Here is a 141,017-nt window from a genome sequence, read left to right as displayed (position 1 = left end):
GATTGGAGAAACTTAATTTTTCGCCCAAAAAAAAACGTAAGGGGTACCACTGTCGGTTTTTTTTCGGGCCGAATTTTTGAGTTTCGATATCTCAGCTCTGGAAGGGGCTAGAGCCTCCATTTTTGCACTCAGGTCTAAGTCTCATGGCCCTCTACCAGAATTTGGGAAGATTGGAGAAACTTAATTTTTCGCCCAAAAAAAAAAAAACGTAAGGGGTACCACTGTCGTTTTTTTTTTCGGGCCGAATTTTTGAGTTTCGATATCTCAGCTCTGGAAGGGGCTAGAGCCTCCATTTTTGCACTCAGGTCTAAGTCTCATGGCCCTCTATCAGAATCCAGAGTTTTGGGAAGATTGGAGAAACTTAATTTTTCACCCAAAAAAAAAAAAAAACGTAAGGGGTACCACTGTCGTTTTTTTTTTTCGGGCCGAATTTTTGAGTTTCGATATCTCAGCTCTGGAAGGGGCTAGAGCCTCCATTTTTGCACTCAGGTCTAAGTCTCATGGCCCTCTATCAGAATCCAGAGTTTTGGGAAGATTGGAGAAACTTAATTTTTCACCCCCCAAAAAAAAACGTAAGGGGTACCACTGTCGTTTTTTTTTTCGGGCCAAATTTTTGAGTTTCGATATCTCAGCTCTGGAAGGGGCTAGAGCCTCCATTTTTGCACTCAGGTCTAAGTCTCATGGCCCTCTATCAGAATTTGGGAAGATTGGAGAAACTTAATTTTTCGCCCAAAAAAAAAAACGTAAGGGGTACCACTGTCGTTTTTTTTTCGGGCCGAATTTTTGAGTTTCGATATCTCAGCTCTGGAAGGGGCTAGAGCCTCCATTTTTGCACTCAGGTCTAAGTCTCATGGCCCTCTATCAGAATTTGGGAAGATTGGAGAAACTTAATTTTTCGCCCAAAAAAAAAAACGTAAGGGGTACCACTGTCGTTTTTTTTTTCGGGACGAATTTTTGAGTTTCGATATCTCAGCTCTGGAAGGGGCTAGAGCCTCCATTTTTGCACTCAGGTTTAAGTCTCATGGCCCTCTATCAGAATTTGGGAAGATTGGAGAAACTTAATTTTTCGCCCAAAAAAAAAAACGTAAGGGGTACCACTGTCGGGTTTTTTTCGGGCCGAATTTTTGAGTTTCGATATCTCAGCTCTGGAAGGGGCTAGAGCCTCCATTTTTGCACTCAGGTCTAAGTCTCATGGCCCTCTATCAGAATTTGGGAAGATTGGAGAAACTTAATTTTTCGCCCAAAAAAAAAAACGTAAGGGGTACCACTGTCGTTTTTTTTTCGGGCCGAAATTTTGAGTTTCGATATCTCAGCTCTGGAAGGGGCTAGAGCCTCCATTTTTCACTCAGGTCTAAGTCTCATGGTCCTCTATCAGAATTTGGGAAGATTGGAGAAACTTAATTTTTCGCCCCAAAAAAAAAACGTAAGGGGTACCACTGTCGTTTTTTTTTCGGGCCGAATTTTTGAGTTTCGATATCTCAGCTCTGGAAGGGGCTAGAGCCTCCATTTTTGCACTCAGGTCTAAGTCTCATGGCCCTCTATCAGAATTTGGGAAGATTGGAGAAACTTAATTTTTCGCCAAAAAAAAAAACGTAAGGGGTACCACTGTCGTTTTTTTTCGGGCCGAATTTTTTGAGATTCGATATCTCAGCTCTGGAAGGGGCTAGAGCCTCCATTTTTGCACTCAGGTCTAAGTCTCATGGCCCTCTACCAGAATTTGGGAAGATTGGAGAAACTTAATTTTTCGCCCAAAAAAAAAAACGTAAGGGGTACCACTGTCGTTTTTTTTTCGGGCCGAATTTTTGAGTTTCGATATCTCAGCTCTGGAAGGGGCTAGAGCCTCCATTTTTGCACTCAGGTCGAAGTCTCATGGCCCTCTATCAGAATCCAGAGTTTTGGGAAGATTGGAGAAACTTAATTTTTCACCCAAAAAAAAAAAAACGTAAGGGGTACCACTGTCGTTTTTTTTTTCGGGCCGAATTTTTGAGTTTCGATATCTCAGCTCTGGAAGGGGCTAGAGCCTCCATTTTTGCACTCAGGTCTAAGTCTCATGGCCCTCTATCAGAATCCAGAGTTTTGGGAAGATTGGAGAAACTTAATTTTTCACCCAAAAAAAAAAACGTAAGGGGTACCACTGTCGTTTTTTTTTTCGGGCCAAATTTTTGAGTTTCGATATTTCAGCTCTGGAAGGGGCTAGAGCCTCCATTTTTGCACTCAGGTCTAAGTCTCATGGCCCTCTATCAGAATTTGGGAAGATTGGAGAAACTTAATTTTTCGCCCAAAAAAAAAAACGTAAGGGTTACCACTGTCGTTTTTATTTTTCGGGCCGAATTTTTGAGTTTCGATATCTTAGCTCTGGAAGGGGCTAGAGCCTCCATTTTTGCACTCAGGTCTAAGTCTCATGGCCCTCTATCAGAATTTGGGAAGATTGGAGAAACTTAATTTTTCGCCCAAAAAAAAAACGTAAGGGGTACCACTGTCGTTTTTTTTCGGGCCGAATTTTTGAGTTTCGATATCTCAGCTCTGAAAGGGGCTAGAGCCTCCATTTTTGCACTCAGGTCTAAATCTCATGGCCCTCTATCAGAATTTGGGAAGATTGGAGAAACTTAATTTTTCGCCCAAAAAAAAAACGTAAGGGGTACCACTGTCGTTTTTTTTTCGGGCCAAATTTTTGAGTTTCGATATCTCAGCTCTGGAAGGGGCTAGAGCCTCCATTTTTGCACTCAGGTCTAAGTCTCATGGCCCTCTATCAGAATTTGGGAAGATTGGAGAAACTTAATTTTTCGCCCAAAAAAAAACGTAAGGGGTACCACTGTCGTTTTTTTTTCGGGCCGAATTTTTGAGTTTCGATATCTCAGCTCTGGAAGGGGCTAGAGCCTCCATTTTTGCACTCAGGTCTAAGTCTCATGGCCCTCTACCAGAATTTGGGAAGATTGGAGAAACTTAATTTTTCGCCCAAAAAAAAAAAACGTAAGGGGTACCACTGTCGTTTTTTTTTTTCGGGCCGAATTTTTGAGTTTCGATATCTCAGCTCTGGAAGGGGCTAGAGCCTCCATTTTTGCACTCAGGTCTAAGTCTCATGGCCCTCTATCAGAATCCAGAGTTTTGGGAAGATTGGAGAAACTTAATTTTTCACCCCCCAAAAAAAAACGTAAGGGGTACCACTGTGGTTTTTTTTTTCGGGCCAAATTTTTGAGTTTCGATATCTCAGCTCTGGAAGGGGCTAGAGCCTCCATTTTTGCACTCAGGTCTAAGTCTCATGGCCCTCTATCAGAATTTGGGAAGATTGGAGAAACTTAATTTTTCGCCCAAAAAAAAAACGTAAGGGGTACCACTGTCGTTTTTTTTTCGGGCCGAATTTTTGAGTTTCGATATCTCAGCTCTGGAAGGGGCTAGAGCCTCCATTTTTGCACTCAGGTCTAAGTCTCATGGCCCTCTATCAGAATTTGGGAAGATTGGAGAAACTTAATTTTTCGCCCAAAAAAAAAAACGTAAGGGGTACCACTGTCGTTTTTTTTTCGGGACGAATTTTTGAGTTTCGATATCTCAGCTCTGGAAGGGGCTAGAGCCTCCATTTTTGCACTCAGGTCTAAGTCTCATGACCCTCTATCAGAATTTGGGAAGATTGGAGAAACTTAATTTTTCGCCCCAAAAAAAAACGTAAGGGGTACCACTGTCGTTTTTTTTTTCGGGCCGAATTTTTGAGATTCGATATCTTAGCTCTGGAAGGGGCTAGAGCCTCCATTTTTGCACTCAGGTCTAAGTCTCATGGCCCTCTATCAGAATTTGGGAAGATTGGAGAAACTTAATTTTTCGCCCAAAAAAAAAAACGTAAGGGGTACCACTGTCGTTTTTTTTTTCGGGACGAATTTTTGAGTTTCGATATCTCAGCTCTGGAAGGGGCTAGAGCCTCCATTTTTGCACTCAGGTCTAAGTCTCATGGCCCTCTATCAGAATTTGGGAAGATTGGAGAAACTTAATTTTTCGCCAAAAAAAAAAAACGTAAGGGGTACCACTGTCGTTTTTTTTCGGGCCGAATTTTTGAGATTCGATATCTCAGCTCTGGAAGGGGCTAGAGCCTCCATTTTTGCACTCAGGTCTAAGTCTCATGGCCCTCTACCAGAATTTGGGAAGATTGGAGAAACTTAATTTTTCGCCCAAAAAAAAAACGTAAGGGGTACCACTGTCGTTTTTTTTTCGGGCCGAATTTTTGAGTTTCGATATCTCAGCTCTGGAAGGGGCTAGAGCCTCCATTTTTGCACTCAGGTCGAAGTCTCATGGCCCTCTATCAGAATCCAGAGTTTTGGGAAGATTGGAGAAACTTAATTTTTCACCCCAAAAAAAAAAAACGTAAGGGGTACCACTGTCGTTTTTTTTTCGGGCCAAATTTTTGAGTTTCGATATCTCAGCTCTGGAAGGGGCTAGAGCCTCCATTTTTGCACTAGGGTCTAAGTCTCATGGCCCTCTATCGGAATTTGGGAAGATTGGAGAAACTTAATTTTTCGCCCAAAAAAAAAAAAACGTAAGGGTTACCACTGTCGTTTTTTTTTTTCGGGCCGAATTTTTGAGTTTCGATATCTTAGCTCTGGAAGGGGCTAGAGCCTCCATTTTTGCACTCAGGTCTAAGTCTCATGGCCCTCTATCAGAATTTGGGAAGATTGGAGAAACTTAATTTTTCGCCCAAAAAAAAAAAACGTAAGGGGTACCACTGTCGTTTTTTTTCGGGCCGAATTTTTGAGTTTCGATATCTCAGCTCTGGAAGGGGCTAGAGCCTCCATTTTTGCACTCAGGTCTAAATCTCATGGCCCTCTATCAGAATTTGGGAAGATTGGAGAAACTTAATTTTTCGCCCAAAAAAAAAACGTAAGGGGTACCACTGTCGTTTTTTTTTCGGGCCAAATTTTTGAGTTTTGATATCTCAGCTCTGGAAGGGGCTAGAGCCTCCATTTTTGCACTCAGGTCTAAGTCTCATGGCCCTCTATCAGAATTTGGGAAAATTGGAGAAACTTAATTTTTCGCCCAAAAAAAAACGTAAGGGGTACCACTGTCGGTTTTTTTTCGGGCCGAATTTTTGAGTTTCGATATCTCAGCTCTGGAAGGGGCTAGAGCCTCCATTTTTGCACTCAGGTCTAAGTCTCATGGCCCTCTACCAGAATTTGGGAAGATTGGAGAAACTTAATTTTTCGCCCAAAAAAAAAACGTAAGGGGTACCACTGTCGTTTTTTTTTTTCGGGCCGAATTTTTGAGTTTCGATATCTCAGCTCTGGAAGGGGCTAGAGCCTCCATTTTTGCACTAGGGTCTAAGTCTCATGGCCCTCTATCGGAATTTGGGAAGATTGGAGAAACTTAATTTTTCGCCCAAAAAAAAAAAAACGTAAGGGTTACCACTGTCGTTTTTTTTTTTCGGGCCGAATTTTTGAGTTTCGATATCTTAGCTCTGGAAGGGGCTAGAGCCTCCATTTTTGCACTCAGGTCTAAGTCTCATGGCCCTCTATCAGAATTTGGGAAGATTGGAGAAACTTAATTTTTCGCCCAAAAAAAAAAAACGTAAGGGGTACCACTGTCGTTTTTTTTCGGGCCGAATTTTTGAGTTTCGATATCTCAGCTCTGGAAGGGGCTAGAGCCTCCATTTTTGCACTCAGGTCTAAATCTCATGGCCCTCTATCAGAATTTGGGAAGATTGGAGAAACTTAATTTTTCGCCCAAAAAAAAAACGTAAGGGGTACCACTGTCGTTTTTTTTTCGGGCCAAATTTTTGAGTTTCGATATCTCAGCTCTGGAAGGGGCTAGAGCCTCCATTTTTGCACTCAGGTCTAAGTCTCATGGCCCTCTATCAGAATTTGGGAAGATTGGAGAAACTTAATTTTTCGCCCAAAAAAAAAAACCTAAGGGGTACCACTGTCGTTTTTTTTTTTCGGCCCGAATTTTTGAGTTTCGATATCTTAGCTCTGGAAGGGGCTAGAGCCTCCATTTTTGCACTCAGGTCTAAGTCTCATGGCCCTCTATCAGAATTTGGGAAGATTGGAGAAACTTAATTTTTCGCCCAAAAAAAAAACGTAAGGGGTACCACTGTCGGTTTTTTTTTTTCGGGCCGAATTTTTGAGTTTCGATATCTCAGCTCTGGAAGGGGCTAGAGCCTCCATTTTTGCACTCAGGTCTAAGTCTCATGGCCCTCTATCAGAATTTGGGAAGATTGGAGAAACTTAATTTTTCTCCCAAAAAAAAAAAACGTAAGGGGTACCACTGTCGTTTTTTTTCGGGCCGAATTTTTGAGTTTCGATATCTCAGCTTTGGAAGGGGCTAGAGCCTCCATTTTTGCACTCAGGTCTAAGTCTCATGGCCCTCTACCAGAATTTGGGAAGATTGGAGAAACGTAATTTTTCGCCCAAAAAAAAAAAAACGTAAGGGGTACCACTGTCGTTTTTTTTTTCGGGCCAAATTTTTGAGTTTCGATATCTCACCTCTGGAAGGGGCTAGAGCCTCCATTTTTGCACTCAGGTCTAAGTCTCATGACCCTCTATCAGAATTTGGGAAGATTGGAGAAACTTAATTTTTCGCCCCAAAAAAAAACGTAAGGGGTACCACTGTCGTTTTTTTTTTCGGGCCGAATTTTTGAGATTCGATATCTTAGCTCTGGAAGGGGCTAGAGCCTCCATTTTTGCACTCAGGTCTAAGTCTCATGGCCCTCTATCAGAATTTGGGAAGATTGGAGAAACTTAATTTTTCGCCCAAAAAAAAAAACGTAAGGGGTACCACTGTCGTTTTTTTTTTCGGGACGAATTTTTGAGTTTCGATATCTCAGCTCTGGAAGGGGCTAGAGCCTCCATTTTTGCACTCAGGTCTAAGTCTCATGGCCCTCTATCAGAATTTGGGAAGATTGGAGAAACTTAATTTTTCGCCAAAAAAAAAAAACGTAAGGGGTACCACTGTCGTTTTTTTTCGGGCCGAATTTTTGAGATTCGATATCTCAGCTCTGGAAGGGGCTAGAGCCTCCATTTTTGCACTCAGGTCTAAGTCTCATGGCCCTCTACCAGAATTTGGGAAGATTGGAGAAACTTAATTTTTCGCCCAAAAAAAAAACGTAAGGGGTACCACTGTCGTTTTTTTTTCGGGCCGAATTTTTGAGTTTCGATATCTCAGCTCTGGAAGGGGCTAGAGCCTCCATTTTTGCACTCAGGTCGAAGTCTCATGGCCCTCTATCAGAATCCAGAGTTTTGGGAAGATTGGAGAAACTTAATTTTTCACCCAAAAAAAAAAAAACGTAAGGGGTACCACTGTCGTTTTTTTTTCGGGCCAAATTTTTGAGTTTCGATATCTCAGCTCTGGAAGGGGCTAGAGCCTCCATTTTTGCACTAGGGTCTAAGTCTCATGGCCCTCTATCGGAATTTGGGAAGATTGGAGAAACTTAATTTTTCGCCCAAAAAAAAAAAAAACGTAAGGGTTACCACTGTCGTTTTTTTTTTTCGGGCCGAATTTTTGAGTTTCGATATCTTAGCTCTGGAAGGGGCTAGAGCCTCCATTTTTGCACTCAGGTCTAAGTCTCATGGCCCTCTATCAGAATTTGGGAAGATTGGAGAAACTTAATTTTTCGCCCAAAAAAAAAAAACGTAAGGGGTACCACTGTCGTTTTTTTTCGGGCCGAATTTTTGAGTTTCGATATCTCAGCTCTGGAAGGGGCTAGAGCCTCCATTTTTGCACTCAGGTCTAAATCTCATGGCCCTCTATCAGAATTTGGGAAGATTGGAGAAACTTAATTTTTCGCCCAAAAAAAAAACGTAAGGGGTACCACTGTCGTTTTTTTTTCGGGCCAAATTTTTGAGTTTCGATATCTCAGCTCTGGAAGGGGCTAGAGCCTCCATTTTTGCACTCAGGTCTAAGTCTCATGGCCCTCTATCAGAATTTGGGAAAATTGGAGAAACTTAATTTTTCGCCCAAAAAAAAACGTAAGGGGTACCACTGTCGGTTTTTTTTCGGGCCGAATTTTTGAGTTTCGATATCTCAGCTCTGGAAGGGGCTAGAGCCTCCATTTTTGCACTCAGGTCTAAGTCTCATGGCCCTCTACCAGAATTTGGGAAGATTGGAGAAACTTAATTTTTCGCCCAAAAAAAAAAACGTAAGGGGTACCACTGTCGTTTTTTTTTTTCGGGCCGAATTTTTGAGTTTCGATATCTCAGCTCTGGAAGGGGCTAGAGCCTCCATTTTTGCACTAGGGTCTAAGTCTCATGGCCCTCTATCGGAATTTGGGAAGATTGGAGAAACTTAATTTTTCGCCCAAAAAAAAAAAAACGTAAGGGTTACCACTGTCGTTTTTTTTTTTCGGGCCGAATTTTTGAGTTTCGATATCTTAGCTCTGGAAGGGGCTAGAGCCTCCATTTTTGCACTCAGGTCTAAGTCTCATGGCCCTCTATCAGAATTTGGGAAGATTGGAGAAACTTAATTTTTCGCCCAAAAAAAAAAAACGTAAGGGGTACCACTGTCGTTTTTTTTCGGGCCGAATTTTTGAGTTTCGATATCTCAGCTCTGGAAGGGGCTAGAGCCTCCATTTTTGCACTCAGGTCTAAATCTCATGGCCCTCTATCAGAATTTGGGAAGATTGGAGAAACTTAATTTTTCGCCCAAAAAAAAAACGTAAGGGGTACCACTGTCGTTTTTTTTTCGGGCCAAATTTTTGAGTTTCGATATCTCAGCTCTGGAAGGGGCTAGAGCCTCCATTTTTGCACTCAGGTCTAAGTCTCATGGCCCTCTATCAGAATTTGGGAAAATTGGAGAAACTTAATTTTTCGCCCAAAAAAAAACGTAAGGGGTACCACTGTCGGTTTTTTTTCGGGCCGAATTTTTGAGTTTCGATATCTCAGCTCTGGAAGGGGCTAGAGCCTCCATTTTTGCACTCAGGTCTAAGTCTCATGGCCCTCTACCAGAATTTGGGAAGATTGGAGAAACTTAATTTTTCGCCCAAAAAAAAAAACGTAAGGGGTACCACTGTCGTTTTTTTTTTTCGGGCCGAATTTTTGAGTTTCGATATCTCAGCTCTGGAAGGGGCTAGAGCCTCCATTTTTGCACTCAGGTCTAAGTCTCATGGCCCTCTATCAGAATCCAGAGTTTTGGGAAGATTGGAGAAACTTAATTTTTCACCCAAAAAAAAAAAACGTAAGGGGTACCACTGTCGTTTTTTTTTTCGGGCCGAATTTTTGAGTTTCGATATCTCAGCTCTGGAAGGGGCTAGAGCCTCCATTTTTGCACTCAGGTCTAAGTCTCATGGCCCTCTATCAGAATCCAGAGTTTTGGGAAGATTGGAGAAACTTAATTTTTCACCCCCAAAAAAAAAACGTAAGGGGTACCACTGTCGTTTTTTTTTTCGGGCCAAATTTTTGAGTTTCGATATCTCAGCTCTGGAAGGGGCTAGAGCCTCCATTTTTGCACTCAGGTCTAAGTCTCATGGCCCTCTATCAGAATTTGGGAAGATTGGAGAAACTTAATTTTTCGCCCAAAAAAAAAAACGTAAGGGGTACCACTGTCGTTTTTTTTTCGGGCCGAATTTTTGAGTTTCGATATCTCAGCTCTGGAAGGGGCTAGAGCCTCCATTTTTGCACTCAGGTCTAAGTCTCATGGCCCTCTATCAGAATTTGGGAAGATTGGAGAAACTTAATTTTTCGCCCAAAAAAAAAAACGTAAGGGGTACCACTGTCGTTTTTTTTTTCGGGACGAATTTTTGAGTTTCGATATCTCAGCTCTGGAAGGGGCTAGAGCCTCCATTTTTGCACTCAGGTCTAAGTCTCATGGCCCTCTATCAGAATTTGGGAAGATTGGAGAAACTTAATTTTTCGCCCAAAAAAAAAACGTAAGGGGTACCACTGTCGGTTTTTTTTCGGGCCGAATTTTTGAGTTTCGATATCTCAGCTCTGGAAGGGGCTAGAGCCTCCATTTTTGCACTCAGGTCTAAGTCTCATGGCCCTCTATCAGAATTTGGGAAGATTGGAGAAACTTAATTTTTCGCCCAAAAAAAAAAACGTAAGGGGTACCACTGTCGTTTTTTTTTTCGGGCCGAAATTTTGAGTTTCGATATCTCAGCTCTGGAAGGGGCTAGAGCCTCCATTTTTCACTCAGGTCTAAGTCTCATGGTCCTCTATCAGAATTTGGGAAGATTGGAGAAACTTAATTTTTCGCCCCAAAAAAAAACGTAAGGGGTACCACTGTCGTTTTTTTTTTCGGGCCGAATTTTTGAGATTCTATATCTCAGCTCTGGAAGGGGCTAGAGCCTCCATTTTTGCACTCAGGTCTAAGTCTCATGGCCCTCTACCAGAATTTGGGAAGATTGGAGAAACTTAATTTTTCGCCCAAAAAAAAAAACGTAAGGGGTACCACTGTCGTTTTTTTTTCGGGCCGAATTTTTGAGTTTCGATATCTCAGCTCTGGAAGGGGCTAGAGCCTCCATTTTTGCACTCAGTTCTAAGTCTCATGGCCCTCTATCAGAATCCAGAGTCTTGGGAAGATTGGAGAAACTTAATTTTTCACCCCAAAAAAAAAAAAACGTAAGGGGTACCACTGTCGTTTTTTTTTTCGGGCCGAATTTTTGAGTTTCGATATCTCAGCTCTGGAAGGGGCTAGAGCCTCCATTTTTGCACTCAGGTCTAAGTCTCATGGCCCTCTATCAGAATCCAGAGTTTTGGGAAGATTGGAGAAACTTAATTTTTCACCCAAAAAAAAAAACGTAAGGGGTACCACTGTCGTTTTTTTTTTCGGGCCGAATTTTTGAGTTTCGATATCTCAGCTCTGGAAGGGGCTAGAGCCTCCATTTTTGCACTCAGGTCTAAGTCTCATGGCCCTCTATCAGAATTTGGGAAGATTGGAGAAACTTAATTTTTCGCCCAAAAAAAAAAAACGTAAGGGGTACCACTGTCGTTTTTTTTTTCGGGCCGAATTTTTGAGTTTCGATATCTTAGCTCTGGAAGGGGCTAGAGCCTCCATTTTTGCACTCAGTTCTAAGTCTCATGGCCCTCTTTCAGAATTTGGGAAGATTGGAGAAACTTAATTTTTCGCCCAAAAAAAAAAAACGTAAGGGGTACCACTGTCGTTTTTTTTCGGGCCGAATTTTTGAGTTTCGATATCTCAGCTCTGGAAGGGGCTAGAGCCTCCATTTTTGCACTCAGGTCTAAGTCTCATGGCCCTCTATCAGAATTTGGGAAGATTGGAGAAACTTAATTTTTCTCCCAAAAAAAAAAACGTAAGGGGTACCACTGTCGTTTTTTTTTCGGGCCGAATTTTTGAGTTTCGATATCTCAGCTCTGGAAGGGGCTAGAGCCTCCATTTTTGCACTCAGGTCTAAGTCTCATGGCCCTCTACCAGAATTTGGGAAGATTGGAGAAACTTAATTTTTCGCCCAAAAAAAAAAAACGTAAGGGGTACCACTGTCGTTTTTTTTTTCGGGCCGAATTTTTGAGTTTCGATATCTCAGCTCTGGAAGGGGCTAGAGCCTCCATTTTTGCACTCAGGTCTAAGTCTCATGGCCCTCTATCAGAATCCAGAGTTTTGGGAAGATTGGAGAAACTTAATTTTTCACCCAAAAAAAAAAAAACGTAAGGGGTACCACTGTCGTTTTTTTTTTCGGGCCGAATTTTTGAGTTTCGATATCTCAGCTCTGGAAGGGGCTAGAGCCTCCATTTTTGCACTCAGGTCTAAGTCTCATGGCCCTCTATCAGAATCCAGAGTTTTGGGAAGATTGGAGAAACTTAATTTTTCACCCCCCCAAAAAAAACGTAAGGGGTACCACTGTCGTTTTTTTTTCGGGCCAAATTTTTGAGTTTCGATATCTCAGCTCTGGAAGGGGCTAGAGCCTCCATTTTTGCACTCAGGTCTAAGTCTCATGGCCCTCTATCAGAATTTGGGAAGATTGGAGAAACTTAATTTTTCGCCCAAAAAAAAAACGTAAGGGGTACCATTGTCGTTTTTTTTTCGGGCCGAATTTTTGAGTTTCGATATCTCAGCTCTGGAAGGGGCTAGAGCCTCCATTTTTGCACTCAGGTCTAAGTCTCATGGCCCTCTATCAGAATTTGGGAAGTTTGGAGAAACTTAATTTTTCGCCCAAAAAAAAAACGTAAGGGGTACCACTGTCGTTTTTTTTTCGGGCCAAATTTTTGAGTTTCGATATCTCAGCTCTGGAAGGGGCTAGAGCCTCCATTTTTGCATTTAGGTCTAAGTCTCATGGCCCTCTATCAGAATTTGGGAAGATTGGAAAAACTTAATTTTTCGCCCAAAAAAAAAAAACGTAAGGGGTACCACTGTCGTTTTTTTTTCGGGCCGAATTTTTGAGTTTCGATATCTCAGCTCTGGAAGAGGCTAGAGCCTCCATTTTTGCACTCAGGTCTAAGTCTCATGGCCCTCTATCAGAATTTGGGAGGATTGGAGAAACTTAATTTTTCGCCCCCCCAAAAAAAACGTAAGGGGTACCACTGTCGTTTTTTTTTTCGGGCCGAATTTTTGCGTTTCGATATCTCAGCTCTGGAAGGGGCTAGAGCCTCCATTTTTGCACTCAGGTCTAAGTCTCATGGCCCTCTATCAGAATCCAGAGTTTTGGGAAGATTGGAGAAACTTAATTTTTCGCCCCCCCAAAAAAAACGTAAGGGGTACCACTGTCGTTTTTTTTTCGGGCCAAATTTTTGAGTTTCGATATCTCAGCTCTGGAAGGGGCTAGAGCCTCCATTTTTGCACTCAGGTCTAAGTCTCATGGCCCTCTATCAGAATTTGGGAAGATTGGAGAAACTTAATTTTTCGCCCAAAAAAAAAAAACGTAAGGGGTACCACTGTCGTTTTTTTTTCGGGCCGAATTTTTGAGTTTCGATATCTCAGCTCTGGAAGGGGCTAGAGCCTCCATTTTTGCACTCAGGTCTAAGTCTCATGGCCCTCTATCAGAATTTGGGAAGATTGGAGAAACTTAATTTTTCGCCCCCCAAAAAAAACGTAAGGGGTACCACTGTCGTTTTTTTTTTCGGGCCGAATTTTTGAGTTTCGATATCTCAGCTCTGGAAGGGGCTAAAGCCTCCATTTTTGCACTCAGGTCTAAGTCTCATGGCCCTCTATCAGAATCCAGAGTTTTGGGAAGATTGGAGAAACTTAATTTTTCGCCCCCCAAAAAAAAACGTAAGGGGTACCACTGTCGTTTTTTTTTCGGGCCAAATTTTTGAGTTTCAATATCTCAGCTCTGGAAGGGGCTAGAGCCTCCATTTTTGCACTCAGGTCTAAGTCTCATGGCCCTCTATCAGAATCCAGAGTTTTGGGAAGATTGGAGAAACTTAATTTTTCACCCCCCCAAAAAAACGTAAGGGGTACCACTGTCGTTTTTTTTTTCGGGCCAAATTTTTGAGTTTCGATATCTCAGCTCTGGAAGGGGCTAGAGCCTCCATTTTTGCACTCAGGTCTAAGTCTCATGGCCCTCTATCAGAATTTGGGAAGATTGGAGAAACTTAATTTTTCGCCCAAAAAAAAACGTAAGGGGTACCATTGTCGTTTTTTTTTCGGGCCGAATTTTTGAGTTTCGATATCTCAGCTCTGGAAGGGGCTAGAGCCTCCATTTTTGCACTCAGGTCTAAGTCTCATGGCCCTCTATCAGAATTTGGGAAGATTGGAGAAACTTAATTTTTCGCCCAAAAAAAAAAACGTAAGGGGTACCACTGTCGTTTTTTTTTTTCGGGCCGAATTTTTGAGTTTCGATATCTCAGCTCTGGAAGGGGCTAGAGCCTCTATTTTTGCACTCAGGTCTAAGTCTCATGGCCCTCTATCAGAATTTGGGAAGATTGGAGAAACTTAATTTTTCGCCCCCCCCAAAAAAAACGTAAGGGGTACCACTGTCGTTTTTTTTTCGGGCCGAATTTTTGAGTTTCGATATCTCAGCTCTGGAAGGGGCTAGAGCCTCCATTTTTGCACTCAGGTCTAAGTCTCATGGCCCTCTATCAGAATCCAGAGTTTTGGGAAGATTGGAGAAACTTAATTTTTCGCCCCCCAAAAAAAAACGTAAGGGGTACCACTGTCGTTTTTTTTTTCGGGCCAAATTTTTGAGTTTCGATATCTCAGCTCTGGAAGGGGCTAGAGCCTCCATTTTTGCACTCAGGTCTAAGTCTCATGGCCCTCTATCAGAATTTGGGAAGATTGGAGAAACTTAATTTTTCGCCCAAAAAAAAAAACGTAAGGGGTACCACTGTCGTTTTTTTTTTTCGGGCCAAATTTTTGAGTTTCGGTATCTCAGCTCTGGAAGGGGCTAGAGCCTCCATTTTTGCACTCAGGTCTAAGTCTCATGGCCCTCTATCAGAATTTGGGAAGATTGGAGAAACTTAATTTTTCGCCCAAAAAAAAAACGTAAGGGGTACCACTGTCGTTTTTTTTTTCGGGCCAAATTTTTGAGTTTCGATATCTCAGCTCTGGAAGGGGCTAGAGCCTCCATTTTTGCACTCAGGTCTAAGTCTCATGGCCCTCTATCAGAATTTGGGAAGATTGGAAAAACTTAATTTTTCGCCCAAAAAAAAAAAACGTAAGGGGTACCACTGTCGTTTTTTTTTCGGGCCGAATTTTTGAGTTTCGATATCTCAGCTCTGGAAGGGGCTAGAGCCTCCATTTTTGCACTCAGGTCTAAGTCTCATGGCCCTCTATCAGAATCCAGAGTTTTGGGAAGATTGGAGAAACTTAATTTTTCACCCCCCCCAAAAAAAACGTAAGGGGTACCACTGTCGTTTTTTTTTCGGGCCGAATTTTTGAGTTTCGATATCTCAGCTCTGGAAGGGGCTAGAGCCTCCATTTTTGCACTCAGGTCTAAGTCTCATGGCCCTCTATCAGAATTTGGGAAGATTGGAGAAACTTAATTTTTCGCCCCCCAAAAAAAACGTAAGGGGTACCACTGTCGTTTTTTTTTTCGGGCCGAATTTTTGAGTTTCGATATCTCAGCTCTGGAAGGGGCTAAAGCCTCCATTTTTGCACTCAGGTCTAAGTCTCATGGCCCTCTATCAGAATCCAGAGTTTTGGGAAGATTGGAGAAACTTAATTTTTCGCCCCCCCAAAAAAAACGTAAGGGGTACCACTGTCGTTTTTTTTTCGGGCCAAATTTTTGAGTTTCGATATCTCAGCTCTGGAAGGGGCTAGAGCCTCCATTTTTGCACTCAGGTCTAAGTCTCATGGCCCTCTATCAGAATCCAGAGTTTTGGGAAGATTGGAGAAACTTAATTTTTCACCCCCCCAAAAAAACGTAAGGGGTACCACTGTCGTTTTTTTTTTCGGGCCAAATTTTTGAGTTTCGATATCTCAGCTCTGGAAGGGGCTAGAGCCTCCATTTTTGCACTCAGGTCTAAGTCTCATGGCCCTCTATCAGAATTTGGGAAGATTGGAGAAACTTAATTTTTCGCCCAAAAAAAAACGTAAGGGGTACCATTGTCGTTTTTTTTTTCGGGCCGAATTTTTGAGTTTTGATATCTCAGCTCTGGAAGGGGCTAGAGCCTCCATTTTTGCACTCAGGTCTAAGTCTCATGGCCCTCTATCAGAATTTGGGAAGATTGGAGAAACTTAATTTTTCGCCCAAAAAAAAAAACGTAAGGGGTACCACTGTCGTTTTTTTTTTTCGGGCCGAATTTTTGAGTTTCGATATCTCAGCTCTGGAAGGGGCTAGAGCCTCTATTTTTGCACTCAGGTCTAAGTCTCATGGCCCTCTATCAGAATTTGGGAAGATTGGAGAAACTTAATTTTTCGCCCCCCCAAAAAAAAACGTAAGGGGTACCACTGTCGTTTTTTTTTCGGGCCGAATTTTTGAGTTTCGATATCTCAGCTCTGGAAGGGGCTAGAGCCTCCATTTTTGCACTCAGGTCTAAGTCTCATGGCCCTCTATCAGAATCCAGAGTTTTGGGAAGATTGGAGAAACTTAATTTTTCGCCCCCCAAAAAAAAACGTAAGGGGTACCACTGTCGTTTTTTTTTTCGGGCCAAATTTTTGAGTTTCGATATCTCAGCTCTGGAAGGGGCTAGAGCCTCCATTTTTGCACTCAGGTCTAAGTCTCATGGCCCTCTATCAGAATTTGGGAAGATTGGAGAAACTTAATTTTTCGCCCAAAAAAAAAAACGTAAGGGGTACCACTGTCGTTTTTTTTTTTCGGGCCAAATTTTTGAGTTTCGGTATCTCAGCTCTGGAAGGGGCTAGAGCCTCCATTTTTGCACTCAGGTCTAAGTCTCATGGCCCTCTATCAGAATTTGGGAAGATTGGAGAAACTTAATTTTTCGCCCAAAAAAAAAACGTAAGGGGTACCACTGTCGTTTTTTTTTTCGGGCCAAATTTTTGAGTTTCGATATCTCAGCTCTGGAAGGGGCTAGAGCCTCCATTTTTGCACTCAGGTCTAAGTCTCATGGCCCTCTATCAGAATTTGGGAAGATTGGAAAAACTTAATTTTTCGCCCAAAAAAAAAAAACGTAAGGGGTACCACTGTCGTTTTTTTTTCGGGCCGAATTTTTGAGTTTCGATATCTCAGCTCTGGAAGGGGCTAGAGCCTCCATTTTTGCACTCAGGTCTAAGTCTCATGGCCCTCTATCAGAATCCAGAGTTTTGGGAAGATTGGAGAAACTTAATTTTTCACCCCCCCCCAAAAAAAACGTAAGGGGTACCACTGTCGTTTTTTTTTCGGGCCAAATTTTTTAGTTTCTATATCTCAGCTCTGGAAGGGGCTAGAGCCTCCATTTTTGCACTCAGGTCTAAGTCTCATGGCCCTCTATCAGAATTTGGGAAGATTGGAGAAACTTAATTTTTCGCCCAAAAAAAAAAAACGTAAGGGGTACCACTGTCGTTTTTTTTTTCGGGCCGAATTTTTGAGTTTCGATATCTCAGCTCTGGAAGGGGCTAGAGCCTCCATTTTTGCACTCAGGTCTAAGTCTCATGGCCCTCTATCAGAATTTGGGAAGATTGGAGAAACTTAATTTTTCGCCCAAAAAAAAAACGTATGGGGTACCACTGTCGTTTTTTTTTCGGGCCAAATTTTTGAGTTTCGATATCTCAGCTCTGGAAGGGGCTAGAGCCTCCATTTTTGCACTCAGGTCTAAGTCTCATGGCCCTCTATCAGAATTTGGGAAGATTGGAGAAACTAAATTTTTTCGCCCAAAAAAAAAAACGTAAGGGGTACCACTGTCGTTTTTTTTTCGGGCCGAATTTTTGAGTTTCGATATCTCAGCTCTGGAAGGGGCTAGAGCCTCCATTTTTGCACTCAGGTCTAAGTCTCATGGCCCTCTATCAGAATTTGGGAAGATTGGAGAAACTTAATTTTTCACCCCCCCAAAAAAAACGTAAGGGGTACCACTGTCGTTTTTTTTTCGGGCCAAATTTTTGAGTTTCGATATCTCAGCTTTGGAAGGGGCTAGAGCCTCCATTTTTGCACTCAGGTCTAAGTCTCATGGCCCTCTATCAGAATTTGGGAAGATTGGAGAAACTTAATTTTTCGCCCAAAAAAAAAAAACGTAAGGGGTACCACTGTCGTTTTTTTTTCGGGCCGAATTTTTGAGTTTCGATATCTCAGCTCTGGAAGGGGCTAGAGCCTCCATTTTTGCACTCAGGTCTAAGTCTCATGGCCCTCTATCAGAATTTGGGAAGATTGGAGAAACTTAATTTTTCGCCCAAAAAAAAAAACGTAAGGGGTACCACTGTCGTTTTTTTTTTTCGGGCCAAATTTTTGAGTTTCGATATCTCAGCTCTGGAAGGGGCTAGAGCCTCCATTTTTGCACTCAGGTCTAAGTCTCATGGCCCTCTATCAGAATTTGGGAAGATTGGAGAAACTTATTTTTTCACCCAAAAAAAAAACGTAAGGGGTACCACTGTCGGTTTTTTTTTCGGGACGAATTTTTGAGTTTCGATATCTCAGCTCTGGAAGGGGCTAGAGCCTCCATTTTTGCACTCAGGTCTAAGTCTCATGGCCCTCTATCAGAATTTGGGAAGATTGGAGAAACTTAATTTTTCGCCCAAAAAAAAAAACGTAAGGGGTACCACTGTCGTTTTTTTTTCGGGCCGAATTTTTGAGTTTCGATATCTCAGCTCTGGAAGGGGCTAGAGCCTCCATTTTTGCACTCAGGTCTAAGTCTCATGGCCCTCTATCAGAATTTGGGAAGATTGGAGAAACTTAATTTTTCGCCCAAAAAAAAAACGTAAGGGGTACCACAGTCGTTTTTTTTTCCGGGCCAAATTTTTGAGTTTCGATATCTCAGCTCTGGAAGGGGCTAGAGCCTCCATTTTTGCACTCAGGTCTAAGTCTCATGGCCCTCTATCAGAATTTGGGAAGATTGGAGAAACTTAATTTTTCGCCCAAAAAAAAAAAACGTAAGGGGTACCACTGTCGTTTTTTTTCGGGCCGAATTTTTGAGTTTCGATATCTCAGCTCTGGAAGGGGCTAGAGCCTCCATTTTTGCACTCAGGTCTAAGTCTCATGGCCCTCTATCAGAATTTGGGAAGATTGGAGAAACTTAATTTTTCGCCCCCCCAAAAAAAACGTAAGGGGTACCACTGTCGTTTTTTTTTCGGGCCGAATTTTTGAGTTTCGATATCTCAGCTCTGGAAGGGGCTAGAGCCTCCATTTTTGCACTCAGGTCTAAGTCTCATGGTCCTCTATCAGAATTTGGGAAGATTGGAGAAACTTAATTTTTCGCCCAAAAAAAAAAAACGTAAGGGGTACCACTGTCGTTTTTTTTTCGGGCCGAATTTTTGAGTTTCGATATCTCAGCTCTGGAAGGGGCTAGAGCCTCCATTTTTGCACTCAGGTCTAAGTCTCATGATCCTCTATCAGAATTTGGGAAGATTGGAGAAACTTAATTTTTCGCCCAAAAAAAAAACGTAAGGGGTACCACTGTCGTTTTTTTTTCGGGCCGAATTTTTGAGATTCGATATCTCAGCTCTGGAAGGGGCTAGAGCCTCCATTTTTGCACTCAGGTCTAAGTCTCATGGCCCTCTATCAGAATTTGGGAAGATTGGAGAAACTTAATTTTTCGCCCCCCAAAAAAAAACGTAAGGGGTACCACTGTCGTTTTTTTTTCGGGCCGAATTTTTGAGTTTCGATATCTCAGCTCTGGAAGGGGCTAGAGCCTCCATTTTTGCACTCAGGTCTAAGTCTCATGGCCCTCTATCAGAATTTGGGAAGATTGGAGAAACTTAATTTTTCGCCCAAAAAAAACGTAAGGGGTACCACTGTCGTTTTTTTTTTCGGGCCGAATTTTTGAGTTTCGATATCTCAGCTCTGGAAGGGGCTAGAGCCTCCATTTTTGCACTCAGGTCTAAGTCTCATGGCCCTCTATCAGAATCCAGAGTTTTGGGAAGATTGGAGAAACTTAATTTTTCACCCCCCAAAAAAAAACGTAAGGGGTACCACTGTCGTTTTTTTTTTCGGGCCAAATTTTTGAGTTTCGATATCTCAGCTCTGGAAGGGGCTAGAGCCTCCATTTTTGCACTCAGGTCTAAGTCTCATGGCCCTCTATCAGAATTTGGGAAGATTGGAGAAACTTAATTTTTCGCCCAAAAAAAAAACGTAAGGGATACCACTGTCGGTTTTTTTTCGGGCCGAATTTTTGAGTTTCGATATCTCAGCTCTGGAAGGGGCTAGAGCCTCCATTTTTGCACTCAGGTCTAAGTCTCATGGCCCTCTATCAGAATCCAGAGTTTTGGGAAGATTGGAGAAACTTAATTATTCACCCCAAAAAAAAAAAAACGTAAGGGGTACCACTGTCGTTTTTTTTTCGGGCCAAATTTTTGAGTTTCGATATCTCAGCTCTGGAAGGGGCTAGAGCCTCCATTTTTGCACTCAGGTCTAAGTCTCATGGCCCTCTATCAGAATTTGGGAAGATTGGAGAAACTTAATTTTTCGCCCAAAAAAAAAAACCTAAGGGGTACCACTGTCGTTTTTTTTTTTCGGCCCGAATTTTTGAGTTTCGATATCTTAGCTCTGGAAGGGGCTAGAGCCTCCATTTTTGCACTCAGGTCTAAGTCTCATGGCCCTCTATCAGAATTTGGGAAGATTGGAGAAACTTAATTTTTCGCCCAAAAAAAAAACGTAAGGGGTACCACTGTCGGTTTTTTTTTTTCGGGCCGAATTTTTGAGTTTCGATATCTCAGCTCTGGAAGGGGCTAGAGCCTCCATTTTTGCACTCAGGTCTAAGTCTCATGGCCCTCTATCAGAATTTGGGAAGATTGGAGAAACTTAATTTTTCTCCCAAAAAAAAAAAACGTAAGGGGTACCACTGTCGTTTTTTTTCGGGCCGAATTTTTGAGTTTCGATATCTCAGCTTTGGAAGGGGCTAGAGCCTCCATTTTTGCACTCAGGTCTAAGTCTCATGGCCCTCTACCAGAATTTGGGAAGATTGGAGAAACGTAATTTTTCGCCCAAAAAAAAAAAAACGTAAGGGGTACCACTGTCGTTTTTTTTTTCGGGCCAAATTTTTGAGTTTCGATATCTCACCTCTGGAAGGGGCTAGAGCCTCCATTTTTGCACTCAGGTCTAAGTCTCATGACCCTCTATCAGAATTTGGGAAGATTGGAGAAACTTAATTTTTCGCCCCAAAAAAAAACGTAAGGGGTACCACTGTCGTTTTTTTTTTCGGGCCGAATTTTTGAGATTCGATATCTTAGCTCTGGAAGGGGCTAGAGCCTCCATTTTTGCACTCAGGTCTAAGTCTCATGGCCCTCTATCAGAATTTGGGAAGATTGGAGAAACTTAATTTTTCGCCCAAAAAAAAAAACGTAAGGGGTACCACTGTCGTTTTTTTTTTCGGGACGAATTTTTGAGTTTCGATATCTCAGCTCTGGAAGGGGCTAGAGCCTCCATTTTTGCACTCAGGTCTAAGTCTCATGGCCCTCTATCAGAATTTGGGAAGATTGGAGAAACTTAATTTTTCGCCAAAAAAAAAAAACGTAAGGGGTACCACTGTCGTTTTTTTTCGGGCCGAATTTTTGAGATTCGATATCTCAGCTCTGGAAGGGGCTAGAGCCTCCATTTTTGCACTCAGGTCTAAGTCTCATGGCCCTCTACCAGAATTTGGGAAGATTGGAGAAACTTAATTTTTCGCCCAAAAAAAAAACGTAAGGGGTACCACTGTCGTTTTTTTTTCGGGCCGAATTTTTGAGTTTCGATATCTCAGCTCTGGAAGGGGCTAGAGCCTCCATTTTTGCACTCAGGTCGAAGTCTCATGGCCCTCTATCAGAATCCAGAGTTTTGGGAAGATTGGAGAAACTTAATTTTTCACCCAAAAAAAAAAAACGTAAGGGGTACCACTGTCGTTTTTTTTTCGGGCCAAATTTTTGAGTTTCGATATCTCAGCTCTGGAAGGGGCTAGAGCCTCCATTTTTGCACTAGGGTCTAAGTCTCATGGCCCTCTATCGGAATTTGGGAAGATTGGAGAAACTTAATTTTTCGCCCAAAAAAAAAAAAACGTAAGGGTTACCACTGTCGTTTTTTTTTTCGGGCCGAATTTTTGAGTTTCGATATCTCAGCTCTGGAAGGGGCTAGAGCCTCCATTTTTGCACTCAGGTCTAAATCTCATGGCCCTCTATCAGAATTTGGGAAGATTGGAGAAACTTAATTTTTCGCCCAAAAAAAAAACGTAAGGGGTACCACTGTCGTTTTTTTTTCGGGCCAAATTTTTGAGTTTCGATATCTCAGCTCTGGAAGGGGCTAGAGCCTCCATTTTTGCACTCAGGTCTAAGTCTCATGGCCCTCTATCAGAATTTGGGAAAATTGGAGAAACTTAATTTTTCGCCCAAAAAAAAACGTAAGGGGTACCACTGTCGGTTTTTTTTCGGGCCGAATTTTTGAGTTTCGATATCTCAGCTCTGGAAGGGGCTAGAGCCTCCATTTTTGCACTCAGGTCTAAGTCTCATGGCCCTCTACCAGAATTTGGGAAGATTGGAGAAACTTAATTTTTCGCCCAAAAAAAAAACGTAAGGGGTACCACTGTCGTTTTTTTTTTCGGGCCGAATTTTTGAGTTTCGATATCTCAGCTCTGGAAGGGGCTAGAGCCTCCATTTTTGCACTCAGGTCTAAGTCTCATGGCCCTCTATCAGAATCCAGAGTTTTGGGAAGATTGGAGAAACTTAATTTTTCACCCAAAAAAAAAAAAACGTAAGGGGTACCACTGTCGTTTTTTTTTTCGGGCCAAATTTTTGAGTTTCGATATCTCAGCTCTGGAAGGGGCTAGAGCCTCCATTTTTGCACTCAGGTCTAAGTCTCATGGCCCTCTATCAGAATTTGGGAAGATTGGAGAAACTTAATTTTTCGCCCAAAAAAAAAAACGTAAGGGGTACCACTGTCGTTTTTTTTTCGGGCCGAATTTTTGAGTTTCGATATCTCAGCTCTGGAAGGGGCTAGAGCCTCCATTTTTGCACTCAGGTCTAAGTCTCATGGCCCTCTATCAGAATTTGGGAAGATTGGAGAAACTTAATTTTTCGCCCAAAAAAAAAAACGTAAGGGGTACCACTGTCGTTTTTTTTTTCGGGACGAATTTTTGAGTTTCGATATCTCAGCTCTGGAAGGGGCTAGAGCCTCCATTTTTGCACTCAGGTCTAAGTCTCATGGCCCTCTATCAGAATTTGGGAAGATTGGAGAAACTTAATTTTTCGCCCAAAAAAAAAACGTAAGGGGTACCACTGTCGTTTTTTTTTCGGGCCGAATTTTTGAGTTTCGATATCTCAGCTCTGGAAGGGGCTAGAGCCTCCATTTTTGCACTCAGGTCTAAGTCTCATGGCCCTCTATCAGAATTTGGGAAGATTGGAGAAACTTAATTTTTCGCCCAAAAAAAAAAACGTAAGGGGTACCACTGTCGTTTTTTTTTTCGGGCCGAAATTTTGAGTTTCGATATCTCAGCTCTGGAAGGGGCTAGAGCCTCCATTTTTCACTCAGGTCTAAGTCTCATGGTCCTCTATCAGAATTTGGGAAGATTGGAGAAACTTAATTTTTCGCCCCAAAAAAAAACGTAAGGGGTACCACTGTCGTTTTTTTTTTCGGGCCGAATTTTTGAGATTCTATATCTCAGCTCTGGAAGGGGCTAGAGCCTCCATTTTTGCACTCAGGTCTAAGTCTCATGGCCCTCTACCAGAATTTGGGAAGATTGGAGAAACTTAATTTTTCGCCCAAAAAAAAAAACGTAAGGGGTACCACTGTCGTTTTTTTTTCGGGCCGAATTTTTGAGTTTCGATATCTCAGCTCTGGAAGGGGCTAGAGCCTCCATTTTTGCACTCAGTTCTAAGTCTCATGGCCCTCTATCAGAATCCAGAGTCTTGGGAAGATTGGAGAAACTTAATTTTTCACCCCAAAAAAAAAAAAAAACGTAAGGGGTACCACTGTCGTTTTTTTTTTCGGGCCGAATTTTTGAGTTTCGATATCTCAGCTCTGGAAGGGGCTAGAGCCTCCATTTTTGCACTCAGGTCTAAGTCTCATGGCCCTCTATCAGAATTTGGGAAGATTGGAGAAACTTAATTTTTCGCCCAAAAAAAAAAAACGTAAGGGGTACCACTGTCGTTTTTTTTTTCGGGCCGAATTTTTGAGTTTCGATATCTTAGCTCTGGAAGGGGCTAGAGCCTCCATTTTTGCACTCAGTTCTAAGTCTCATGGCCCTCTATCAGAATTTGGGAAGATTGGAGAAACTTAATTTTTCGCCCAAAAAAAAAACGTAAGGGGTACCACTGTCGTTTTTTTTTCGGGCCAAATTTTTGAGTTTCGATATCTCAGCTCTGGAAGGGGCTAGAGCCTCCATTTTTGCACTCAGGTCTAAGTCTCATGGCCCTCTATCAGAATTTGGGAAGATTGGAGAAACTTAATTTTTCGCCCAAAAAAAAAACGTAAGGGGTACCACTGTCGGTTTTTTTTCGGGCCAAATTTTTGAGTTTCGATATCTCAGCTCTGGAAGGGGCTAGAGCCTCCATTTTTGCACTCAGGTCTAAGTCTCATGGCCCTCTATCAGAATTTGGGAAGATTGGAGAAACTTAATTTTTCGCCCAAAAAAAAAAAACGTAAGGGGTACCACTGTCGTTTTTTTTTCGGGCCGAATTTTTGAGTTTCGATATCTCAGCTCTGGAAGGGGCTAGAGCCTCCATTTTTGCACTCAGGTCTAAGTCTCATGGCCCTCTATCAGAATTTGGGAAGATTGGAGAAACTTAATTTTTCGCCCCCCAAAAAAAACGTAAGGGGTACCACTGTCGTTTTTTTTTTCGGGCCGAATTTTTGAGTTTCGATATCTCAGCTCTGGAAGGGGCTAAAGCCTCCATTTTTGCACTCAGGTCTAAGTCTCATGGCCCTCTATCAGAATCCAGAGTTTTGGGAAGATTGGAGAAACTTAATTTTTCGCCCCCCCAAAAAAAACGTAAGGGGTACCACTGTCGTTTTTTTTTCGGGCCAAATTTTTGAGTTTCGATATCTCAGCTCTGGAAGGGGCTAGAGCCTCCATTTTTGCACTCAGGTCTAAGTCTCATGGCCCTCTATCAGAATCCAGAGTTTTGGGAAGATTGGAGAAACTTAATTTTTCACCCCCCCAAAAAAACGTAAGGGGTACCACTGTCGTTTTTTTTTTCGGGCCAAATTTTTGAGTTTCGATATCTCAGCTCTGGAAGGGGCTAGAGCCTCCATTTTTGCACTCAGGTCTAAGTCTCATGGCCCTCTATCAGAATTTGGGAAGATTGGAGAAACTTAATTTTTCGCCCAAAAAAAAACGTAAGGGGTACCATTGTCGTTTTTTTTTCGGGCCGAATTTTTGAGTTTCGATATCTCAGCTCTGGAAGGGGCTAGAGCCTCCATTTTTGCACTCAGGTCTAAGTCTCATGGCCCTCTATCAGAATTTGGGAAGATTGGAGAAACTTAATTTTTCGCCCCCCCAAAAAAAAACGTAAGGGGTACCACTGTCGTTTTTTTTTCGGGCCGAATTTTTGAGTTTCGATATCTCAGCTCTGGAAGGGGCTAGAGCCTCCATTTTTGCACTCAGGTCTAAGTCTCATGGCCCTCTATCAGAATCCAGAGTTTTGGGAAGATTGGAGAAACTTAATTTTTCGCCCCCCCAAAAAAAACGTAAGGGGTACCACTGTCGTTTTTTTTTTTCGGGCCAAATTTTTGAGTTTCGATATCTCAGCTCTGGAAGGGGCTAGAGCCTCCATTTTTGCACTCAGGTCTAAGTCTCATGGCCCTCTATCAGAATTTGGGAAGATTGGAGAAACTTAATTTTTCGCCCAAAAAAAAAAACGTAAGGGGTACCACTGTCGTTTTTTTTTTTCGGGCCAAATTTTTGAGTTTCGGTATCTCAGCTCTGGAAGGGGCTAGAGCCTCCATTTTTGCACTCAGGTCTAAGTCTCATGGCCCTCTATCAGAATTTGGGAAGATTGGAGAAACTTAATTTTTCGCCCAAAAAAAAAACGTAAGGGGTACCACTGTCGTTTTTTTTTTCGGGCCAAATTTTTGAGTTTCGATATCTCAGCTCTGGAAGGGGCTAGAGCCTCCATTTTTGCACTCAGGTCTAAGTCTCATGGCCCTCTATCAGAATTTGGGAAGATTGGAAAAACTTAATTTTTCGCCCAAAAAAAAAAAACGTAAGGGGTACCACTGTCGTTTTTTTTTCGGGCCGAATTTTTGAGTTTCGATATCTCAGCTCTGGAAGGGGCTAGAGCCTCCATTTTTGCACTCAGGTCTAAGTCTCATGGCCCTCTATCAGAATCCAGAGTTTTGGGAAGATTGGAGAAACTTAATTTTTCACCCCCCCCAAAAAAAACGTAAGGGGTACCACTGTCGTTTTTTTTTCGGGCCAAATTTTTTAGTTTCTATATCTCAGCTCTGGAAGGGGCTAGAGCCTCCATTTTTGCACTCAGGTCTAAGTCTCATGGCCCTCTATCAGAATTTGGGAAGATTGGAGAAACTTAATTTTTCGCCCAAAAAAAAAAACGTAAGGGGTACCACTGTCGTTTTTTTTTTCGGGCCGAATTTTTGAGTTTCGATATCTCAGCTCTGGAAGGGGCTAGAGCCTCCATTTTTGCACTCAGGTCTAAGTCTCATGGCCCTCTATCAGAATTTGGGAAGATTGGAGAAACTTAATTTTTCGCCCAAAAAAAAAAACGTATGGGGTACCACTGTCGTTTTTTTTTCGGGCCAAATTTTTGAGTTTCGATATCTCAGCTCTGGAAGGGGCTAGAGCCTCCATTTTTGCACTCAGGTCTAAGTCTCATGGCCCTCTATCAGAATTTGGGAAGATTGGAGAAACTAAATTTTTTCGCCCAAAAAAAAAAACGTAAGGGGTACCACTGTCGTTTTTTTTTCGGGCCGAATTTTTGAGTTTCGATATCTCAGCTCTGGAAGGGGCTAGAGCCTCCATTTTTGCACTCAGGTCTAAGTCTCATGGCCCTCTATCAGAATTTGGGAAGATTGGAGAAACTTAATTTTTCACCCCCCCAAAAAAAACGTAAGGGGTACCACTGTCGTTTTTTTTTCGGGCCAAATTTTTGAGTTTCGATATCTCAGCTCTGGAAGGGGCTAGAGCCTCCATTTTTGCACTCAGGTCTAAGTCTCATGGCCCTCTATCAGAATTTGGGAAGATTGGAGAAACTTAATTTTTCGCCCAAAAAAAAAAAACGTAAGGGGTACCACTGTCGTTTTTTTTTCGGGCCGAATTTTTGAGTTTCGATATCTCAGCTCTGGAAGGGGCTAGAGCCTCCATTTTTGCACTCAGGTCTAAGTCTCATGGCCCTCTATCAGAATTTGGGAAGATTGGAGAAACTTAATTTTTCGCCCAAAAAAAAAAACGTAAGGGGTACCACTGTCGTTTTTTTTTTTCGGGCCAAATTTTTGAGTTTCGATATCTCAGCTCTGGAAGGGGCTAGAGCCTCCATTTTTGCACTCAGGTCTAAGTCTCATGGCCCTCTATCAGAATTTGGGAAGATTGGAGAAACTTAATTTTTCACCCCCCCAAAAAAAACGTAAGGGGTACCACTGTCGTTTTTTTTTCGGGCCAAATTTTTGAGTTTCGATATCTCAGCTCTGGAAGGGGCTAGAGCCTCCATTTTTGCACTCAGGTCTAAGTCTCATGGCCCTCTATCAGAATTTGGGAAGATTGGAGAAACTTAATTTTTCGCCCAAAAAAAAAAAACGTAAGGGGTACCACTGTCGTTTTTTTTTCGGGCCGAATTTTTGAGTTTCGATATCTCAGCTCTGGAAGGGGCTAGAGCCTCCATTTTTGCACTCAGGTCTAAGTCTCATGGCCCTCTATCAGAATTTGGGAAGATTGGAGAAACTTAATTTTTCGCCCAAAAAAAAAAACGTAAGGGGTACCACTGTCGTTTTTTTTTTTTCGGGCCAAATTTTTGAGTTTCGATATCTCAGCTCTGGAAGGGGCTAGAGCCTCCATTTTTGCACTCAGGTCTAAGTCTCATGGCCCTCTATCAGAATTTGGGAAGATTGGAGAAACTTATTTTTTCACCCAAAAAAAAAACGTAAGGGGTACCACTGTCGGTTTTTTTTTCGGGACGAATTTTTGAGTTTCGATATCTCAGCTCTGGAAGGGGCTAGAGCCTCCATTTTTGCACTCAGGTCTAAGTCTCATGGCCCTCTATCAGAATTTGGGAAGATTGGAGAAACTTAATTTTTCGCCCAAAAAAAAAAACGTAAGGGGTACCACTGTCGTTTTTTTTTCGGGCCGAATTTTTGAGTTTCGATATCTCAGCTCTGGAAGGGGCTAGAGCCTCCATTTTTGCACTCAGGTCTAAGTCTCATGGCCCTCTATCAGAATTTGGGAAGATTGGAGAAACTTAATTTTTCAACCAAAAAAAAAACGTAAGGGGTACCACAGTCGTTTTTTTTTCGGGCCAAATTTTTGAGTTTCGATATCTCAGCTCTGGAAGGGGCTAGAGCCTCCATTTTTGCACTCAGGTCTAAGTCTCATGGCCCTCTATCAGAATTTGGGAAGATTGGAGAAACTTAATTTTTCGCCCAAAAAAAAAAAACGTAAGGGGTACCACTGTCGTTTTTTTTCGGGCCGAATTTTTGAGTTTCGATATCTCAGCTCTGGAAGGGGCTAGAGCCTCCATTTTTGCACTCAGGTCTAAGTCTCATGGCCCTCTATCAGAATTTGGGAAGATTGGAGAAACTTAATTTTTCGCCCCCCCAAAAAAAACGTAAGGGGTACCACTGTCGTTTTTTTTTCGGGCCGAATTTTTGAGTTTCGATATCTCAGCTCTGGAAGGGGCTAGAGCCTCCATTTTTGCACTCAGGTCTAAGTCTCATGGTCCTCTATCAGAATTTGGGAAGATTGGAGAAACTTAATTTTTCGCCCAAAAAAAAAAAACGTAAGGGGTACCACTGTCGTTTTTTTTTCGGGCCGAATTTTTGAGTTTCGATATCTCAGCTCTGGAAGGGGCTAGAGCCTCCATTTTTGCACTCAGGTCTAAGTCTCATGATCCTCTATCAGAATTTGGGAAGATTGGAGAAACTTAATTTTTCGCCCAAAAAAAAAACGTAAGGGGTACCACTGTCGTTTTTTTTTCGGGCCGAATTTTTGAGATTCGATATCTCAGCTCTGGAAGGGGCTAGAGCCTCCATTTTTGCACTCAGGTCTAAGTCTCATGGCCCTCTATCAGAATTTGGGAAGATTGGAGAAACTTAATTTTTCGCCCCCCAAAAAAAAACGTAAGGGGTACCACTGTCGTTTTTTTTTCGGGCCGAATTTTTGAGTTTCGATATCTCAGCTCTGGAAGGGGCTAGAGCCTCCATTTTTGCACTCAGGTCTAAGTCTCATGGCCCTCTATCAGAATTTGGGAAGATTGGAGAAACTTAATTTTTCGCCCAAAAAAAACGTAAGGGGTACCACTGTCGTTTTTTTTTTCGGGCCGAATTTTTGAGTTTCGATATCTCAGCTCTGGAAGGGGCTAGAGCCTCCATTTTTGCACTCAGGTCTAAGTCTCATGGCCCTCTATCAGAATCCAGAGTTTTGGGAAGATTGGAGAAACTTAATTTTTCACCCCCCAAAAAAAAACGTAAGGGGTACCACTGTCGTTTTTTTTTCGGGCCAAATTTTTGAGTTTCGATATCTCAGCTCTGGAAGGGGCTAGAGCCTCCATTTTTGCACTCAGGTCTAAGTCTCATGGCCCTCTATCAGAATTTGGGAAGATTGGAGAAACTTAATTTTTCGCCCAAAAAAAAAACGTAAGGGATACCACTGTCGGTTTTTTTTCGGGCCGAATTTTTGAGTTTCGATATCTCAGCTCTGGAAGGGGCTAGAGCCTCCATTTTTGCACTCAGGTCTAAGTCTCATGGCCCTCTATCAGAATCCAGAGTTTTGGGAAGATTGGAGAAACTTAATTATTCACCCCAAAAAAAAAAAAACGTAAGGGGTACCACTGTCGTTTTTTTTTCGGGCCAAATTTTTGAGTTTCGATATCTCAGCTCTGGAAGGGGCTAGAGCCTCCATTTTTGCACTCAGGTCTAAGTCTCATGGCCCTCTATCAGAATTTGGGAAGATTGGAGAAACTTAATTTTTCGCCCAAAAAAAAAAACCTAAGGGGTACCACTGTCGTTTTTTTTTTTCGGCCCGAATTTTTGAGTTTCGATATCTTAGCTCTGGAAGGGGCTAGAGCCTCCATTTTTGCACTCAGGTCTAAGTCTCATGGCCCTCTATCAGAATTTGGGAAGATTGGAGAAACTTAATTTTTCGCCCAAAAAAAAAACGTAAGGGGTACCACTGTCGGTTTTTTTTTTTCGGGCCGAATTTTTGAGTTTCGATATCTCAGCTCTGGAAGGGGCTAGAGCCTCCATTTTTGCACTCAGGTCTAAGTCTCATGGCCCTCTATCAGAATTTGGGAAGATTGGAGAAACTTAATTTTTCTCCCAAAAAAAAAAAACGTAAGGGGTACCACTGTCGTTTTTTTTCGGGCCGAATTTTTGAGTTTCGATATCTCAGCTTTGGAAGGGGCTAGAGCCTCCATTTTTGCACTCAGGTCTAAGTCTCATGGCCCTCTACCAGAATTTGGGAAGATTGGAGAAACGTAATTTTTCGCCCAAAAAAAAAAAAACGTAAGGGGTACCACTGTCGTTTTTTTTTTCGGGCCAAATTTTTGAGTTTCGATATCTCACCTCTGGAAGGGGCTAGAGCCTCCATTTTTGCACTCAGGTCTAAGTCTCATGACCCTCTATCAGAATTTGGGAAGATTGGAGAAACTTAATTTTTCGCCCCAAAAAAAAACGTAAGGGGTACCACTGTCGTTTTTTTTTTCGGGCCGAATTTTTGAGATTCGATATCTTAGCTCTGGAAGGGGCTAGAGCCTCCATTTTTGCACTCAGGTCTAAGTCTCATGGCCCTCTATCAGAATTTGGGAAGATTGGAGAAACTTAATTTTTCGCCCAAAAAAAAAAACGTAAGGGGTACCACTGTCGTTTTTTTTTTCGGGACGAATTTTTGAGTTTCGATATCTCAGCTCTGGAAGGGGCTAGAGCCTCCATTTTTGCACTCAGGTCTAAGTCTCATGGCCCTCTATCAGAATTTGGGAAGATTGGAGAAACTTAATTTTTCGCCAAAAAAAAAAAACGTAAGGGGTACCACTGTCGTTTTTTTTCGGGCCGAATTTTTGAGATTCGATATCTCAGCTCTGGAAGGGGCTAGAGCCTCCATTTTTGCACTCAGGTCTAAGTCTCATGGCCCTCTACCAGAATTTGGGAAGATTGGAGAAACTTAATTTTTCGCCCAAAAAAAAAACGTAAGGGGTACCACTGTCGTTTTTTTTTCGGGCCGAATTTTTGAGTTTCGATATCTCAGCTCTGGAAGGGGCTAGAGCCTCCATTTTTGCACTCAGGTCGAAGTCTCATGGCCCTCTATCAGAATCCAGAGTTTTGGGAAGATTGGAGAAACTTAATTTTTCACCCAAAAAAAAAAAACGTAAGGGGTACCACTGTCGTTTTTTTTTCGGGCCAAATTTTTGAGTTTCGATATCTCAGCTCTGGAAGGGGCTAGAGCCTCCATTTTTGCACTAGGGTCTAAGTCTCATGGCCCTCTATCGGAATTTGGGAAGATTGGAGAAACTTAATTTTTCGCCCAAAAAAAAAAAAACGTAAGGGTTACCACTGTCGTTTTTTTTTTTCGGGCCGAATTTTTGAGTTTCGATATCTTAGCTCTGGAAGGGGCTAGAGCCTCCATTTTTGCACTCAGGTCTAAGTCTCATGGCCCTCTATCAGAATTTGGGAAGATTGGAGAAACTTAATTTTTCGCCCAAAAAAAAAAAACGTAAGGGGTACCACTGTCGTTTTTTTTCGGGCCGAATTTTTGAGTTTCGATATCTCAGCTCTGGAAGGGGCTAGAGCCTCCATTTTTGCACTCAGGTCTAAATCTCATGGCCCTCTATCAGAATTTGGGAAGATTGGAGAAACTTAATTTTTCGCCCAAAAAAAAAACGTAAGGGGTACCACTGTCGTTTTTTTTTCGGGCCAAATTTTTGAGTTTCGATATCTCAGCTCTGGAAGGGGCTAGAGCCTCCATTTTTGCACTCAGGTCTAAGTCTCATGGCCCTCTATCAGAATTTGGGAAAATTGGAGAAACTTAATTTTTCGCCCAAAAAAAAACGTAAGGGGTACCACTGTCGGTTTTTTTTCGGGCCGAATTTTTGAGTTTCGATATCTCAGCTCTGGAAGGGGCTAGAGCCTCCATTTTTGCACTCAGGTCTAAGTCTCATGGCCCTCTACCAGAATTTGGGAAGATTGGAGAAACTTAATTTTTCGCCCAAAAAAAAAAACGTAAGGGGTACCACTGTCGTTTTTTTTTTCGGGCCGAATTTTTGAGTTTCGATATCTCAGCTCTGGAAGGGGCTAGAGCCTCCATTTTTGCACTCAGGTCTAAGTCTCATGGCCCTCTATCAGAATCCAGAGTTTTGGGAAGATTGGAGAAACTTAATTTTTCACCCAAAAAAAAAAAAACGTAAGGGGTACCACTGTCGTTTTTTTTTTTTCGGGCCGAATTTTTGAGTTTCGATATCTCAGCTCTGGAAGGGGCTAGAGCCTCCATTTTTGCACTCAGGTCTAAGTCTCATGGCCCTCTATCAGAATCCAGAGTTTTGGGAAGATTGGAGAAACTTAATTTTTCACCCCCCAAAAAAAAACGTAAGGGGTACCACTGTCGTTTTTTTTTTCGGGCCAAATTTTTGAGTTTCGATATCTCAGCTCTGGAAGGGGCTAGAGCCTCCATTTTTGCACTCAGGTCTAAGTCTCATGGCCCTCTATCAGAATTTGGGAAGATTGGAGAAACTTAATTTTTCGCCCAAAAAAAAAAACGTAAGGGGTACCACTGTCGTTTTTTTTTCGGGCCGAATTTTTGAGTTTCGATATCTCAGCTCTGGAAGGGGCTAGAGCCTCCATTTTTGCACTCATGTCTAAGTCTCATGGCCCTCTATCAGAATTTGGGAAGATTGGAGAAACTTAATTTTTCGCCCAAAAAAAAAAACGTAAGGGGTACCACTGTCGTTTTTTTTTTCGGGACGAATTTTTGAGTTTCGATATCTCAGCTCTGGAAGGGGCTAGAGCCTCCATTTTTGCACTCAGGTCTAAGTCTCATGGCCCTCTATCAGAATTTGGGAAGATTGGAGAAACTTAATTTTTCGCCCAAAAAAAAAACGTAAGGGGTACCACTGTCGGTTTTTTTTCGGGCCGAATTTTTGAGTTTCGATATCTCAGCTCTGGAAGGGGCTAGAGCCTCCATTTTTGCACTCAGGTCTAAGTCTCATGGCCCTCTATCAGAATTTGGGAAGATTGGAGAAACTTAATTTTTCGCCCAAAAAAAAAAACGTAAGGGGTACCACTGTCGTTTTTTTTTCGGGCCGAATTTTTGAGTTTCGATATCTCAGCTCTGGAAGGGGCTAGAGCCTCCATTTTTGCACTCAGTTCTAAGTCTCATGGCCCTCTATCAGAATCCAGAGTCTTGGGAAGATTGGAGAAACTTAATTTTTCACCCCAAAAAAAAAAAAACGTAAGGGGTACCACTGTCGTTTTTTTTTTCGGGCCGAATTTTTGAGTTTCGATATCTCAGCTCTGGAAGGGGCTAGAGCCTCCATTTTTGCACTCAGGTCTAAGTCTCATGGCCCTCTATCAGAATCCAGAGTTTTGGGAAGATTGGAGAAACTTAATTTTTCACCCAAAAAAAAAAACGTAAGGGGTACCACTGTCGTTTTTTTTTTCGGGCCGAATTTTTGAGTTTCGATATCTCAGCTCTGGAAGGGGCTAGAGCCTCCATTTTTGCACTCAGGTCTAAGTCTCATGGCCCTCTATCAGAATTTGGGAAGATTGGAGAAACTTAATTTTTCGCCCAAAAAAAAAAAACGTAAGGGGTACCACTGTCGTTTTTTTTTTCGGGCCGAATTTTTGAGTTTCGATATCTTAGCTCTGGAAGGGGCTAGAGCCTCCATTTTTGCACTCAGTTCTAAGTCTCATGGCCCTCTATCAGAATTTGGGAAGATTGGAGAAACTTAATTTTTCGCCCAAAAAAAAAAAACGTAAGGGGTACCACTGTCGTTTTTTTTCGGGCCGAATTTTTGAGTTTCGATATCTCAGCTCTGGAAGGGGCTAGAGCCTCCATTTTTGCACTCAGGTCTAAGTCTCATGGCCCTCTATCAGAATTTGGGAAGATTGGAGAAACTTAATTTTTCTCCCCAAAAAAAAAACGTAAGGGGTACCACTGTCGTTTTTTTTTCGGGCCGAATTTTTGAGTTTCGATATCTCAGCTCTGGAAGGGGCTAGAGCCTCCATTTTTGCACTCAGGTCTAAGTCTCATGGCCCTCTACCAGAATTTGGGAAGATTGGAGAAACTTAATTTTTCGCCCAAAAAAAAAAAACGTAAGGGGTACCACTGTCGTTTTTTTTTTCGGGCCGAATTTTTGAGTTTCGATATCTCAGCTCTGGAAGGGGCTAGAGCCTCCATTTTTGCACTCAGGTCTAAGTCTCATGGCCCTCTATCAGAATCCAGAGTTTTGGGAAGATTGGAGAAACTTAATTTTTCACCCAAAAAAAAACAAAACGTAAGGGGTACCACTGTCGTTTTTTTTTTCGGGCCGAATTTTTGAGTTTCGATATCTCAGCTCTGGAAGGGGCTAGAGCCTCCATTTTTGCACTCAGGTCTAAGTCTCATGGCCCTCTATCAGAATTTGGGAAGATTGGAGAAACTTAATTTTTCGCCCAAAAAAAAAACGTAAGGGGTACCATTGTCGTTTTTTTTTCGGGCCGAATTTTTGAGTTTCGATATCTCAGCTCTGGAAGGGGCTAGAGCCTCCATTTTTGCACTCAGGTCTAAGTCTCATGGCCCTCTATCAGAATTTGGGAAGATTGGAGAAACTTAATTTTTCGCCCAAAAAAAAAACGTAAGGGGTACCACTGTCGTTTTTTTTTCGGGCCAAATTTTTGAGTTTCGATATCTCAGCTCTGGAAGGGGCTAGAGCCTCCATTTTTGCACTCAGGTCTAAGTCTCATGGCCCTCTATCAGAATTTGGGAAGATTGGAAAAACTTAATTTTTCGCCCAAAAAAAAAAAACGTAAGGGGTACCACTGTCGTTTTTTTTTTCGGGCCGAATTTTTGAGTTTCGATATCTCAGCTCTGGAAGGGGCTAGAGCCTCCATTTTTGCACTCAGGTCTAAGTCTCATGGCCCTCTATCAGAATTTGGGAAGATTGGAGAAACTTAATTTTTCGCCCCCCCAAAAAAAACGTAAGGGGTACCACTGTCGTTTTTTTTTTCGGGCCGAATTTTTGAGTTTCGATATCTCAGCTCTGGAAGGGGCTAGAGCCTCCATTTTTGCACTCAGGTCTAAGTCTCATGGCCCTCTATCAGAATCCAGAGTTTTGGGAAGATTGGAGAAACTTAATTTTTCGCCCCCCCAAAAAAAACGTAAGGGGTACCACTGTCGTTTTTTTTTCGGGCCAAATTTTTGAGTTTCGATATCTCAGCTCTGGAAGGGGCTAGAGCCTCCATTTTTGCACTCAGGTCTAAGTCTCATGGCCCTCTATCAGAATTTGGGAAGATTGGAGAAACTTAATTTTTCGCCCAAAAAAAAAACGTAAGGGGTACCACTGTCGTTTTTTTTTCGGGCCAAATTTTTGAGTTTCGATATCTCAGCTCTGGAAGGGGCTAGAGCCTCCATTTTTGCACTCAGGTCTAAGTCTCATGGCCCTCTATCAGAATTTGGGAAGATTGGAGAAACTTAATTTTTCGCCCAAAAAAAAAACGTAAGGGGTACCACTGTCGGTTTTTTTTCGGGACAAATTTTTGAGTTTCGATATCTCAGCTCTGGAAGGGGCTAGAGCCTCCATTTTTGCACTCAGGTCTAAGTCTCATGGCCCTCTATCAGAATTTGGGAAGATTGGAGAAACTTAATTTTTCGCCCAAAAAAAAAAAACGTAAGGGGTACCACTGTCGTTTTTTTTTCGGGCCGAATTTTTGAGTTTCGATATCTCAGCTCTGGAAGGGGCTAGAGCCTCCATTTTTGCACTCAGGTCTAAGTCTCATGGCCCTCTATCAGAATTTGGGAAGATTGGAGAAACTTAATTTTTCGCCCCCCAAAAAAAACGTAAGGGGTACCACTGTCGTTTTTTTTTTCGGGCCGAATTTTTGAGTTTCGATATCTCAGCTCTGGAAGGGGCTAAAGCCTCCATTTTTGCACTCAGGTCTAAGTCTCATGGCCCTCTATCAGAATCCAGAGTTTTGGGAAGATTGGAGAAACTTAATTTTTCGCCCCCCAAAAAAAAACGTAAGGGGTACCACTGTCGTTTTTTTTTCGGGCCAAATTTTTGAGTTTCGATATCTCAGCTCTGGAAGGGGCTAGAGCCTCCATTTTTGCACTCAGGTCTAAGTCTCATGGCCCTCTATCAGAATCCAGAGTTTTGGGAAGATTGGAGAAACTTAATTTTTCACCCCTCCAAAAAAACGTAAGGGGTACCACTGTCGTTTTTTTTTTCGGGCCAAATTTTTGAGTTTCGTTATCTCAGCTCTGGAAGGGGCTAGAGCCTCCATTTTTGCACTCAGGTCTAAGTCTCATGGCCCTCTATCAGAATTTGGGAAGATTGGAGAAACTTAATTTTTCGCCCAAAAAAAAAACGTAAGGGGTACCATTGTCGTTTTTTTTTCGGGCCGAATTTTTGAGTTTCGATATCTCAGCTCTGGAAGGGGCTAGAGCCTCCATTTTTGCACTCAGGTCTAAGTCTCATGGCCCTCTATCAGAATTTGGGAAGATTGGAGAAACTTAATTTTTCGCCCAAAAAAAAAAACGTAAGGGGTACCACTGTCGTTTTTTTTTTCGGGCCGAATTTTTGAGTTTCGATATCTCAGCTCTGGAAGGGGCTAGAGCCTCTATTTTTGCACTCAGGTCTAAGTCTCATGGCCCTCTATCAGAATTTGGGAAGATTGGAGAAACTTAATTTTTCGCCCCCCCAAAAAAAAACGTAAGGGGTACCACTGTCGTTTTTTTTTTCGGGCCGAATTTTTGAGTTTCGATATCTCAGCTCTGGAAGGGGCTAGAGCCTCCATTTTTGCACTCAGGTCTAAGTCTCATGGCCCTCTATCAGAATCCAGAGTTTTGGGAAGATTGGAGAAACTTAATTTTTCGCCCCCCAAAAAAAAACGTAAGGGGTACCACTGTCGTTTTTTTTTTCGGGCCAAATTTTTGAGTTTCGACATCTCAGCTCTGGAAGGGGCTAGAGCCTCCATTTTTGCACTCAGGTCTAAGTCTCATGGCCCTCTATCAGAATTTGGGAAGATTGGAGAAACTTAATTTTTCGCCCAAAAAAAAAAACGTAAGGGGTACCACTGTCGTTTTTTTTTTTCGGGCCAAATTTTTGAGTTTCGGTATCTCAGCTCTGGAAGGGGCTAGAGCCTCCATTTTTGCACTCAGGTCTAAGTCTCATGGCCCTCTATCAGAATTTGGGAAGATTGGAGAAACTTAATTTTTCGCCCAAAAAAAAAACGTAAGGGGTACCACTGTCGTTTTTTTTTTTCGGGCCAAATTTTTGAGTTTCGATATTTCAGCTCTGGAAGGGGCTAGAGCCTCCATTTTTGCACTCAGGTCTAAGTCTCATGGCCCTCTATCAGAATTTGGGAAGATTGGAAAAACTTAATTTTTCGCCCAAAAAAAAAAAACGTAAGGGGTACCACTGTCGTTTTTTTTTCGGGCCGAATTTTTGAGTTTCGATATCTCAGCTCTGGAAGGGGCTAGAGCCTCCATTTTTGCACTCAGGTCTAAGTCTCATGGCCCTCTATCAGAATCCAGAGTTTTGGGAAGATTGGAGAAACTTAATTTTTCACCCCCCCCAAAAAAAACGTAAGGGGTACCACTGTCGTTTTTTTTTCGGGCCAAATTTTTTAGTTTCTATATCTCAGCTCTGGAAGGGGCTAGAGCCTCCATTTTTGCACTCAGGTCTAAGTCTCATGGCCCTCTATCAGAATTTGGGAAGATTGGAGAAACTTAATTTTTCGCCCAAAAAAAAAAACGTAAGGGGTACCACTGTCGTTTTTTTTTTCGGGCCGAATTTTTGAGTTTCGATATCTCAGCTCTGGAAGGGGCTAGAGCCTCCATTTTTGCACTCAGGTCTAAGTCTCATGGCCCTCTATCAGAATTTGGGAAGATTGGAGAAACTTAATTTTTCGCCCAAAAAAAACACGTATGGGGTACCACTGTCGTTTTTTTTTCGGGCCAAATTTTTGAGTTTCGATATCTCAGCTCTGGAAGGGGCTAGAGCCTCCATTTTTGCACTCAGGTCTAAGTCTCATGGCCCTCTATCAGAATTTGGGAAGATTGGAGAAACTTAATTTTTTCGCCCAAAAAAAAAAACGTAAGGGGTACCACTGTCGTTTTTTTTTCGGGCCGAATTTTTGAGTTTCGATATCTCAGCTCTGGAAGGGGCTAGAGCCTCCATTTTTGCACTCAGGTCTAAGTCTCATGGCCCTCTATCAGAATTTGGGAAGATTGGAGAAACTTAATTTTTCACCCCCCCAAAAAAAACGTAAGGGGTACCACTGTCGTTTTTTTTTCGGGCCAAATTTTTGAGTTTCGATATCTCAGCTCTGGAAGGGGCTAGAGCCTCCATTTTTGCACTCAGGTCTAAGTCTCATGGCCCTCTATCAGAATTTGGGAAGATTGGAGAAACTTAATTTTTCGCCCAAAAAAAAAAAACGTAAGGGGTACCACTGTCGTTTTTTTTTCGGGCCGAATTTTTGAGTTTCGATATCTCAGCTCTGGAAGGGGCTAGAGCCTCCATTTTTGCACTCAGGTCTAAGTCTCATGGCCCTCTATCAGAATTTGGGAAGATTGGAGAAACTTAATTTTTCGCCCAAAAAAAAAAAAACGTAAGGGGTACCACTGTCGTTTTTTTTTTTCGGGCCAAATTTTTGAGTTTCGATATCTCAGCTCTGGAAGGGGCTAGAGCCTCCATTTTTGCACTCAGGTCTAAGTCTCATGGCCCTCTATCAGAATTTGGGAAGATTGGAGAAACTTATTTTTTCGCCCAAAAAAAAAACGTAAGGGGTACCACTGTCGGTTTTTTTTTCGGGACGAATATTTGAGTTTCGATATCTCAGCTCTGGAAGGGGCTAGAGCCTCCATTTTTGCACTCAGGTCTAAGTCTCATGGCCCTCTATCAGAATTTGGGAAGATTGGAGAAACTTAATTTTTCGCCCAAAAAAAAAAACGTAAGGGGTACCACTGTCGTTTTTTTTTCGGGCCGAATTTTTGAGTTTCGATATCTCAGCTCTGGAAGGGGCTAGAGCCTCCATTTTTGCACTCAGGTCTAAGTCTCATGGCCCTCTATCAGAATTTGGGAAGATTGGAGAAACTTAATTTTTCGCCCAAAAAAAAAACGTAAGGGGTACCACAGTCGTTTTTTTTTCGGGCCAAATTTTTGAGTTTCGATATCTCAGCTCTGGAAGGGGCTAGAGCCTCCATTTTTGCACTCAGGTCTAAGTCTCATGGCCCTCTATCAGAATTTGGGAAGATTGGAGAAACTTAATTTTTCGCCCAAAAAAAAAAACGTAAGGGGTACCACTGTCGTTTTTTTTCGGGCCGAATTTTTGAGTTTCGATATCTCAGCTCTGGAAGGGGCTAGAGCCTCCATTTTTGCACTCAGGTCTAAGTCTCATGGCCCTCTATCAGAATTTGGGAAGATTGGAGAAACTTAATTTTTCGCCCAAAAAAAAAAACGTAAGGGGTACCACTGTCGTTTTTTTTTTTCGGGCCAAATTTTTGAGTTTCGGTATCTCAGCTCTGGAAGGGGCTAGAGCCTCCATTTTTGCACTCAGGTCTAAGTCTCATGGCCCTCTATCAGAATTTGGGAAGATTGGAGAAACTTAATTTTTCGCCCAAAAAAAAAACGTAAGGGGTACCACTGTCGTTTTTTTTTTCGGGCCAAATTTTTGAGTTTCGATATCTCAGCTCTGGAAGGGGCTAGAGCCTCCATTTTTGCACTCAGGTCTAAGTCTCATGGCCCTCTATCAGAATTTGGGAAGATTGGAAAAACTTAATTTTTCGCCCAAAAAAAAAAAACGTAAGGGGTACCACTGTCGTTTTTTTTTCGGGCCGAATTTTTGAGTTTCGATATCTCAGCTCTGGAAGGGGCTAGAGCCTCCATTTTTGCACTCAGGTCTAAGTCTCATGGCCCTCTATCAGAATTTGGGAAGATTGGAGAAACTTAATTTTTCGCCCAAAAAAAAAAACGTATGGGGTACCACTGTCGTTTTTTTTTCGGGCCAAATTTTTGAGTTTCGATATCTCAGCTCTGGAAGGGGCTAGAGCCTCCATTTTTGCACTCAGGTCTAAGTCTCATGGCCCTCTATCAGAATTTGGGAAGATTGGAGAAACTAAATTTTTTCGCCCAAAAAAAAAAACGTAAGGGGTACCACTGTCGTTTTTTTTTCGGGCCGAATTTTTGAGTTTCGATATCTCAGCTCTGGAAGGGGCTAGAGCCTCCATTTTTGCACTCAGGTCTAAGTCTCATGGCCCTCTATCAGAATTTGGGAAGATTGGAGAAACTTAATTTTTCACCCCCCCAAAAAAAACGTAAGGGGTACCACTGTCGTTTTTTTTTCGGGCCAAATTTTTGAGTTTCGATATCTCAGCTCTGGAAGGGGCTAGAGCCTCCATTTTTGCACTCAGGTCTAAGTCTCATGGCCCTCTATCAGAATTTGGGAAGATTGGAGAAACTTAATTTTTCGCCCAAAAAAAAAAAACGTAAGGGGTACCACTGTCGTTTTTTTTTCGGGCCGAATTTTTGAGTTTCGATATCTCAGCTCTGGAAGGGGCTAGAGCCTCCATTTTTGCACTCAGGTCTAAGTCTCATGGCCCTCTATCAGAATTTGGGAAGATTGGAGAAACTTAATTTTTCGCCCAAAAAAAAAAACGTAAGGGGTACCACTGTCGTTTTTTTTTTTCGGGCCAAATTTTTGAGTTTCGATATCTCAGCTCTGGAAGGGGCTAGAGCCTCCATTTTTGCACTCAGGTCTAAGTCTCATGGCCCTCTATCAGAATTTGGGAAGATTGGAGAAACTTATTTTTTCACCCAAAAAAAAAACGTAAGGGGTACCACTGTCGGTTTTTTTTTCGGGACGAATTTTTGAGTTTCGATATCTCAGCTCTGGAAGGGGCTAGAGCCTCCATTTTTGCACTCAGGTCTAAGTCTCATGGCCCTCTATCAGAATTTGGGAAGATTGGAGAAACTTAATTTTTCGCCCAAAAAAAAAAACGTAAGGGGTACCACTGTCGTTTTTTTTTCGGGCCGAATTTTTGAGTTTCGATATCTCAGCTCTGGAAGGGGCTAGAGCCTCCATTTTTGCACTCAGGTCTAAGTCTCATGGCCCTCTATCAGAATTTGGGAAGATTGGAGAAACTTAATTTTTCGCCCAAAAAAAAAACGTAAGGGGTACCACAGTCGTTTTTTTTTCGGGCCAAATTTTTGAGTTTCGATATCTCAGCTCTGGAAGGGGCTAGAGCCTCCATTTTTGCACTCAGGTCTAAGTCTCATGGCCCTCTATCAGAATTTGGGAAGATTGGAGAAACTTAATTTTTCGCCCAAAAAAAAAAAACGTAAGGGGTACCACTGTCGTTTTTTTTCGGGCCGAATTTTTGAGTTTCGATATCTCAGCTCTGGAAGGGGCTAGAGCCTCCATTTTTGCACTCAGGTCTAAGTCTCATGGCCCTCTATCAGAATTTGGGAAGATTGGAGAAACTTAATTTTTCGCCCCCCCAAAAAAAACGTAAGGGGTACCACTGTCGTTTTTTTTTCGGGCCGAATTTTTGAGTTTCGATATCTCAGCTCTGGAAGGGGCTAGAGCCTCCATTTTTGCACTCAGGTCTAAGTCTCATGGTCCTCTATCAGAATTTGGGAAGATTGGAGAAACTTAATTTTTCGCCCAAAAAAAAAAAACGTAAGGGGTACCACTGTCGTTTTTTTTTCGGGCCGAATTTTTGAGTTTCGATATCTCAGCTCTGGAAGGGGCTAGAGCCTCCATTTTTGCACTCAGGTCTAAGTCTCATGATCCTCTATCAGAATTTGGGAAGATTGGAGAAACTTAATTTTTCGCCCAAAAAAAAAACGTAAGGGGTACCACTGTCGTTTTTTTTTCGGGCCGAATTTTTGAGATTCGATATCTCAGCTCTGGAAGGGGCTAGAGCCTCCATTTTTGCACTCAGGTCTAAGTCTCATGGCCCTCTATCAGAATTTGGGAAGATTGGAGAAACTTAATTTTTCGCCCCCCAAAAAAAAACGTAAGGGGTACCACTGTCGTTTTTTTTTCGGGCCGAATTTTTGAGTTTCGATATCTCAGCTCTGGAAGGGGCTAGAGCCTCCATTTTTGCACTCAGGTCTAAGTCTCATGGCCCTCTATCAGAATTTGGGAAGATTGGAGAAACTTAATTTTTCGCCCAAAAAAAACGTAAGGGGTACCACTGTCGTTTTTTTTTTCGGGCCGAATTTTTGAGTTTCGATATCTCAGCTCTGGAAGGGGCTAGAGCCTCCATTTTTGCACTCAGGTCTAAGTCTCATGGCCCTCTATCAGAATCCAGAGTTTTGGGAAGATTGGAGAAACTTAATTTTTCACCCCCCAAAAAAAAACGTAAGGGGTACCACTGTCGTTTTTTTTTCGGGCCAAATTTTTGAGTTTCGATATCTCAGCTCTGGAAGGGGCTAGAGCCTCCATTTTTGCACTCAGGTCTAAGTCTCATGGCCCTCTATCAGAATTTGGGAAGATTGGAGAAACTTAATTTTTCGCCCAAAAAAAAAACGTAAGGGATACCACTGTCGGTTTTTTTTCGGGCCGAATTTTTGAGTTTCGATATCTCAGCTCTGGAAGGGGCTAGAGCCTCCATTTTTGCACTCAGGTCTAAGTCTCATGGCCCTCTATCAGAATCCAGAGTTTTGGGAAGATTGGAGAAACTTAATTATTCACCCCAAAAAAAAAAAAACGTAAGGGGTACCACTGTCGTTTTTTTTTCGGGCCAAATTTTTGAGTTTCGATATCTCAGCTCTGGAAGGGGCTAGAGCCTCCATTTTTGCACTCAGGTCTAAGTCTCATGGCCCTCTATCAGAATTTGGGAAGATTGGAGAAACTTAATTTTTCGCCCAAAAAAAAAAACCTAAGGGGTACCACTGTCGTTTTTTTTTTTCGGCCCGAATTTTTGAGTTTCGATATCTTAGCTCTGGAAGGGGCTAGAGCCTCCATTTTTGCACTCAGGTCTAAGTCTCATGGCCCTCTATCAGAATTTGGGAAGATTGGAGAAACTTAATTTTTCGCCCAAAAAAAAAACGTAAGGGGTACCACTGTCGGTTTTTTTTTTTCGGGCCGAATTTTTGAGTTTCGATATCTCAGCTCTGGAAGGGGCTAGAGCCTCCATTTTTGCACTCAGGTCTAAGTCTCATGGCCCTCTATCAGAATTTGGGAAGATTGGAGAAACTTAATTTTTCTCCCAAAAAAAAAAAACGTAAGGGGTACCACTGTCGTTTTTTTTCGGGCCGAATTTTTGAGTTTCGATATCTCAGCTTTGGAAGGGGCTAGAGCCTCCATTTTTGCACTCAGGTCTAAGTCTCATGGCCCTCTACCAGAATTTGGGAAGATTGGAGAAACGTAATTTTTCGCCCAAAAAAAAAAAAACGTAAGGGGTACCACTGTCGTTTTTTTTTTCGGGCCAAATTTTTGAGTTTCGATATCTCACCTCTGGAAGGGGCTAGAGCCTCCATTTTTGCACTCAGGTCTAAGTCTCATGACCCTCTATCAGAATTTGGGAAGATTGGAGAAACTTAATTTTTCGCCCCAAAAAAAAACGTAAGGGGTACCACTGTCGTTTTTTTTTTCGGGCCGAATTTTTGAGATTCGATATCTTAGCTCTGGAAGGGGCTAGAGCCTCCATTTTTGCACTCAGGTCTAAGTCTCATGGCCCTCTATCAGAATTTGGGAAGATTGGAGAAACTTAATTTTTCGCCCAAAAAAAAAAACGTAAGGGGTACCACTGTCGTTTTTTTTTTCGGGACGAATTTTTGAGTTTCGATATCTCAGCTCTGGAAGGGGCTAGAGCCTCCATTTTTGCACTCAGGTCTAAGTCTCATGGCCCTCTATCAGAATTTGGGAAGATTGGAGAAACTTAATTTTTCGCCAAAAAAAAAAAACGTAAGGGGTACCACTGTCGTTTTTTTTCGGGCCGAATTTTTGAGATTCGATATCTCAGCTCTGGAAGGGGCTAGAGCCTCCATTTTTGCACTCAGGTCTAAGTCTCATGGCCCTCTACCAGAATTTGGGAAGATTGGAGAAACTTAATTTTTCGCCCAAAAAAAAAACGTAAGGGGTACCACTGTCGTTTTTTTTTCGGGCCGAATTTTTGAGTTTCGATATCTCAGCTCTGGAAGGGGCTAGAGCCTCCATTTTTGCACTCAGGTCGAAGTCTCATGGCCCTCTATCAGAATCCAGAGTTTTGGGAAGATTGGAGAAACTTAATTTTTCACCCAAAAAAAAAAAACGTAAGGGGTACCACTGTCGTTTTTTTTTCGGGCCAAATTTTTGAGTTTCGATATCTCAGCTCTGGAAGGGGCTAGAGCCTCCATTTTTGCACTAGGGTCTAAGTCTCATGGCCCTCTATCGGAATTTGGGAAGATTGGAGAAACTTAATTTTTCGCCCAAAAAAAAAAAAACGTAAGGGTTACCACTGTCGTTTTTTTTTTTCGGGCCGAATTTTTGAGTTTCGATATCTTAGCTCTGGAAGGGGCTAGAGCCTCCATTTTTGCACTCAGGTCTAAGTCTCATGGCCCTCTATCAGAATTTGGGAAGATTGGAGAAACTTAATTTTTCGCCCAAAAAAAAAAAACGTAAGGGGTACCACTGTCGTTTTTTTTCGGGCCGAATTTTTGAGTTTCGATATCTCAGCTCTGGAAGGGGCTAGAGCCTCCATTTTTGCACTCAGGTCTAAATCTCATGGCCCTCTATCAGAATTTGGGAAGATTGGAGAAACTTAATTTTTCGCCCAAAAAAAAAACGTAAGGGGTACCACTGTCGTTTTTTTTTCGGGCCAAATTTTTGAGTTTCGATATCTCAGCTCTGGAAGGGGCTAGAGCCTCCATTTTTGCACTCAGGTCTAAGTCTCATGGCCCTCTATCAGAATTTGGGAAAATTGGAGAAACTTAATTTTTCGCCCAAAAAAAAACGTAAGGGGTACCACTGTCGGTTTTTTTTCGGGCCGAATTTTTGAGTTTCGATATCTCAGCTCTGGAAGGGGCTAGAGCCTCCATTTTTGCACTCAGGTCTAAGTCTCATGGCCCTCTACCAGAATTTGGGAAGATTGGAGAAACTTAATTTTTCGCCCAAAAAAAAAAACGTAAGGGGTACCACTGTCGTTTTTTTTTTTCGGGCCGAATTTTTGAGTTTCGATATCTCAGCTCTGGAAGGGGCTAGAGCCTCCATTTTTGCACTCAGGTCTAAGTCTCATGGCCCTCTATCAGAATCCAGAGTTTTGGGAAGATTGGAGAAACTTAATTTTTCACCCAAAAAAAAAAAAACGTAAGGGGTACCACTGTCGTTTTTTTTTTTTCGGGCCGAATTTTTGAGTTTCGATATCTCAGCTCTGGAAGGGGCTAGAGCCTCCATTTTTGCACTCAGGTCTAAGTCTCATGGCCCTCTATCAGAATCCAGAGTTTTGGGAAGATTGGAGAAACTTAATTTTTCACCCCCCAAAAAAAAACGTAAGGGGTACCACTGTCGTTTTTTTTTTCGGGCCAAATTTTTGAGTTTCGATATCTCAGCTCTGGAAGGGGCTAGAGCCTCCATTTTTGCACTCAGGTCTAAGTCTCATGGCCCTCTATCAGAATTTGGGAAGATTGGAGAAACTTAATTTTTCGCCCAAAAAAAAAAACGTAAGGGGTACCACTGTCGTTTTTTTTTCGGGCCGAATTTTTGAGTTTCGATATCTCAGCTCTGGAAGGGGCTAGAGCCTCCATTTTTGCACTCAGGTCTAAGTCTCATGGCCCTCTATCAGAATTTGGGAAGATTGGAGAAACTTAATTTTTCGCCCAAAAAAAAAAACGTAAGGGGTACCACTGTCGTTTTTTTTTTCGGGACGAATTTTTGAGTTTCGATATCTCAGCTCTGGAAGGGGCTAGAGCCTCCATTTTTGCACTCAGGTCTAAGTCTCATGGCCCTCTATCAGAATTTGGGAAGATTGGAGAAACTTAATTTTTCGCCCAAAAAAAAACGTAAGGGGTACCACTGTCGGTTTTTTTTCGGGCCGAATTTTTGAGTTTCGATATCTCAGCTCTGGAAGGGGCTAGAGCCTCCATTTTTGCACTCAGGTCTAAGTCTCATGGCCCTCTATCAGAATTTGGGAAGATTGGAGAAACTTAATTTTTCGCCCAAAAAAAAAAACGTAAGGGGTACCACTGTCGTTTTTTTTTCGGGCCGAATTTTTGAGTTTCGATATCTCAGCTCTGAAAGGGGCTAGAGCCTCCATTTTTGCACTCAGTTCTAAGTCTCATGGCCCTCTATCAGAATCCAGAGTCTTGGGAAGATTGGAGAAACTTAATTTTTCACCCCAAAAAAAAAAAAACGTAAGGGGTACCACTGTCGTTTTTTTTTTCGGGCCGAATTTTTGAGTTTCGATATCTCAGCTCTGGAAGGGGCTAGAGCCTCCATTTTTGCACTCAGGTCTAAGTCTCATGGCCCTCTATCAGAATCCAGAGTTTTGGGAAGATTGGAGAAACTTAATTTTTCACCCAAAAAAAAAAACGTAAGGGGTACCACTGTCGTTTTTTTTTTCGGGCCGAATTTTTGAGTTTCGATATCTCAGCTCTGGAAGGGGCTAGAGCCTCCATTTTTGCACTCAGGTCTAAGTCTCATGGCCCTCTATCAGAATTTGGGAAGATTGGAGAAACTTAATTTTTCGCCCAAAAAAAAAAAACGTAAGGGGTACCACTGTCGTTTTTTTTTTCGGGCCGAATTTTTGAGTTTCGATATCTTAGCTCTGGAAGGGGCTAGAGCCTCCATTTTTGCACTCAGTTCTAAGTCTCATGGCCCTCTATCAGAATTTGGGAAGATTGGAGAAACTTAATTTTTCGCCCAAAAAAAAAAACGTAAGGGGTACCACTGTCGTTTTTTTTCGGGCCGAATTTTTGAGTTTCGATATCTCAGCTCTGGAAGGGGCTAGAGCCTCCATTTTTGCACTCAGGTCTAAGTCTCATGGCCCTCTATCAGAATTTGGGAAGATTGGAGAAACTTAATTTTTCTCCCAAAAAAAAAAACGTAAGGGGTACCACTGTCGTTTTTTTTTCGGGCCGAATTTTTGAGTTTCGATATCTCAGCTCTGGAAGGGGCTAGAGCCTCCATTTTTGCACTCAGGTCTAAGTCTCATGGCCCTCTACCAGAATTTGGGAAGATTGGAGAAACTTAATTTTTCGCCCAAAAAAAAAAAACGTAAGGGGTACCACTGTCGTTTTTTTTTTCGGGCCGAATTTTTGAGTTTCGATATCTCAGCTCTGGAAGGGGCTAGAGCCTCCATTTTTGCACTCAGGTCTAAGTCTCATGGCCCTCTATCAGAATCCAGAGTTTTGGGAAGATTGGAGAAACTTAATTTTTCACCCAAAAAAAAAAAAACGTAAGGGGTACCACTGTCGTTTTTTTTTTCGGGCCGAATTTTTGAGTTTCGATATCTCAGCTCTGGAAGGGGCTAGAGCCTCCATTTTTGCACTCAGGTCTAAGTCTCATGGCCCTCTATCAGAATCCAGAGTTTTGGGAAGATTGGAGAAACTTAATTTTTCACCCCCCCAAAAAAAACGTAAGGGGTACCACTGTCGTTTTTTTTTCGGGCCAAATTTTTGAGTTTCGATATCTCAGCTCTGGAAGGGGCTAGAGCCTCCATTTTTGCACTCAGGTCTAAGTCTCATGGCCCTCTATCAGAATTTGGGAAGATTGGAGAAACTTAATTTTTCGCCCAAAAAAAAAACGTAAGGGGTACCATTGTCGTTTTTTTTTCGGGCCGAATTTTTGAGTTTCGATATCTCAGCTCTGGAAGGGGCTAGAGCCTCCATTTTTGCACTCAGGTCTAAGTCTCATGGCCCTCTATCAGAATTTGGGAAGATTGGAGAAACTTAATTTTTCGCCCAAAAAAAAAACGTAAGGGGTACCACTGTCGTTTTTTTTTCGGGCCAAATTTTTGAGTTTCGATATCTCAGCTCTGGAAGGGGCTAGAGCCTCCATTTTTGCACTCAGGTCTAAGTCTCATGGCCCTCTATCAGAATTTGGGAAGATTGGAAAAACTTAATTTTTCGCCCAAAAAAAAAAAACGTAAGGGGTACCACTGTCGTTTTTTTTTCGGGCCGAATTTTTGAGTTTCGATATCTCAGCTCTGGAAGGGGCTAGAGCCTCCATTTTTGCACTCAGGTCTAAGTCTCATGGCCCTCTATCAGAATTTGGGAAGATTGGAGAAACTTAATTTTTCGCCCCCCCAAAAAAAACGTAAGGGGTACCACTGTCGTTTTTTTTTTCGGGCCGAATTTTTGAGTTTCGATATCTCAGCTCTGGAAGGGGCTAGAGCCTCCATTTTTGCACTCAGGTCTAAGTCTCATGGCCCTCTATCAGAATCCAGAGTTTTGGGAAGATTGGAGAAACTTAATTTTTCGCCCCCCCAAAAAAAACGTAAGGGGTACCACTGTCGTTTTTTTTTCGGGCCAAATTTTTGAGTTTCGATATCTCAGCTCTGGAAGGGGCTAGAGCCTCCATTTTTGCACTCAGGTCTAAGTCTCATGGCCCTCTATCAGAATTTGGGAAGATTGGAGAAACTTAATTTTTCGCCCAAAAAAAAAACGTAAGGGGTACCACTGTCGTTTTTTTTTCGGGCCAAATTTTTGAGTTTCGATATCTCAGCTCTGGAAGGGGCTAGAGCCTCCATTTTTGCACTCAGGTCTAAGTCTCATGGCCCTCTATCAGAATTTGGGAAGATTGGAGAAACTTAATTTTTCGCCCAAAAAAAAAACGTAAGGGGTACCACTGTCGGTTTTTTTTCGGGACAAATTTTTGAGTTTCGATATCTCAGCTCTGGAAGGGGCTAGAGCCTCCATTTTTGCACTCAGGTCTAAGTCTCATGGCCCTCTATCAGAATTTGGGAAGATTGGAGAAACTTAATTTTTCGCCCAAAAAAAAAAAACGTAAGGGGTACCACTGTCGTTTTTTTTTCGGGCCGAATTTTTGAGTTTCGATATCTCAGCTCTGGAAGGGGCTAGAGCCTCCATTTTTGCACTCAGGTCTAAGTCTCATGGCCCTCTATCAGAATTTGGGAAGATTGGAGAAACTTAATTTTTCGCCCCCCAAAAAAAACGTAAGGGGTACCACTGTCGTTTTTTTTTTCGGGCCGAATTTTTGAGTTTCGATATCTCAGCTCTGGAAGGGGCTAAAGCCTCCATTTTTGCACTCAGGTCTAAGTCTCATGGCCCTCTATCAGAATCCAGAGTTTTGGGAAGATTGGAGAAACTTAATTTTTCGCCCCCCAAAAAAAAACGTAAGGGGTACCACTGTCGTTTTTTTTTCGGGCCAAATTTTTGAGTTTCGATATCTCAGCTCTGGAAGGGGCTAGAGCCTCCATTTTTGCACTCAGGTCTAAGTCTCATGGCCCTCTATCAGAATCCAGAGTTTTGGGAAGATTGGAGAAACTTAATTTTTCACCCCCCCAAAAAAACGTAAGGGGTACCACTGTCGTTTTTTTTTTCGGGCCAAATTTTTGAGTTTCGATATCTCAGCTCTGGAAGGGGCTAGAGCCTCCATTTTTGCACTCAGGTCTAAGTCTCATGGCCCTCTATCAGAATTTGGGAAGATTGGAGAAACTTAATTTTTCGCCCAAAAAAAAAACGTAAGAGGTACCATTGTCGTTTTTTTTTCGGGCCGAATTTTTGAGTTTCGATATCTCAGCTCTGGAAGGGGCTAGAGCCTCCATTTTTGCACTCAGGTCTAAGTCTCATGGCCCTCTATCAGAATTTGGGAAGATTGGAGAAACTTAATTTTTCGCCCAAAAAAAAAAACGTAAGGGGTACCACTGTCGTTTTTTTTTTTCGGGCCGAATTTTTGAGTTTCGATATCTCAGCTCTGGAAGGGGCTAGAGCCTCTATTTTTGCACTCAGGTCTAAGTCTCATGGCCCTCTATCAGAATTTGGGAAGATTGGAGAAACTTAATTTTTCGCCCCCCCAAAAAAAAACGTAAGGGGTACCACTGTCGTTTTTTTTTTCGGGCCGAATTTTTGAGTTTCGATATCTCAGCTCTGGAAGGGGCTAGAGCCTCCATTTTTGCACTCAGGTCTAAGTCTCATGGCCCTCTATCAGAATCCAGAGTTTTGGGAAGATTGGAGAAACTTAATTTTTCACCCCCCCCAAAAAAAACGTAAGGGGTACCACTGTCGTTTTTTTTTCGGGCCGAATTTTTGAGTTTCGATATCTCAGCTCTGGAAGGGGCTAGAGCCTCCATTTTTGCACTCAGGTCTAAGTCTCATGGCCCTCTATCAGAATTTGGGAAGATTGGAGAAACTTAATTTTTCACCCCCCCAAAAAAAACGTAAGGGGTACCACTGTCGTTTTTTTTTCGGGCCAAATTTTTGAGTTTCGATATCTCAGCTCTGGAAGGGGCTAGAGCCTCCATTTTTGCACTCAGGTCTAAGTCTCATGGCCCTCTATCAGAATTTGGGAAGATTGGAGAAACTTAATTTTTCGCCCAAAAAAAAAAACGTAAGGGGTACCACTGTCGTTTTTTTTTCGGGCCGAATTTTTGAGTTTCGATATCTCAGCTCTGGAAGGGGCTAGAGCCTCCATTTTTGCACTCAGGTCTAAGTCTCATGGCCCTCTATCAGAATTTGGGAAGATTGGAGAAACTTAATTTTTCGCCCAAAAAAAAAACGTAAGGGGTACCACTGTCGTTTTTTTTCGGGCCGAATTTTTGAGTTTCGATATCTCAGCTCTGGAAGGGGCTAGAGCCTCCATTTTTGCACTCAGGTCTAAGTCTCATGGCCCTCTATCAGAATTTGGGAAGATTGGAGAAACTTAATTTTTCGCCCCCCCAAAAAAAACGTAAGGGGTACCACTGTCGTTTTTTTTTCGGGCCGAATTTTTGAGTTTCGATATCTCAGCTCTGGAAGGGGCTAGAGCCTCCATTTTTGCACTCAGGTCTAAGTCTCATGGTCCTCTATCAGAATTTGGGAAGATTGGAGAAACTTAATTTTTCGCCCAAAAAAAAAAAACGTAAGGGGTACCACTGTCGTTTTTTTTTCGGGCCGAATTTTTGAGTTTCGATATCTCAGCTCTGGAAGGGGCTAGAGCCTCCATTTTTGCACTCAGGTCTAAGTCTCATGATCCTCTATCAGAATTTGGGAAGATTGGAGAAACTTAATTTTTCGCCCAAAAAAAAAACGTAAGGGGTACCACTGTCGTTTTTTTTTTCGGGCCGAATTTTTGAGATTCGATATCTCAGCTCTGGAAGGGGCTAGAGCCTCCATTTTTGCACTCAGGTCTAAGTCTCATGGCCCTCTATCAGAATTTGGGAAGATTGGAGAAACTTAATTTTTCGCCCCCCCAAAAAAAACGTAAGGGTTACCACTGTCGTTTTTTTTTCGGGCCGAATTTTTGAGTTTCGATATCTCAGCTCTGGAAGGGGCTAGAGCCTCCATTTTTGCACTCAGGTCTAAGTCTCATGGCCCTCTATCAGAATTTGGGAAGATTGGAGAAACTTAATTTTTCGCCCAAAAAAAACGTAAGGGGTACCACTGTCGTTTTTTTTTTCGGGCCGAATTTTTGAGTTTCGATATCTCAGCTCTGGAAGGGGCTAGAGCCTCCATTTTTGCACTCAGGTCTAAGTCTCATGGCCCTCTATCAGAATCCAGAGTTTTGGGAAGATTGGAGAAACTTAATTTTTCACCCCCCCAAAAAAAACGTAAGGGGTACCACTGTCGTTTTTTTTTTCGGGCCAAATTTTTGAGTTTCGATATCTCAGCTCTGGAAGGGGCTAGAGCCTCCATTTTTGCACTCAGGTCTAAGTCTCATGGCCCTCTATCAGAATTTGGGAAGATTGGAGAAACTTAATTTTTCGCCCAAAAAAAAAACGTAAGGGATACCACTGTCGGTTTTTTTTCGGGCCGAATTTTTGAGTTTCGATATCTCAGCTCTGGAAGGGGCTAGAGCCTCCATTTTTGCACTCAGGTCTAAGTCTCATGGCCCTCTATCAGAATCCAGAGTTTTGGGAAGATTGGAGAAACTTAATTATTCACCCCAAAAAAAAAAAACGTAAGGGGTACCACTGTCGTTTTTTTTTCGGGCCGAATTTTTGAGTTTCGATATCTCAGCTTTGGAAGGGGCTAGAGCCTCCATTTTTGCACTCAGGTCTAAGTCTCATGGCCCTCTACCAGAATTTGGGAAGATTGGAGAAACGTAATTTTTCGCCCAAAAAAAAAAAAAAACGTAAGGGGTACCACTGTCGTTTTTTTTTTCGGGCCGAATTTTTGAGTTTCGATATCTCAGCTCTGGAAGGGGCTAGAGCCTCCATTTTTGCACTCAGGTCTAAGTCTCATGGCCCTCTATCAGAATCCAGAGTTTTGGGAAGATTGGAGAAACTTAATTTTTCGCCCAAAAAAAAAAAACGTAAGGGGTACCACTGTCGGTTTTTTTTTCGGGCCGAATTTTTGAGTTTCGATATCTCAGCTCTGGAAGGGGCTAGAGACTCCATTTTTGCACTCAGGTCTAAGTCTCATGGCCCTCTATCAGAATCCAGAGTTTTGGGAAGATTGGAGAAACTTAATTTTTCACCCCCCCAAAAAAAACGTAAGGGGTACCACTGTCGGTTTTTTTTTCGGGCCGAATTTTTGAGTTTCGATATCTCAGCTCTGGAAGGGGCTAGAGCCTCCATTTTTGCACTCAGGTCTAAGTCTCATGGCCCTCTATCAGAATTTGGGAAGATTGGAGAAACTTAATTTTTCTCCCAAAAAAAAAAACGTAAGGGGTACCACTGTCGGTTTTTTTTTCGGGCCGAATTTTTGAGTTTCGATATCTCAGCTTTGGAAGGGGCTAGAGCCTCCATTTTTGCACTCAGGTCTAAGTCTCATGGCCCTCTACCAGAATTTGGGAAGATTGGAGAAACGTAATTTTTCGCCCAAAAAAAAAAAAAAACGTAAGGGGTACCACTGTCGTTTTTTTTTCGGGCCGAATTTTTGAGTTTCGATATCTCAGCTCTGGAAGGGGCTAGAGCCTCCATTTTTGCACTCAGGTCTAAGTCTCATGGCCCTCTATCAGAATTTGGGAAGATTGGAGAAACTTAATTTTTCGCCCCCCCCAAAAAAACGTAAGGGGTACCACTGTCGTTTTTTTTTTCGGGCCGAATTTTTGAGTTTCGATATCTCAGCTCTGGAAGGGGCTAGAGCCTCCATTTTTGCACTCAGGTCTAAGTCTCATGGCCCTCTATCAGAATCCAGAGTTTTGGGAAGATTGGAGAAACTTAATTTTTCACCCCCCCAAAAAAAACGTAAGGGGTACCACTGTCGTTTTTTTTTCGGGCCAAATTTTTGAGTTTCGATATCTCAGCTCTGGAAGGGGCTAGAGCCTCCATTTTTGCACTCAGGTCTAAGTCTCATGGCCCTCTATCAGAATTTGGGAAGATTGGAGAAACTTAATTTTTCGCCCAAAAAAAAAAAAACGTAAGGGGTACCACTGTCGTTTTTTTTTCGGGCCGAATTTTTGAGTTTCGATATCTCAGCTCTGGAAGGGGCTAGAGCCTCCATTTTTGCACTCAGGTCTAAGTCTCATGGCCCTCTATCAGAATTTGGGAAGATTGGAGAAACTTAATTTTTCGCCCAAAAAAAAAACGTAAGGGGTACCACTGTCGTTTTTTTTTTTCGGGCCAAATTTTTGAGTTTCGATATCTCAGCTCTGGAAGGGGCTAGAGCCTCCATTTTTGCACTCAGGTCTAAGTCTTATGGCCCTCTATCAGAATTTGGGAAGATTGGAGAAACTTAATTTTTCGCCCAAAAAAAAACGTAAGGGGTACCACTGTCGTTTTTTTTTTCGGGCCAAATTTTTGAGTTTCGATATCTCAGCTCTGGAAGGGGCTAGAGCCTCCATTTTTGCACTCAGGTCTAAGTCTCATGGCCCTCTATCAGAATTTGGGAAGATTGGAGAAACTTAATTTTTCGCCCAAAAAAAAAAACGTAAGGGGTACCACTGTCGTTTTTTTTTCGGGCCAAATTTTTGAGTTTCGATATCTCAGCTCTGGAAGGGGCTAGAGCCTCCATTTTTGCACTCAGGTCTAAGTCTTATGGCCCTCTATCAGAATTTGGGAAGATTGGAGAAACTTAATTTTTCGCCCAAAAAAAAAAAACGTAAGGGGTACCACTGTCGTTTTTTTTTCGGGCCGAATTTTTGAGTTTCGATATCTCAGCTCTGGAAGGGGCTAGAGCCTCCATTTTTGCACTCAGGTCTAAGTCTCATGGCCCTCTATCAGAATTTGGGAAGATTGGAGAAACTTAATTTTTCGCCCCCCCCAAAAAAACGTAAGGGGTACCACTGTCGTTTTTTTTTTCGGGCCGAATTTTTGCGTTTCGATATCTCAGCTCTGGAAGGGGCTAGAGCCTCCATTTTTGCACTCAGGTCTAAGTCTCATGGCCCTCTATCAGAATCCAGAGTTTTGGGAAGATTGGAGAAACTTAATTTTTCACCCCCCAAAAAAAAACGTAAGGGGTACCACTGTCGTTTTTTTTTCGGGCCAAATTTTTGAGTTTCGATATCTCAGCTATGGAAGGGGCTAGAGCCTCCATTTTTGCACTCAGGTCTAAGTCTCATGGCCCTCTATCAGAATTTGGGAAGATTGGAGAAACTTAATTTTTCGCCCAAAAAAAAAAAACGTAAGGGGTACCACTGTCGTTTTTTTTTCGGGCCGAATTTTTGAGTTTCGATATCTCAGCTCTGGAAGGGGCTAGAGCCTCCATTTTTGCACTCAGGTCTAAGTCTCATGGCCCTCTATCAGAATTTGGGAAGATTGGAGAAACTTAATTTTTCGCCCAAAAAAAAAACGTAAGGGGTACCACTGTCGTTTTTTTTTCGGGCCAAATTTTTGAGTTTCGATATCTCAGCTCTGGAAGGGGCTAGAGCCTCCATTTTTGCACTCAGGTCTAAGTCTCATGGCCCTCTATCAGAATTTGGGAAGATTGGAGAAACTTAATTTTTCGCCCAAAAAAAAAAACGTAAGGGGTACCACTGTCGTTTTTTTTTCGGGCCGAATTTTTGAGTTTCGATATCTCAGCTCTGGAAGGGGCTAGAGCCTCCATTTTTGCACTCAGGTCTAAGTCTCATGGTCCTCTATCAGAATTTGGGAAGATTGGAGAAACTTAATTTTTCGCCCAAAAAAAAAAACGTAAGGGGTACCACTGTCGTTTTTTTTTCGGGCCGAATTTTTGAGTTTCGATATCTCAGCTCTGGAAGGGGCTAGAGCCTCCATTTTTGCACTCAGGTCTAAGTCTCATGATCCTCTATCAGAATTTGGGAAGATTGGAGAAACTTAATTTTTCGCCCAAAAAAAAAACGTAAGGGGTACCACTGTCGTTTTTTTTTTCGGGCCGAATTTTTGAGATTCGATATCTCAGCTCTGGAAGGGGCTAGAGCCTCCATTTTTGCACTCAGGTCTAAGTCTCATGGCCCTCTATCAGAATTTGGGAAGATTGGAGAAACTTAATTTTTCGCCCAAAAAAAAAAACCTAAGGGGTACCACTGTCGTTTTTTTTTTTTTCGGGCCGAATTTTTGAGTTTTGATATCTTAGCTCTGGAAGGGGCTAGAGCCTCCATTTTTGCACTCAGGTCTAAGTCTCATGGCCCTCTATCAGAATTTGGGAAGATTGGAGATACTTAATTTTTCGCCCAAAAAAAAAACGTAAGGGGCACCACTGTCGGGTTTTTTTTTTCGGGCCGAATTTTTGAGTTTCGATATCTCAGCTCTGGAAGGGGCTAGAGCCTCCATTTTTGCACTCAGGTCTAAGTCTCATGGCCCTCTATCAGAATTTGGGAAGATTGGAGAAACTTAATTTTTCTCCCAAAAAAAAAAACGTAAGGGGTACCACTGTCGTTTTTTTTTCGGGCCGAATTTTTGAGTTTCGATATCTCAGCTTTGGAAGGGGCTAGAGCCTCCATTTTTGCACTCAGGTCTAAGTCTCATGGCCCTCTACCAGAATTTGGGAAGATTGGAGAAACGTAATTTTTCGCCCAAAAAAAAAAAACGTAAGGGGTACCACTGTCGTTTCTTTTTTTCGGGCCGAATTTTTGAGTTTCGCTATCTCAGCTCTGGAAGGGGCTAGAGCCTCCATTTTTGCACTCAGGTCTAAGTCTCATGGCCCTCTATCAGAATCCAGAGTTTTGGGAAGATTGGAGAAACTTAATTTTTCACCCAAAAAAAAAAAAACGTAAGGGGTACCACTGTCGTTTTTTTTTTTCGGGCCGAATTTTTGAGTTTCGATATCTCAGCTCTGGAAGGGGCTAGAGCCTCCATTTTTGCACTCAGGTCTAAGTCTCATGGCCCTCTATCAGAATCCAGAGTTTTGGGAAGATTGGAGAAACTTAATTTTTCACCCCCCCAAAAAAAACGTAAGGGGTACCACTGTCGTTTTTTTTTTTCGGGCCAAATTTTTGAGTTTCGATATCTCAGCTCTGGAAGGGGCTAGAGCCTCCATTTTTGCACTCAGGTCTAAGTCTCATGGCCCTCTATCAGAATTTGGGAAGATTGGAGAAACTTAATTTTTCGCCCAAAAAAAAAACGTAAGGGGTACCATTGTCGTTTTTTTTCGGGCCGAATTTTTGAGTTTCGATATCTCAGCTCTGGAAGGGGCTAGAGCCTCCATTTTTGCACTCAGGTCTAAGTCTCATGGCCCTCTATCAGAATTTGGGAAGATTGGAGAAACGTAATTTTTCGCCCCAAAAAAAAACGTAAGGGGTACCACTGTCGTTTTTTTTTTCGGGCCAAATTTTTGAGTTTCGAAATCTCAGCTCTGGAAGGGGCTAGAGCCTCCATTTTTGCACTCAGGTCTAAGTCTCATGGCCCTCTATCAGAATTTGGGAAGATTGGAGAAACTTAATTTTTCGCCCAAAAAAAAAAACGTAAGGGGTACCACTGTCGTTTTTTTTTCGGGCCGAATTTTTGAGTTTCGATATCTCAGCTCTGGAAGGGGCTAGAGCCTCCATTTTTGCACTCAGGTCTAAGTCTCATGGCCCTCTATCAGAATTTGGGAAGATTGGAGAAACTTAATTTTTCGCCCCCCCAAAAAAAACGTAAGGGGTACCACTGTCGTTTTTTTTTTCGGGCCGAATTTTTGAGTTTCGATATCTCAGCTCTGGAAGGGGCTAGAGCCTCCATTTTTGCACTCAGGTCTAAGTCTCATGGCCCTCTATCAGAATCCAGAGTTTTGGGAAGATTGGAGAAACTTAATTTTTCACCCCCCAAAAAAAAACGTAAGGGGTACCACTGTCGTTTTTTTTTTTTCGGGCCAAATTTTTGAGTTTCGATATCTCAGCTCTGGAAGGGGCTAGAGCCTCCATTTTTGCACTCAGGTCTAAGTCTCATGGCCCTCTATCAGAATTTGGGAAGATTGGAGAAACTTAATTTTTCGCCCAAAAAAAAAACGTAAGGGGTACCACTGTCGTTTTTTTTTCGGGCCAAATTTTTGAGTTTCGATATCTCAGCTCTGGAAGGGGCTAGAGCCTCCATTTTTGCACTCAGGTCTAAGTCTCATGGCCCTCTATCAGAATTTGGGAAGATTGGAGAAACTAAATTTTTCGCCCAAAAAAAAAACGTAAGGGGTACCACTGTCGTTTTTTTTTCGGGCCGAATTTTTGAGTTTCGAAATCTCAGCTCTGGAAGGGGCTAGAGCCTCCATTTTTGCACTCAGGTCTAAGTCTCATGGCCCTCTATCAGAATTTGGGAAGATTTGAGAAACTTAATTTTTCGCCCAAAAAAAAAAAACGTAAGGGGTACCACTGTCGTTTTTTTTTCGGGCCGAATTTTTGAGTTTCGATATCTCAGCTCTGGAAGGGGCTAGAGCCTCCATTTTTGCACTCAGGTCTAAGTCTCATGGCCCTCTATCAGAATCCAGAGTTTTGGGAAGATTGGAGAAACTTAATTTTTCACCCCCCAAAAAAAAACGTAAGGGGTACCACTGTCGTTTTTTTTTCGGGCCAAATTTTTGAGTTTCGATATCTCAGCTCTGGAAGGGGCTAGAGCCTCCATTTTTGCACTCAGGTCTAAGTCTCATGGCCCTCTATCAGAATTTGGGAAGATTGGAGAAACTTAATTTTTCGCCCAAAAAAAAAACGTAAGGGGTACCACTGTCGTTTTTTTTTCGGGCCAAATTTTTGAGTTTCGATATCTCAGCTCTGGAAGGGGCTAGAGCCTCCATTTTTGCACTCAGGTCTAAGTCTCATGGCCCTCTATCAGAATTTGGGAAGATTGGAGAAACTTAATTTTTCGCCCAAAAAAAAAACGTAAGGGGTACCACTGTCGTTTTTTTTTCGGGCCGAATTTTTGAGTTTCGAAATCTCAGCTCTGGAAGGGGCTAGAGCCTCCATTTTTGCACTCAGGTCTAAGTCTCATGGCCCTCTATCAGAATTTGGGAAGATTGGAGAAACTTAATTTTTCGCCCAAAAAAAAAAAACGTAAGGGGTACCACTGTCGTTTTTTTTTCGGGCCGAATTTTTGAGTTTCGATATCTCAGCTCTGGAAGGGGCTAGAGCCTCCATTTTTGCACTCAGGTCTAAGTCTCATGGCCCTCTATCAGAATCCAGAGTTTTGGGAAGATTGGAGAAACTTAATTTTTCACCCCCCCAAAAAAAACGTAAGGGGTACCACTGTCGTTTTTTTTTCGGGCCAAATTTTTGAGTTTCGATATCTCAGCTCTGGAAGGGGCTAGAGCCTCCATTTTTGCACTCAGGTCTAAGTCTCATGGCCCTCTATCAGAATTTGGGAAGATTGGAGAAACTTAATTTTTCGCCCAAAAAAAAAAACGTAAGGGGTACCATTGTCGTTTTTTTTTCGGGCCGAATTTTTGAGTTTCGATATCTCAGCTCTGGAAGGGGCTAGAGCCTCCATTTTTGCACTCAGGTCTAAGTCTCATGGCCCTCTATCAGAATTTGGGAAGATTGGAGAAACTTAATTTTTCGCCCAAAAAAAAAAACGTAAGGGGTACCACTGTCGTTTTTTTTTCGGGCCGAATTTTTGAGTTTCGATATCTCAGCTCTGGAAGGGGCTAGAGCCTCCATTTTTGCACTCAGGTCTAAGTCTCATGGCCCTCTATCAGAATTTGGGAAGATTGGAGAAACTTAATTTTTCGCCCCAAAAAAAAAACGTAAGGGGTACCACTGTCGTTTTTTTTTCGGGCCAAATTTTTGAGTTTCGATATCTCAGCTCTGGAAGGGGCTAGAGCCTCCATTTTTGCACTCAGGTCTAAGTCTCATGGCCCTCTATCAGAATTTGGGAAGATTGGAGAAACTTAATTTTTCGCCCAAAAAAAAAAACGTAAGGGGTACCACTGTCGTTTTTTTTTTCGGGCCGAATTTTTTAGTTTCGATATCTCAGCTCTGGAAGGGGCTAGAGCCTCCATTTTTGCACTCAGGTCTAAGTCTCATGGCCCTCTATCAGAATTTGGGAAGATTGGAGAAACTTAATTTTTCGCCCCCCAAAAAAAAACGTAAGGGGTACCACTGTCGTTTTTTTTTTCGGGCCGAATTTTTGAGTTTCGATATCTCAGCTCTGGAAGGGGCTAGAGCCTCCATTTTTGCACTCAGGTCTAAGTCTCATGGCCCTCTATCAGAATCCAGAGTTTTGGGAAGATTGGAGAAACTTAATTTTTCGCCCCCCAAAAAAAACGTAAGGGGTACCACTGTCGTTTTTTTTTTCGGGCCAAATTTTTGAGTTTCGATATCTCAGCTCTGGAAGGGGCTAGAGCCTCCATTTTTGCACTCAGGTCTAAGTCTCATGGCCCTCTATCAGAATTTGGGAAGATTGGAGAAACTTAATTTTTCGCCCAAAAAAAAAAACATAAGGGGTACCACTGTCGTTTTTTTTTCGGGCCGAATTTTTGAGTTTCGATATCTCAGCTCTGGAAGGGGCTAGAGCCTCCATTTTTGCACTCAGGTCTAAGTCTCATGGCCCTCTATCAGAATTTGGGAAGATTGGAGAAACTTAATTTTTCGCCCCCCCAAAAAAAACGTAAGGGGTACCACTGTCGTTTTTTTTTTTCGGGCCGAATTTTTGAGTTTCGATATCTCAGCTCTGGAAGGGGCTAGAGCCTCCATTTTTGCACTCAGGTCTAAGTCTCATGGCCCTCTATCAGAATCCAGAGTTTTGGGAAGATTGGAGAAACTTAATTTTTCACCCCCCCAAAAAAAAACGTAAGGGGTACCACTGTCGTTTTTTTTTCGGGCCAAATTTTTGAGTTTCGATATCTCAGCTCTGGAAGGGGCTAGAGCCTCCATTTTTGCACTCAGGTCTAAATCTCATGGCCCTCTATCAGAATTTGGGAAGATTGGAGAAACTTAATTTTTCGCCCAAAAAAAAACGTAAGGGGTACCACTGTCGTTTTTTTTTTCGGGCCAAATTTTTGAGTTTCGATATCTCAGCTCTGGAAGGGGCTAGAGCCTCCATTTTTGCACTCAGGTCTAAGTCTCATGGCCCTCTATCAGAATTTGGGAAGATTGGAGAAACTTAATTTTTCGCCCCCCCAAAAAAAACGTAAGGGGTACCACTGTCGTTTTTTTTTTCGGGCCGAATTTTTGAGTTTCGATATCTCAGCTCTGGAAGGGGCTAGAGCCTCCATTTTTGCACTCAGGTCTAAGTCTCATGGCCCTCTATCAGAATCCAGAGTTTTGGGAAGATTGGAGAAACTTAATTTTTCGCCCCCCAAAAAAAACGTAAGGGGTACCACTGTCGTTTTTTTTTCGGGCCAAATTTTTGAGTTTCGATGTCTCAGCTCTGGAAGGGGCTAGAGCCTCCATTTTTGCACTCAGGTCTAAGTCTCATGGCCCTCTATCAGAATTTGGGAAGATTGGAGAAACTTAATTTTTCGCCCAAAAAAAAAACGTAAGGGGTACCACTGTCGTTTTTTTTTCGGGCCGAATTTTTGAGTTTCGAAATCTCAGCTCTGGAAGGGGCTAGAGCCTCCATTTTTGCACTCAGGTCTAAGTCTCATGGCCCTCTATCAGAATTTGGGAAGATTGGAGAAACTTAATTTTTCGCCCAAAAAAAAAAAACGTAAGGGGTACCACTGTCGTTTTTTTTTCGGGCCGAATTTTTGAGTTTCGAAATCTCAGCTCTGGAAGGGGCTAGAGCCTCCATTTTTGCACTCAGGTCTAAGTCTCATGGCCCTCTATCAGAATTTGGGAAGATTGGAGAAACTTAATTTTTCGCCCCCCAAAAAAAAACGTAAGGGGTACCACTGTCGTTTTTTTTTTCGGGCCGAATTTTTGAGTTTCGATATCTCAGCTCTGGAAGGGGCTAGAGCCTCCATTTTTGCACTCAGGTCTAAGTCTCATGGCCCTCTATCAGAATTTGGGAAGATTGGAGAAACTTAATTTTTCGCACAAAAAAAAAACGTAAGGGGTACCACTGTCGTTTTTTTTTTCGGGCCAAATTTTTGAGTTTCGATATCTCAGCTCTGGAAGGGGCTAGAGCCTCCATTTTTGCACTCAGGTCTAAGTCTCATGGCCCTCTATCAGAATTTGGGAAGATTGGAGAAACTTAATTTTTCGCCCCAAAAAAAAAAACGTAAGGGGTACCACTGTCGTTTTTTTTTCGGGCCGAATTTTTGAGTTTCGAAATCTCAGCTCTGGAAGGGGCTAGAGCCTCCATTTTTGCACTCAGGTCTAAGTCTCATGGCCCTCTATCAGAATTTGGGAAGATTGGAGAAACTTAATTTTTCGCCCCCCCAAAAAAAACGTAAGGGGTACCACTGTCGTTTTTTTTTTCGGGCCGAATTTTTGAGTTTCGATATCTCAGCTCTGGAAGGGGCTAGAGCCTCCATTTTTGCACTCAGGTCTAAGTCTCATGGCCCTCTATCAGAATTTGGGAAGATTGGAGAAACTTAATTTTTCGCCCAAAAAAAAAAAACGTAAGGGGTACCACTGTCGTTTTTTTTTCGGGCCGAATTTTTGAGTTTCGAAATCTCAGCTCTGGAAGGGGCTAGAGCCTCCATTTTTGCACTCAGGTCTAAGTCTCATGGCCCTCTATCAGAATTTGGGAAGATTGGAGAAACTTAATTTTTCGCCCCCCAAAAAAAAACGTAAGGGGTACCACTGTCGTTTTTTTTTTCGGGCCAAATTTTTGAGTTTCGATATCTCAGCTCTGGAAGGGGCTAGAGCCTCCATTTTTGCACTCAGGTCTAAGTCTCATGGCCCTCTATCAGAATTTGGGAAGATTGGAGAAACTTAATTTTTCGCCCAAAAAAAAAAAACGTAAGGGGTACCACTGTCGTTTTTTTTTCGGGCCGAATTTTTGAGTTTCGAAATCTCAGCTCTGGAAGGGGCTAGAGCCTCCATTTTTGCACTCAGGTCTAAGTCTCATGGCCCTCTATCAGAATTTGGGAAGATTGGAGAAACTTAATTTTTCGCCCCCCAAAAAAAAACGTAAGGGGTACCACTGTCGTTTTTTTTTTCGGGCCGAATTTTTGAGTTTCGATATCTCAGCTCTGGAAGGGGCTAGAGCCTCCATTTTTGCACTCAGGTCTAAGTCTCATGGCCCTCTATCAGAATTTGGGAAGATTGGAGAAACTTAATTTTTCGCACAAAAAAAAACGTAAGGGGTACCACTGTCGTTTTTTTTTTTCGGGCCAAATTTTTGAGTTTCGATATCTCAGCTCTGGAAGGGGCTAGAGCCTCCATTTTTGCACTCAGGTCTAAGTCTCATGGCCCTCTATCAGAATTTGGGAAGATTGGAGAAACTTAATTTTTCGCCCAAAAAAAAAAACGTAAGGGGTACCACTGTCGTTTTTTTTTCGGGCCAAATTTTTGAGTTTCGATATCTCAGCTCTGGAAGGGGCTAGAGCCTCCATTTTTGCACTCAGGTCTAAGTCTCATGGCCCTCTATCAGAATTTGGGAAGATTGGAGAAACTTAATTTTACGCCCAAAAAAAAAAACGTAAGGGGTACCACTGTCGTTTTTTTTTCGGGCCGAATTTTTGAGTTTCGATATCTCAGCTCTGGAAGGGGCTAGAGCCTCCATTTTTGCACTCAGGTCTAAGTCTCATGGCCCTCTATCAGAATCCAGAGTTTTGGGAAGATTGGAGAAACTTAATTTTTCACCCCCCCAAAAAAAACGTAAGGGGTACCACTGTCGTTTTTTTTCGGGCCAAATTTTTGAGTTTCGATATCTCAGCTCTGGAAGGGGCTAGAGCCTCCATTTTTGCACTCAGGTCTAAGTCTCATGGCCCTCTATCAGAACTTGGGAAGATTGGAGAAACTTAATTTTTCGCCCAAAAAAAAAAAACGTAAGGGGTACCATTGTCGTTTTTTTTTCGGGCCGAATTTTTGAGTTTCGATATCTCAGCTCTGGAAGGGGCTAGAGCCTCCATTTTTGCACTCAGGTCTAAGTCTCATGGCCCTCTATCAGAATTTGGGAAGATTGGAGAAACTTAATTTTTCGCCCAAAAAAAAAAACGTAAGGGGTACCACTGTCGTTTTTTTTTTTCGGGCCGAATTTTTGAGTTTCGATATCTCAGCTCTGGAAGGGGCTAGAGCCTCCATTTTTGCACTCAGGTCTAAGTCTCATGGCCCTCTATCAGAATTTGGGAAGATTGGAGAAACTTAATTTTTCGCCCCAAAAAAAAACGTAAGGGGTACCACTGTCGTTTTTTTTTCGGGCCAAATTTTTGAGTTTCGATATCTCAGCTCTGGAAGGGGCTAGAGCCTCCATTTTTGCACTCAGGTCTAAGTCTCATGGCCCTCTATCAGAATTTGGGAAGATTGGAGAAACTTAATTTTTCGCCCAAAAAAAAAAACGTAAGGGGTACCACTGTCGTTTTTTTTTCGGGCCGAATTTTTGAGTTTCGATATCTCAGCTCTGGAAGGGGCTAGAGCCTCCATTTTTGCACTCAGGTCTAAGTCTCATGGCCCTCTATCAGAATCCAGAGTTTTGGGAAGATTGGAGAAACTTAATTTTTCGCCCCCCAAAAAAAAACGTAAGGGGTACCACTGTCGTTTTTTTTTTCGGGCCAAATTTTTGAGTTTCGATATCTCAGCTCTGGAAGGGGCTAGAGCCTCCATTTTTGCACTCAGGTCTAAGTCTCATGGCCCTCTATCAGAATTTGGGAAGATTGGAGAAACTTAATTTTTCGCCCAAAAAAAAACGTAAGGGGTACCACTGTCGTTTTTTTTTCGGGCCAAATTTTTGAGTTTCGATATCTCAGCTCTGGAAGGGGCTAGAGCCTCCATTTTTGCACTCAGGTCTAAGTCTCATGGCCCTCTATCAGAATTTGGGAAGATTGGAGAAACTTAATTTTTCGCCCAAAAAAAAAAAACGTAAGGGGTACCACTGTCGTTTTTTTTTCGGGCCGAATTTTTGAGTTTCGATATCTCAGCTCTGGAAGGGGCTAGAGCCTCCATTTTTGCACTCAGGTCTAAGTCTCATGGCCCTCTATCAGAATTTGGGAAGATTGGAGAAACTTAATTTTTCGCCCCCCCAAAAAAAACGTAAGGGGTACCACTGTCGTTTTTTTTTTTCGGGCCGAATTTTTGAGTTTCGATATCTCAGCTCTGGAAGGGGCTAGAGCCTCCATTTTTGCACTCAGGTCTAAGTCTCATGGCCCTCTATCAGAATCCAGAGTTTTGGGAAGATTGGAGAAACTTAATTTTTCACCCCCCCCAAAAAAAACGTAAGGGGTACCACTGTCGTTTTTTTTTCGGGCCAAATTTTTGAGTTTCGATATCTCAGCTCTGGAAGGGGCTAGAGCCTCCATTTTTGCACTCAGGTCTAAATCTCATGGCCCTCTATCAGAATTTGGGAAGATTGGAGAAACTTAATTTTTCGCCCAAAAAAAAAACGTAAGGGGTACCACTGTCGTTTTTTTTTCGGGCCAAATTTTTGAGTTTCGATATCTCAGCTCTGGAAGGGGCTAGAGCCTCCATTTTTGCACTCAGGTCTAAGTCTCATGGCCCTCTATCAGAATTTGGGAAGATTGGAGAAACTTATTTTTTCGCCCAAAAAAAAAAAAGTAAGGGGTACCACTGTCGTTTTTTTTTTTCGGGCCGAATTTTTGAGTTTCGATATCTCAGCTCTGGAAGGGGCTAGAGCCTCCATTTTTGCACTCAGGTCTAAGTCTCATGGCCCTCTATCAGAATTTGGGAAGATTGGAGAAACTTAGTTTTTCGCCCCCAAAAAAAACGTAAGGGGTACCACTGTCGGTTTTTTTTCGGGCCGAATTTTTGAGTTTCGATATCTCAGCTCTGGAAGGGGCTAGAGCCTCCATTTTTGCACTCAGGTCTAAGTCTCATGGCCCTCTACCAGAATTTGGGAAGATTGGAGAAACTTAATTTTTCGCCCAAAAAAAAAAACCGTAAGGGGTACCACTGTCGTTTTTTTTTTCGGGCCGAATTTTTGAGTTTCGATATCTCAGCTCTGGAAGGGGCTAGAGCCTCCATTTTTGCACTCAGGTCTAAGTCTCATGGCCCTCTATCAGAATCCAGAGTTTTGGGAAGATTGGAGAAACTTAATTTTTCACCCAAAAAAAAAAAAACGTAAGGGGTACCACTGTCGTTTTTTTTTTCGGGCCAAATTTTTGAGTTTCGATATCTCAGCTCTGGAAGGGGCTAGAGCCTCCATTTTTGCACTCAGGTCTAAGTCTCATGGCCCTCTATCAGAATTTGGGAAGATTGGAGAAACTTAATTTTTCGCCCAAAAAAAAAACGTAAGGGGTACCACTGTCGTTTTTTTTTCGGGCCGAAATTTTGAGTTTCGATATCTCAGCTCTGGAAGGGGCTAGAGCCTCCATTTTTCACTCAGGTCTAAGTCTCATGGTCCTCTATCAGAATTTGGGAAGATTGGAGAAACTTAATTTTTCGCCCCAAAAAAAACCGTAAGGGGTACCACTGTCGTTTTTTTTTTCGGGCCGAATTTTTGAGTTTCGATATCTCAGCTCTGGAAGGGGCTAGAGCCTCCATTTTTGCACTCAGGTCTAAGTCTCATGGCCCTCTATCAGAATTTGGGAAGATTGGAGAAACTTAATTTTTCGCCCAAAAAAAAAAACGTAAGGGGTACCACTGTCGTTTTTTTTTTCGGGCCGAATTTTTGAGATTCGATATCTCAGCTCTGGAAGGGGCTAGAGCCTCCATTTTTGCACTCAGGTCTAAGTCTCATGGCCCTCTACCAGAATTTGGGAAGATTGGAGAAACTTAATTTTTCGCCCAAAAAAAAAACGTAAGGGGTACCACTGTCGTTTTTTTTTCGGGCCGAATTTTTGAGTTTCGATATCTCAGCTCTGGAAGGGGCTAGAGCCTCCATTTTTGCACTCAGGTCTAAGTCTCATGGCCCTCTATCAGAATCCAGAGTTTTGGGAAGATTGGAGAAACTTAATTTTTCACCCAAAAAAAAAAAACGTAAGGGGTACCACTGTCGTTTTTTTTTTCGGGCCAAATTTTTGAGTTTCGATATCTCAGCTCTGGAAGGGGCTAGAGCCTCCATTTTTGCACTCAGGTCTAAGTCTCATGGCCCTCTATCAGAATTTGGGAAGATTGGAGAAACTTAATTTTTCGCCCAAAAAAAAAAAACGTAAGGGGTACCACTGTCGTTTTTTTTTTTCGGGCCGAATTTTTGAGTTTCGATATCTTAGCTCTGGAAGGGGCTAGAGCCTCCATTTTTGCACTCAGGTCTAAGTCTCATGGCCCTCTATCAGAATTTGGGAAGATTGGAGAAACTCAATTTTTCTCCCCCCAAAAAAAACGTAAGGGGTACCACTGTCGTTTTTTTTTTCGGGCCGAATTTTTGAGTTTCGATATCTCAGCTCTGGAAGGGGCTAGAGCCTCCATTTTTGCACTCAGGTCTAAGTCTCATGGCCCTCTACCAGAATTTGGGAAGATTGGAGAAACTTAATTTTTCGCCCAAAAAAAAAAACGTAAGGGGTACCACTGTCGTTTTTTTTTTCGGGCCGAATTTTTGAGTTTCGATATCTCAGCTCTGGAAGGGGCTAGAGCCTCCATTTTTGCACTCAGGTCTAAGTCTCATGGCCCTCTATCAGAATCCAGAGTTTTGGGAAGATTGGAGAAACTTAATTTTTCGCCCCCCAAAAAAAACGTAAGGGGTACCACTGTCGTTTTTTTTTTCGGGCCAAATTTTTGAGTTTCGATATCTCAGCTCTGGAAGGGGCTAGAGCCTCCATTTTTGCACTCAGGTCTAAGTCTCATGGCCCTCTATCAGAATTTGGGAAGATTGGGGAAACTTAATTTTTCGCCCAAAAAAAAAAACGTAAGGGGTACCACTGTCGTTTTTTTTTCGGGCCGAATTTTTGAGTTTCGATATCTCAGCTCTGGAAGGGGCTAGAGCCTCCATTTTTGCACTCAGGTCTAAGTCTCATGGCCCTCTATCAGAATTTGGGAAGATTGGAGAAACTTAATTTTTCGCCCAAAAAAAAAAACGTAAGGGGTACCACTGTCGTTTTTTTTTCGGGCCGAATTTTTGAGTTTCGATATCTCAGCTCTGGAAGGGGCTAGAGCCTCCATTTTTGCACTCAGGTCTAAGTCTCATGGCCCTCTATCAGAATTTGGGAAGATTGGAGAAACTTAATTTTTCGCCCCCCCAAAAAAAAACGTAAGGGGTACCACTGTCGTTTTTTTTTCGGGCCAAATTTTTGAGTTTCGATATCTCAGCTCTGGAAGGGGCTAGAGCCTCCATTTTTGCACTCAGGTCTAAGTCTCATGGCCCTCTATCAGAATTTGGGAAGATTGGAGAAACTTAATTTTTCGCCCAAAAAAAAAAAACCGTAAGGGGTACCACTGTCGTTTTCTTTTCGGGCCGAATTTTTGAGTTTCGATATCTCAGCTCTGGAAGGGGCTAGAGCCTCCATTTTTGCACTCAGGTCTAAGTCTCATGGCCCTCTATCAGAATTTGGGAAGATTGGAGAAACTTAATTTTTCGCCCCCCAAAAAAAACGTAAGGGGTACCACTGTCGTTTTTTTTTTCGGGCCGAATTTTTGAGTTTCGATATCTCAGCTCTGGAAGGGGCTAGAGCCTCCATTTTTGCACTCAGGTCTAAGTCTCATGGCCCTCTATCAGAATCCAGAGTTTTGGGAAGATTGGAGAAACTTAATTTTTCACCCCCCAAAAAAAAAACGTAAGGGGTACCACTGTCGTTTTTTTTTCGGGCCAAATTTTTGAGTTTCGATATCTCAGCTCTGGAAGGGGCTAGAGCCTCCATTTTTGCACTCAGGTCTAAATCTCATGGCCCTCTATCAGAATTTGGGAAGATTGGAGAAACTTAATTTTTCGCCCAAAAAAAAAACGTAAGGGGTACCACTGTCGTTTTTTTTTTCGGGCCAAATTTTTGAGTTTCGATATCTCAGCTCTGGAAGGGGCTAGAGCCTCCATTTTTGCACTCAGGTCTAAGTCTCATGGCCCTCTATCAGAATTTGGGAAGATTGGAGAAACTTATTTTTTCGCCCAAAAAAAAAAAAGTAAGGGGTACCACTGTCGTTTTTTTTTTTCGGGCCGAATTTTTGAGTTTCGATATCTCAGCTCTGGAAGGGGCTAGAGCCTCCATTTTTGCACTCAGGTCCAAGTCTCATGGCCCTCTATCAGAATTTGGGAAGATTGGAGAAACTTAGTTTTTCGCCCCCAAAAAAAACGTAAGGGGTACCACTGTCGGTTTTTTTTCGGGCCGAATTTTTGAGTGTCGATATCTCAGCTCTGGAAGGGGCTAGAGCCTCCATTTTTGCACTCAGGTCTAAGTCTCATGGCCCTCTACCAGAATTTGGGAAGATTGGAGAAACTTAATTTTTCGCCCAAAAAAAAAAACCGTAAGGGGTACCACTGTCGTTTTTTTTTCGGGCCGAATTTTTGAGTTTCGATATCTCAGCTCTGGAAGGGGCTAGAGCCTCCATTTTTGCACTCAGGTCTAAGTCTCATGGCCCTCTATCAGAATCCAGAGTTTTGGGAAGATTGGAGAAACTTAATTTTTCACCCAAAAAAAAAAAACGTAAGGGGTACCACTGTCGTTTTTTTTTTTCGGGCCGAATTTTTGAGTTTCGATATCTCAGCTCTGGAAGGGGCTAGAGCCTCCATTTTTGCACTCAGGTCTAAGTCTCATGGCCCTCTATCAGAATCCAGAGTTTTGGGAAGATTGGAGAAACTTAATTTTTCACCCCCAAAAAAAAAAACGTAAGGGGTACCACTGTCGGTTTTTTTTTCGGGCCAAATTTTTGAGTTTCGATATCTCAGCTCTGGAAGGGGCTAGAGCCTCCATTTTTGCACTCAGGTCTAAGTCTCATGGCCCTCTATCAGAATTTGGGAAGATTGGAGAAACTTATTTTTTCGCCCAAAAAAAAAAAAGTAAGGGGTACCACTGTCGTTTTTTTTTTTTCGGGCCGAATTTTTGAGTTTCGATATCTCAGCTCTGGAAGGGGCTAGAGCCTCCATTTTTGCACTCAGGTCTAAGTCTCATGGCCCTCTATCAGAATTTGGGAAGATTGGAGAAACTTAGTTTTTCGCCCCCAAAAAAAACGTAAGGGGTACCACTGTCGGTTTTTTTTCGGGCCGAATTTTTGAGTTTCGATATCTCAGCTCTGGAAGAGGCTAGAGCCTCCATTTTTGCACTCAGGTCTAAGTCTCATGGCCCTCTATCAGAATCCAGAGTTTTGGGAAGATTGGAGAAACTTAATTTTTCACCCCCAAAAAAAAAACTTAATTTTTCACCCCCAAAAAAAAAACGTACCACTGTCGTTTTTTTTTCGGGCCAAATTTTTGAGTTTCGATATCTCAGCTCTGGAAGGGGCTAGAGCCTCCATTTTTGCACTCAGGTCTAAGTCTCATGGCCCTCTATCAGAATTTGGGAAGATTGGAGAAACTTAATTTTTCGCCCAAAAAAAAAAACGTAAGGGGTACCACTGTCGTTTTTTTTTCGGGCCGAATTTTTGAGTTTCGATATCTCAGCTCTGGAAGGGGCTAGAGCCTCCATTTTTGCACTCAGGTCTAAGTCTCATGGCCCTCTATCAGAATTTGGGAAGATTGGAGAAACTTAATTTTTCGCCCAAAAAAAAAAAACGTAAGGGGTACCACTGTCGTTTTTTTTTTTCGGGCCAAATTTTTGAGTTTCGATATCTCAGCTCTGGAAGGGGCTAGAGCCTCCATTTTTGCACTCAGGTCTAAGTCTCATGGCCCTCTATCAGAATCCAGAGTTTTGGGAAGATTGGAGAAACTTAATTTTTCACCCAAAAAAAAAAAACGTAAGGGGTACCACTGTCGTTTTTTTTTTCGGGCCGAATTTTTGAGTTTCGATATCTCAGCTCTGGAAGGGGCTAGAGCCTCCATTTTTGCACTCAGGTATAAGTCTCATGGCCCTCTATCAGAATCCAGAGTTTTGGGAAGATTGGAGAAACTTAATTTTTCACTCCCAAAAAAAAAACGTAAGGGGTACCACTGTCGTTTTTTTTTCGGGCCAAATTTTTGAGTTTCGATATCTCAGCTCTGGAAGGGGCTAGAGCCTCCATTTTTATACTCAGGTCTAAGTCTCATGGCCCTCTATCAGAATTTGGGAAGATTGGAGAAACTTAATTTTTCGCCCAAAAAAAAAAACGTAAGGGGTACCACTGTCGTTTTTTTTTTCGGGCCAAATTTTTGAGTTTCGATATCTCAGCTCTGGAAGGGGCTAGAGCCTCCATTTTTGCACTCAGGTCTAAGTCTCATGGCCCTCTATCAGAATTTGGGAAGATTGGAGAAACTTAATTTTTCGCCCAAAAAAAAAAAAACGTAAGGGGTACCACTGTCGTTTTTTTTTCGGGCCGAATTTTTGAGTTTCGATATCTCAGCTCTGGAAGGGGCTAGAGCCTCCATTTTTGCACTCAGGTCTAAGTCTCATGGCCCTCTATCAGAATTTGTGAAGATTGGAGAAACTTAATTTTTCGCCCAAAAAAAAAAACGTAAGGGGTACCACTGTCGTTTTTTTTTCGGGCCAAATTTTTGAGTTTCGATATCTCAGCTCTGGAAGGGGCTAGAGCCTCCATTTTTGCACTCAGGTCTAAGTCTCATGGCCCTCTATCAGAATTTGGGAAGATTGGAGATACTTAATTTTTCGCCCAAAAAAAAAAACGTAAGGGGTACCACTGTCGTTTTTTTTTTTCGGGCCGAATTTTTGAGTTTCGATATCTTAGCTCTGGAAGGGGCTAGAGCCTCCATTTTTGCACTCAGGTCTAAGTCTCATGGCCCTCTATCAGAATTTGGGAAGATTGGAGAAACTTAATTTTTCGCCCAAAAAAAAAACGTAAGGGGTACCACTGTCGTTTTTTTTTCGGGCCAAATTTTTGAGTTTCGATATCTCAGCTCTGGAAGGGGTTAGAGCCTCCATTTTTGCACTCAGGTCTAAGTCTCATGGCCCTCTATCAGAATCCAGAGTTTTGGGAAGATTGGATAAACTTAATTTTTCACCCCCCCAAAAAAAACGTAAGGGGTACCACTGTCGTTTTTTTTTTCGGGCCAAATTTTTGAGTTTCGATATCTCAGCTCTGGAAGGGGCTAGAGCCTCCATTTTTGCACTCAGGTCTAAGTCTCATGGCCCTCTATCAGAATTTGGGAAGATTGGAGAAACTTAATTTTTCGCCCAAAAAAAAAAAACGTAAGGGGTACCACTGTCGTTTTTTTTTCGGGCCGAATTTTTGAGTTTCGATATCTCAGCTCTGGAAGGGGCTAGAGCCTCCATTTTTGCACTCAGGTCTAAGTCTCATGGCCCTCTATCAGAATTTGGGAAGATTGGAGAAACTTAATTTTTCGCCCCCCAAAAAAAAAACGTAAGGGGTACCACTGTCGTTTTTTTTTTTCGGGCCGAATTTTTGAGTTTCGATATCTCAGCTCTGGAAGGGGCTAGAGCCTCCATTTTTGCACTCAGGTCTAAGTCTCATGGCCCTCTATCAGAATCCAGAGTTTTGGGAAGATTGGAGAAACTTAATTTTTCACCCCCAAAAAAAAAACGTAAGGGGTACCACTGTCGTTTTTTTTTTCGGGCCAAATTTTTGAGTTTCGATATCTCAGCTCTGGAAGGGGCTAGAGCCTCCATTTTTGCACTCAGGTCTAAGTCTCATGGCCCTCTATCAGAATTTGGGAAGATTGGAGAAACTTAATTTTTCGCCCAAAAAAAAAACGTAAGGGGTACCACTGTCGTTTTTTTTTCGGGCCAAATTTTTGAGTTTCGATATCTCAGCTCTGGAAGGGGCTAGAGCCTCCATTTTTGCACTCAGGTCTAAGTCTCATGGCCCTCTATCAGAATTTGGGAAGATTGGAGAAACTTAATTTTTCGCCCAAAAAAAAAAAAAACGTAAGGGGTACCACTGTCGTTTTTTTTTTCGGGCCGAATTTTTGAGTTTCGATATCTCAGCTCTGGAAGGGGCTAGAGCCTCCATTTTTGCACTCAGGTCTAAGTCTCATGGCCCTCTATCAGAATTTGGGAAGATTGGAGAAACTTAATTTTTCACCCCCCCAAAAAAACGTAAGGGGTACCACTGTCGTTTTTTTTTTCGGGACGAATTTTTGAGTTTCGATATCTCAGCTCTGGAAGGGGCTAGAGCCTCCATTTTTGCACTCAGGTCTAAGTCTCATGGCCCTCTATCAGAATCCAGAGTTTTGGGAAGATTGGAGAAACTTAATTTTTCACCCCCAAAAAAAAAACGTAAGGGGTACCACTGTCGTTTTTTTTTCGGGCCAAATTTTTGAGTTTCGATATCTCAGCTCTGGAAGGGGCTAGAGCCTCCATTTTTGCACTCAGGTCTAAGTCTCATGGCCCTCTATCAGAATCCAGAGTTTTGGGAAGATTGGAGAAACTTAATTTTTCACCCCCAAAAAAAAAACGTAAGGGGTACCACTGTCGTTTTTTTTTCGGGCCAAATCTTTGAGTTTCGATATCTCAGCTCTGGAAGGGGCTAGAGCCTCCATTTTTGCACTCAGGTCTAAGTCTCATGGCCCTCTATCAGAATTTGGGAAGATTGGAGAAACTTAATTTTTCGCCCAAAAAAAAAAACGTAAGGGGTACCACTGTCGTTTTTTTTTCGGGCCGAATTTTTGAGTTTCGATATCTCAGCTCTGGAAGGGGCTAGAGCCTCCATTTTTGCACTCAGGTCTAAGTCTCATGGCCCTCTATCAGAATTTGGGAAGATTGGAGAAACTTAATTTTTCGCCCAAAAAAAAAAACGTAAGGGGTACCACTGTCGTTTTTTTTTTTCGGGCCAAATTTTTGAGTTTCGATATCTCAGCTCTGGAAGGGGCTAGAGCCTCCATTTTTGCACTCAGGTCTAAGTCTCATGGCCCTCTATCAGAATCCAGAGTTTTGGGAAGATTGGAGAAACTTAATTTTTCACCCAAAAAAAAAAAAACGTAAGGGGTACCACTGTCGTTTTTTTTTTTCGGGCCGAATTTTTGAGTTTCGATATCTCAGCTCTGGAAGGGGCTAGAGCCTCCATTTTTGCACTCAGGTATAAGTCTCATGGCCCTCTATCAGAATCCAGAGTTTTGGGAAGATTGGAGAAACTTAATTTTTCACCCCCAAAAAAAAAACGTAAGGGGTACCACTGTCGTTTTTTTTTCGGGCCAAATTTTTGAGTTTCGATATCTCAGCTCTGGAAGGGGCTAGAGCCTCCATTTTTGCACTCAGGTCTAAGTCTCATGGCCCTCTATCAGAATTTGGGAAGATTGGAGAAACTTAATTTTTCGCCCAAAAAAAAAAACGTAAGGGGTACCACTGTCGTTTTTTTTTTCGGGCCAAATTTTTGAGTTTCGATATCTCAGCTCTGGAAGGGGCTAGAGCCTCCATTTTTGCACTCAGGTCTAAGTCTCATGGCCCTCTATCAGAATTTGGGAAGATTGGAGAAACTTAATTTTTCGCCCAAAAAAAAAAAAAACGTAAGGGGTACCACTGTCGTTTTTTTTTCGGGCCGAATTTTTGAGTTTCGATATCTCAGCTCTGGAAGGGGCTAGAGCCTCCATTTTTGCACTCAGGTCTAAGTCTCATGGCCCTCTATCAGAATTTGTGAAGATTGGAGAAACTTAATTTTTCGCCCAAAAAAAAAAAACGTAAGGGGTACCACTGTCGTTTTTTTTTCGGGCCAAATTTTTGAGTTTCGATATCTCAGCTCTGGAAGGGGCTAGAGCCTCCATTTTTGCACTCAGGTCTAAGTCTCATGGCCCTCTATCAGAATTTGGGAAGATTGGAGATACTTAATTTTTCGCCCAAAAAAAAAAACGTAAGGGGTACCACTGTCGTTTTTTTTTTTTCGGGCCGAATTTTTGAGTTTCGATATCTTAGCTCTGGAAGGGGCTAGAGCCTCCATTTTTGCACTCAGGTCTAAGTCTCATGGCCCTCTATCAGAATTTGGGAAGATTGGAGAAACTTAATTTTTCGCCCAAAAAAAAAACGTAAGGGGTACCACTGTCGTTTTTTTTTCGGGCCAAATTTTTGAGTTTCGATATCTCAGCTCTGGAAGGGGTTAGAGCCTCCATTTTTGCACTCAGGTCTAAGTCTCATGGCCCTCTATCAGAATCCAGAGTTTTGGGAAGATTGGATAAACTTAATTTTTCACCCCCCCAAAAAAAACGTAAGGGGTACCACTGTCGTTTTTTTTTTCGGGCCAAATTTTTGAGTTTCGATATCTCAGCTCTGGAAGGGGCTAGAGCCTCCATTTTTGCACTCAGGTCTAAGTCTCATGGCCCTCTATCAGAATTTGGGAAGATTGGAGAAACTTAATTTTTCGCCCAAAAAAAAAAACGTAAGGGGTACCACTGTCGTTTTTTTTTTCGGGCCGAATTTTTGAGTTTCGATATCTCAGCTCTGGAAGGGGCTAGAGCCTCCATTTTTGCACTCAGGTCTAAGTCTCATGGCCCTCTATCAGAATTTGGGAAGATTGGAGAAACTTAATTTTTCGCCCCCCAAAAAAAAACGTAAGGGGTACCACTGTCGTTTTTTTTTTTCGGGCCGAATTTTTGAGTTTCGATATCTCAGCTCTGGAAGGGGCTAGAGCCTCCATTTTTGCACTCAGGTCTAAGTCTCATGGCCCTCTATCAGAATCCAAAATTTTGGGAAGATTGGAGAAACTTAATTTTTCACCCCCAAAAAAAAAACGTAAGGGGTACCACTGTCGTTTTTTTTTCGGGCCAAATTTTTGAGTTTCGATATCTCAGCTCTGGAAGGGGCTAGAGCCTCCATTTTTGCACTCAGGTCTAAGTCTCATGGCCCTCTATCAGAATTTGGGAAGATTGGAGAAACTTAATTTTTCGCCCAAAAAAAAAAACGTAAGGGGTACCACTGTCGTTTTTTTTTCGGGCCAAATTTTTGAGTTTCGATATCTCAGCTCTGGAAGGGGCTAGAGCCTCCATTTTTGCACTCAGGTCTAAGTCTCATGGCCCTCTATCAGAATTTGGGAAGATTGGAGAAACTTAATTTTTCGCCCAAAAAAAAAAAAACGTAAGGGGTACCACTGTCGTTTTTTTTTTCGGGCCGAATTTTTGAGTTTCGATATCTCAGCTCTGGAAGGGGCTAGAGCCTCCATTTTTGCACTCAGGTCTAAGTCTCATGGCCCTCTATCAGAATTTGGGAAGATTGGAGAAACTTAATTTTTCACCCCCCCAAAAAAACGTAAGGGGTACCACTGTCGTTTTTTTTTTCGGGACGAATTTTTGAGTTTCGATATCTCAGCTCTGGAAGGGGCTAGAGCCTCCATTTTTGCACTCAGGTCTAAGTCTCATGGCCCTCTATCAGAATCCAGAGTTTTGGGAAGATTGGAGAAACTTAATTTTTCACCCCCAAAAAAAAAACGTAAGGGGTACCACTGTCGTTTTTTTTTCGGGCCAAATTTTTGAGTTTCGATATCTCAGCTCTGGAAGGGGCTAGAGCCTCCATTTTTGCACTCAGGTCTAAGTCTCATGGCCCTCTATCAGAATTTGGGAAGATTGGAGAAACTTAATTTTTCGCCCAAAAAAAAAAACGTAAGGGGTACCACTGTCGTTTTTTTTTCGGGCCGAATTTTTGAGTTTCGATATCTCAGCTCTGGAAGGGGCTAGAGCCTCCATTTTTGCACTCAGGTCTAAGTCTCATGGCCCTCTATCAGAATTTGGGAAGATTGGAGATACTTAATTTTTCGCCCAAAAAAAAAAACGTAAGGGGTACCACTGTCGTTTTTTTTTTTTCGGGCCGAATTTTTGAGTTTCGATATCTTAGCTCTGGAAGGGGCTAGAGCCTCCATTTTTGCACTCAGGTCTAAGTCTCATGGCCCTCTATCAGAATTTGGGAAGATTGGAGAAACTTAATTTTTCGCCCAAAAAAAAAACGTAAGGGGTACCACTGTCGTTTTTTTTTCGGGCCAAATTTTTGAGTTTCGATATCTCAGCTCTGGAAGGGGTTAGAGCCTCCATTTTTGCACTCAGGTCTAAGTCTCATGGCCCTCTATCAGAATCCAGAGTTTTGGGAAGATTGGATAAACTTAATTTTTCACCCCCCCAAAAAAAACGTAAGGGGTACCACTGTCGTTTTTTTTTTCGGGCCAAATTTTTGAGTTTCGATATCTCAGCTCTGGAAGGGGCTAGAGCCTCCATTTTTGCACTCAGGTCTAAGTCTCATGGCCCTCTATCAGAATTTGGGAAGATTGGAGAAACTTAATTTTTCGCCCAAAAAAAAAAACGTAAGGGGTACCACTGTCGTTTTTTTTTCGGGCCGAATTTTTGAGTTTCGATATCTCAGCTCTGGAAGGGGCTAGAGCCTCCATTTTTGCACTCAGGTCTAAGTCTCATGGCCCTCTATCAGAATTTGGGAAGATTGGAGAAACTTAATTTTTCGCCCCCCCAAAAAAAACGTAAGGGGTACCACTGTCGTTTTTTTTTTTCGGGCCGAATTTTTGAGTTTCGATATCTCAGCTCTGGAAGGGGCTAGAGCCTCCATTTTTGCACTCAGGTCTAAGTCTCATGGCCCTCTATCAGAATCCAGAGTTTTGGGAAGATTGGAGAAACTTAATTTTTCACCCCCAAAAAAAAAACGTAAGGGGTACCACTGTCGTTTTTTTTTCGGGCCAAATTTTTGAGTTTCGATATCTCAGCTCTGGAAGGGGCTAGAGCCTCCATTTTTGCACTCAGGTCTAAGTCTCATGGCCCTCTATCAGAATTTGGGAAGATTGGAGAAACTTAATTTTTCGCCCAAAAAAAAAACGTAAGGGGTACCACTGTCGTTTTTTTTTCGGGCCAAATTTTTGAGTTTCGATATCTCAGCTCTGGAAGGGGCTAGAGCCTCCATTTTTGCACTCAGGTCTAAGTCTCATGGCCCTCTATCAGAATTTGGGAAGATTGGAGAAACTTAATTTTTCGCCCAAAAAAAAAAAAAACGTAAGGGGTACCACTGTCGTTTTTTTTTTCGGGCCGAATTTTTGAGTTTCGATATCTCAGCTCTGGAAGGGGCTAGAGCCTCCATTTTTGCACTCAGGTCTAAGTCTCATGGCCCTCTATCAGAATTTGGGAAGATTGGAGAAACTTAATTTTTCACCCCCCCAAAAAAACGTAAGGGGTACCACTGTCGTTTTTTTTTTCGGGACGAATTTTTGAGTTTCGATATCTCAGCTCTGGAAGGGGCTAGAGCCTCCATTTTTGCACTCAGGTCTAAGTCTCATGGCCCTCTATCAGAATCCAGAGTTTTGGGAAGATTGGAGAAACTTAATTTTTCACCCCCAAAAAAAAAACGTAAGGGGTACCACTGTCGTTTTTTTTTCGGGCCAAATTTTTGAGTTTCGATATCTCAGCTCTGGAAGGGGCTAGAGCCTCCATTTTTGCACTCAGGTCTAAGTCTCATGGCCCTCTATCAGAATCCAGAGTTTTGGGAAGATTGGAGAAACTTAATTTTTCACCCCCAAAAAAAAAACGTAAGGGGTACCACTGTCGTTTTTTTTTCGGGCCAAATTTTTGAGTTTCGATATCTCAGCTCTGGAAGGGGCTAGAGCCTCCATTTTTGCACTCAGGTCTAAGTCTCATGGCCCTCTATCAGAATTTGGGAAGATTGGAGAAACTTAATTTTTCGCCCAAAAAAAAAAACGTAAGGGGTACCACTGTCGTTTTTTTTTCGGGCCGAATTTTTGAGTTTCGATATCTCAGCTCTGGAAGGGGCTAGAGCCTCCATTTTTGCACTCAGGTCTAAGTCTCATGGCCCTCTATCAGAATTTGGGAAGATTGGAGAAACTTAATTTTTCGCCCCCCAAAAAAAAACGTAAGGGGTACCACTGTCGTTTTTTTTTTTCGGGCCGAATTTTTGAGTTTCGATATCTCAGCTCTGGAAGGGGCTAGAGCCTCCATTTTTGCACTCAGGTCTAAGTCTCATGGCCCTCTATCAGAATCCAGAGTTTTGGGAAGATTGGAGAAACTTAATTTTTCACCCCCAAAAAAAAAACGTAAGGGGTACCACTGTCGTTTTTTTTTCGGGCCAAATTTTTGAGTTTCGATATCTCAGCTCTGGAAGGGGCTAGAGCCTCCATTTTTGCACTCAGGTCTAAGTCTCATGGCCCTCTATCAGAATTTGGGAAGATTGGAGAAACTTAATTTTTCGCCCAAAAAAAAAACGTAAGGGGTACCACTGTCGTTTTTTTTTCGGGCCAAATTTTTGAGTTTCGATATCTCAGCTCTGGAAGGGGCTAGAGCCTCCATTTTTGCACTCAGGTCTAAGTCTCATGGCCCTCTATCAGAATTTGGGAAGATTGGAGAAACTTAATTTTTCGCCCAAAAAAAAAAAAAACGTAAGGGGTACCACTGTCGTTTTTTTTTTCGGGCCGAATTTTTGAGTTTCGATATCTCAGCTCTGGAAGGGGCTAGAGCCTCCATTTTTGCACTCAGGTCTAAGTCTCATGGCCCTCTATCAGAATTTGGGAAGATTGGAGAAACTTAATTTTTCACCCCCCCCAAAAAAACGTAAGGGGTACCACTGTCGTTTTTTTTTTCGGGACGAATTTTTGAGTTTCGATATCTCAGCTCTGGAAGGGGCTAGAGCCTCCATTTTTGCACTCAGGTCTAAGTCTCATGGCCCTCTATCAGAATCCAGAGTTTTGGGAAGATTGGAGAAACTTAATTTTTCACCCCCAAAAAAAAAACGTAAGGGGTACCACTGTCGTTTTTTTTTCGGGCCAAATTTTTGAGTTTCGATATCTCAGCTCTGGAAGGGGCTAGAGCCTCCATTTTTGCACTCAGGTCTAAGTCTCATGGCCCTCTATCAGAATTTGGGAAGATTGGAGAAACTTAATTTTTCGCCCAAAAAAAAAAAACGTAAGGGGTACCACTGTCGTTTTTTTTTCGGGCCGAATTTTTGAGTTTCGATATCTCAGCTCTGGAAGGGGCTAGAGCCTCCATTTTTGCACTCAGGTCTAAGTCTCATGGCCCTCTATCAGAATTTGGGAAGATTGGAGAAACTTAATTTTTCGCCCAAAAAAAAAACGTAAGGGGTACCACTGTCGTTTTTTTTTTTCGGGCCAAATTTTTGAGTTTCGATATCTCAGCTCTGGAAGGGGCTAGAGCCTCCATTTTTGCACTCAGGTCTAAGTCTCATGGCCCTCTATCAGAATCCAGAGTTTTTGGAAGATTGGAGAAACTTAATTTTTCACCCAAAAAAAAAAAACGTAAGGGGTACCACTGTCGTTTTTTTTTTCGGGCCGAATTTTTGAGTTTCGATATCTCAGCTCTGGAAGGGGCTAGAGCCTCCATTTTTGCACTCAGGTCTAAGTCTCATGGCCCTCTATCAGAATCCAGAGTTTTGGGAAGATTGGAGAAACTTAATTTTTCACCCCCCAAAAAAAAAACGTAAGGGGTACCACTGTCGTTTTTTTTTTCGGGCCAAATTTTTGAGTTTCGATATCTCAGCTCTGGAAGGGGCTAGAGCCTCCATTTTTGCACTCAGGTCTAAGTCTCATGGCCCTCTATCAGAATTTGGGAAGATTGGAGAAACTTAATTTTTCGCCCAAAAAAAAAAAAACGTAAGGGGTACCACTGTCGTTTTTTTTTTTCGGGCCGAATTTTTGAGTTTCGATATCTCAGCTCTGGAAGGGGCTAGAGCCTCCATTTTTGCACTCAGGTCTAAGTCTCATGGCCCTCTATCAGAATCCAGAGTTTTGGGAAGATTGGAGAAACTTAATTTTTCACCCCCAAAAAAAAAACGTAAGGGGTACCACTGTCGTTTTTTTTTCGGGCCAAATTTTTGAGTTTCGATATCTCAGCTCTGGAAGGGGCTAGAGCCTCCATTTTTGCACTCAGGTCTAAGTCTCATGGCCCTCTATCAGAATTTGGGAAGATTGGAGAAACTTAATTTTTCGCCCAAAAAAAAAACGTAAGGGGTACCACTGTCGTTTTTTTTTCGGGCCAAATTTTTGAGTTTCGATATCTCAGCTCTGGAAGGGGCTAGAGCCTCCATTTTTGCACTCAGGTCTAAGTCTCATGGCCCTCTATCAGAATTTGGGAAGATTGGAGAAACTTAATTTTTCGCCCCCAAAAAAAAACGTAAGGGGTACCACTGTCGTTTTTTTTTTCGGGACGAATTTTTGAGTTTCGATATCTCAGCTCTGGAAGGGGCTAGAGCCTCCATTTTTGCACTCAGGTCTAAGTCTCATGGCCCTCTATCAGAATCCAGAGTTTTGGGAAGATTGGAGAAACTTAATTTTTCACCCCCCAAAAAAAACGTAAGGGGTACCACTGTCGTTTTTTTTTCGGGCCAAATTTTTGAGTTTCGATATCTCAGCTCTGGAAGGGGCTAGAGCCTCCATTTTTGCACTCAGGTCTAAGTCTCATGGCCCTCTATCAGAATTTGGGAAGATTGGAGAAACTTAATTTTTCGCCCAAAAAAAAAACGTAAGGGGTACCACTGTCGTTTTTTTTTCGGGCCAAATTTTTGAGTTTCGATATCTCAGCTCTGGAAGGGGCTAGAGCCTCCATTTTTGCACTCAGGTCTAAGTCTCATGGCCCTCTATCAGAATTTGGGAAGATTGGAGAAACTTAATTTTTCGCCCAAAAAAAAAAAAGTAAGGGGTACCACTGTCGTTTTTTTTTCGGGCCGAATTTTTGAGTTTCGATATCTCAGCTCTGGAAGGGGCTAGAGCCTCCATTTTTGCACTCAGGTCTAAGTCTCATGGCCCTCTATCAGAATTTGGGAAGATTGGAGAAACTTAATTTTTCGCCCCCCAAAAAAAACGTAAGGGGTACCACTGTCTTTTTTTTTTCGGGCCGAATTTTTGAGTTTCGATATCTCAGCTCTGGAAGGGGCTAGAGCCTCCATTTTTGCACTCAGGTCTAAGTCTCATGGCCCTCTATCAGAATCCAGAGTTTTGGGAAGATTGGAGAAACTTAATTTTTCACCCCCCCAAAAAAAACGTAAGGGGTACCACTGTCGTTTTTTTTTTCGGGCCAAATTTTTGAGTTTCGATATCTCAGCTCTGGAAGGGGCTAGAGCCTCCATTTTTGCACTCAGGTCTAAGTCTCATGGCCCTCTATCAGAATTTGGGAAGATTGGAGAAACTTAATTTTTCGCCCCCCAAAAAAAAAACGTAAGGGGTACCACTGTCTTTTTTTTTTCGGGCCGAATTTTTGAGTTTCGATATCTCAGCTCTGGAAGGGGCTAGAGCCTCCATTTTTGCACTCAGGTCTAAGTCTCATGGCCCTCTATCAGAATCCAGAGTTTTGGGAAGATTGGAGAAACTTAATTTTTCACCCCCCCAAAAAAAACGTAAGGGGTACCACTGTCGTTTTTTTTTTCGGGCCAAATTTTTGAGTTTCGATATCTCAGCTCTGGAAGGGGCTAGAGCCTCCATTTTTGCACTCAGGTCTAAGTCTCATGGCCCTCTATCAGAATTTGGGAAGATTGGAGAAACTTAATTTTTCGCCCAAAAAAAAAAAACGTAAGGGGTACCACTGTCGTTTTTTTTTCGGGCCGAATTTTTGAGTTTCGATATCTCAGAGGGCCATGAGACTTAGACCTGAGTGCAAAAATGGAGGCTCTAGCCCCTTCCAGAGCTGAGATATCGAAACTAAAAAATTCGGCCCGAAAAAAAAACGACAGTGGTACCCCTTACGGTTTTTTTTTTGGGCGAAAAATTAAGTTTCTCCAATCTTCCCAAATTCTGATAGAGGGCCATGAGACTTAGACCTGAGTGCAAAAATGGAGGCTCTAGCCCCTTCCAGAGCTATCAGAATTTGGGAAGATTGGAGAAACTTAATTTTTCGCCCCCCCAAAAAAAACGTAAGGGGTACCACTGTCGTTTTTTTTTTTCGGGCCGAATTTTTGAGTTTCGATATCTCAGCTCTGGAAGGGGCTAGAGCCTCCATTTTTGCACTCAGGTCTAAGTCTCATGGCCCTCTATCAGAATCCAGAGTTTTGGGAAGATTGGAGAAACTTAATTTTTCACCCCCAAAAAAAACGTAAGGGGTACCACTGTCGTTTTTTTTTTCGGGCCGAATTTTTGAGTTTCGATATCTCAGCTCTGGAAGGGGCTAGAGCCTCCATTTTTGCACTCAGGTCTAAGTCTCATGGCCCTCTATCAGAATCCAGAGTTTTGGGAAGATTGGAGAAACTTAATTTTTCACCCCCCCAAAAAAAACGTAAGGGGTACCACTGTCGTTTTTTTTTTCGGGCCAAATTTTTGAGTTTCGATATCTCAGCTCTGGAAGGGGCTAGAGCCTCCATTTTTGCACTCAGGTCTAAGTCTCATGGCCCTCTATCAGAATTTGGGAAGATTGGAGAAACTTAATTTTTCGCCCAAAAAAAAAAAAACGTAAGGGGTACCACTGTCGTTTTTTTTTCGGGCCGAATTTTTGAGTTTCGATATCTCAGAGGGCCATGAGACTTAGACCTGAGTGCAAAAATGGAGGCTCTAGCCCCTTCCAGAGCTGAGATATCGAAACTAAAAAATTCGGCCCGAAAAAAAAAACGACAGTGGTACCCCTTACGTTTTTTTTTTTGGGCGAAAAATTAAGTTTCTCCAATCTTCCCAAATTCTGATAGAGGGCCATGAGACTTAGACCTGAGTGCAAAAATGGAGGCTCTAGCCCCTTCCAGAGCTATCAGAATTTGGGAAGATTGGAGAAACTTAATTTTTCGCCCCCCCAAAAAAAACGTAAGGGGTACCACTGTCGTTTTTTTTTTTCGGGCCGAATTTTTGAGTTTCGATATCTCAGCTCTGGAAGGGGCTAGAGCCTCCATTTTTGCACTCAGGTCTAAGTCTCATGGCCCTCTATCAGAATCCAGAGTTTTGGGAAGATTGGAGAAACTTAATTTTTCACCCCCAAAAAAAACGTAAGGGGTACCACTGTCGTTTTTTTTTTCGGGCCGAATTTTTGAGTTTCGATATCTCAGCTCTGGAAGGGGCTAGAGCCTCCATTTTTGCACTCAGGTCTAAGTCTCATGGCCCTCTATAGGAATCCAGAGTTTTGGGAAGATTGGATAAACTTAATTTTTCACCCCCCCCAAAAAAACGTAAGGGGTACCACTGTCGTTTTTTTTTCGGGCCAAATTTTTGAGTTTCGATATCTCAGCTCTGGAAGGGGCTAGAGCCTCCATTTTTGCACTCAGGTCTAAGTCTCATGGCCCTCTATCAGAATTTGGGAAGATTGGAGAAACTTAATTTTTCGCCCAAAAAAAAAAACGTAAGGGGTACCACTGTCGTTTTTTTTTCGGGCCGAATTTTTGAGTTTCGATATCTCAGCTCTGGAAGGGGCTAGAGCCTCCATTTTTGCATTCAGGTCTAAGTCTCATGGCCCTCTATCAGAATTTGGGAAGATTGGAGAAACTTAATTTTTCGCCCCCCCAAAAAAAACGTAAGGGGTACCACTGTCGTTTTTTTTTCGGGCCGAATTTTTGAGTTTCGATATCTCAGCTCTGGAAGGGGCTAGAGCCTCCATTTTTGCACTCAGGTCTAAGTCTCATGGCCCTCTATCAGAATTTGGGAAGATTGGAGAAACTTAATTTTTCGCCCAAAAAAAAAAAACGTAAGGGGTACCACTGTCGTTTTTTTTTCGGGCCGAATTTTTGAGTTTCGATATCTCAGCTCTGGAAGGGGCTAGAGCCCCCATTTTTGCACTCAGGTCTAAGTCTCATGGCCCTCTATCAGAATCCAGAGTTTTGGGAAGATTGGAGAAACTTAATTTTTCACCCCCCAAAAAAAAACGTAAGGGGTACCACTGTCGTTTTTTTTTCGGGCCAAATTTTTGAGTTTCGATATCTCAGCTCTGGAAGGGGCTAGAGCCTCCATTTTTGCACTCAGGTCTAAGTCTCATGGCCCTCTATCAGAATTTGGGAAGATTGGAGAAACTTAATTTTTCGCCCAAAAAAAAAACGTAAGGGGTACCACTGTGGTTTTTTTTTCGGGCCAAATTTTTGAGTTTCGATATCTCAGCTCTGGAAGGGGCTAGAGCCTCCATTTTTGCACTCAGGTCTAAGTCTCATGGCCCTCTATCAGAATTTGGGAAGATTGGAGAAACTTAATTTTTCGCCCAAAAAAAAAAAACGTAAGAGGTACCACTGTCGTTTTTTTTTTTCGGGCCGAACTTTTGAGTTTCGATATCTCAGCTCTGGAAGGGGCTAGAGCCTCCATTTTTGCACTCAGGTCTAAGTCTCATGGCCCTCTATCAGAATTTGGGAAGATTGGAGAAACTTAATTTTTCGCCCCCCAAAAAAAACGTAAGGGGTACCACTGTCGTTTTTTTTTTTCGGGACGAATTTTTGAGTTTCGATATCTCAGCTCTGGAAGGGGCTAGAGCCTCCATTTTTGCACTCAGGTCTAAGTCTCATGGCCCTCTATCAGAATCCAGAGTTTTGGGAAGATTGGAGAAACTTAATTTTTCACCCAAAAAAAAAAAAACGTAAGGGGTACCACTGTCGTTTTTTTTTTCGGGCCGAATTTTTGAGTTTCGATATCTCAGCTCTGGAAGGGGCTAGAGCCTCCATTTTTGCACTCAGGTATAAGTCTCATGGCCCTCTATCAGAATCCAGAGTTTTGGGAAGATTGGAGAAACTTAATTTTTCACCCAAAAAAAAAAAACGTAAGGGGTACCACTGTCGTTTTTTTTTTCGGGCCGAATTTTTGAGTTTCGATATCTCAGCTCTGGAAGGGGCTAGAGCCTCCATTTTTGCACTCAGGTCTAAGTCTCATGGCCCTCTATCAGAATTTGGGAAGATTGGAGAAACTTAATTTTTCGCCCAAAAAAAAAACGTAAGGGGTACCACTGTCGTTTTTTTTTCGGGCCGAATTTTTGAGTTTCGATATCTCAGCTCTGGAAGGGGCTAGAGCCTCCATTTTTGCACTCAGGTCTAAGTCTCATGGCCCTCTATCAGAATTTGGGAAGATTGGAGAAACTTAATTTTTCGCCCAAAAAAAAAAACGTAAGGGGTACCACTGTCGTCTTTTTTTTTCGGGCCAAATTTTTGAGTTTCGATATCTCAGCTCTGGAAGGGGCTAGAGCCTCCATTTTTGCACTCAGGTCTAAGTCTCATGGCCCTCTATCAGAATCCAGAGTTTTGGGAAGATTGGAGAAACTTAATTTTTCACCCAAAAAAAAAAAAACGTAAGGGGTACCACTGTCGTTTTTTTTTTCGGGCCGAATGTTTGAGTTTCGATATCTCAGCTCTGGAAGGGGCTAGAGCCTCCATTTTTGCACTCAGGTATAAGTCTCATGGCCCTCTATCAGAATCCAGAGTTTTGGGAAGATTGGAGAAACTTAATTTTTCACCCCCCCAAAAAAAACGTAAGGGGTACCACTGTCGTTTTTTTTTCGGGCCAAATTTTTGAGTTTCGATATCTCAGCTCTGGAAGGGGCTAGAGCCTCCATTTTTGCACTCAGGTCTAAGTCTCATGGCCCTCTATCAGAATTTGGGAAGATTGGAGAAACTTAATTTTTCGCCCAAAAAAAAAAAAACGTAAGGGGTACCACTGTCGTTTTTTTTCGGGCCGAATTTTTGAGTTTCGATATCTCAGCTCTGGAAGGGGCTAGAGCCTCCATTTTTGCACTCAGGTCTAAGTCTCATGGCCCTCTATCAGAATTTGTGAAGATTGGAGAAACTTAATTTTTCGCCCAAAAAAAAAAAACGTAAGGGGTACCACTGTCGTTTTTTTTTCGGGCCAAATTTTTGAGTTTCGATATCTCAGCTCTGGAAGGGGCTAGAGCCTCCATTTTTGCACTCAGGTCTAAGTCTCATGGCCCTCTATCAGAATTTGGGAAGATTGGAGATACTTAATTTTTCGCCCAAAAAAAAAAACGTAAGGGGTACCACTGTCGTTTTTTTTTTTCGGGCCGAATTTTTGAGTTTCGATATCTTAGCTCTGGAAGGGGCTAGAGCCTCCATTTTTGCACTCAGGTCTAAGTCTCATGGCCCTCTATCAGAATTTGGGAAGATTGGAGAAACTTCATTTTTCGCCCAAAAAAAAAAACGTAAGGGGTACCACTGTCGTTTTTTTTTCGGGCCAAATTTTTGAGTTTCGATATCTCAGCTCTGGAAGGGGCTAGAGCCTCCATTTTTGCACTCAGGTCTAAGTCTCATGGCCCTCTATCAGAATCCAGAGTTTTGGGAAGATTGGATAAACTTAATTTTTCACCCCCCCAAAAAAAACGTAAGGGGTACCACTGTCGTTTTTTTTTCGGGCCGAATTTTTGAGTTTCGATATCTCAGCTCTGGAAGGGGCTAGAGCCTCCATTTTTGCACTCAGGTCTAAGTCTCATGGCCCTTTATCAGAATCCAGAGTTTTGGGAAGATTGGAGAAACTTAATTTTTCACCCCCCAAAAAAAAACGTAAGGGGTACCACTGTCGTTTTTTTTTCGGGCCAAATTTTTGAGTTTCGATATCTCAGCTCTGGAAGGGGCTAGAGCCTCCATTTTTGCACTCAGGTCTAAGTCTCATGGCCCTCTATCAGAATTTGGGAAGATTGGAGAAACTTAATTTTTCGCCCAAAAAAAAAACGTAAGGGGTACCACTGTCGTTTTTTTTTCGGGCCAAATTTTTGAGTTTCGATATCTCAGCTCTGGAAGGGGCTAGAGCCTCCATTTTTGCACTCAGGTCTAAGTCTCATGGCCCTCTATCAGAATTTGGGAAGATTGGAGAAACTTAATTTTTCGCCCAAAAAAAAAAAACGTAAGGGGTACCACTGTCGTTTTTTTTTTCGGGCCGAATTTTTGAGTTTCGATATCTCAGCTCTGGAAGGGGCTAGAGCCTCCATTTTTGCACTCAGGTCTAAGTCTCATGGCCCTCTATCAGAATTTGGGAAGATTGGAGAAACTTAATTTTTCACCCCCCCAAAAAAACGTAAGGGGTACCACTGTCGTTTTTTTTTTTCGGGACGAATTTTTGAGTTTCGATATCTCAGCTCTGGAAGGGGCTAGAGCCTCCATTTTTGCACTCAGGTCTAAGTCTCATGGCCCTCTATCAGAATTTGGGAAGATTGGAGAAACTTAATTTTTCGCCCCCCAAAAAAAAACGTAAGGGGTACCACTGTCTTTTTTTTTTCGGGCCGAATTTTTGAGTTTCGATATCTCAGCTCTGGAAGGGGCTAGAGCCTCCATTTTTGCACTCAGGTCTAAGTCTCATGGCCCTCTATCAGAATCCAGAGTTTTGGGAAGATTGGAGAAACTTAATTTTTCACCCCCCCAAAAAAAACGTAAGGGGTACCACTGTCGTTTTTTTTTTCGGGCCAAATTTTTGAGTTTCGATATCTCAGCTCTGGAAGGGGCTAGAGCCTCCATTTTTGCACTCAGGTCTAAGTCTCATGGCCCTCTATCAGAATTTGGGAAGATTGGAGAAACTTAATTTTTCGCCCAAAAAAAAATAACGTAAGGGGTACCACTGTCGTTTTTTTTTCGGGCCGAATTTTTGAGTTTCGATATCTCAGAGGGCCATGAGACTTAGACCTGAGTGCAAAAATGGAGGCTCTAGCCCCTTCCAGAGCTGAGATATCGAAACTAAAAAATTCGGCCCGAAAAAAAAAACGACAGTGGTACCCCTTACGTTTTTTTTTTTGGGCGAAAAATTAAGTTTCTCCAATCTTCCCAAATTCTGATAGAGGGCCATGAGACTTAGACCTGAGTGCAAAAATGGAGGCTCTAGCCCCTTCCAGAGCTATCAGAATTTGGGAAGATTGGAGAAACTTAATTTTTCGCCCCCCCAAAAAAAACGTAAGGGGTACCACTGTCGTTTTTTTTTTTCGGGCCGAATTTTTGAGTTTCGATATCTCAGCTCTGGAAGGGGCTAGAGCCTCCATTTTTGCACTCAGGTCTAAGTCTCATGGCCCTCTATCAGAATCCAGAGTTTTGGGAAGATTGGAGAAACTTAATTTTTCACCCCCCAAAAAAAACGTAAGGGGTACCACTGTCGTTTTTTTTTTTCGGGCCGAATTTTTGAGTTTCGATATCTCAGCTCTGGAAGGGGCTAGAGCCTCCATTTTTGCACTCAGGTCTAAGTCTCATGGCCCTCTATCAGAATCCAGAGTTTTGGGAAGATTGGATAAACTTAATTTTTCACCCCCCCCAAAAAAACGTAAGGGGTACCACTGTCGTTTTTTTTTCGGGCCAAATTTTTGAGTTTCGATATCTCAGCTCTGGAAGGGGCTAGAGCCTCCATTTTTGCACTCAGGTCTAAGTCTCATGGCCCTCTATCAGAATTTGGGAAGATTGGAGAAACTTAATTTTTCGCCCAAAAAAAAAACGTAAGGGGTACCACTGTCGTTTTTTTTTCGGGCCGAATTTTTGAGTTTCGATATCTCAGCTCTGGAAGGGGCTAGAGCCTCCATTTTTGCATTCAGGTCTAAGTCTCATGGCCCTCTATCAGAATTTGGGAAGATTGGAGAAACTTAATTTTTCGCCCCCCAAAAAAAAACGTAAGGGGTACCACTGTCGTTTTTTTTTTCGGGCCGAATTTTTGAGTTTCGATATCTCAGCTCTGGAAGGGGCTAGAGCCTCCATTTTTGCACTCAGGTCTAAGTCTCATGGCCCTCTATCAGAATTTGGGAAGATTGGAGAAACTTAATTTTTCGCCCAAAAAAAAAAACGTAAGGGGTACCACTGTCGTTTTTTTTTCGGGCCGAATTTTTGAGTTTCGATATCTCAGCTCTGGAAGGGGCTAGAGCCTCCATTTTTGCACTCAGGTCTAAGTCTCATGGCCCTCTATCAGAATCCAGAGTTTTGGGAAGATTGGAGAAACTTAATTTTTCACCCCCCAAAAAAAAACGTAAGGGGTACCACTGTCGTTTTTTTTTCGGGCCAAATTTTTGAGTTTCGATATCTCAGCTCTGGAAGGGGCTAGAGCCTCCATTTTTGCACTCAGGTCTAAGTCTCATGGCCCTCTATCAGAATTTGGGAAGATTGGAGAAACTTAATTTTTCGCCCAAAAAAAAAACGTAAGGGGTACCACTGTCGTTTTTTTTTCGGGCCAAATTTTTGAGTTTCGATATCTCAGCTCTGGAAGGGGCTAGAGCCTCCATTTTTGCACTCAGGTCTAAGTCTCATGGCCCTCTATCAGAATTTGGGAAGATTGGAGAAACTTAATTTTTCGCCCAAAAAAAAAAACGTAAGAGGTACCACTGTCGTTTTTTTTTTCGGGCCGAACTTTTGAGTTTCGATATCTCAGCTCTGGAAGGGGCTAGAGCCTCCATTTTTGCACTCAGGTCTAAGTCTCATGGCCCTCTATCAGAATTTGGGAAGATTGGAGAAACTTAATTTTTCGCCCCCCAAAAAAAACGTAAGGGGTACCACTGTCGTTTTTTTTTTCGGGACGAATTTTTGAGTTTCGATATCTCAGCTCTGGAAGGGGCTAGAGCCTCCATTTTTGCACTCAGGTCTAAGTCTCATGGCCCTCTATCAGAATTTGGGAAGATTGGAGAAACTTAATTTTTCGCCCAAAAAAAAAAACGTAAGGGGTACCACTGTCGTTTTTTTTTCGGGCCGAATTTTTGAGTTTCGATATCTCAGCTCTGGAAGGGGCTAGAGCCTCCATTTTTGCACTCAGGTCTAAGTCTCATGGCCCTCTATCAGAATTTGGGAAGATTGGAGAAACTTAATTTTTCGCCCAAAAAAAAAAACGTAAGGGGTACCACTGTCGTTTTTTTTTTTCGGGCCAAATTTTTGAGTTTCGATATCTCAGCTCTGGAAGGGGCTAGAGCCTCCATTTTTGCACTCAGGTCTAAGTCTCATGGCCCTCTATCAGAATCCAGAGTTTTGGGAAGATTGGAGAAACTTAATTTTTCACCCAAAAAAAAAAAACGTAAGGGGTACCACTGTCGTTTTTTTTTTCGGGCCGAATGTTTGAGTTTCGATATCTCAGCTCTGGAAGGGGCTAGAGCCTCCATTTTTGCACTCAGGTATAAGTCTCATGGCCCTCTATCAGAATCCAGAGTTTTGGGAAGATTGGAGAAACTTAATTTTTCGCCCAAAAAAAAAAAACCGTAAGGGGTACCACTGTCGTTTTTTTTTCGGGCCGAATTTTTGAGTTTCGATATCTCAGCTCTGGAAGGGGCTAGAGCCTCCATTTTTGCACTCAGGTCTAAGTCTCATGGCCCTCTATCAGAATTTGTGAAGATTGGAGAAACTTAATTTTTCGCCCAAAAAAAAAAAACGTAAGGGGTACCACTGTCGTTTTTTTTTCGGGCCAAATTTTTGAGTTTCGATATCTTAGCTCTGGAAGGGGCTAGAGCCTCCATTTTTGCACTCAGGTCTAAGTCTCATGGCCCTCTATCAGAATTTGGGAAGATTGGAGATACTTAATTTTTCGCCCAAAAAAAAAAACGTAAGGGGTACCACTGTCGTTTTTTTTTCGGGCCAAATTTTTGAGTTTCGATATCTCAGCTCTGGAAGGGGCTAGAGCCTCCATTTTTGCACTCAGGTCTAAGTCTCATGGCCCTCTATCAGAATTTGGGAAGATTGGAGAAACTTAATTTTTCGCCCAAAAAAAAAAACGTAAGGGGTACCACTGTCGTTTTTTTTTCGGGCCGAATTTTTGAGTTTCGATATCTCAGCTCTGGAAGGGGCTAGAGCCTCCATTTTTGCACTCAGGTCTAAGTCTCATGGCCCTCTATCAGAATTTGGGAAGATTGGAGAAACTTAATTTTTCGCCCCCCAAAAAAAAACGTAAGGGGTACCACTGTCGTTTTTTTTTTTCGGGCCGAATTTTTGAGTTTCGATATCTCAACTCTGGAAGGGGCTAGAGCCTCCATTTTTGCACTCAGGTCTAAGTCTCATGGCCCTTTATCAGAATCCAGAGTTTTGGGAAGATTGGAGAAACTTAATTTTTCACCCCCCAAAAAAAAACGTAAGGGGTACCACTGTCGTTTTTTTTTCGGGCCAAATTTTTGAGTTTCGATATCTCAGCTCTGGAAGGGGCTAGAGCCTCCATTTTTGCACTCAGGTCTAAGTCTCATGGCCCTCTATCAGAATTTGGGAAGATTGGAGAAACTTAATTTTTCGCCCAAAAAAAAAACGTAAGGGGTACCACTGTCGTTTTTTTTTCGGGCCAAATTTTTGAGTTTCGATATCTCAGCTCTGGAAGGGGCTAGAGCCTCCATTTTTGCACTCAGGTCTAAGTCTCATGGCCCTCTATCAGAATTTGGGAAGATTGGAGAAACTTAATTTTTCGCCCAAAAAAAAAAAACCGTAAGGGGTACCACTGTCGTTTTTTTTTTTTCGGGCCGAATTTTTGAGTTTCGATATCTCAGCTCTGGAAGGGGCTAGAGCCTCCATTTTTGCACTCAGGTCTAAGTCTCATGGCCCTCTATCAGAATTTGGGAAGATTGGAGAAACTTAATTTTTCACCCCCCCAAAAAAACGTAAGGGGTACCACTGTCGTTTTTTTTTTTCGGGACGAATTTTTGAGTTTCGATATCTCAGCTCTGGAAGGGGCTAGAGCCTCCATTTTTGCACTCAGGTCTAAGTCTCATGGCCCTCTATCAGAATCCAGAGTTTTGGGAAGATTGGAGAAACTTAATTTTTCACCCCCAAAAAAAAAACGTAAGGGGTACCACTGTCGTTTTTTTTTCGGGCCAAATTTTTGAGTTTCGATATCTCAGCTCTGGAAGGGGCTAGAGCCTCCATTTTTGCACTCAGGTCTAAATCTCATGGCCCTCTATCAGAATTTGGGAAGATTGGAGAAACTTAATTTTTCGCCCAAAAAAAAAAACGTAAGGGGTACCACTGTCGTTTTTTTTTCGGGCCGAATTTTTGAGTTTCGATATCTCAGCTCTGGAAGGGGCTAGAGCCTCCATTTTTGCACTCAGGTCTAAGTCTCATGGCCCTCTATCAGAATTTGGGAAGATTGGAGAAACTTAATTTTTCGCCCAAAAAAAAAACGTAAGGGGTACCACTGTCGTTTTTTTTTTTCGGGCCAAATTTTTGAGTTTCGATATCTCAGCTCTGGAAGGGGCTAGAGCCTCCATTTTTGCACTCAGGTCTAAGTCTCATGGCCCTCTATCAGAATCCAGAGTTTTTGGAAGATTGGAGAAACTTAATTTTTCACCCAAAAAAAAAAAACGTAAGGGGTACCACTGTCGTTTTTTTTTTTCGGGCCGAATTTTTGAGTTTCGATATCTCAGCTCTGGAAGGGGCTAGAGCCTCCATTTTTGCACTCAGGTCTAAGTCTCATGGCCCTCTATCAGAATCCAGAGTTTTGGGAAGATTGGAGAAACTTAATTTTTCACCCCCCAAAAAAAAATGTAAGGGGTACCACTGTCGTTTTTTTTTCGGGCCAAATTTTTGAGTTTCGATATCTCAGCTCTGGAAGGGGCTAGAGCCTCCATTTTTGCACTCAGGTCTAAGTCTCATGGCCCTCTATCAGAATTTGGGAAGATTGGAGAAACTTAATTTTTCGCCCAAAAAAAAAAACGTAAGAGGTACCACTGTCGTTTTTTTTTTCGGGCCGAACTTTTGAGTTTCGATATCTCAGCTCTGGAAGGGGCTATAGCCTCCATTTTTGCACTCAGGTCTAAGTCTCATGGCCCTCTATCAGAATTTGGGAAGATTGGAGAAACGTAATTTTTCGCCCCCCAAAAAAAACGTAAGGGGTACCACTGTCGTTTTTTTTTTTCGGGACGAATTTTTGAGTTTCGATATCTCAGCTCTGGAAGGGGCTAGAGCCTCCATTTTTGCACTCAGGTCTAAGTCTCATGGCCCTCTATCAGAATTTGGGAAGATTGGAGAAACTTAATTTTTCGCCCAAAAAAAAAAACGTAAGGGGTACCACTGTCGTTTTTTTTTCGGGCCGAATTTTTGAGTTTCGATATCTCAGCTCTGGAAGGGGCTAGAGCCTCCATTTTTGCACTCAGGTCTAAGTCTCATGGCCCTCTATCAGAATTTGGGAAGATTGGAGAAACTTAATTTTTCGCCCCAAAAAAAAAACGTAAGGGGTACCACTGTCGTTTTTTTTTTCGGGCCAAATTTTTGAGTTTCGATATCTCAGCTCTGGAAGGGGCTAGAGCCTCCATTTTTGCACTCAGGTCTAAGTCTCATGGCCCTCTATCAGAATCCAGAGTTTTGGGAAGATTGGAGAAACTTAATTTTTCACCCAAAAAAAAAAAACGTAAGGGGTACCACTGTCGTTTTTTTTTTCGGGCCGAATGTTTGAGTTTCGATATCTCAGCTCTGGAAGGGGCTAGAGCCTCCATTTTTGCACTCAGGTATAAGTCTCATGGCCCTCTATCAGAATCCAGAGTTTTGGGAAGATTGGAGAAACTTAATTTTTCACCCCCCAAAAAAAAACGTAAGGGGTACCACTGTCGTTTTTTTTTCGGGCCAAATTTTTGAGTTTCGATATCTCAGCTCTGGAAGGGGCTAGAGCCTCCATTTTTGCACTCAGGTCTAAGTCTCATGGCCCTCTATCAGAATTTGGGAAGATTGGAGAAACTTAATTTTTCGCCCAAAAAAAAAAAACCGTAAGGGGTACCACTGTCGTTTTTTTTTCGGGCCGAATTTTTGAGTTTCGATATCTCAGCTCTGGAAGGGGCTAGAGCCTCCATTTTTGCACTCAGGTCTAAGTCTCATGGCCCTCTATCAGAATTTGTGAAGATTGGAGAAACTTAATTTTTCGCCCAAAAAAAAAAAACGTAAGGGGTACCACTGTCGTTTTTTTTTCGGGCCAAATTTTTGAGTTTCGATATCTTAGCTCTGGAAGGGGCTAGAGCCTCCATTTTTGCACTCAGGTCTAAGTCTCATGGCCCTCTATCAGAATTTGGGAAGATTGGAGATACTTAATTTTTCGCCCAAAAAAAAAAACGTAAGGGGTACCACTGTCGTTTTTTTTTTTCGGGCCGAATTTTTGAGTTTCGATATCTTAGCTCTGGAAGGGGCTAGAGCCTCCATTTTTGCACTCAGGTCTAAGTCTCATGGCCCTCTATCAGAATTTGGGAAGATTGGAGAAACTTAATTTTTCGCCCCAAAAAAAAAACGTAAGGGGTACCACTGTCGTTTTTTTTTCGGGCCAAATTTTTGAGTTTCGATATCTCAGCTCTGGAAGGGGCTAGAGCCTCCATTTTTGCACTCAGGTCTAAGTCTCATGGCCCTCTATCAGAATCCAGAGTTTTGGGAAGATTGGATAAACTTAATTTTTCACCCCCCAAAAAAAACGTAAGGGGTACCACTGTCGTTTTTTTTTCGGGCCAAATTTTTGAGTTTCGATATCTCAGCTCTGGAAGGGGCTAGAGCCTCCATTTTTGCACTCAGGTCTAAGTCTCATGGCCCTCTATCAGAATTTGGGAAGATTGGAGAAACTTAATTTTTCGCCCAAAAAAAAAAACGTAAGGGGTACCACTGTCGTTTTTTTTTTCGGGCCGAATTTTTGAGTTTCGATATCTCAGCTCTGGAAGGGGCTAGAGCCTCCATTTTTGCACTCAGGTCTAAGTCTCATGGCCCTCTATCAGAATTTGGGAAGATTGGAGAAACTTAATTTTTCGCCCCCCCAAAAAAAACGTAAGGGGTACCACTGTCGTTTTTTTTTTCGGGCCGAATTTTTGAGTTTCGATATCTCAACTCTGGAAGGGGCTAGAGCCTCCATTTTTGCACTCAGGTCTAAGTCTCATGGCCCTTTATCAGAATCCAGAGTTTTGGGAAGATTGGAGAAACTTAATTTTTCACCCCCAAAAAAAAAACGTAAGGGGTACCACTGTCGTTTTTTTTTCGGGCCAAATTTTTGAGTTTCGATATCTCAGCTCTGGAAGGGGCTAGAGCCTCCATTTTTGCACTCAGGTCTAAGTCTCATGGCCCTCTATCAGAATTTGGGAAGATTGGAGAAACTTAATTTTTCGCCCAAAAAAAAAACGTAAGGGGTACCACTGTCGTTTTTTTTTCGGGCCAAATTTTTGAGTTTCGATATCTCAGCTCTGGAAGGGGCTAGAGCCTCCATTTTTGCACTCAGGTCTAAGTCTCATGGCCCTCTATCAGAATCCAGAGTTTTGGGAAGATTGGAGAAACTTAATTTTTCACCCAAAAAAAAAAAACGTAAGGGGTACCACTGTCGTTTTTTTTTTCGGGCCGAATGTTTGAGTTTCGATATCTCAGCTCTGGAAGGGGCTAGAGCCTCCATTTTTGCACTCAGGTATAAGTCTCATGGCCCTCTATCAGAATCCAGAGTTTTGGGAAGATTGGAGAAACTTAATTTTTCGCCCAAAAAAAAAAAACCGTAAGGGGTACCACTGTCGTTTTTTTTTCGGGCCGAATTTTTGAGTTTCGATATCTCAGCTCTGGAAGGGGCTAGAGCCTCCATTTTTGCACTCAGGTCTAAGTCTCATGGCCCTCTATCAGAATTTGTGAAGATTGGAGAAACTTAATTTTTCGCCCAAAAAAAAAAAACGTAAGGGGTACCACTGTCGTTTTTTTTTCGGGCCAAATTTTTGAGTTTCGATATCTTAGCTCTGGAAGGGGCTAGAGCCTCCATTTTTGCACTCAGGTCTAAGTCTCATGGCCCTCTATCAGAATTTGGGAAGATTGGAGATACTTAATTTTTCGCCCAAAAAAAAAAACGTAAGGGGTACCACTGTCGTTTTTTTTTTTCGGGCCGAATTTTTGAGTTTCGATATCTTAGCTCTGGAAGGGGCTAGAGCCTCCATTTTTGCACTCAGGTCTAAGTCTCATGGCCCTCTATCAGAATTTGGGAAGATTGGAGAAACTTAATTTTTCGCCCAAAAAAAAAAACGTAAGGGGTACCACTGTCGTTTTTTTTTTCGGGCCAAATTTTTGAGTTTCGATATCTCAGCTCTGGAAGGGGCTAGAGCCTCCATTTTTGCACTCAGGTCTAAGTCTCATGGCCCTCTATCAGAATCCAGAGTTTTGGGAAGATTGGATAAACTTAATTTTTCACCCCCCAAAAAAAACGTAAGGGGTACCACTGTCGTTTTTTTTTCGGGCCAAATTTTTGAGTTTCGATATCTCAGCTCTGGAAGGGGCTAGAGCCTCCATTTTTGCACTCAGGTCTAAGTCTCATGGCCCTCTATCAGAATTTGGGAAGATTGGAGAAACTTAATTTTTCGCCCAAAAAAAAAAACGTAAGGGGTACCACTGTCGTTTTTTTTTCGGGCCGAATTTTTGAGTTTCGATATCTCAGCTCTGGAAGGGGCTAGAGCCTCCATTTTTGCACTCAGGTCTAAGTCTCATGGCCCTCTATCAGAATTTGGGAAGATTGGAGAAACTTAATTTTTCGCCCCCCAAAAAAAAACGTAAGGGGTACCACTGTCGTTTTTTTTTTCGGGCCGAATTTTTGAGTTTCGATATCTCAACTCTGGAAGGGGCTAGAGCCTCCATTTTTGCACTCAGGTCTAAGTCTCATGGCCCTTTATCAGAATCCAGAGTTTTGGGAAGATTGGAGAAACTTAATTTTTCACCCCCAAAAAAAAAACGTAAGGGGTACCACTGTCGTTTTTTTTTCGGGCCAAATTTTTGAGTTTCGATATCTCAGCTCTGGAAGGGGCTAGAGCCTCCATTTTTGCACTCAGGTCTAAGTCTCATGGCCCTCTATCAGAATTTGGGAAGATTGGAGAAACTTAATTTTTCGCCCAAAAAAAAAACGTAAGGGGTACCACTGTCGTTTTTTTTTCGGGCCAAATTTTTGAGTTTCGATATCTCAGCTCTGGAAGGGGCTAGAGCCTCCATTTTTGCACTCAGGTCTAAGTCTCATGGCCCTCTATCAGAATTTGGGAAGATTGGAGAAACTTAATTTTTCGCCCAAAAAAAAAAAACGTAAGGGGTACCACTGTCGTTTTTTTTTTTTCGGGCCGAATTTTTGAGTTTCGATATCTCAGCTCTGGAAGGGGCTAGAGCCTCCATTTTTGCACTCAGGTCTAAGTCTCATGGCCCTCTATCAGAATTTGGGAAGATTGGAGAAACTTAATTTTTCACCCCCCCAAAAAAACGTAAGGGGTACCACTGTCGTTTTTTTTTTCGGGACGAATTTTTGAGTTTCGATATCTCAGCTCTGGAAGGGGCTAGAGCCTCCATTTTTGCACTCAGGTCTAAGTCTCATGGCCCTCTATCAGAATCCAGAGTTTTGGGAAGATTGGAGAAACTTAATTTTTCACCCCCAAAAAAAAAACGTAAGGGGTACCACTGTCGTTTTTTTTTCGGGCCAAATTTTTGAGTTTCGATATCTCAGCTCTGGAAGGGGCTAGAGCCTCCATTTTTGCACTCAGGTCTAAGTCTCATGGCCCTCTATCAGAATTTGGGAAGATTGGAGAAACTTAATTTTTCGCCCAAAAAAAAAAACGTAAGGGGTACCACTGTCGTTTTTTTTTCGGGCCGAATTTTTGAGTTTCGATATCTCAGCTCTGGAAGGGGCTAGAGCCTCCATTTTTGCACTCAGGTCTAAGTCTCATGGCCCTCTATCAGAATTTGGGAAGATTGGAGAAACTTAATTTTTCGCCCAAAAAAAAAACGTAAGGGGTACCACTGTCGTTTTTTTTTTTCGGGCCAAATTTTTGAGTTTCGATATCTCAGCTCTGGAAGGGGCTAGAGCCTCCATTTTTGCACTCAGGTCTAAGTCTCATGGCCCTCTATCAGAATCCAGAGTTTTTGGAAGATTGGAGAAACTTAATTTTTCACCCAAAAAAAAAAAACGTAAGGGGTACCACTGTCGTTTTTTTTTTCGGGCCGAATTTTTGAGTTTCGATATCTCAGCTCTGGAAGGGGCTAGAGCCTCCATTTTTGCACTCAGGTCTAAGTCTCATGGCCCTCTATCAGAATCCAGAGTTTTGGGAAGATTGGAGAAACTTAATTTTTCACCCCCAAAAAAAAAAACGTAAGGGGTACCACTGTCGTTTTTTTTTCGGGCCAAATTTTTGAGTTTCGATATCTCAGCTCTGGAAGGGGCTAGAGCCTCCATTTTTGCACTCAGGTCTAAGTCTCATGGCCCTCTATCAGAATTTGGGAAGATTGGAGAAACTTAATTTTTCGCCCAAAAAAAAAAACGTAAGAGGTACCACTGTCGTTTTTTTTTTCGGGCCGAACTTTTGAGTTTCGATATCTCAGCTCTGGAAGGGGCTAGAGCCTCCATTTTTGCACTCAGGTCTAAGTCTCATGGCCCTCTATCAGAATTTGGGAAGATTGGAGAAACTTAATTTTTCGCCCCCCAAAAAAAACGTAAGGGGTACCACTGTCGTTTTTTTTTTTCGGGACGAATTTTTGAGTTTCGATATCTCAGCTCTGGAAGGGGCTAGAGCCTCCATTTTTGCACTCAGGTCTAAGTCTCATGGCCCTCTATCAGAATTTGGGAAGATTGGAGAAACTTAATTTTTCGCCCAAAAAAAAAAACGTAAGGGGTACCACTGTCGTTTTTTTTTCGGGCCGAATTTTTGAGTTTCGATATCTCAGCTCTGGAAGGGGCTAGAGCCTCCATTTTTGCACTCAGGTCTAAGTCTCATGGCCCTCTATCAGAATTTGGGAAGATTGGAGAAACTTAATTTTTCGCCCCAAAAAAAAAACGTAAGGGGTACCACTGTCGTTTTTTTTTTTCGGGCCAAATTTTTGAGTTTCGATATCTCAGCTCTGGAAGGGGCTAGAGCCTCCATTTTTGCACTCAGGTCTAAGTCTCATGGCCCTCTATCAGAATCCAGAGTTTTGGGAAGATTGGAGAAACTTAATTTTTCACCCAAAAAAAAAAAACGTAAGGGGTACCACTGTCGTTTTTTTTTTCGGGCCGAATGTTTGAGTTTCGATATCTCAGCTCTGGAAGGGGCTAGAGCCTCCATTTTTGCACTCAGGTATAAGTCTCATGGCCCTCTATCAGAATCCAGAGTTTTGGGAAGATTGGAGAAACTTAATTTTTCACCCCCCAAAAAAAAACGTAAGGGGTACCACTGTCGTTTTTTTTTCGGGCCAAATTTTTGAGTTTCGATATCTCAGCTCTGGAAGGGGCTAGAGCCTCCATTTTTGCACTCAGGTCTAAGTCTCATGGCCCTCTATCAGAATTTGGGAAGATTGGAGAAACTTAATTTTTCGCCCAAAAAAAAAAAACCGTAAGGGGTACCACTGTCGTTTTTTTTTTCGGGCCGAATTTTTGAGTTTCGATATCTCAGCTCTGGAAGGGGCTAGAGCCTCCATTTTTGCACTCAGGTCTAAGTCTCATGGCCCTCTATCAGAATTTGTGAAGATTGGAGAAACTTAATTTTTCGCCCAAAAAAAAAAAACGTAAGGGGTACCACTGTCGTTTTTTTTTCGGGCCAAATTTTTGAGTTTCGATATCTTAGCTCTGGAAGGGGCTAGAGCCTCCATTTTTGCACTCAGGTCTAAGTCTCATGGCCCTCTATCAGAATTTGGGAAGATTGGAGATACTTAATTTTTCGCCCAAAAAAAAAACGTAAGGGGTACCACTGTCGTTTTTTTTTTTCGGGCCGAATTTTTGAGTTTCGATATCTTAGCTCTGGAAGGGGCTAGAGCCTCCATTTTTGCACTCAGGTCTAAGTCTCATGGCCCTCTATCAGAATTTGGGAAGATTGGAGAAACTTAATTTTTCGCCCAAAAAAAAAAACGTAAGGGGTACCACTGTCGTTTTTTTTTCGGGCCAAATTTTTGAGTTTCGATATCTCAGCTCTGGAAGGGGCTAGAGCCTCCATTTTTGCACTCAGGTCTAAGTCTCATGGCCCTCTATCAGAATCCAGAGTTTTGGGAAGATTGGATAAACTTAATTTTTCACCCCCCAAAAAAAACGTAAGGGGTACCACTGTCGTTTTTTTTTCGGGCCAAATTTTTGAGTTTCGATATCTCAGCTCTGGAAGGGGCTAGAGCCTCCATTTTTGCACTCAGGTCTAAGTCTCATGGCCCTCTATCAGAATTTGGGAAGATTGGAGAAACTTAATTTTTCGCCCAAAAAAAAAACGTAAGGGGTACCACTGTCGTTTTTTTTTCGGGCCGAATTTTTGAGTTTCGATATCTCAGCTCTGGAAGGGGCTAGAGCCTCCATTTTTGCACTCAGGTCTAAGTCTCATGGCCCTCTATCAGAATTTGGGAAGATTGGAGAAACTTAATTTTTCGCCCCCCAAAAAAAAACGTAAGGGGTACCACTGTCGTTTTTTTTTTCGGGCCGAATTTTTGAGTTTCGATATCTCAACTCTGGAAGGGGCTAGAGCCTCCATTTTTGCACTCAGGTCTAAGTCTCATGGCCCTTTATCAGAATCCAGAGTTTTGGGAAGATTGGAGAAACTTAATTTTTCACCCCCAAAAAAAAAACGTAAGGGGTACCACTGTCGTTTTTTTTTCGGGCCAAATTTTTGAGTTTCGATATCTCAGCTCTGGAAGGGGCTAGAGCCTCCATTTTTGCACTCAGGTCTAAGTCTCATGGCCCTCTATCAGAATTTGGGAAGATTGGAGAAACTTAATTTTTCGCCCAAAAAAAAAACGTAAGGGGTACCACTGTCGTTTTTTTTTCGGGCCAAATTTTTGAGTTTCGATATCTCAGCTCTGGAAGGGGCTAGAGCCTCCATTTTTGCACTCAGGTCTAAGTCTCATGGCCCTCTATCAGAATTTGGGAAGATTGGAGAAACTTAATTTTTCGCCCAAAAAAAAAAAAACGTAAGGGGTACCACTGTCGTTTTTTTTTTTTCGGGCCGAATTTTTGAGTTTCGATATCTCAGCTCTGGAAGGGGCTAGAGCCTCCATTTTTGCACTCAGGTCTAAGTCTCATGGCCCTCTATCAGAATTTGGGAAGATTGGAGAAACTTAATTTTTCACCCCCCCAAAAAAACGTAAGGGGTACCACTGTCGTTTTTTTTTTTCGGGACGAATTTTTGAGTTTCGATATCTCAGCTCTGGAAGGGGCTAGAGCCTCCATTTTTGCACTCAGGTCTAAGTCTCATGGCCCTCTATCAGAATCCAGAGTTTTGGGAAGATTGGAGAAACTTAATTTTTCACCCCCAAAAAAAAAACGTAAGGGGTACCACTGTCGTTTTTTTTTCGGGCCAAATTTTTGAGTTTCGATATCTCAGCTCTGGAAGGGGCTAGAGCCTCCATTTTTGCACTCAGGTCTAAGTCTCATGGCCCTCTATCAGAATTTGGGAAGATTGGAGAAACTTAATTTTTCGCCCAAAAAAAAAAACGTAAGGGGTACCACTGTCGTTTTTTTTTCGGGCCGAATTTTTGAGTTTCGATATCTCAGCTCTGGAAGGGGCTAGAGCCTCCATTTTTGCACTCAGGTCTAAGTCTCATGGCCCTCTATCAGAATTTGGGAAGATTGGAGAAACTTAATTTTTCGCCCAAAAAAAAAACGTAAGGGGTACCACTGTCGTTTTTTTTTTTCGGGCCAAATTTTTGAGTTTCGATATCTCAGCTCTGGAAGGGGCTAGAGCCTCCATTTTTGCACTCAGGTCTAAGTCTCATGGCCCTCTATCAGAATCCAGAGTTTTTGGAAGATTGGAGAAACTTAATTTTTCACCCAAAAAAAAAAAACGTAAGGGGTACCACTGTCGTTTTTTTTTTCGGGCCGAATTTTTGAGTTTCGATATCTCAGCTCTGGAAGGGGCTAGAGCCTCCATTTTTGCACTCAGGTCTAAGTCTCATGGCCCTCTATCAGAATCCAGAGTTTTGGGAAGATTGGAGAAACTTAATTTTTCACCCCCCAAAAAAAAACGTAAGGGGTACCACTGTCGTTTTTTTTTCGGGCCAAATTTTTGAGTTTCGATATCTCAGCTCTGGAAGGGGCTAGAGCCTCCATTTTTGCACTCAGGTCTAAGTCTCATGGCCCTCTATCAGAATTTGGGAAGATTGGAGAAACTTAATTTTTCGCCCAAAAAAAAAAAAAAACGTAAGGGGTACCACTGTCGTTTTTTTTTTTCGGGCCGAATCTTTGAGTTTCGATATCTCAGCTCTGGAAGGGGCTAGAGCCTCCATTTTTGCACTCAGGTCTAAGTCTCATGGCCCTCTATCAGAATCCAGAGTTTTGGGAAGATTGGAGAAACTTAATTTTTCACCCCAAAAAAAAAAACGTAAGGGGTACCACTGTCGTTTTTTTTTCGGGCCAAATTTTTGAGTTTCGATATCTCAGCTCTGGAAGGGGCTAGAGCCTCCATTTTTGCACTCAGGTCTAAGTCTCATGGCCCTCTATCAGAATCCAGAGTTTTGGGAAGATTGGAGAAACTTAATTTTTCACCCCCAAAAAAAAAACGTAAGGGGTACCACTGTCGTTTTTTTTTCGGGCCAAATTTTTGAGTTTCGATATCTCAGCTCTGGAAGGGGCTAGAGCCTCCATTTTTGCACTCAGGTCTAAGTCTCATGGCCCTCTATCAGAATTTGGGAAGATTGGAGAAACTTAATTTTTCGCCCAAAAAAAAAACGTAAGGGGTACCACTGTCATTTTTTTTTCGGGCCAAATTTTTGAGTTTCGATATCTCAGCTCTGGAAGGGGCTAGAGCCTCCATTTTTGCACTCAGGTCTAAGTCTCATGGCCCTCTATCAGAATTTGGGAAGATTGGAGAAACTTAATTTTTCGCCCAAAAAAAAAAACGTAAGAGGTACCACTGTCGTTTTTTTTTTCGGGCCGAATTTTTGAGTTTCGATATCTCAGCTCTGGAAGGGGCTAGAGCCTCCATTTTTGCACTCAGGTCTAAGTCTCATGGCCCTCTATCAGAATTTGGGAAGATTGGAGAAACTTAATTTTTCGCCCCCCAAAAAAAACGTAAGGGGTACCACTGTCGTTTTTTTTTTTCGGGACGAATTTTTGAGTTTCGATATCTCAGCTCTGGAAGGGGCTAGAGCCTCCATTTTTGCACTCAGGTCTAAGTCTCATGGCCCTCTATCAGAATTTGGGAAGATTGGAGAAACTTAATTTTTCGCCCAAAAAAAAAAACGTAAGGGGTACCACTGTCGTTTTTTTTTTCGGGCCAAATTTTTGAGTTTCGATATCTCAGCTCTGGAAGGGGCTAGAGCCTCCATTTTTGCACTCAGGTCTAAGTCTCATGGCCCTCTATCAGAATTTGGGAAGATTGGAGAAACTTAATTTTTCGCCCAAAAAAAAAAAAACGTAAGGGGTACCACTGTCGTTTTTTTTTCGGGCCGAATTTTTGAGTTTCGATATCTCAGAGGGCCATGAGACTTAGACCTGAGTGCAAAAATGGAGGCTCTAGCCCCTTCCAGAGCTGAGATATCGAAACTAAAAAATTCGGCCCGAAAAAAAAAACGACAGTGGTACCCCTTACGTTTTTTTTTTTGGGCGAAAAATTAAGTTTCTCCAATCTTCCCAAATTCTGATAGAGGGCCATGAGACTTAGACCTGAGTGCAAAAATGGAGGCTCTAGCCCCTTCCAGAGCTATCAGAATTTGGGAAGATTGGAGAAACTTAATTTTTCGCCCCCCCAAAAAAAACGTAAGGGGTACCACTGTCGTTTTTTTTTTTCGGGCCGAATTTTTGAGTTTCGATATCTCCGCTCTGGAAGGGGCTAGAGCCTCCATTTTTGCACTCAGGTCTAAGTCTCATGGCCCTCTATCAGAATCCAGAGTTTTGGGAAGATTGGAGAAACTTAATTTTTCACCCCCCAAAAAAAACGTAAGGGGTACCACTGTCGTTTTTTTTTTCGGGCCGAATTTTTGAGTTTCGATATCTCAGCTCTGGAAGGGGCTAGAGCCTCCATTTTTGCACTCAGGTCTAAGTCTCATGGCCCTCTATCAGAATCCAGAGTTTTGGGAAGATTGGATAAACTTAATTTTTCACCCCCCCCAAAAAAACGTAAGGGGTACCACTGTCGTTTTTTTTTCGGGCCAAATTTTTGAGTTTCGATATCTCAGCTCTGGAAGGGGCTAGAGCCTCCATTTTTGCACTCAGGTCTAAGTCTCATGGCCCTCTATCAGAATTTGGGAAGATTGGAGAAACTTAATTTTTCGCCCAAAAAAAAAACGTAAGGGGTACCACTGTCGTTTTTTTTTCGGGCCGAATTTTTGAGTTTCGATATCTCAGCTCTGGAAGGGGCTAGAGCCTCCATTTTTGCATTCAGGTCTAAGTCTCATGGCCCTCTATCAGAATTTGGGAAGATTGGAGAAACTTAATTTTTCGCCCCCCAAAAAAAAACGTAAGGGGTACCACTGTCGTTTTTTTTTCGGGCCGAATTTTTGAGTTTCGATATCTCAGCTCTGGAAGGGGCTAGAGCCTCCATTTTTGCACTCAGGTCTAAGTCTCATGGCCCTCTATCAGAATTTGGGAAGATTGGAGAAACTTAATTTTTCGCCCAAAAAAAAAAACGTAAGGGGTACCACTGTCGTTTTTTTTTCGGGCCGAATTTTTGAGTTTCGATATCTCAGCTCTGGAAGGGGCTAGAGCCTCCATTTTTGCACTCAGGTCTAAGTCTCATGGCCCTCTATCAGAATTTGGGAAGATTGGAGAAACTTAATTTTTCGCCCAAAAAAAAAACGTAAGGGGTACCACTGTCGGTTTTTTTTCGGGCCAAATTTTTGAGTTTCGATATCTCAGCTCTGGAAGGGGCTAGAGCCTCCATTTTTGCACTCAGGTCTAAGTCTCATGGCCCTCTATCAGAATTTGGGAAGATTGGAGAAACTTAATTTTTCGCCCAAAAAAAAAAACGTAAGAGGTACCACTGTCGTTTTTTTTTTCGGGCCGAACTTTTGAGTTTCGATATCTCAGCTCTGGAAGGGGCTAGAGCCTCCATTTTTGCACTCAGGTCTAAGTCTCATGGCCCTCTATCAGAATTTGGGAAGATTGGAGAAACTTAATTTTTCGCCCCCCAAAAAAAACGTAAGGGGTACCACTGTCGTTTTTTTTTTTCGGGACGAATTTTTGAGTTTCGATATCTCAGCTCTGGAAGGGGCTAGAGCCTCCATTTTTGCACTCAGGTCTAAGTCTCATGGCCCTCTATCAGAATTTGGGAAGATTGGAGAAACTTAATTTTTCGCCCAAAAAAAAAAACGTAAGGGGTACCACTGTCGTTTTTTTTTTCGGGCCGAATTTTTGAGTTTCGATATCTCAGCTCTGGAAGGGGCTAGAGCCTCCATTTTTGCACTCAGGTCTAAGTCTCATGGCCCTCTATCAGAATTTGGGAAGATTGGAGAAACTTAATTTTTCGCCCAAAAAAAAAAACGTAAGGGGTACCACTGTCGTTTTTTTTTTCGGGCCAAATTTTTGAGTTTCGATATCTCAGCTCTGGAAGGGGCTAGAGCCTCCATTTTTGCACTCAGGTATAAGTCTCATGGCCCTCTATCAGAATCCAGAGTTTTGGGAAGATTGGAGAAACTTAATTTTTCACCCCCCAAAAAAAAACGTAAGGGGTACCACTGTCGTTTTTTTTTCGGGCCAAATTTTTGAGTTTCGATATCTCAGCTCTGGAAGGGGCTAGAGCCTCCATTTTTGCACTCAGGTCTAAGTCTCATGGCCCTCTATCAGAATTTGGGAAGATTGGAGAAACTTAATTTTTCGCCCAAAAAAAAAAAACCGTAAGGGGTACCACTGTCGTTTTTTTTTCGGGCCGAATTTTTGAGTTTCGATATCTCAGCTCTGGAAGGGGCTAGAGCCTCCATTTTTGCACTCAGGTCTAAGTCTCATGGCCCTCTATCAGAATTTGTGAAGATTGGAGAAACTTAATTTTTCGCCCAAAAAAAAAAAACGTAAGGGGTACCACTGTCGTTTTTTTTTCGGGCCAAATTTTTGAGTTTCGATATCTTAGCTCTGGAAGGGGCTAGAGCCTCCATTTTTGCACTCAGGTCTAAGTCTCATGGCCCTCTATCAGAATTTGGGAAGATTGGAGATACTTAATTTTTCGCCCAAAAAAAAAAACGTAAGGGGTACCACTGTCGTTTTTTTTTTTCGGGCCGAATTTTTGAGTTTCGATATCTTAGCTCTGGAAGGGGCTAGAGCCTCCATTTTTGCACTCAGGTCTAAGTCTCATGGCCCTCTATCAGAATTTGGGAAGATTGGAGAAACTTAATTTTTCGCCCAAAAAAAAAAAACGTAAGGGGTACCACTGTCGTTTTTTTTTCGGGCCGAATTTTTGAGTTTCGATATCTCAGAGGGCCATGAGACTTAGACCTGAGTGCAAAAATGGAGGCTCTAGCCCCTTCCAGAGCTGAGATATCGAAACTAAAAAATTCGGCCCGAAAAAAAAACGACAGTGGTACCCCTTACGTTTTTTTTTTTGGGCGAAAAATTAAGTTTCTCCAATCTTCCCAAATTCTGATAGAGGGCCATGAGACTTAGACCTGAGTGCAAAAATGGAGGCTCTAGCCCCTTCCAGAGCTATCAGAATTTGGGAAGATTGGAGAAACTTAATTTTTCGCCCCCCCAAAAAAAACGTAAGGGGTACCACTGTCGTTTTTTTTTTTTCGGGCCGAATTTTTGAGTTTCGATATCTCAGCTCTGGAAGGGGCTAGAGCCTCCATTTTTGCACTCAGGTCAAAGTCTCATGGCCCTCTATCAGAATCCAGAGTTTTGGGAAGATTGGAGAAACTTAATTTTTCACCCCCCAAAAAAAACGTAAGGGGTACCACTGTCGTTTTTTTTTTCGGGCCGAATTTTTGAGTTTCGATATCTCAGCTCTGGAAGGGGCTAGAGCCTCCATTTTTGCACTCAGGTCTAAGTCTCATGGCCCTCTATCAGAATCCAGAGTTTTGGGAAGATTGGATAAACTTAATTTTTCACCCCCCCCAAAAAAACGTAAGGGGTACCACTGTCGTTTTTTTTTCGGGCCAAATTTTTGAGTTTCGATATCTCAGCTCTGGAAGGGGCTAGAGCCTCCATTTTTGCACTCAGGTCTAAGTCTCATGGCCCTCTATCAGAATTTGGGAAGATTGGAGAAACTTAATTTTTCGCCCAAAAAAAAAACGTAAGGGGTACCACTGTCGTTTTTTTTTCGGGCCGAATTTTTGAGTTTCGATATCTCAGCTCTGGAAGGGGCTAGAGCCTCCATTTTTGCATTCAGGTCTAAGTCTCATGGCCCTCTATCAGAATTTGGGAAGATTGGAGAAACTTAATTTTTCGCCCCCCAAAAAAAAACGTAAGGGGTACCACTGTCGTTTTTTTTTCGGGCCGAATTTTTGAGTTTCGATATCTCAGCTCTGGAAGGGGCTAGAGCCTCCATTTTTGCACTCAGGTCTAAGTCTCATGGCCCTCTATCAGAATTTGGGAAGATTGGAGAAACTTAATTTTTCGCCCAAAAAAAAAAACGTAAGGGGTACCACTGTCGTTTTTTTTTCGGGCCGAATTTTTGAGTTTCGATATCTCAGCTCTGGAAGGGGCTAGAGCCTCCATTTTTGCACTCAGGTCTAAGTCTCATGGCCCTCTATCAGAATTTGGGAAGATTGGAGAAACTTAATTTTTCGCCCAAAAAAAAAACGTAAGGGGTACCACTGTCGGTTTTTTTTCGGGCCAAATTTTTGAGTTTCGATATCTCAGCTCTGGAAGGGGCTAGAGCCTCCATTTTTGCACTCAGGTCTAAGTCTCATGGCCCTCTATCAGAATTTGGGAAGATTGGAGAAACTTAATTTTTCGCCCAAAAAAAAAAACGTAAGAGGTACCACTGTCGTTTTTTTTTTCGGGCCGAACTTTTGAGTTTCGATATCTCAGCTCTGGAAGGGGCTAGAGCCTCCATTTTTGCACTCAGGTCTAAGTCTCATGGCCCTCTATCAGAATTTGGGAAGATTGGAGAAACTTAATTTTTCGCCCCCCAAAAAAAACGTAAGGGGTACCACTGTCGTTTTTTTTTTTCGGGACGAATTTTTGAGTTTCGATATCTCAGCTCTGGAAGGGGCTAGAGCCTCCATTTTTGCACTCAGGTCTAAGTCTCATGGCCCTCTATCAGAATTTGGGAAGATTGGAGAAACTTAATTTTTCGCCCAAAAAAAAAAACGTAAGGGGTACCACTGTCGTTTTTTTTTTCGGGCCGAATTTTTGAGTTTCGATATCTCAGCTCTGGAAGGGGCTAGAGCCTCCATTTTTGCACTCAGGTCTAAGTCTCATGGCCCTCTATCAGAATTTGGGAAGATTGGAGAAACTTAATTTTTCGCCCAAAAAAAAAAAACGTAAGGGGTACCACTGTCGTTTTTTTTTTCGGGCCAAATTTTTGAGTTTCGATATCTCAGCTCTGGAAGGGGCTAGAGCCTCCATTTTTGCACTCAGGTATAAGTCTCATGGCCCTCTATCAGAATCCAGAGTTTTGGGAAGATTGGAGAAACTTAATTTTTCACCCCCCAAAAAAAAACGTAAGGGGTACCACTGTCGTTTTTTTTTCGGGCCAAATTTTTGAGTTTCGATATCTCAGCTCTGGAAGGGGCTAGAGCCTCCATTTTTGCACTCAGGTCTAAGTCTCATGGCCCTCTATCAGAATTTGGGAAGATTGGAGAAACTTAATTTTTCGCCCAAAAAAAAAAAACCGTAAGGGGTACCACTGTCGTTTTTTTTTCGGGCCGAATTTTTGAGTTTCGATATCTCAGCTCTGGAAGGGGCTAGAGCCTCCATTTTTGCACTCAGGTCTAAGTCTCATGGCCCTCTATCAGAATTTGTGAAGATTGGAGAAACTTAATTTTTCGCCCAAAAAAAAAAAACGTAAGGGGTACCACTGTCGTTTTTTTTTCGGGCCAAATTTTTGAGTTTCGATATCTTAGCTCTGGAAGGGGCTAGAGCCTCCATTTTTGCACTCAGGTCTAAGTCTCATGGCCCTCTATCAGAATTTGGGAAGATTGGAGATACTTAATTTTTCGCCCAAAAAAAAAAACGTAAGGGGTACCACTGTCGTTTTTTTTTTTCGGGCCGAATTTTTGAGTTTCGATATCTTAGCTCTGGAAGGGGCTAGAGCCTCCATTTTTGCACTCAGGTCTAAGTCTCATGGCCCTCTATCAGAATTTGGGAAGATTGGAGAAACTTAATTTTTCGCCCAAAAAAAAAAACGTAAGGGGTACCACTGTCGTTTTTTTTTTCGGGCCAAATTTTTGAGTTTCGATATCTCAGCTCTGGAAGGGGCTAGAGCCTCCATTTTTGCACTCAGGTCTAAGTCTCATGGCCCTCTATCAGAATCCAGAGTTTTGGGAAGATTGGATAAACTTAATTTTTCACCCCCCAAAAAAAACGTAAGGGGTACCACTGTCGTTTTTTTTTCGGGCCAAATTTTTGAGTTTCGATATCTCAGCTCTGGAAGGGGCTAGAGCCTCCATTTTTGCACTCAGGTCTAAGTCTCATGGCCCTCTATCAGAATTTGGGAAGATTGGAGAAACTTAATTTTTCGCCCAAAAAAAAAAACGTAAGGGGTACCACTGTCGTTTTTTTTTCGGGCCGAATTTTTGAGTTTCGATATCTCAGCTCTGGAAGGGGCTAGAGCCTCCATTTTTGCACTCAGGTCTAAGTCTCATGGCCCTCTATCAGAATTTGGGAAGATTGGAGAAACTTAATTTTTCGCCCCCCAAAAAAAAACGTAAGGGGTACCACTGTCGTTTTTTTTTTCGGGCCAAATTTTTGAGTTTCGATATCTCAACTCTGGAAGGGGCTAGAGCCTCCATTTTTGCACTCAGGTCTAAGTCTCATGGCCCTTTATCAGAATCCAGAGTTTTGGGAAGATTGGAGAAACTTAATTTTTCACCCCCAAAAAAAAAACGTAAGGGGTACCACTGTCGTTTTTTTTTCGGGCCAAATTTTTGAGTTTCGATATCTCAGCTCTGGAAGGGGCTAGAGCCTCCATTTTTGCACTCAGGTCTAAGTCTCATGGCCCTCTATCAGAATTTGGGAAGATTGGAGAAACTTAATTTTTCGCCCAAAAAAAAAAAAACGTAAGGGGTACCACTGTCGTTTTTTTTTTTTCGGGCCGAATTTTTGAGTTTCGATATCTCAGCTCTGGAAGGGGCTAGAGCCTCCATTTTTGCACTCAGGTCTAAGTCTCATGGCCCTCTATCAGAATTTGGGAAGATTGGAGAAACTTAATTTTTCACCCCCCCAAAAAAACGTAAGGGGTACCACTGTCGTTTTTTTTTTTTCGGGACGAATTTTTGAGTTTCGATATCTCAGCTCTGGAAGGGGCTAGAGCCTCCATTTTTGCACTCAGGTCTAAGTCTCATGGCCCTCTATCAGAATCCAGAGTTTTGGGAAGATTGGAGAAACTTAATTTTTCACCCCCCCAAAAAAACCGTAAGGGGTACCACTGTCGTTTTTTTTTCGGGCCAAATTTTTGAGTTTCGATATCTCAGCTCTGGAAGGGGCTAGAGCCTCCATTTTTGCACTCAGGTCTAAGTCTCATGGCCCTCTATCAGAATTTGGGAAGATTGGAGAAACTTAATTTTTCGCCCAAAAAAAAAAAACGTAAGGGGTACCACTGTCGTTTTTTTTTCGGGCCGAATTTTTGAGTTTCGATATCTCAGCTCTGGAAGGGGCTAGAGCCTCCATTTTTGCACTCAGGTCTAAGTCTCATGGCCCTCTATCAGAATTTGGGAAGATTGGAGAAACTTAATTTTTCGCCCAAAAAAAAAAACGTAAGGGGTACCACTGTCGTTTTTTTTTTTCGGGCCAAATTTTTGAGTTTCGATATCTCAGCTCTGGAAGGGGCTAGAGCCTCCATTTTTGCACTCAGGTCTAAGTCTCATGGCCCTCTATCAGAATCCAGAGTTTTTGGAAGATTGGAGAAACTTAATTTTTCACCCAAAAAAAAAAAACGTAAGGGGTACCACTGTCGTTTTTTTTTTCGGGCCGAATTTTTGAGTTTCGATATCTCAGCTCTGGAAGGGGCTAGAGCCTCCATTTTTGCACTCAGGTCTAAGTCTCATGGCCCTCTATCAGAATCCAGAGTTTTGGGAAGATTGGAGAAACTTAATTTTTCACCCCCCAAAAAAAAACGTAAGGGGTACCACTGTCGTTTTTTTTTCGGGCCAAATTTTTGAGTTTCGATATCTCAGCTCTGGAAGGGGCTAGAGCCTCCATTTTTGCACTCAGGTCTAAGTCTCATGGCCCTCTATCAGAATTTGGGAAGATTGGAGAAACTTAATTTTTCGTCCAAAAAAAACAAAACGTAAGGGGTACCACTGTCGTTTTTTTTTTTCGGGCCGAATTTTTGAGTTTCGATATCTCAGCTCTGGAAGGGGCTAGAGCCTCCATTTTTGCACTCAGGTCTAAGTCTCATGGCCCTCTATCAGAATTTGGGAAGATTGGAGAAACTTAATTTTTCGCCCAAAAAAAAAACGTAAGGGGTACCACTGTCGTTTTTTTTTCGGGCCAAATTTTTGAGTTTCGATATCTCAGCTCTGGAAGGGGCTAGAGCCTCCATTTTTGCACTCAGGTCTAAGTCTCATGGCCCTCTATCAGAATTTGGGAAGATTGGAGAAACTTAATTTTTCGCCCAAAAAAAAAAAAGTAAGGGGTACCACTGTCGTTTTTTTTTTCGGGCCAAATTTTTGAGTTTCGATATCTCAGCTCTGGAAGGGGCTAGAGCCTCCATTTTTGCACTCAGGTCTAAGTCTCATGGCCCTCTATCAGAATCCAGAGTTTTGGGAAGATTGGAGAAACTTAATTTTTCACCCAAAAAAAAAAAAACGTAAGGGGTACCACTGTCGTTTTTTTTTTCGGGCCGAATTTTTGAGTTTCGATATCTCAGCTCTGGAAGGGGCTAGAGCCTCCATTTTTGCACTCAGGTATAAGTCTCATGGCCCTCTATCAGAATCCAGAGTTTTGGGAAGATTGGAGAAACTTAATTTTTCACCCCCCAAAAAAAAACGTAAGGGGTACCACTGTCGTTTTTTTTTCGGGCCAAATTTTTGAGTTTCGATATCTCAGCTCTGGAAGGGGCTAGAGCCTCCATTTTTGCACTCAGGTCTAAGTCTCATGGCCCTCTATCAGAATTTGGGAAGATTGGAGAAACTTAATTTTTCGCCCAAAAAAAAAAACGTAAGGGGTACCACTGTCGTTTTTTTTTTCGGGCCAAATTTTTGAGTTTCGATATCTCAGCTCTGGAAGGGGCTAGAGCCTCCATTTTTGCACTCAGGTCTAAGTCTCATGGCCCTCTATCAGAATTTGGGAAGATTGGAGAAACTTAATTTTTCGCCCAAAAAAAAAAAAACGTAAGGGGTACCACTGTCGTTTTTTTTTTCGGGCCGAATTTTTGAGTTTCGATATCTCAGCTCTGGAAGGGGCTAGAGCCTCCATTTTTGCACTCAGGTCTAAGTCTCATGGCCCTCTATCAGAATTTGGGAAGATTGGAGATACTTAATTTTTCGCCCAAAAAAAAAAAACGTAAGGGGTACCACTGTCGTTTTTTTTTCAGGCCAAATTTTTGAGTTTCGATATCTCAGCTCTGGAAGGGGCTAGAGCCTCCATTTTTGCACTCAGGTCTAAGTCTCATGGCCCTCTATCAGAATTTGTGAAGATTGGAGAAACTTAATTTTTCGCCCAAAAAAAAAAAACGTAAGGGGTACCACTGTCGTTTTTTTTTCGGGCCAAATTTTTGAGTTTCGATATCTCAGCTCTGGAAGGGGCTAGAGCCTCCATTTTTGCACTCAGGTCTAAGTCTCATGGCCCTCTATCAGAATTTGGGAAGATTGGAGATACTTAATTTTTCGCCCAAAAAAAAAAACGTAAGGGGTACCACTGTCGTTTTTTTTTTTCGGGCCGAATTTTTGAGTTTCGATATCTTAGCTCTGGAAGGGGCTAGAGCCTCCATTTTTGCACTCAGGTCTAAGTCTCATGGCCCTCTATCAGAATTTGGGAAGATTGGAGAAACTTAATTTTTCGCCCAAAAAAAAAAACGTAAGGGGTACCACTGTCGTTTTTTTTTCGGGCCAAATTTTTGAGTTTCGATATCTCAGCTCTGGAAGGGGCTAGAGCCTCCATTTTTGCACTAAGGTCTAAGTCTCATGGCCCTCTATCAGAATCCAGAGTTTTGGGAAGATTGGAGAAACTTAATTTTTCACCCCCCAAAAAAAAACGTAAGGGGTACCACTGTCGTTTTTTTTTTCGGGCCAAATTTTTGAGTTTCGATATCTCAGCTCTGGAAGGGGCTAGAGCCTCCATTTTTGCACTCAGGTCTAAGTCTCATGGCCCTCTATCAGAATTTGGGAAGATTGGAGAAACTTAATTTTTCGCCCAAAAAAAAAACGTAAGGGGTACCACTGTCGTTTTTTTTTCGGGCCAAATTTTTGAGTTTCGATATCTCAGCTCTGGAAGGGGCTAGAGCCTCCATTTTTGCACTCAGGTCTAAGTCTCATGGCCCTCTATCAGAATTTGGGAAGATTGGAGAAACTTAATTTTTCGCCCAAAAAAAAAAAACGTAAGGGGTACCACTGTCGGTTTTTTTTTTCGGTCCGAATTTTTGAGTTTCGATATCTCAGCTCTGGAAGGGGCTAGAGCCTCCATTTTTGCACTCAGGTCTAAGTCTCATGGCCCTCTATCAGAATTTGGGAAGATTGGAGAAACTTAATTTTTCACCCCCCCAAAAAAACGTAAGGGGTACCACTGTCGTTTTTTTTTTTCGGGACGAATTTTTGAGTTTCGATATCTCAGCTCTGGAAGGGGCTAGAGCCTCCATTTTTGCACTCAGGTCTAAGTCTCATGGCCCTCTATCAGAATCCAGAGTTTTGGGAAGATTGGAGAAACTTAATTTTTCACCCCCCCAAAAAAAACGTAAGGGGTACCACTGTCGTTTTTTTTTCGGGCCAAATTTTTGAGTTTCGATATCTCAGCTCTGGAAGGGGCTAGAGCCTCCATTTTTGCACTCAGGTCTAAGTCTCATGGCCCTCTATCAGAATTTGGGAAGATTGGAGAAACTTAATTTTTCGCCCAAAAAAAAAAACGTAAGGGGTACCACTGTCGTTTTTTTTTCGGGCCGAATTTTTGAGTTTCGATATCTCAGCTCTGGAAGGGGCTAGAGCCTCCATTTTTGCACTCAGGTCTAAGTCTCATGGCCCTCTATCAGAATTTGGGAAGATTGGAGAAACTTAATTTTTCGCCCAAAAAAAAAACGTAAGGGGTACCACTGTCGTTTTTTTTTTTCGGGCCAAATTTTTGAGTTTCGATATCTCAGCTCTGGAAGGGGCTAGAGCCTCCATTTTTGCACTCAGGTCTAAGTCTCATGGCCCTCTATCAGAATCCAGAGTTTTTGGAAGATTGGAGAAACTTAATTTTTCACCCAAAAAAAAAAAACGTAAGGGGTACCACTGTCGTTTTTTTTTTCGGGCCGAATTTTTGAGTTTCGATATCTCAGCTCTGGAAGGGGCTAGAGCCTCCATTTTTGCACTCAGGTCTAAGTCTCATGGCCCTCTATCAGAATCCAGAGTTTTGGGAAGATTGGAGAAACTTAATTTTTCACCCCCAAAAAAAAAACGTAAGGGGTACCACTGTCGTTTTTTTTTTCGGGCCAAATTTTTGAGTTTCGATATCTCAGCTCTGGAAGGGGCTAGAGCCTCCATTTTTGCACTCAGGTCTAAGTCTCATGGCCCTCTATCAGAATTTGGGAAGATTGGAGAAACTTAATTTTTCGCCCAAAAAAAAAAAACGTAAGGGGTACCACTGTCGTTTTTTTTTCGGGCCGAATTTTTGAGTTTCGATATCTCAGCTCTGGAAGGGGCTAGAGCCTCCATTTTTGCACTCAGGTCTAAGTCTCATGGCCCTCTATCAGAATTTGGGAAGATTGGAGAAACTTAATTTTTCGCCCAAAAAAAAAAAACGTAAGGGGTACCACTGTCGTTTTTTTTTCGGGCCAAATTTTTGAGTTTCGATATCTCAGCTCTGGAAGGGGCTAGAGCCTCCATTTTTGCACTCAGGTCTAAGTCTCATGGCCCTCTATCAGAATTTGGGAAGATTGGAGAAACTTAATTTTTCGCCCAAAAAAAAAAACGTAAGGGGTACCACTGTCGTTTTTTTTTTCGGGCCGAATTTTTGAGTTTCGATATCTTAGCTCTGGAAGGGGCTAGAGCCTCCATTTTTGCACTCAGGTCTAAGTCTCATGGCCCTCTATCAGAATTTGGGAAGATTGGAGAAACTTAATTTTTCGCCCAAAAAAAAAAACGTAAGGGGTACCACTGTCGTTTTTTTTTCGGGCCAAATTTTTGAGTTTCGATATCTCAGCTCTGGAAGGGGCTAGAGCCTCCATTTTTGCACTCAGGTCTAAGTCTCATGGCCCTCTATCAGAATCCAGAGTTTTGGGAAGATTGGATAAACTTAATTTTTCACCCCCCCAAAAAAAACGTAAGGGGTACCACTGTCGTTTTTTTTTCGGGCCAAATTTTTGAGTTTCGATATCTCAGCTCTGGAAGGGGCTAGAGCCTCCATTTTTGCACTCAGGTCTAAGTCTCATGGCCCTCTATCAGAATTTGGGAAGATTGGAGAAACTTAATTTTTCGCCCAAAAAAAAAAACGTAAGGGGTACCACTGTCGTTTTTTTTTCGGGCCGAATTTTTGAGTTTCGATATCTCAGCTCTGGAAGGGGCTAGAGCCTCCATTTTTGCACTCAGGTCTAAGTCTCATGGCCCTCTATCAGAATTTGGGAAGATTGGAGAAACTTAATTTTTCGCCCAAAAAAAAAAACGTAAGGGGTACCACTGTCGTTTTTTTTTTTCGGGCAAAATTTTTGAGTTTCGATATCTCAGCTCTGGAAGGGGCTAGAGCCTCCATTTTTGCACTCAGGTCTAAGTCTCATGGCCCTCTATCAGAATCCAGAGTTTTGGGAAGATTGGAGAAACTTAATTTTTCACCCAAAAAAAAAAAACGTAAGGGGTACCACTGTCGGTTTTTTTTTCGGGCCGAATTTTTGAGTTTCGATATCTCAGCTCTGGAAGGGGCTAGAGCCTCCATTTTTGCACTCAGGTATAAGTCTCATGGCCCTCTATCAGAATCCAGAGTTTTGGGAAGATTGGAGAAACTTAATTTTTCACCCCCCAAAAAAAAACGTAAGGGGTACCACTGTCGTTTTTTTTTCGGGCCAAATTTTTGAGTTTCGATATCTCAGCTCTGGAAGGGGCTAGAGCCTCCATTTTTGCACTCAGGTCTAAGTCTCATGGCCCTCTATCAGAATTTGGGAAGATTGGAGAAACTTAATTTTTCGCCCAAAAAAAAAAACGTAAGGGGTACCACTGTCGTTTTTTTTTTCGGGCCAAATTTTTGAGTTTCGATATCTCAGCTCTGGAAGGGGCTAGAGCCTCCATTTTTGCACTCAGGTCTAAGTCTCATGGCCCTCTATCAGAATTTGGGAAGATTGGAGAAACTTAATTTTTCGCCCAAAAAAAAAAAACCGTAAGGGGTACCACTGTCGTTTTTTTTTCGGGCCGAATTTTTGAGTTTCGATATCTCAGCTCTGGAAGGGGCTAGAGCCTCCATTTTTGCACTCAGGTCTAAGTCTCATGGCCCTCTATCAGAATTTGTGAAGATTGGAGAAACTTAATTTTTCGCCCAAAAAAAAAAAACGTAAGGGGTACCACTGTCGTTTTTTTTTCGGGCCAAATTTTTGAGTTTCGATATCTCAGCTCTGGAAGGGGCTAGAGCCTCCATTTTTGCACTCAGGTCTAAGTCTCATGGCCCTCTATCAGAATTTGGGAAGATTGGAGATACTTAATTTTTCGCCCAAAAAAAAAAAACGTAAGGGGTACCACTGTCGTTTTTTTTTTTTTCGGGCCGAATTTTTGAGTTTCGATATCTTAGCTCTGGAAGGGGCTAGAGCCTCCATTTTTGCACTCAGGTCTAAGTCTCATGGCCCTCTATCAGAATTTGGGAAGATTGGAGAAACTTAATTTTTCGCCCAAAAAAAAAACGTAAGGGGTACCACTGTCGTTTTTTTTTCGGGCCAAATTTTTGAGTTTCGATATCTCAGCTCTGGAAGGGGTTAGAGCCTCCATTTTTGCACTCAGGTCTAAGTCTCATGGCCCTCTATCAGAATCCAGAGTTTTGGGAAGATTGGATAAACTTAATTTTTCACCCCCCCAAAAAAAACGTAAGGGGTACCACTGTCGTTTTTTTTTTCGGGCCAAATTTTTGAGTTTCGATATCTCAGCTCTGGAAGGGGCTAGAGCCTCCATTTTTGCACTCAGGTCTAAGTCTCATGGCCCTCTATCAGAATTTGGGAAGATTGGAGAAACTTAATTTTTCGCCCAAAAAAAAAAAACGTAAGGGGTACCACTGTCGTTTTTTTTTCGGGCCGAATTTTTGAGTTTCGATATCTCAGCTCTGGAAGGGGCTAGAGCCTCCATTTTTGCACTCAGGTCTAAGTCTCATGGCCCTCTATCAGAATTTGGGAAGATTGGAGAAACTTAATTTTTCGCCCCCCAAAAAAAAACGTAAGGGCTACCACTGTCGTTTTTTTTTTTCGGGCCGAATTTTTGAGTTTCGATATCTCAGCTCTGGAAGGGGCTAGAGCCTCCATTTTTGCACTCAGGTCTAAGTCTCATGGCCCTCTATCAGAATCCAGAGTTTTGGGAAGATTGGAGAAACTTAATTTTTCACCCCCAAAAAAAAAACGTAAGGGGTACCACTGTCGTTTTTTTTTCGGGCCAAATTTTTGAGTTTCGATATCTCAGCTCTGGAAGGGGCTAGAGCCTCCATTTTTGCACTCAGGTCTAAGTCTCATGGCCCTCTATCAGAATTTGGGAAGATTGGAGAAACTTAATTTTTCGCCCAAAAAAAAAACGTAAGGGGTACCACTGTCGTTTTTTTTTCGGGCCAAATTTTTGAGTTTCGATATCTCAGCTCTGGAAGGGGCTAGAGCCTCCATTTTTGCACTCAGGTCTAAGTCTCATGGCCCTCTATCAGAATTTGGGAAGATTGGAGAAACTTAATTTTTCGCCCAAAAAAAAAAAAACGTAAGGGGTAAAACTGTCGTTTTTTTTTTCGGGCCGAATTTTTGAGTTTCGATATCTCAGCTCTGGAAGGGGCTAGAGCCTCCATTTTGGCACTCAGGTCTAAGTCTCATGGCCCTCTATCAGAATTTGGGAAGATTGGAGAAACTTAATTTTTCACCCCCCCAAAAAAACGTAAGGGGTACCACTGTCGTTTTTTTTTTCGGGACGAATTTTTGAGTTTCGATATCTCAGCTCTGGAAGGGGCTAGAGCCTCCATTTTTGCACTCAGGTCTAAGTCTCATGGCCCTCTATCAGAATCCAGAGTTTTGGGAAGATTGGAGAAACTTAATTTTTCACCCCCAAAAAAAAACCGTAAGGGGTACCACTGTCGTTTTTTTTTCGGGCCAAATTTTTGAGTTTCGATATCTCAGCTCTGGAAGGGGCTAGAGCCTCCATTTTTGCACTCAGGTCTAAGTCTCATGGCCCTCTATCAGAATTTGGGAAGATTGGAGAAACTTAATTTTTCGCCCAAAAAAAAAACGTAAGGGGTACCACTGTCGTTTTTTTTTTTTCGGGCCAAATTTTTGAGTTTCGATATCTCAGCTCTGGAAGGGGCTAGAGCCTCCATTTTTGCACTCAGGTCTAAGTCTCATGGCCCTCTATCAGAATCCAGAGTTTTTGGAAGATTGGAGAAACTTAATTTTTCACCCAAAAAAAAAAAACGTAAGGGGTACCACTGTCGTTTTTTTTTTCGGGCCGAATTTTTGAGTTTCGATATCTCAGCTCTGGAAGGGGCTAGAGCCTCCATTTTTGCACTCAGGTCTAAGTCTCATGGCCCTCTATCAGAATCCAGAGTTTTGGGAAGATTGGAGAAACTTAATTTTTCACCCCCAAAAAAAAAACGTAAGGGGTACCACTGTCGTTTTTTTTTCGGGCCAAATTTTTGAGTTTCGATATCTCAGCTCTGGAAGGGGCTAGAGCCTCCATTTTTGCACTCAGGTCTAAGTCTCATGGCCCTCTATCAGAATTTGGGAAGATTGGAGAAACTTAATTTTTCGCCCAAAAAAAAAAAAACGTAAGGGGTACCACTGTCGTTTTTTTTTTTCGGGCCGAATTTTTGAGTTTCGATATCTCAGCTCTGGAAGGGGCTAGAGCCTCCATTTTTGCACTCAGGTCTAAGTCTCATGGCCCTCTATCAGAATCCAGAGTTTTGGGAAGATTGGAGAAACTTAATTTTTCACCCCCAAAAAAAAAACGTAAGGGGTACCACTGTCGTTTTTTTTTCGGGCCAAATTTTTGAGTTTCGATATCTCAGCTCTGGAAGGGGCTAGAGCCTCCATTTTTGCACTCAGGTCTAAGTCTCATGGCCCTCTATCAGAATTTGGGAAGATTGGAGAAACTTAATTTTTCGCCCAAAAAAAAAACGTAAGGGGTACCACTGTCGTTTTTTTTTCGGGCCAAATTTTTGAGTTTCGATATCTCAGCTCTGGAAGGGGCTAGAGCCTCCATTTTTGCACTCAGGTCTAAGTCTCATGGCCCTCTATCAGAATTTGGGAAGATTGGAGAAACTTAATTTTTCGCCCAAAAAAAAAAACGTAAGGGGTACCACTGTCGTTTTTTTTTTCGGGCCGAACTTTTGAGTTTCGATATCTCAGCTCTGGAAGGGGCTAGAGCCTCCATTTTTGCACTCAGGTCTAAGTCTCATGGCCCTCTATCAGAATTTGGGAAGATTGGAGAAACTTAATTTTTCGCCCCCAAAAAAAAACGTAAGGGGTACCACTGTCGTTTTTTTTTTTCGGGACGAATTTTTGAGTTTCGATATCTCAGCTCTGGAAGGGGCTAGAGCCTCCATTTTTGCACTCAGGTCTAAGTCTCATGGCCCTCTATCAGAATCCAGAGTTTTGGGAAGATTGGAGAAACTTAATTTTTCACCCCCAAAAAAAAAACGTAAGGGGTACCACTGTCGTTTTTTTTTTCGGGCCAAATTTTTGAGTTTCGATATCTCAGCTCTGGAAGGGGCTAGAGCCTCCATTTTTGCACTCAGGTCTAAGTCTCATGGCCCTCTATCAGAATTTGGGAATATTGGAGAAACTTAATTTTTCGCCCAAAAAAAAAACGTAAGGGGTACCACTGTCGTTTTTTTTTCGGGCCAAATTTTTGAGTTTCGATATCTCAGCTCTGGAAGGGGCTAGAGCCTCCATTTTTGCACTCAGGTCTAAGTCTCATGGCCCTCTATCAGAATTTGGGAAGATTGGAGAAACTTAATTTTTCGCCCAAAAAAAAAAAAGTAAGGGGTACCACTGTCGTTTTTTTTTCGGGCCGAATTTTTGAGTTTCGATATCTCAGCTCTGGAAGGGGCTAGAGCCTCCATTTTTGCACTCAGGTCTAAGTCTCATGGCCCTCTATCAGAATTTGGGAAGATTGGAGAAACTTAATTTTTCGCCCCCCAAAAAAAAACGTAAGGGGTACCACTGTCTTTTTTTTTTCGGGCCGAATTTTTGAGTTTCGATATCTCAGCTCTGGAAGGGGCTAGAGCCTCCATTTTTGCACTCAGGTCTAAGTCTCATGGCCCTCTATCAGAATCCAGAGTTTTGGGAAGATTGGAGAAACTTAATTTTTCACCCCCCCAAAAAAAACGTAAGGGGTACCACTGTCGTTTTTTTTTTCGGGCCAAATTTTTGAGTTTCGATATCTCAGCTCTGGAAGGGGCTAGAGCCTCCATTTTTGCACTCAGGTCTAAGTCTCATGGCCCTCTATCAGAATTTGGGAAGATTGGAGAAACTTAATTTTTCGCCCAAAAAAAAAAAACGTAAGGGGTACCACTGTCGTTTTTTTTTCGGGCCGAATTTTTGAGTTTCGATATCTCAGAGGGCCATGAGACTTAGACCTGAGTGCAAAAATGGAGGCTCTAGCCCCTTCCAGAGCTGAGATATCGAAACTAAAAAATTCGGCCCGAAAAAAAAAACGACAGTGGTACCCCTTACGTTTTTTTTTTTGGGCGAAAAATTAAGTTTCTCCAATCTTCCCAAATTCTGATAGAGGGCCATGAGACTTAGACCTGAGTGCAAAAATGGAGGCTCTAGCCCCTTCCAGAGCTATCAGAATTTGGGAAGATTGGAGAAACTTAATTTTTCGCCCCCCCAAAAAAAACGTAAGGGGTACCACTGTCGTTTTTTTTTTTCGGGCCGAATTTTTGAGTTTCGATATCTCAGCTCTGGAAGGGGCTAGAGCCTCCATTTTTGCACTCAGGTCAAAGTCTCATGGCCCTCTATCAGAATCCAGAGTTTTGGGAAGATTGGAGAAACTTAATTTTTCACCCCCCAAAAAAAACGTAAGGGGTACCACTGTCGTTTTTTTTTTCGGGCCGAATTTTTGAGTTTCGATATCTCAGCTCTGGAAGGGGCTAGAGCCTCCATTTTTGCACTCAGGTCTAAGTCTCATGGCCCTCTATCAGAATCCAGAGTTTTGGGAAGATTGGATAAACTTAATTTTTCACCCCCCCCAAAAAAACGTAAGGGGTACCACTGTCGTTTTTTTTTCGGGCCAAATTTTTGAGTTTCGATATCTCAGCTCTGGAAGGGGCTAGAGCCTCCATTTTTGCACTCAGGTCTAAGTCTCATGGCCCTCTATCAGAATTTGGGAAGATTGGAGAAACTTAATTTTTCGCCCAAAAAAAAAACGTAAGGGGTACCACTGTCGTTTTTTTTTCGGGCCGAATTTTTGAGTTTCGATATCTCAGCTCTGGAAGGGGCTAGAGCCTCCATTTTTGCATTCAGGTCTAAGTCTCATGGCCCTCTATCAGAATTTGGGAAGATTGGAGAAACTTAATTTTTCGCCCCCCCAAAAAAAACGTAAGGGGTACCACTGTCGTTTTTTTTTCGGGCCGAATTTTTGAGTTTCGATATCTCAGCTCTGGAAGGGGCTAGAGCCTCCATTTTTGCACTCAGGTCTAAGTCTCATGGCCCTCTATCAGAATTTGGGAAGATTGGAGAAACTTAATTTTTCGCCCAAAAAAAAAAACGTAAGGGGTACCACTGTCGTTTTTTTTTCGGGCCGAATTTTTGAGTTTCGATATCTCAGCTCTGGAAGGGGCTAGAGCCTCCATTTTTGCACTCAGGTCTAAGTCTCATGGCCCTCTATCAGAATTTGGGAAGATTGGAGAAACTTAATTTTTCGCCCAAAAAAAAAACGTAAGGGGTACCACTGTCGGTTTTTTTTCGGGCCAAATTTTTGAGTTTCGATATCTCAGCTCTGGAAGGGGCTAGAGCCTCCATTTTTGCACTCAGGTCTAAGTCTCATGGCCCTCTATCAGAATTTGGGAAGATTGGAGAAACTTAATTTTTCGCCCAAAAAAAAAAACGTAAGAGGTACCACTGTCGTTTTTTTTTTCGGGCCGAACTTTTGAGTTTCGATATCTCAGCTCTGGAAGGGGCTAGAGCCTCCATTTTTGCACTCAGGTCTAAGTCTCATGGCCCTCTATCAGAATTTGGGAAGATTGGAGAAACTTAATTTTTCGCCCCCCAAAAAAAACGTAAGGGGTACCACTGTCGTTTTTTTTTTTCGGGACGAATTTTTGAGTTTCGATATCTCAGCTCTGGAAGGGGCTAGAGCCTCCATTTTTGCACTCAGGTCTAAGTCTCATGGCCCTCTATCAGAATTTGGGAAGATTGGAGAAACTTAATTTTTCGCCCAAAAAAAAAAACGTAAGGGGTACCACTGTCGTTTTTTTTTTCGGGCCGAATTTTTGAGTTTCGATATCTCAGCTCTGGAAGGGGCTAGAGCCTCCATTTTTGCACTCAGGTCTAAGTCTCATGGCCCTCTATCAGAATTTGGGAAGATTGGAGAAACTTAATTTTTCGCCCAAAAAAAAAAACGTAAGGGGTACCACTGTCGTTTTTTTTTCGGGCCAAATTTTTGAGTTTCGATATCTCAGCTCTGGAAGGGGCTAGAGCCTCCATTTTTGCACTCAGGTATAAGTCTCATGGCCCTCTATCAGAATCCAGAGTTTTGGGAAGATTGGAGAAACTTAATTTTTCACCCCCCCAAAAAAAACGTAAGGGGTACCACTGTCGTTTTTTTTTCGGGCCAAATTTTTGAGTTTCGATATCTCAGCTCTGGAAGGGGCTAGAGCCTCCATTTTTGCACTCAGGTCTAAGTCTCATGGCCCTCTATCAGAATTTGGGAAGATTGGAGAAACTTAATTTTTCGCCCAAAAAAAAAAACCGTAAGGGGTACCACTGTCGTTTTTTTTTCGGGCCGAATTTTTGAGTTTCGATATCTCAGCTCTGGAAGGGGCTAGAGCCTCCATTTTTGCACTCAGGTCTAAGTCTCATGGCCCTCTATCAGAATTTGTGAAGATTGGAGAAACTTAATTTTTCGCCCAAAAAAAAAAAACGTAAGGGGTACCACTGTCGTTTTTTTTTCGGGCCAAATTTTTGAGTTTCGATATCTTAGCTCTGGAAGGGGCTAGAGCCTCCATTTTTGCACTCAGGTCTAAGTCTCATGGCCCTCTATCAGAATTTGGGAAGATTGGAGATACTTAATTTTTCGCCCAAAAAAAAAAACGTAAGGGGTACCACTGTCGTTTTTTTTTTTCGGGCCGAATTTTTGAGTTTCGATATCTTAGCTCTGGAAGGGGCTAGAGCCTCCATTTTTGCACTCAGGTCTAAGTCTCATGGCCCTCTATCAGAATTTGGGAAGATTGGAGAAACTTAATTTTTCGCCCAAAAAAAAAAACGTAAGGGGTACCACTGTCGTTTTTTTTTCGGGCCAAATTTTTGAGTTTCGATATCTCAGCTCTGGAAGGGGCTAGAGCCTCCATTTTTGCACTCAGGTCTAAGTCTCATGGCCCTCTATCAGAATCCAGAGTTTTGGGAAGATTGGATAAACTTAATTTTTCACCCCCCAAAAAAAACGTAAGGGGTACCACTGTCGTTTTTTTTTCGGGCCAAATTTTTGAGTTTCGATATCTCAGCTCTGGAAGGGGCTAGAGCCTCCATTTTTGCACTCAGGTCTAAGTCTCATGGCCCTCTATCAGAATTTGGGAAGATTGGAGAAACTTAATTTTTCGCCCAAAAAAAAAACGTAAGGGGTACCACTGTCGTTTTTTTTTCGGGCCGAATTTTTGAGTTTCGATATCTCAGCTCTGGAAGGGGCTAGAGCCTCCATTTTTGCACTCAGGTCTAAGTCTCATGGCCCTCTATCAGAATTTGGGAAGATTGGAGAAACTTAATTTTTCGCCCCCCAAAAAAAAACGTAAGGGGTACCACTGTCGTTTTTTTTTTCGGGCCAAATTTTTGAGTTTCGATATCTCAACTCTGGAAGGGGCTAGAGCCTCCATTTTTGCACTCAGGTCTAAGTCTCATGGCCCTTTATCAGAATCCAGAGTTTTGGGAAGATTGGAGAAACTTAATTTTTCACCCCCAAAAAAAAAACGTAAGGGGTACCACTGTCGTTTTTTTTTCGGGCCAAATTTTTGAGTTTCGATATCTCAGCTCTGGAAGGGGCTAGAGCCTCCATTTTTGCACTCAGGTCTAAGTCTCATGGCCCTCTATCAGAATTTGGGAAGATTGGAGAAACTTAATTTTTCGCCCAAAAAAAAAAAAACGTAAGGGGTACCACTGTCGTTTTTTTTTTTTCGGGCCGAATTTTTGAGTTTCGATATCTCAGCTCTGGAAGGGGCTAGAGCCTCCATTTTTGCACTCAGGTCTAAGTCTCATGGCCCTCTATCAGAATTTGGGAAGATTGGAGAAACTTAATTTTTCACCCCCCCAAAAAAACGTAAGGGGTACCACTGTCGTTTTTTTTTTTTCGGGACGAATTTTTGAGTTTCGATATCTCAGCTCTGGAAGGGGCTAGAGCCTCCATTTTTGCACTCAGGTCTAAGTCTCATGGCCCTCTATCAGAATCCAGAGTTTTGGGAAGATTGGAGAAACTTAATTTTTCACCCCCCCAAAAAAACCGTAAGGGGTACCACTGTCGTTTTTTTTTCGGGCCAAATTTTTGAGTTTCGATATCTCAGCTCTGGAAGGGGCTAGAGCCTCCATTTTTGCACTCAGGTCTAAGTCTCATGGCCCTCTATCAGAATTTGGGAAGATTGGAGAAACTTAATTTTTCGCCCAAAAAAAAAAAACGTAAGGGGTACCACTGTCGTTTTTTTTTCGGGCCGAATTTTTGAGTTTCGATATCTCAGCTCTGGAAGGGGCTAGAGCCTCCATTTTTGCACTCAGGTCTAAGTCTCATGGCCCTCTATCAGAATTTGGGAAGATTGGAGAAACTTAATTTTTCGCCCAAAAAAAAAAACGTAAGGGGTACCACTGTCGTTTTTTTTTTTCGGGCCAAATTTTTGAGTTTCGATATCTCAGCTCTGGAAGGGGCTAGAGCCTCCATTTTTGCACTCAGGTCTAAGTCTCATGGCCCTCTATCAGAATCCAGAGTTTTTGGAAGATTGGAGAAACTTAATTTTTCACCCAAAAAAAAAAAACGTAAGGGGTACCACTGTCGTTTTTTTTTTCGGGCCGAATTTTTGAGTTTCGATATCTCAGCTCTGGAAGGGGCTAGAGCCTCCATTTTTGCACTCAGGTCTAAGTCTCATGGCCCTCTATCAGAATCCAGAGTTTTGGGAAGATTGGAGAAACTTAATTTTTCACCCCCCAAAAAAAAACGTAAGGGGTACCACTGTCGTTTTTTTTTCGGGCCAAATTTTTGAGTTTCGATATCTCAGCTCTGGAAGGGGCTAGAGCCTCCATTTTTGCACTCAGGTCTAAGTCTCATGGCCCTCTATCAGAATTTGGGAAGATTGGAGAAACTTAATTTTTCGTCCAAAAAAAACAAAACGTAAGGGGTACCACTGTCGTTTTTTTTTTTCGGGCCGAATTTTTGAGTTTCGATATCTCAGCTCTGGAAGGGGCTAGAGCCTCCATTTTTGCACTCAGGTCTAAGTCTCATGGCCCTCTATCAGAATTTGGGAAGATTGGAGAAACTTAATTTTTCGCCCAAAAAAAAAACGTAAGGGGTACCACTGTCGTTTTTTTTTCGGGCCAAATTTTTGAGTTTCGATATCTCAGCTCTGGAAGGGGCTAGAGCCTCCATTTTTGCACTCAGGTCTAAGTCTCATGGCCCTCTATCAGAATTTGGGAAGATTGGAGAAACTTAATTTTTCGCCCAAAAAAAAAAAAGTAAGGGGTACCACTGTCGTTTTTTTTTTCGGGCCAAATTTTTGAGTTTCGATATCTCAGCTCTGGAAGGGGCTAGAGCCTCCATTTTTGCACTCAGGTCTAAGTCTCATGGCCCTCTATCAGAATCCAGAGTTTTGGGAAGATTGGAGAAACTTAATTTTTCACCCAAAAAAAAAAAAACGTAAGGGGTACCACTGTCGTTTTTTTTTTCGGGCCGAATTTTTGAGTTTCGATATCTCAGCTCTGGAAGGGGCTAGAGCCTCCATTTTTGCACTCAGGTATAAGTCTCATGGCCCTCTATCAGAATCCAGAGTTTTGGGAAGATTGGAGAAACTTAATTTTTCACCCCCCAAAAAAAAACGTAAGGGGTACCACTGTCGTTTTTTTTTCGGGCCAAATTTTTGAGTTTCGATATCTCAGCTCTGGAAGGGGCTAGAGCCTCCATTTTTGCACTCAGGTCTAAGTCTCATGGCCCTCTATCAGAATTTGGGAAGATTGGAGAAACTTAATTTTTCGCCCAAAAAAAAAAACGTAAGGGGTACCACTGTCGTTTTTTTTTTCGGGCCAAATTTTTGAGTTTCGATATCTCAGCTCTGGAAGGGGCTAGAGCCTCCATTTTTGCACTCAGGTCTAAGTCTCATGGCCCTCTATCAGAATTTGGGAAGATTGGAGAAACTTAATTTTTCGCCCAAAAAAAAAAAACGTAAGGGGTACCACTGTCGTTTTTTTTTTCGGGCCGAATTTTTGAGTTTCGATATCTCAGCTCTGGAAGGGGCTAGAGCCTCCATTTTTGCACTCAGGTCTAAGTCTCATGGCCCTCTATCAGAATTTGGGAAGATTGGAGATACTTAATTTTTCGCCCAAAAAAAAAAAACGTAAGGGGTACCACTGTCGTTTTTTTTTCAGGCCAAATTTTTGAGTTTCGATATCTCAGCTCTGGAAGGGGCTAGAGCCTCCATTTTTGCACTCAGGTCTAAGTCTCATGGCCCTCTATCAGAATTTGTGAAGATTGGAGAAACTTAATTTTTCGCCCAAAAAAAAAAAACGTAAGGGGTACCACTGTCGTTTTTTTTTCGGGCCAAATTTTTGAGTTTCGATATCTCAGCTCTGGAAGGGGCTAGAGCCTCCATTTTTGCACTCAGGTCTAAGTCTCATGGCCCTCTATCAGAATTTGGGAAGATTGGAGATACTTAATTTTTCGCCCAAAAAAAAAAACGTAAGGGGTACCACTGTCGTTTTTTTTTTTCGGGCCGAATTTTTGAGTTTCGATATCTTAGCTCTGGAAGGGGCTAGAGCCTCCATTTTTGCACTCAGGTCTAAGTCTCATGGCCCTCTATCAGAATTTGGGAAGATTGGAGAAACTTAATTTTTCGCCCAAAAAAAAAAACGTAAGGGGTACCACTGTCGTTTTTTTTTCGGGCCAAATTTTTGAGTTTCGATATCTCAGCTCTGGAAGGGGCTAGAGCCTCCATTTTTGCACTAAGGTCTAAGTCTCATGGCCCTCTATCAGAATCCAGAGTTTTGGGAAGATTGGAGAAACTTAATTTTTCACCCCCCAAAAAAAAACGTAAGGGGTACCACTGTCGTTTTTTTTTTCGGGCCAAATTTTTGAGTTTCGATATCTCAGCTCTGGAAGGGGCTAGAGCCTCCATTTTTGCACTCAGGTCTAAGTCTCATGGCCCTCTATCAGAATTTGGGAAGATTGGAGAAACTTAATTTTTCGCCCAAAAAAAAAACGTAAGGGGTACCACTGTCGTTTTTTTTTCGGGCCAAATTTTTGAGTTTCGATATCTCAGCTCTGGAAGGGGCTAGAGCCTCCATTTTTGCACTCAGGTCTAAGTCTCATGGCCCTCTATCAGAATTTGGGAAGATTGGAGAAACTTAATTTTTCGCCCAAAAAAAAAAAACGTAAGGGGTACCACTGTCGGTTTTTTTTTCGGTCCGAATTTTTGAGTTTCGATATCTCAGCTCTGGAAGGGGCTAGAGCCTCCATTTTTGCACTCAGGTCTAAGTCTCATGGCCCTCTATCAGAATTTGGGAAGATTGGAGAAACTTAATTTTTCACCCCCCCAAAAAAACGTAAGGGGTACCACTGTCGTTTTTTTTTTTCGGGACGAATTTTTGAGTTTCGATATCTCAGCTCTGGAAGGGGCTAGAGCCTCCATTTTTGCACTCAGGTCTAAGTCTCATGGCCCTCTATCAGAATCCAGAGTTTTGGGAAGATTGGAGAAACTTAATTTTTCACCCCCCCAAAAAAAACGTAAGGGGTACCACTGTCGTTTTTTTTTCGGGCCAAATTTTTGAGTTTCGATATCTCAGCTCTGGAAGGGGCTAGAGCCTCCATTTTTGCACTCAGGTCTAAGTCTCATGGCCCTCTATCAGAATTTGGGAAGATTGGAGAAACTTAATTTTTCGCCCAAAAAAAAAAACGTAAGGGGTACCACTGTCGTTTTTTTTTCGGGCCGAATTTTTGAGTTTCGATATCTCAGCTCTGGAAGGGGCTAGAGCCTCCATTTTTGCACTCAGGTCTAAGTCTCATGGCCCTCTATCAGAATTTGGGAAGATTGGAGAAACTTAATTTTTCGCCCAAAAAAAAAACGTAAGGGGTACCACTGTCGTTTTTTTTTTTCGGGCCAAATTTTTGAGTTTCGATATCTCAGCTCTGGAAGGGGCTAGAGCCTCCATTTTTGCACTCAGGTCTAAGTCTCATGGCCCTCTATCAGAATCCAGAGTTTTTGGAAGATTGGAGAAACTTAATTTTTCACCCAAAAAAAAAAAACGTAAGGGGTACCACTGTCGTTTTTTTTTTCGGGCCGAATTTTTGAGTTTCGATATCTCAGCTCTGGAAGGGGCTAGAGCCTCCATTTTTGCACTCAGGTCTAAGTCTCATGGCCCTCTATCAGAATCCAGAGTTTTGGGAAGATTGGAGAAACTTAATTTTTCACCCCCCAAAAAAAAACGTAAGGGGTACCACTGTCGTTTTTTTTTTCGGGCCAAATTTTTGAGTTTCGATATCTCAGCTCTGGAAGGGGCTAGAGCCTCCATTTTTGCACTCAGGTCTAAGTCTCATGGCCCTCTATCAGAATTTGGGAAGATTGGAGAAACTTAATTTTTCGCCCAAAAAAAAAAAACGTAAGGGGTACCACTGTCGTTTTTTTTTCGGGCCGAATTTTTGAGTTTCGATATCTCAGCTCTGGAAGGGGCTAGAGCCTCCATTTTTGCACTCAGGTCTAAGTCTCATGGCCCTCTATCAGAATTTGGGAAGATTGGAGAAACTTAATTTTTCGCCCAAAAAAAAAAACGTAAGGGGTACCACTGTCGTTTTTTTTTCGGGCCAAATTTTTGAGTTTCGATATCTCAGCTCTGGAAGGGGCTAGAGCCTCCATTTTTGCACTCAGGTCTAAGTCTCATGGCCCTCTATCAGAATTTGGGAAGATTGGAGAAACTTAATTTTTCGCCCAAAAAAAAAAACGTAAGGGGTACCACTGTCGTTTTTTTTTTCGGGCCGAATTTTTGAGTTTCGATATCTTAGCTCTGGAAGGGGCTAGAGCCTCCATTTTTGCACTCAGGTCTAAGTCTCATGGCCCTCTATCAGAATTTGGGAAGATTGGAGAAACTTAATTTTTCGCCCAAAAAAAAAAACGTAAGGGGTACCACTGTCGTTTTTTTTTCGGGCCAAATTTTTGAGTTTCGATATCTCAGCTCTGGAAGGGGCTAGAGCCTCCATTTTTGCACTCAGGTCTAAGTCTCATGGCCCTCTATCAGAATCCAGAGTTTTGGGAAGATTGGATAAACTTAATTTTTCACCCCCCCAAAAAAAACGTAAGGGGTACCACTGTCGTTTTTTTTTCGGGCCAAATTTTTGAGTTTCGATATCTCAGCTCTGGAAGGGGCTAGAGCCTCCATTTTTGCACTCAGGTCTAAGTCTCATGGCCCTCTATCAGAATTTGGGAAGATTGGAGAAACTTAATTTTTCGCCCAAAAAAAAAAACGTAAGGGGTACCACTGTCGTTTTTTTTTCGGGCCGAATTTTTGAGTTTCGATATCTCAGCTCTGGAAGGGGCTAGAGCCTCCATTTTTGCACTCAGGTCTAAGTCTCATGGCCCTCTATCAGAATTTGGGAAGATTGGAGAAACTTAATTTTTCGCCCAAAAAAAAAAACGTAAGGGGTACCACTGTCGTTTTTTTTTTTCGGGCAAAATTTTTGAGTTTCGATATCTCAGCTCTGGAAGGGGCTAGAGCCTCCATTTTTGCACTCAGGTCTAAGTCTCATGGCCCTCTATCAGAATCCAGAGTTTTGGGAAGATTGGAGAAACTTAATTTTTCACCCAAAAAAAAAAAAACGTAAGGGGTACCACTGTCGGTTTTTTTTTCGGGCCGAATTTTTGAGTTTCGATATCTCAGCTCTGGAAGGGGCTAGAGCCTCCATTTTTGCACTCAGGTATAAGTCTCATGGCCCTCTATCAGAATCCAGAGTTTTGGGAAGATTGGAGAAACTTAATTTTTCACCCCCCAAAAAAAAACGTAAGGGGTACCACTGTCGTTTTTTTTTCGGGCCAAATTTTTGAGTTTCGATATCTCAGCTCTGGAAGGGGCTAGAGCCTCCATTTTTGCACTCAGGTCTAAGTCTCATGGCCCTCTATCAGAATTTGGGAAGATTGGAGAAACTTAATTTTTCGCCCAAAAAAAAAAACGTAAGGGGTACCACTGTCGTTTTTTTTTTCGGGCCAAATTTTTGAGTTTCGATATCTCAGCTCTGGAAGGGGCTAGAGCCTCCATTTTTGCACTCAGGTCTAAGTCTCATGGCCCTCTATCAGAATTTGGGAAGATTGGAGAAACTTAATTTTTCGCCCAAAAAAAAAAACCGTAAGGGGTACCACTGTCGTTTTTTTTTTCGGGCCGAATTTTTGAGTTTCGATATCTCAGCTCTGGAAGGGGCTAGAGCCTCCATTTTTGCACTCAGGTCTAAGTCTCATGGCCCTCTATCAGAATTTGTGAAGATTGGAGAAACTTAATTTTTCGCCCAAAAAAAAAAAACGTAAGGGGTACCACTGTCGTTTTTTTTTCGGGCCAAATTTTTGAGTTTCGATATCTCAGCTCTGGAAGGGGCTAGAGCCTCCATTTTTGCACTCAGGTCTAAGTCTCATGGCCCTCTATCAGAATTTGGGAAGATTGGAGATACTTAATTTTTCGCCCAAAAAAAAAAACGTAAGGGGTACCACTGTCGTTTTTTTTTTTTCGGGCCGAATTTTTGAGTTTCGATATCTTAGCTCTGGAAGGGGCTAGAGCCTCCATTTTTGCACTCAGGTCTAAGTCTCATGGCCCTCTATCAGAATTTGGGAAGATTGGAGAAACTTAATTTTTCGCCCAAAAAAAAAACGTAAGGGGTACCACTGTCGTTTTTTTTTCGGGCCAAATTTTTGAGTTTCGATATCTCAGCTCTGGAAGGGGTTAGAGCCTCCATTTTTGCACTCAGGTCTAAGTCTCATGGCCCTCTATCAGAATCCAGAGTTTTGGGAAGATTGGATAAACTTAATTTTTCACCCCCCCAAAAAAAACGTAAGGGGTACCACTGTCGTTTTTTTTTCGGGCCGAATTTTTGAGTTTCGATATCTCAGCTCTGGAAGGGGCTAGAGCCTCCATTTTTGCACTCAGGTCTAAGTCTCATGGCCCTCTATCAGAATTTGGGAAGATTGGAGAAACTTAATTTTTCGCCCCCCAAAAAAAAACGTAAGGGCTACCACTGTCGTTTTTTTTTTTCGGGCCGAATTTTTGAGTTTCGATATCTCAGCTCTGGAAGGGGCTAGAGCCTCCATTTTTGCACTCAGGTCTAAGTCTCATGGCCCTCTATCAGAATCCAGAGTTTTGGGAAGATTGGAGAAACTTAATTTTTCACCCCCCAAAAAAAAACGTAAGGGGTACCACTGTCGTTTTTTTTTCGGGCCAAATTTTTGAGTTTCGATATCTCAGCTCTGGAAGGGGCTAGAGCCTCCATTTTTGCACTCAGGTCTAAGTCTCATGGCCCTCTATCAGAATTTGGGAAGATTGGAGAAACTTAATTTTTCGCCCAAAAAAAAAACGTAAGGGGTACCACTGTCGTTTTTTTTTCGGGCCAAATTTTTGAGTTTCGATATCTCAGCTCTGGAAGGGGCTAGAGCCTCCATTTTTGCACTCAGGTCTAAGTCTCATGGCCCTCTATCAGAATTTGGGAAGATTGGAGAAACTTAATTTTTCGCCCAAAAAAAAAAAACGTAAGGGGTAAAACTGTCGTTTTTTTTTTCGGGCCGAATTTTTGAGTTTCGATATCTCAGCTCTGGAAGGGGCTAGAGCCTCCATTTTGGCACTCAGGTCTAAGTCTCATGGCCCTCTATCAGAATTTGGGAAGATTGGAGAAACTTAATTTTTCACCCCCCCAAAAAAACGTAAGGGGTACCACTGTCGTTTTTTTTTTCGGGACGAATTTTTGAGTTTCGATATCTCAGCTCTGGAAGGGGCTAGAGCCTCCATTTTTGCACTCAGGTCTAAGTCTCATGGCCCTCTATCAGAATCCAGAGTTTTGGGAAGATTGGAGAAACTTAATTTTTCACCCCCAAAAAAAAACCGTAAGGGGTACCACTGTCGTTTTTTTTTCGGGCCAAATTTTTGAGTTTCGATATCTCAGCTCTGGAAGGGGCTAGAGCCTCCATTTTTGCACTCAGGTCTAAGTCTCATGGCCCTCTATCAGAATTTGGGAAGATTGGAGAAACTTAATTTTTCGCCCAAAAAAAAAACGTAAGGGGTACCACTGTCGTTTTTTTTTCGGGCCAAATTTTTGAGTTTCGATATCTCAGCTCTGGAAGGGGCTAGAGCCTCCATTTTTGCACTCAGGTCTAAGTCTCATGGCCCTCTATCAGAATTTGGGAAGATTGGAGAAACTTAATTTTTCGCCCAAAAAAAAAAAACGTAAGGGGTAAAACTGTCGTTTTTTTTTTCGGGCCGAATTTTTGAGTTTCGATATCTCAGCTCTGGAAGGGGCTAGAGCCTCCATTTTGGCACTCAGGTCTAAGTCTCATGGCCCTCTATCAGAATTTGGGAAGATTGGAGAAACTTAATTTTTCACCCCCCCAAAAAAACGTAAGGGGTACCACTGTCGTTTTTTTTTTCGGGACGAATTTTTGAGTTTCGATATCTCAGCTCTGGAAGGGGCTAGAGCCTCCATTTTTGCACTCAGGTCTAAGTCTCATGGCCCTCTATCAGAATCCAGAGTTTTGGGAAGATTGGAGAAACTTAATTTTTCACCCCCAAAAAAAAACCGTAAGGGGTACCACTGTCGTTTTTTTTTCGGGCCAAATTTTTGAGTTTCGATATCTCAGCTCTGGAAGGGGCTAGAGCCTCCATTTTTGCACTCAGGTCTAAGTCTCATGGCCCTCTATCAGAATTTGGGAAGATTGGAGAAACTTAATTTTTCGCCCAAAAAAAAAACGTAAGGGGTACCACTGTCGTTTTTTTTTTTCGGGCCAAATTTTTGAGTTTCGATATCTCAGCTCTGGAAGGGGCTAGAGCCTCCATTTTTGCACTCAGGTTTAAGTCTCATGGCCCTCTATCAGAATCCAGAGTTTTTGGAAGATTGGAGAAACTTAATTTTTCACCCAAAAAAAAAAAACGTAAGGGGTACCACTGTCGTTTTTTTTTTCGGGCCGAATTTTTGAGTTTCGATATCTCAGCTCTGGAAGGGGCTAGAGCCTCCATTTTTGCACTCAGGTCTAAGTCTCATGGCCCTCTATCAGAATCCAGAGTTTTGGGAAGATTGGAGAAACTTAATTTTTCACCCCCAAAAAAAAAACGTAAGGGGTACCACTGTCGTTTTTTTTTCGGGCCAAATTTTTGAGTTTCGATATCTCAGCTCTGGAAGGGGCTAGAGCCTCCATTTTTGCACTCAGGTCTAAGTCTCATGGCCCTCTATCAGAATTTGGGAAGATTGGAGAAACTTAATTTTTCGCCCAAAAAAAAAAAAACGTAAGGGGTACCACTGTCGTTTTTTTTTTTCGGGCCGAATTTTTGAGTTTCGATATCTCAGCTCTGGAAGGGGCTAGAGCCTCCATTTTTGCACTCAGGTCTAAGTCTCATGGCCCTCTATCAGAATCCAGAGTTTTGGGAAGATTGGAGAAACTTAATTTTTCACCCCAAAAAAAAAAACGTAAGGGGTACCACTGTCGTTTTTTTTTCGGGCCAAATTTTTGAGTTTCGATATCTCAGCTCTGGAAGGGGCTAGAGCCTCCATTTTTGCACTCAGGTCTAAGTCTCATGGCCCTCTATCAGAATTTGGGAAGATTGGAGAAACTTAATTTTTCGCCCAAAAAAAAAACGTAAGGGGTACCACTGTCGTTTTTTTTTCGGGCCAAATTTTTGAGTTTCGATATCTCAGCTCTGGAAGGGGCTAGAGCCTCCATTTTTGCACTCAGGTCTAAGTCTCATGGCCCTCTATCAGAATTTGGGAAGATTGGAGAAACTTAATTTTTCGCCCAAAAAAAAAAACGTAAGGGGTACCACTGTCGTTTTTTTTTTCGGGCCGAACTTTTGAGTTTCGATATCTCAGCTCTGGAAGGGGCTAGAGCCTCCATTTTTGCACTCAGGTCTAAGTCTCATGGCCCTCTATCAGAATTTGGGAAGATTGGAGAAACTTAATTTTTCGCCCCCAAAAAAAAACGTAAGGGGTACCACTGTCGTTTTTTTTTTTCGGGACGAATTTTTGAGTTTCGATATCTCAGCTCTGGAAGGGGCTAGAGCCTCCATTTTTGCACTCAGGTCTAAGTCTCATGGCCCTCTATCAGAATCCAGAGTTTTGGGAAGATTGGAGAAACTTAATTTTTCACCCCCAAAAAAAAAACGTAAGGGGTACCACTGTCGTTTTTTTTTCGGGCCAAATTTTTGAGTTTCGATATCTCAGCTCTGGAAGGGGCTAGAGCCTCCATTTTTGCACTCAGGTCTAAGTCTCATGGCCCTCTATCAGAATTTGGGAATATTGGAGAAACTTAATTTTTCGCCCAAAAAAAAAAAACGTAAGGGGTACCACTGTCGTTTTTTTTTCGGGCCAAATTTTTGAGTTTCGATATCTCAGCTCTGGAAGGGGCTAGAGCCTCCATTTTTGCACTCAGGTCTAAGTCTCATGGCCCTCTATCAGAATTTGGGAAGATTGGAGAAACTTAATTTTTCGCCCAAAAAAAAAAAAGTAAGGGGTACCACTGTCGTTTTTTTTTCGGGCCGAATTTTTGAGTTTCGATATCTCAGCTCTGGAAGGGGCTAGAGCCTCCATTTTTGCACTCAGGTCTAAGTCTCATGGCCCTCTATCAGAATTTGGGAAGATTGGAGAAACTTAATTTTTCGCCCCCCAAAAAAAAACGTAAGGGGTACCACTGTCTTTTTTTTTTCGGGCCGAATTTTTGAGTTTCGATATCTCAGCTCTGGAAGGGGCTAGAGCCTCCATTTTTGCACTCAGGTCTAAGTCTCATGGCCCTCTATCAGAATCCAGAGTTTTGGGAAGATTGGAGAAACTTAATTTTTCACCCCCCCAAAAAAAACGTAAGGGGTACCACTGTCGTTTTTTTTTTCGGGCCAAATTTTTGAGTTTCGATATCTCAGCTCTGGAAGGGGCTAGAGCCTCCATTTTTGCACTCAGGTCTAAGTCTCATGGCCCTCTATCAGAATTTGGGAAGATTGGAGAAACTTAATTTTTCGCCCCCCCAAAAAAAAACGTAAGGGGTACCACTGTCTTTTTTTTTTCGGGCCGAATTTTTGAGTTTCGATATCTCAGCTCTGGAAGGGGCTAGAGCCTCCATTTTTGCACTCAGGTCTAAGTCTCATGGCCCTCTATCAGAATCCAGAGTTTTGGGAAGATTGGAGAAAATTAATTTTTCACCCCCCCAAAAAAAACGTAAGGGGTACCACTGTCGTTTTTTTTTTCGGGCCAAATTTTTGAGTTTCGATATCTCAGCTCTGGAAGGGGCTAGAGCCTCCATTTTTGCACTCAGGTCTAAGTCTCATGGCCCTCTATCAGAATTTGGGAAGATTGGAGAAACTTAATTTTTCGCCCAAAAAAAAAACGTAAGGGGTACCACTGTCGTTTTTTTTTTTCGGGCCAAATTTTTGAGTTTCGATATCTCAGCTCTGGAAGGGGCTAGAGCCTCCATTTTTGCACTCAGGTCTAAGTCTCATGGCCCTCTATCAGAATCCAGAGTTTTTGGAAGATTGGAGAAACTTAATTTTTCACCCAAAAAAAAAAAACGTAAGGGGTACCACTGTCGTTTTTTTTTTCGGGCCGAATTTTTGAGTTTCGATATCTCAGCTCTGGAAGGGGCTAGAGCCTCCATTTTTGCACTCAGGTCTAAGTCTCATGGCCCTCTATCAGAATCCAGAGTTTTGGGAAGATTGGAGAAACTTAATTTTTCACCCCCAAAAAAAAAACGTAAGGGGTACCACTGTCGTTTTTTTTTCGGGCCAAATTTTTGAGTTTCGATATCTCAGCTCTGGAAGGGGCTAGAGCCTCCATTTTTGCACTCAGGTCTAAGTCTCATGGCCCTCTATCAGAATTTGGGAAGATTGGAGAAACTTAATTTTTCGCCCAAAAAAAAAAAAACGTAAGGGGTACCACTGTCGTTTTTTTTTTTCGGGCCGAATTTTTGAGTTTCGATATCTCAGCTCTGGAAGGGGCTAGAGCCTCCATTTTTGCACTCAGGTCTAAGTCTCATGGCCCTCTATCAGAATCCAGAGTTTTGGGAAGATTGGAGAAACGTAATTTTTCACCCCCAAAAAAAAAACGTAAGGGGTACCACTGTCGTTTTTTTTTCGGGCCAAATTTTTGAGTTTCGATATCTCAGCTCTGGAAGGGGCTAGAGCCTCCATTTTTGCACTCAGGTCTAAGTCTCATGGCCCTCTATCAGAATTTGGGAAGATTGGAGAAACTTAATTTTTCGCCCAAAAAAAAAACGTAAGGGGTACCACTGTCGTTTTTTTTTCGGGCCAAATTTTTGAGTTTCGATATCTCAGCTCTGGAAGGGGCTAGAGCCTCCATTTTTGCACTCAGGTCTAAGTCTCATGGCCCTCTATCAGAATTTGGGAAGATTGGAGAAACTTAATTTTTCGCCCAAAAAAAAAAACGTAAGGGGTACCACTGTCGTTTTTTTTTTCGGGCCGAACTTTTGAGTTTCGATATCTCAGCTCTGGAAGGGGCTAGAGCCTCCATTTTTGCACTCAGGTCTAAGTCTCATGGCCCTCTATCAGAATTTGGGAAGATTGGAGAAACTTAATTTTTCGCCCCCAAAAAAAAAACGTAAGGGGTACCACTGTCGTTTTTTTTTTTCGGGACGAATTTTTGAGTTTCGATATCTCAGCTCTGGAAGGGGCTAGAGCCTCCATTTTTGCACTCAGGTCTAAGTCTCATGGCCCTCTATCAGAATCCAGAGTTTTGGGAAGATTGGAGAAACTTAATTTTTCACCCCCAAAAAAAAAACGTAAGGGGTACCACTGTCGTTTTTTTTTCGGGCCAAATTTTTGAGTTTCGATATCTCAGCTCTGGAAGGGGCTAGAGCCTCCATTTTTGCACTCAGGTCTAAGTCTCATGGCCCTCTATCAGAATTTGGGAATATTGGAGAAACTTAATTTTTCGCCCAAAAAAAAAACGTAAGGGGTACCACTGTCGTTTTTTTTTTTCGGGCCGAATTTTTGAGTTTCGATATCTCAGCTCTGGAAGGGGCTAGAGCCTCCATTTTTGCACTCAGGTCTAAGTCTCATGGCCCTCTATCAGAATCCAGAGTTTTGGGAAGATTGGAGAAACTTAATTTTTCACCCCCCCAAAAAAACGTAAGGGGTACCACTGTCGTTTTTTTTTTCGGGCCGAACTTTTGAGTTTCGATATCTCAGCTCTGGAAGGGGCTAGAGCCTCCATTTTTGCACTCAGGTCTAAGTCTCATGGCCCTCTATCAGAATTTGGGAAGATTGGAGAAACTTAATTTTTCGCCCCCAAAAAAAAAACGTAAGGGGTACCACTGTCGTTTTTTTTTTTCGGGCCGAATTTTTGAGTTTCGATATCTCAGCTCTGGAAGGGGCTAGAGCCTCCATTTTTGCACTCAGGTCTAAGTCTCATGGCCCTCTATCAGAATTTGTGAAGATTGGAGAAACTTAATTTTTCGCCCAAAAAAAAAACGTAAGGGGTACCACTGTCGTTTTTTTTTCGGGCCAAATTTTTGAGTTTCGATATCTCAGCTCTGGAAGGGGTTAGAGCCTCCATTTTTGCACTCAGGTCTAAGTCTCATGGCCCTCTATCAGAATCCAGAGTTTTGGGAAGATTGGATAAACTTAATTTTTCACCCCCCCAAAAAAAACGTAAGGGGTACCACTGTCGTTTTTTTTTTCGGGCCAAATTTTTGAGTTTCGATATCTCAGCTCTGGAAGGGGCTAGAGCCTCCATTTTTGCACTCAGGTCTAAGTCTCATGGCCCTCTATCAGAATTTGGGAAGATTGGAGAAACTTAATTTTTCGCCCAAAAAAAAAAAACGTAAGGGGTACCACTGTCGTTTTTTTTTCGGGCCGAATTTTTGAGTTTCGATATCTCAGCTCTGGAAGGGGCTAGAGCCTCCATTTTTGCACTCAGGTCTAAGTCTCATGGCCCTCTATCAGAATTTGGGAAGATTGGAGAAACTTAATTTTTCGCCCCCCAAAAAAAAACGTAAGGGCTACCACTGTCGTTTTTTTTTTTCGGGCCGAATTTTTGAGTTTCGATATCTCAGCTCTGGAAGGGGCTAGAGCCTCCATTTTTGCACTCAGGTCTAAGTCTCATGGCCCTCTATCAGAATTTGGGAAGATTGGAGAAACTTAATTTTTCGCCCAAAAAAAAAACGTAAGGGGTACCACTGTCGTTTTTTTTTTTCGGGCCAAATTTTTGAGTTTCGATATCTCAGCTCTGGAAGGGGCTAGAGCCTCCATTTTTGCACTCAGGTCTAAGTCTCATGGCCCTCTATCAGAATCCAGAGTTTTTGGAAGATTGGAGAAACTTAATTTTTCACCCAAAAAAAAAAAACGTAAGGGGTACCACTGTCGTTTTTTTTTTCGGGCCGAATTTTTGAGTTTCGATATCTCAGCTCTGGAAGGGGCTAGAGCCTCCATTTTTGCACTCAGGTCTAAGTCTCATGGCCCTCTATCAGAATCCAGAGTTTTGGGAAGATTGGAGAAACTTAATTTTTCACCCCCAAAAAAAAAACGTAAGGGGTACCACTGTCGTTTTTTTTTCGGGCCAAATTTTTGAGTTTCGATATCTCAGCTCTGGAAGGGGCTAGAGCCTCCATTTTTGCACTCAGGTCTAAGTCTCATGGCCCTCTATCAGAATTTGGGAAGATTGGAGAAACTTAATTTTTCGCCCAAAAAAAAAAAACGTAAGGGGTACCACTGTCGTTTTTTTTTTTCGGGCCGAATTTTTGAGTTTCGATATCTCAGCTCTGGAAGGGGCTAGAGCCTCCATTTTTGCACTCAGGTCTAAGTCTCATGGCCCTCTATCAGAATCCAGAGTTTTGGGAAGATTGGAGAAACTTAATTTTTCACCCCCCAAAAAAAAACGTAAGGGGTACCACTGTCGTTTTTTTTTCGGGCCAAATTTTTGAGTTTCGATATCTCAGCTCTGGAAGGGGCTAGAGCCTCCATTTTTGCACTCAGGTCTAAGTCTCATGGCCCTCTATCAGAATTTGGGAAGATTGGAGAAACTTAATTTTTCGCCCAAAAAAAAAACGTAAGGGGTACCACTGTCGTTTTTTTTTCGGGCCAAATTTTTGAGTTTCGATATCTCAGCTCTGGAAGGGGCTAGAGCCTCCATTTTTGCACTCAGGTCTAAGTCTCATGGCCCTCTATCAGAATTTGGGAAGATTGGAGAAACTTAATTTTTCGCCCAAAAAAAAAAACGTAAGGGGTACCACTGTCGTTTTTTTTTTCGGGCCGAACTTTTGAGTTTCGATATCTCAGCTCTGGAAGGGGCTAGAGCCTCCATTTTTGCACTCAGGTCTAAGTCTCATGGCCCTCTATCAGAATTTGGGAAGATTGGAGAAACTTAATTTTTCGCCCCCAAAAAAAAAACGTAAGGGGTACCACTGTCGTTTTTTTTTTTCGGGACGAATTTTTGAGTTTCGATATCTCAGCTCTGGAAGGGGCTAGAGCCTCCATTTTTGCACTCAGGTCTAAGTCTCATGGCCCTCTATCAGAATCCAGAGTTTTGGGAAGATTGGAGAAACTTAATTTTTCACCCCCAAAAAAAAAACGTAAGGGGTACCACTGTCGTTTTTTTTTCGGGCCAAATTTTTGAGTTTCGATATCTCAGCTCTGGAAGGGGCTAGAGCCTCCATTTTTGCACTCAGGTCTAAGTCTCATGGCCCTCTATCAGAATTTGGGAATATTGGAGAAACTTAATTTTTCGCCCAAAAAAAAAACGTAAGGGGTACCACTGTCGTTTTTTTTTTTCGGGCCGAATTTTTGAGTTTCGATATCTCAGCTCTGGAAGGGGCTAGAGCCTCCATTTTTGCACTCAGGTCTAAGTCTCATGGCCCTCTATCAGAATCCAGAGTTTTGGGAAGATTGGAGAAACTTAATTTTTCACCCCCCCAAAAAAACGTAAGGGGTACCACTGTCGTTTTTTTTTTCGGGCCGAACTTTTGAGTTTCGATATCTCAGCTCTGGAAGGGGCTAGAGCCTCCATTTTTGCACTCAGGTCTAAGTCTCATGGCCCTCTATCAGAATTTGGGAAGATTGGAGAAACTTAATTTTTCGCCCCCAAAAAAAAAACGTAAGGGGTACCACTGTCGTTTTTTTTTTTCGGGCCGAATTTTTGAGTTTCGATATCTCAGCTCTGGAAGGGGCTAGAGCCTCCATTTTTGCACTCAGGTCTAAGTCTCATGGCCCTCTATCAGAATTTGTGAAGATTGGAGAAACTTAATTTTTCGCCCAAAAAAAAAAAACGTAAGGGGTACCACTGTCGTTTTTTTTTCGGGCCAAATTTTTGAG

This window comes from Pimephales promelas, chromosome 20 (assembly GCF_988280905.1).
Source record: "Pimephales promelas chromosome 20, fPimPro1.hap1.1, whole genome shotgun sequence".
Taxonomy (NCBI): Eukaryota; Metazoa; Chordata; class Actinopteri; order Cypriniformes; family Leuciscidae; genus Pimephales; species Pimephales promelas.
This window is presented reverse-complemented; position numbering follows the sequence as displayed.